At 52.8% G+C, this 135,777-nt stretch overlaps 6 protein-coding genes and 2 long non-coding RNA genes across 34 annotated transcripts; 3 read left to right on the top strand and 5 right to left on the bottom strand.

Moving 5' to 3' along the window:
* Positions 1 to 712: 712 nt before the first annotated feature.
* Positions 713 to 10,605, bottom strand: SPNS1 (SPNS lysolipid transporter 1, lysophospholipid). 4 transcript variants are annotated; one of them, XM_055298902.2, is made up of 13 exons: positions 10,408 to 10,605; positions 9,879 to 10,170; positions 9,711 to 9,776; positions 7,231 to 7,367; positions 5,973 to 6,124; positions 5,808 to 5,874; positions 3,664 to 3,809; positions 3,220 to 3,375; positions 2,733 to 2,922; positions 2,358 to 2,423; positions 1,990 to 2,088; positions 1,299 to 1,470; positions 713 to 1,051 (listed from the first exon to the last, which is right to left on the bottom strand). In XM_055298902.2, exons 1-13 carry the CDS (start codon positions 10,603 to 10,605, stop codon positions 957 to 959), a joined length of 1,836 nt encoding a protein of 611 aa, XP_055154877.1. In that variant the 3' UTR covers positions 713 to 956. The 4 variants fall into 4 exon arrangements, with proteins under 4 accessions (XP_055154877.1, XP_063468082.1, XP_063468084.1 ...); XM_063612012.1 differs by having other exon boundaries at positions 9,879 to 10,083; XM_063612014.1 differs by having other exon boundaries at positions 9,879 to 10,083; positions 10,175 to 10,477.
* Positions 10,606 to 10,654: 49 nt separating this feature from the next.
* LOC129493140 (uncharacterized) lies at positions 10,655 to 11,318 on the top strand. Its single transcript, XR_008661046.2, has 2 exons — positions 10,655 to 10,790; positions 10,870 to 11,318. It is a non-coding gene; the product is annotated as an uncharacterized lncRNA (long non-coding RNA).
* A 9,083-nt stretch (positions 11,319 to 20,401) lies between these two features.
* Positions 20,402 to 35,390, bottom strand: NFATC2IP (nuclear factor of activated T cells 2 interacting protein). Of its 4 annotated transcripts, XM_055298296.2 has the most exons (8): positions 34,835 to 35,296; positions 34,026 to 34,098; positions 31,516 to 31,633; positions 29,843 to 29,923; positions 29,564 to 29,750; positions 26,943 to 27,087; positions 26,704 to 26,813; positions 20,402 to 21,854 (listed from the first exon to the last, which is right to left on the bottom strand). In XM_055298296.2, the coding sequence occupies exons 1-8, from the start codon at positions 35,219 to 35,221 to the stop codon at positions 21,696 to 21,698; spliced, it is 1,260 nt and encodes a 419-aa protein (XP_055154271.1). In that variant the 5' UTR covers positions 35,222 to 35,296; the 3' UTR covers positions 20,402 to 21,695. The 4 variants fall into 4 exon arrangements, with proteins under 4 accessions (XP_055154271.1, XP_055154272.1, XP_055154273.2 ...); XM_055298297.2 differs by lacking the exon at positions 29,843 to 29,923; XM_055298298.2 differs by lacking the exons at positions 26,704 to 26,813; positions 26,943 to 27,087 and having other exon boundaries at positions 34,835 to 35,390.
* An 11,413-nt stretch (positions 35,391 to 46,803) lies between these two features.
* CD19 (CD19 molecule) lies at positions 46,804 to 54,991 on the bottom strand. 6 transcript variants are annotated; one of them, XM_055298280.2, is made up of 15 exons: positions 54,665 to 54,991; positions 54,138 to 54,404; positions 53,636 to 53,839; positions 53,238 to 53,516; positions 50,872 to 50,982; positions 49,910 to 49,958; positions 49,511 to 49,599; positions 48,975 to 49,088; positions 48,736 to 48,840; positions 48,587 to 48,655; positions 48,430 to 48,486; positions 48,285 to 48,341; positions 47,363 to 47,458; positions 47,162 to 47,259; positions 46,804 to 46,999 (listed from the first exon to the last, which is right to left on the bottom strand). In XM_055298280.2, exons 1-14 carry the CDS (start codon positions 54,750 to 54,752, stop codon positions 47,168 to 47,170), a joined length of 1,677 nt encoding a protein of 558 aa, XP_055154255.1. In that variant the 5' UTR covers positions 54,753 to 54,991; the 3' UTR covers positions 46,804 to 46,999; positions 47,162 to 47,167. The 6 variants fall into 6 exon arrangements, with proteins under 6 accessions (XP_055154255.1, XP_055154256.1, XP_063468087.1 ...); XM_055298281.2 differs by having other exon boundaries at positions 47,363 to 47,455; XM_063612017.1 differs by lacking the exon at positions 54,138 to 54,404 and having other exon boundaries at positions 54,665 to 54,909.
* Positions 54,992 to 60,073: 5,082 nt separating this feature from the next.
* Positions 60,074 to 82,499, top strand: RABEP2 (rabaptin, RAB GTPase binding effector protein 2). 3 transcript variants are annotated; one of them, XM_055298276.2, is made up of 13 exons: positions 60,074 to 60,738; positions 61,229 to 61,441; positions 66,194 to 66,351; positions 72,026 to 72,136; positions 72,222 to 72,572; positions 75,699 to 75,794; positions 75,892 to 75,990; positions 78,126 to 78,281; positions 80,696 to 80,873; positions 81,014 to 81,025; positions 81,131 to 81,186; positions 81,378 to 81,494; positions 81,851 to 82,499. In XM_055298276.2, the coding sequence occupies exons 1-13, from the start codon at positions 60,678 to 60,680 to the stop codon at positions 81,950 to 81,952; spliced, it is 1,710 nt and encodes a 569-aa protein (XP_055154251.1). In that variant the 5' UTR covers positions 60,074 to 60,677; the 3' UTR covers positions 81,953 to 82,499. The 3 variants fall into 3 exon arrangements, with proteins under 3 accessions (XP_055154251.1, XP_055154252.1, XP_063468085.1); XM_055298277.2 differs by lacking the exon at positions 81,014 to 81,025; XM_063612015.1 differs by lacking the exon at positions 61,229 to 61,441 and having other exon boundaries at positions 60,124 to 60,738.
* On the bottom strand, positions 82,456 to 108,122 carry ATP2A1 (ATPase sarcoplasmic/endoplasmic reticulum Ca2+ transporting 1). Of its 4 annotated transcripts, XM_063612004.1 has the most exons (23): positions 108,005 to 108,122; positions 107,673 to 107,690; positions 107,206 to 107,288; positions 105,779 to 105,883; positions 104,231 to 104,369; positions 102,166 to 102,246; positions 99,566 to 99,651; positions 99,118 to 99,415; positions 97,901 to 98,067; positions 92,637 to 92,725; positions 92,273 to 92,375; positions 91,927 to 92,058; positions 88,765 to 88,890; positions 88,439 to 88,657; positions 86,000 to 86,335; positions 84,835 to 85,055; positions 84,532 to 84,734; positions 84,253 to 84,338; positions 84,007 to 84,140; positions 83,773 to 83,890; positions 83,480 to 83,597; positions 83,176 to 83,219; positions 82,456 to 82,738 (listed from the first exon to the last, which is right to left on the bottom strand). In XM_063612004.1, the coding sequence occupies exons 1-22, from the start codon at positions 108,120 to 108,122 to the stop codon at positions 83,215 to 83,217; spliced, it is 2,985 nt and encodes a 994-aa protein (XP_063468074.1). In that variant the 3' UTR covers positions 82,456 to 82,738; positions 83,176 to 83,214. The 4 variants fall into 4 exon arrangements, with proteins under 4 accessions (XP_063468074.1, XP_055154238.1, XP_063468075.1 ...); XM_055298263.2 differs by lacking the exon at positions 83,176 to 83,219; XM_063612005.1 differs by lacking the exon at positions 83,176 to 83,219 and having other exon boundaries at positions 98,000 to 98,067.
* On the top strand, positions 106,859 to 112,620 carry LOC134731729 (uncharacterized). 2 transcript variants are annotated; one of them, XR_010114238.1, is made up of 2 exons: positions 106,859 to 107,247; positions 107,682 to 112,620. It is a non-coding gene; the product is annotated as an uncharacterized lncRNA (long non-coding RNA). The 2 variants fall into 2 exon arrangements; XR_010114239.1 differs by having other exon boundaries at positions 106,869 to 107,247; positions 107,685 to 112,620.
* Positions 112,594 to 123,500, bottom strand: SH2B1 (SH2B adaptor protein 1). 10 transcript variants are annotated; one of them, XM_063612010.1, is made up of 10 exons: positions 123,174 to 123,500; positions 119,913 to 120,934; positions 119,514 to 119,615; positions 117,836 to 117,927; positions 117,550 to 117,725; positions 114,811 to 115,014; positions 114,394 to 114,605; positions 114,090 to 114,261; positions 113,530 to 113,629; positions 112,594 to 113,352 (listed from the first exon to the last, which is right to left on the bottom strand). In XM_063612010.1, exons 2-10 carry the CDS (start codon positions 120,849 to 120,851, stop codon positions 113,334 to 113,336), a joined length of 2,016 nt encoding a protein of 671 aa, XP_063468080.1. In that variant the 5' UTR covers positions 120,852 to 120,934; positions 123,174 to 123,500; the 3' UTR covers positions 112,594 to 113,333. The 10 variants fall into 10 exon arrangements, with proteins under 10 accessions (XP_063468080.1, XP_063468079.1, XP_063468081.1 ...); XM_063612009.1 differs by having other exon boundaries at positions 114,037 to 114,261; positions 123,174 to 123,315; XM_063612011.1 differs by lacking the exon at positions 123,174 to 123,500 and adding an exon at positions 122,992 to 123,090 and having other exon boundaries at positions 119,913 to 121,213.
* Between the last annotated feature and the right edge of the window lie 12,277 nt (positions 123,501 to 135,777).

The following is a 135,777-nucleotide window of genomic DNA, read 5'->3' as shown; positions in this document are numbered from 1 at the left end:
CGGGATGGGTCCCCTCTTTTACTGGGCTGAGTGGGCGTCCAGCTGGCTGTGGAAAGTCCCTGCTCCCAGGGTGGTCAGACCAGGGCCTGGGCTGAAGTCGGGGGATCCAGTCACCCCTGCGTCCCAGCCCTACCTGCCCCTCCTCAGCGCCCGCCTCTCCCTGTGCCCGCCCTCCCGCCTGCCTGCGGCAGGAAGCTGTGGTGAGCACCAGGCGAGGGCAGGAAATCATCGAGCTCTCAGCCGGCTGCACCCGCCCCCTTCCCACCCCACCCCACCAGTGGGGAGGGGGCAGGAGGAGGCCCGGGAGCCACCCCAGGCACTCACCAAGGGTCTGCTGGCCCCCGCAGATGGGGACAGCCACCTGCCAGCTGGCAGCCGCGGCCTCCGTATCCAGGACCCGGGGAGGCAGCAAGCAGGGAGGCCCTGACAGTGAGAATTCTGGGGTACAAAGGGCAGTGCCCACTCCCACCTCAGCCAGGCCTGTGAGGCAAGGGACAGGCTCCAGGGAAGCAGGGGCATGACTCACAGTCATACTCAGCCAGCTCACTCGGAGGAGAGCAGTCCCCCATCTCAGTCACCTAGCCCAGAAGGGCAGAGACTCACCCAGAGCCCCAAGGAATGACCCACAGTCTTCAGGAGCCCTGGGGTGAAGACAGCCCTGGGGTGCAAGATCAGAGGCCACCCAGAGAAAGACAAGAGCAGGCACCTGGGGTCTGGCTACAAATTTTATTCCGTTACAAATAGCACCGAGCCCTTGGGGCTGCCCCTGCGGAGAGGGATCCCGCTCCTGGACCCCCACTTCCTCCCCTGAGCTACCCATGTAGTGTCTGGGAGCTGGGACACGGCCCAGGGTCCCTCTGGAAGCTGGGCCAGGCCAAGGGGTTAGGCCCAGGCCCTTCGTGGGGTGGGCCCAGGGCCAGCTGTAGCAGATGTGCAGGCAGGTGAGCAGTGGCCTCTCAGATGAGCACGCTGGCCACGGGCACGCGGGTGGAGCGGCCCCGCTGGGGCACCACAATCCGGTCGTCTGTGGACCCTGCTTCGTGCAGCAGGCCTGCAGGGGGAGGGTCAGAGCCAGTGTGAGCTGGATGGACAGATAGACAAAGCCAGAGAAGGGAAAACAGGCAGCAGGAAATGGATGGGGCAGCCACAGAGCCACCCGAGGGGTGGATGCAGACAGATTGGAGGCCAAACAAAGGGAGGGCTGTGGACTGAGCTGCCAGGTACACAGGAGTGGGCAGACAGATGGACAGACAGACAGGCAGATCAAGAAGCTGGGCCGGGCACAGCTCCTAACTGACCCTGCACGTGCAGCTGCGCCCGTCGGCGGTCGCCCTCAATGAAGATGGCGGTGCCCAGGAAGGCTGCGCCGCCCAGTGCCCCGACAAACGCGCAGAGCATGAGCGAGAACTGCAGAGCCCGGAACTCGGACAAGAAGGAGGGGGGCCAGTTCCGGCGCAGGCGGTCAGAGATCTGCAGGGAGAGGAGACAGGAAAGCCAGGGGAGTCAGCCTCACGGATGAGCCAGGGAGGGCACGCCCCTGAGCTCCAGGGAGAAAGACAAGTGGAGCCCAGGAAAGAGAAGGAGATTTGAGCTAGATGTGGTGGCTCATGCCTATCATCCCAGCTACTCAGGAGGCTGAGGTGGGAGGATCGCTTGAGCCCAGGAGGTTGAGGCTGCAGTGAGCCATGATCGTGCCACTACACTGCAACCTGGGCAACAGAGTGAGGTCTTGTTTCAGGAAGAAAAGAAAAAAGAAAAGAAAGGAGGAGTTTGGATCACCAGGGTGAGGTCCCTGGCCTTACTGGTAGAAATATTCAAAGACAAAATCTTTCTCCTCCAGTTGACAATGGAAGGTGAGAAGTGCCCAGCGCACAGGACACAGACACTTCACTAGGGCCAGGCCTTCTGATCCAGCCCAGGCTCAGGACACAAGCCAGGTCTGGAAATGTAAGTTCCCCCACCCCATGCCAGCCAGGAAATAATGCTCACCAGGCCAATGAGGTAGGGGCTCCCAGCGTCGCCCAGCAGGTGGGACAGCACGATCTGGAAGGCCTCGGCGGTGGAGCGTCGGGTAGGGATCACCACGTACTGTGGAGGAGTTGGTGGAGCTCAGTGGGTGCTCTGGGCTCCAGGGGGCAGGAGGCAGGGGGCCAGGAGACCACCAAGGGTCCGTCTAGGCCGGGGTCAGAGGTGTGCCTGGGGTTGAGGTCGCAGGGCAGGCCGGGGGTCTGCTACAGATGTTATTTATTGTAGAAGGTAGGTTGAGGCTGGGCTTTGAGGGGTAAAGGCAACACTCCTGACCCCAACTCTGCTCTCATCAGCCTCTGCGCTGACCCTGGAGCTGCCCAGCCACTCACCAGCAGAATGTCGGCCACAACAGCCCAGTTCATGGACAGGAGGGTCTCTCCAATGAAGATGAAAATCTGGGGGAAGAGAGGGTGGGGGGTTCATGACAGTAAGGGCAAACACATGGAAGGCTGACCATGTTCCCAGCTCATCTATTAACTAATTTAATCCTCACCACACACCGGTGAGACAGGTGCTACTAATATTCCCATTTTACACATGATGAAACTAAGCACAGAGGGGTTAAGTTACTTGTCCAATGTCACACAGCTGTAGAGCCAGACCTGTGATTCAAAACCAGGCATTCCATCTCGAGTGGCCATTACGCTGACTGCTCCTCCACCCTGGACCCACGCCATCCCCCTTGACACCTGCTGGCTACTCACATAAGTGGCCACGATGCTACCACGGGCGCAGGCAAGGGACAGGAAGAGGAAGGGTGCAGAGCCCAGGAGGCCAGCAGCACAGACCAGGGGATCGGCCCGGGGGTTGGAGTGGCGGAGCCGGCGGCTGATCTCCACGCCCAGGCCCACACCCAGGACTCCAGTCAGGCAGGTGATGAGTCCAAAGATGAGACTAGGGGTGAGGGAAGGGAATGGGGGTTTGTCCCTGTGCCTGCCAAGGCCCCTACGCTGTCCATCCTAGCCACCCTCACAACCAAGGTCCCTACAGACACAGCACCCCATGGTTCGCACAGCCCTGAATGGCAGACATCATCCCATCACTTATTTCCTAGACCAGGAAACGGAGATTCCAGGAGAGCAGGCAGCTTGTGAGGTCAGGAGTCAAACTCCTGCCTGGGTCTGAGCCACAGATGCTTTTCACTCCAGCCCTGCCACCCGCAGGCCCCCCGGCATAGCCCCATCTGGGCACCTGTCAGAGGAAGAGCAGGAGTCTCCGGGAAGGCAGGGTGGGGTCTCCCCGAGGACCACGCGGGAACGCAGCAGGAATGCCGGAGCCCACAGAGCCAGGGAGCCCGTGACAAAGGCCACAGCAGTGAAGCCCAGGGAAGACAGGACGAAACTAGGACTGCAGATAGTTGGGAGGGAGAGAGTAAGACCCCACAGAGGTGTCGAGGCAGGAGGGGACCTCTCTTCTCCCTTCCTGGCTTATTTTAGTAAGGTCACAACACCAGGTGCAGAGGTGGTTCTGGCTCCCAGGATCTGGGCCTGTAATTCAAGCAGCTGCCACAAGGGGGCAGTAGCGACCGAATTCCTGGCCTTGGGGTGTGGCCAGGAACAGGAACATCCCCATTTAAACCTCAAACCAGACGCCAGGGGGGCCTCAGATGGTGGTGTAGGGTGGGAATAAACTCACTTTCTTGCCAGAGCCCTCAGATCTGCCCACCATGAGGTGGGGTTCAGGGGTGGCAAATCTGAGTGGCGCTCCACGGCTCCCCTTGGCGGCTCCCGCACTACCAGGAACAGCAGCAGAACGGCCACCACTCCTAGACCTGGTGTCACCTGGGAGACAGAGGGCTTCAGGATAGGCACAGGCAGAAACACACTCAAGCCCTGGGCTGGAGGAGAGTGTGGGGTACAGATAACTCCAGCCTGAGACCTAAAATACCCAGTTAACTGCCTGCTCCAAGAAGCCGAACCTGCAATTTGGGGGAAGGGGGCTGCCATTAGGGTCCACCCTATTTTTGCAAGCCTAGCTTTGCTTCCTCTTTGGTACTTTTCTTTTGGGAAACCAGTACCCCTAGTTCTCTCAATCCACTTGGTTTAAATAGGATCCTGGGCTTGGCCAAAAAGAGAACTGTTAACCACCCCAGCCTCGGTGACGGGTTCCGCAGAGGGCACATGATGCACGTTCATCTAGTCAGACACTATCCTAGAAACATGGCCCCAGGGTCCAAGGTGCCAGTGTTGCTAAATGGAGAGATAATCATCTGGAGTTCTCACGTCCTTAAGAATGATGTTAACACAGAGGAAAGTAAAGCTCAGAAGAGAAGGGCAGTGTGGGAGCCCTGGATCCAGCTTTACCTGACTGAAGCTCACCTGGGACTTTCAGGAAGAAAGCCAAGACAGCCCCTTTAGGGGGCTTACGGTTTTGTTTTGTTTCTTTTTTTTCAAGACGGAGTCTCGCTCTGTCACCCAGTTTGGAGTGCAGTGGTGCGATCTCGGCTCACTGCAACCTCCACCTACCGGGTTCACGCCATTCTCCTGCCTCAGCCTCCCAAGTAGCTGGGCCTACAGGCGCCTGCCACCACGCCCGGCTAATTTTTTTTGTATTTTTAGTAGAGACGGGGTTTCACCGTGTTAGCCAGGATGGTCTCGATCTCCTGACCTTGTGATCCACCCGCCTTGGCCTCCCAAAGTGCTGGGATTACAGGCGTGAGCCACTGCGCCCGGCCTCTAGGGGGTTTACAGTTTTACAATGGGCTTCCGTCACCTGCGCGCAAGAATTCTGTCTAGCACATGGCTTCCAGGTGAGGGCAGCCAGCCTCCTGCAGGCTCCGCAGAATGAGTGCTGCCCCAAAAAAGGGGTATTTGGAGCCAGGCACATAGCTCACAACCGTAAGCCCAGCATTTTAGAAGGCCGAGGCAAGAGGATTGCTTGAGGCCAGGACATCAAGACCAACCTGGGCAACATACAAAGACCCTGTCTCTACAAAAAAAAAAAAAATTTTTTTTTTTTTTTGTGCAATGGCACAATCTCTGCTCACTGCAACCTCTGCCTCCCGGGTTCAAGCGATTCTCCTGCCTCAGCCTCCCGAGTAGCTGGGATTACAGGCATGCATCACCATGCCCGGCTAATTATGTATTTTTAGTAGAGACAGGGTTTCACCATGTTGGTCAAGCTGGCCTCGAACTCCTGACCTCAGGTGATCCGCCCACCTCAGCCTCCCAAAGTGCTGGGATTATAGGTGCGAGCCATCATGCCTGGCAAAATTTTTTTTTTTTTTTTGAGACAGAGTCTCGCACTGTCGCCCAGGCTAGAGTGCAGTGGCGCAATCTCAGCTTGCTGCAATCTCCACCTACTGGGTTCAAGTGATTCTCCCGCCTCAGCCCCCTGAGTAGCTGGGATTACAGGCATGCATCACCACACTCAGCTAATTTTTGTATTTTTAGTAGAGACGGGGTTTCACCATGTTGGCCAGGCTCGTCTTGAATTCCCGACCTCAAGTGATCCACCTGCCTCAGCCTCCCAAAATGCTGGGATACTGGTGTTAGCCACCACACCCAGCCTACAAAAAGAAAAAGTTTTTTTAATTAGCCAGGCATGCTGGCGGGCACCTATAATCCCAGCTACTTGGGAGGCTGAGGTGGGAGGATCACTTGAGCTCAGGAGTTCAAGGCTACAGTGAGCTATGATTGCGCCACTGCACTGCAGCCTGGGTGACACAACAATATCCTGTCTCTTGAAAGAAAAATGAGTGGTGGGAAGGGGTCCAGAGGTAGGAAATAGGGATCAGTGAGAATGTCGCTGACCTACCCCCAGGCCAAGACCAGACTCACCCTCAGAGCCCAGTGCCAGTCTCCAGCCATATCTTTCACTTTGGAGCCTGCAATGTAGCCCAGACCACTGTGGGAGGGAGAGAGGGGAAAAAGGGGGGACAGCCAGTCAGTCCAGTCCCCCACGCCAGGCCCTTCTGCCTTCCCCCAGGCCCCAGGCCCACTCACCTGCCCACTGGAATGGCAAAGTAGAAGATGCTGAGCATCCGGCTCCGCTGGTCGGCCACAAAGAGGTCGGCAATGAGAGTGGGCGCAATGGTGGAATAACTGGCCTCCCCGACCCCCACCAGGCCCCGGGTCAGGAGGAGCAGCCAGAAATGCTGGGGAGAGAGACCGGGGAGAGGTGGCACCCCAGCCTGCAGCCAGCCTCCGGGCTACCTCACCAGCCCGCTCCCAAGAGGCGGCAGGGATAGCGGGAGATGCCTGGGTTTTAGAATCACACAGACCCGAGCTTGCATCCTGGCTCCACCACTTACTAGCTGCGATTTGGGGAAAATAACTTAACCTCTCTGAGCCTCAGTTTCCTCATCTGCAAAAGGAGGATAACAACAACTTTTCACAGAGCTATTGCAAGGACTAGACAATAAAAGGTCTAAATAAGACAACTCTTGCTTGCCTGGTAGGGGAAAGTTTTTTAATTTTTTTTTTTTTAATGAATAATGACCTTAGATGGGAGTTTATGTGTCTATCAAAGACACCTGAAGCTAAGGACGGGTACAGTCACCCAAGGAAAGTACGTAGGTCCTGGGGCTGAGGACAGAGTTCTGGGGTGGAGTGAGAACAGACGGAGGAGGCTTCAAAGGAAGAAGGAAGCAACCAGGGAGGCAGGAGGAAAACCAGAAGAGTGTGGCATCGCAAAGGTAGGAGAGAGTTTCAGGAAGGAAGAGTGGGTCAACAGTGCCAGAGGCTCCTAGCATGAACAGGACCAGGAAGTTGGAGCTGTGTTTAGCAACCAGGAGGCCACTGTTGACTTTGGCAAGAGCAGGGTCCATGGAGTGGTGGGAGCAGAAGTCAGCGGCAGCGCTCGAGGGGTGAGCAGGCATGAGGAAGTGCAGGCAGAGTGACGGCATCTCCCTGGCTGCTCTTTTACCCCCACTGGCGCCACGCTCTTGGGGCCCCTCAGGAAGTCTGATCAGGAATGAGAGGAGGGAGAGAGGGCAGGCCAGGTAGGGTTTGGAGTGTTTAGGTATGGAGTAGGAGTCAGTGGTCAGGGGAAGAGGGAATGATGGACAGAGAATGCTCTGGAAGAAAAGGGGAGAGGATGGGGTGGGGCAGGTTAACGCAGGCAAGGAGGGGTATAAAATGGCATGGACCAGGGAAACTGCAGGAGTCCCTGAGGCGCAGTCTGCCATGGCTCCAAGGAGCAGCAGCAGAGACTGACAGGGAGGGGGTGTGGGCAGAAACGGGAGCCAGCCTGGGGCCTCACCTCTCCGGGGATGAAGGATGACCCCAGTGTCACCAGGGACCAGAAGGCAATGCCCCCGCACATGAGATACTTCCGATTGTACCTGTCACCCAGGTAGCCAAACACAGGTGCCAACACCATGTAACTGGAGATGAACACTAGGGGGAAGCAGAGAGTCACAGCTCAGCCCAGGTACCGTTACCTCCCACTCCCACCCCAGCTGGAACCACTAAAGCACAAGAGATGCCTGCCTTCTCCTCACAGAATTCACAACACCCCCACATCCCAGCCTGAAGCCCATCAGAGCTTCCTGCCAGGCGGATGGTCCATCTCCATCTTGAATACCTTTCCAGATTTCCCATTGTATAATGGATGGTCCCACTACTTGTCAATTCCTTCCACCTAGCCAAAACAAGCTCCAAACTCCATACATACCATGGCTCACAATGCCCCTGTCCGATCTAGCCCCTGCCTACCTCTCCACACTCATGGCCAGCCTTTTTCCCTTCCTCTATCTGCATCCCAATGGCCCAATTGTCAAGGCCAATACCACTAGGGGTTTAGGCACCTGCTGTCTCCTCTATCAAGGACATTCCCTCCTTTCCCCCCTGAAACTTCACAGAGCATAGTTCCTTCAGATACTTGCCCAGGGCCAAGGGTCAAGCATGCTGCCCAGGTGAGCACACATCCAGTCCCTGACTCTCACATTTACTATTTTCTCTTTTTTCTTTTTTTTTTTTTTTAGACGAAGTCTCACTCTGTTGCCAGGTTGGAGTGCTGTGGTGCGATCTCAGCTCACTGCAACCTCCGCCTCCCAGGTTCAAGCGATTCTCCTGCCTCAGCCTCCCAAGCATCTGGGACTACAGGGGCGTGCCACCATGCCCAGCTAATTTTTGTATTTTTAGTAGAGATGGGGTTTCACCATGTTAGCCAGGATGCTCTCAATCTCCTGATCTCGTGATCCACCCGCCTCGGCCTCCCAAAGTGCTGGGATTACAGGTGTGAGCCACAGTGCCTGGACTGTTTTCTGTTACATAACACTTATCCCTATGGGAAAACTGTCCCACTTTAGTTTAGGGTTTTACTGACTGTTGCTCCTTCATGCATAGCATACTATCAGCTCCCAAGGCAAGGTCCTTGCCTGTATTGGCCATGACTGTGTTTCTTTCACTCACTTAACACACAGCCTAGTGCAAAACAGGTGCTCAATAAGCATGTGAAGAGAGTGAATAAATGCGGCTGCCTAGAAAGAGCTGCTGCTCTAACTCAACAACTCTTCTGAGGTTTGAAGACCTTGCCCTACGATCCCATTCTCATTGCTCCAGACTTTGCCTCAAATACCTCCAGTTCCTCATTGGCCTGGAGTAGAGAAAAGAACACTGCAAGACCTGGTTTCAAATTCCCGTTCTGCCTCCAACTGGTGGTGTGACCCTGCGCAAGTCTTAACTCTTCTCCAAGCCTCAGTTTCTTTATAAGCTAAAGATATCACTACCTACTTCCTCTATAAAATAGGAACAATAACACCTATTTTTGGCTGATAGAAGGATTAGAAGACAAGGGGCATAAAAGTTCTTAGCAAAGTCCTACAGGTGTAATCATCACTTCCTCCAGGCCTGGCACACAATGAGTACTCAGAAATGGTTGAGAAATGAATGAAGGAGGGAAGGAAGAAAAAGGACTTCGCTCTAGCTTTGCCTCTCCCACAAGTCCCAAAGTTGTGAACAAGTAAAACACACCTCTCCCCATTCCAGACACCCTCTCCTGCCTTTATTTATTTATTTATTTATGAGACGGAGCCTCGCTCTGTCACCCAGTCTGGAGTGCAGTGGTGCGATCTTGGCTCACTGCAACCTCTGCCTCCCGGGTTCAAGTAATTCTCATGCCTCAGCCTCCCAAGTACCTGGGATTATAGGCGCCCGCCACCACGCCTGGCTAATTTTTGTATTTTTAGTACAGATGGGGTTTCGTCATGTTGACCAGGCTGGCCTTGAACTCCTAACTTCAAGTGATCCACTCATCTTGGCCTCCCAAAGTGCTGGGACTACAGGCGTGAGTCACCACACCCAACCCTCCTGCCATTATTTACTGGGTGTCTACCATGTGCCAAACACTGCACTAGGCCCTTCACAGGCAATCTTTTAGTTAATCTTCACATCAGTCCTAAGAGATGATTCGTGTTATTACTTATTCCATCTTATAGACAAGGAAAATGAGGCTTAGAGAGGTTGAGTGCCTTGCCTACCATCACACAATAAGTGGAAGAGCTGAGATTTAAACCCAGGTCTGTCTTCACCTGGATGAAGTTATACTTAGTTATACTAAACTGACTCCCTCCTTAAATGTTGTGTCCCGCTGACCCCCGAGCGACATCAGGGCCATCACCTCCCCCAACTGGCCACAAAACCTCCATTAATGAGCCCCCAGACAGGCCAGCGCGTGGCCCCAGTTGGGACAGAACAGAAAGAGGAGCGGCTGTGTGACCAGGAGGGGTCCCCACTCACCGGTCTGGATGAGCCCAGAGCTACTGTCCCCGATGTTGAAGAACTGCTCGATGTCGGGAAGGACGCCTGAGAAGGAGAAAATTCAGGATGGTCCGGCAAAGCAGCGCCACGCTCGGGACCCTGGCTCCCCTCTCCGAGACTATCTTCCTGCCAAAAGTGAATCCCTACCAGCCACGGTGAAGCGGTCCATGTAGTTCAGGAGATTGATGTAGCACAGCACCGCCACTATGAGAGCCGAACGGCCGGGAGACAAGCCGGTGATGCGCTGCAGCCCCTCCTGGTCCGGGACCTCAGGCTCCTCGGACTTCGGGTTCCCCGTGGACCCTGGCAACCCCGGGGTGCCAGGCACTGGCCCGTCGTCCGGGTCATCCGCCTGGCTGAGGAAGGGCGCGGTGTCGGACCCGGCCATGGTCCCGGGGGGCCGCGCCCGCCCGCGCTCCGGTCCCACCGACGATCCCACCTACGAGGGGAGGAGGCTGGAGAAAGGAGGATGGACCGAACCCAGGCGAGGGAAGTGCGCCCGGAGACGGGGAGCTTGCCCCGAAGCACAGAGCACGACTGAGAAGGGACCCGGGCCCTGTCACGCCTCCCCGTCTCAGTAGACACACAGCGCGGAGCGGACGTGCGGAATACACGTGATGTCGAGGACAGGAGCGGGCTGAAGAGGGCACGATCCCACGCGGAGGCCACCCCTCACCCGGGGTAGGAGCCCGCTGCACTTGCTGTCGCTCAGCCCGGGCGCTGCACCACGGCAGCCGCCATGTTGCTTAAAGCCGGTCATGTGACGCAGGAGCCAGGGTGGAGGGGGGGGTCCCCCGTGGGCAAGCCCTCGACACGTGACCTGCCACCTGACTACGGAAGCCTCTTGGGCGTTCCGCCCGGGCTCACACGTCATGTGATGGCCGTCCAGTCGCCGGAGTAACCAGGAACTTTCCCAGACCCTGCGGTCCCTGGAGCGTCAAAAAGGGCGTCCCGGTGACTAGGTGGAGTCGCCTGCCCTTCCGAATCTCAGCTGTCTTATCTGGAACCCCCACGTGGCAGACTCCAGCTTCATCAAACGGGATAATGGGGTCTCAAAAGGTTTTGGAAGTAGTAGATACCTCTAAAAGCCAAGGAGCAGCCCTAGTTCTCGGGAACCATCATCCTCTCTTCCTCCCAGGGTCTGGTTGGTGGCTTTTTACTCTCAGTAAAGGATGGTTGGATGGATGGATAGATGGATGGATGGAGCTTGAGCAGCGCGATGGATGGAGGGATGGAGGGACGGAGGGATGGACGGACCGACGGATGGAGCTTGAGCAACGCCCCGCCCTTTGTTGAGATTCCCCAACCCTGCTAGCCTTGTAAACTCCTGAGCCTTCACCGTGGACACTTAAATACCTATTAAAGGAAGCGTCTCCACCCGCCGCTCCTGGAGCACGTTTTTCCTCACTCCAATCGGGATTGGAGCCCTTGCGCCCTCCGGTGGGCTTTTGTAGGGCAGGCAGGGGCTCCTAGCCTAAGGAGACTCCCATCTGCCGGACTGGGGTCAAAGGGATAACTTGGAGTGGTTCTTAAGTGGCACCCTATAATCTCCAAGCTACATCTAATAAAGCACTCTAAGTAAAATTAGTACAGTTCTGTGCAAATACAGTTTCAAGACCCACCTTTCAACCAGCCCTTGAAGGCCCTCTACTGAAATTCTGGAATCTCGTGGGGAGAGCATCCCCCCACCCCAAAACGCCTTGTTAGAAACTATTTCGAGTCCGAATGCCCATAATTGGCTTTGACCCCCCAATATTAGGTGCCTCGTGTTTCAGAACCTTAAGCTTGGTTTCCCCTGGCGAACAGGAACTTCAGGTTGCAGCCATTTAATTCCCTCAACAAAATATTATTGAACATGTATGTGGCTGGCATTTTACCAGGTTTCAGGGAAAGGCAGAATTACTCCCTTCCCTCGTGGAGCTTATCTAGAGAATGATATGCATTGTAAATTGCACCTGTGAAGTGAAAAGGCAAGCCATAGGTTGAATGAAAATATTTACAAAGCATCTATCTGCCAAAGGACTTGTATCCATGTAAAGAACTCTTTTTTTTTCTTTTCTTTTCTTTTTTTTTGGAGACAGACGCTTGCTCTGTCACCCAGGCTGGAGCTGGAGTGTAGTGGCGGGATCTCGGCTCACTGCAACCTCCACCTCCGGGGTCCAAGCAATTCTTGTGCCTCAGCCTCCCAAGTAGCTGGGATAACAGGCATGTGCCACCACGCCCGGCTAATTTTTTGTATTTTTGGTAGAGATGGGGTTTCAGCAGGTTGGCCAGGCTGGTCTTAAACTCCTGACCTCAAGTGATCTGCCCGCCTCAGCCTCCCACTGTGCTGGGATTACAGGGGTGAGCCACCATGCCCAGTGTCATTTTAATTTTTATGTTTGTAGAGATGAGTTCTCGCTATGTTGTCCAGGCTAGTCTGGAACTCCTGAACTCAAGCAGTCCTCCCACCTCATCCTCCCAAAATGCTAGGACTACAGGTGTGAGTCACTGCACCCAGCTCTTTTGTCCATTTTAAAAATTGTGTTTTTGGCCAGGCACAGTGGCTCATGCCTGTAATCCTAGCACTTTGGGAAGCTGAGGTGGGAGGATCACTTCAACCCAGGAGTTCAAGATCAGCCTGGGCAACAAAGCAAGGCTCATCTCTACAAAAAAATTAAATAAATAAAAGTTAAATATACACTTCCCATATGACCCAGCAATTCCACTCCTAGGTAACCACCAATGAGAAATGAAAATGTGTCCAAACAAAAACCTGTATATGAATGTTCATAAACGCATTATTCATAATAGCCCAAAAATGAAAAGAATACACATGTCCATCAACAGGGGCATAATCTATTCATACAATGGGGAATAGCTTAACAATAAAAAGGAATGAACTGTCAGAGACATTCGGACCAGAGTGACTCCATCTTGAGTGAGGGCTAGGAAAATAAGGCTGGGACTTGCTGGACTGAATTACAGAAAGTAAGGCATTCCTAGACTCGACATGTTTATGGTTAAGGAAACAATAACGTTTACTTGGCTGGGCGCGGTGGCTCACGCCTGTAATCCCAACACTTTGGGAGGGCGAGGCGGGTGGATCACGAGGTCAAGAGTTCAAGACCAGCCTGGCCAAGATGGTGAAACCCCATCTCTACTAAAAACACACACAAAAAATTAGCCAGACGCGGTGGTGGGCGTCTGTAATCCCAGCTACTCGGGAGATTGAAGCAGAGAATTGTTTGAACCCAGGGGGCAGAGGCTGCAGTGAGCCGAGATCATGCCACTGCACTCCAGCCTGGGCAACCGTGTGAGACACTGTCTCAAAAAAAAAAAAAAAAAAAAAAATTAGCCGGGCATGGTAGCACACACCTCTAATCCCAACTACTCAGGAGGCTGAGGCAGAAGAATCACTTGAACCTGGGAGGCGGAGGTTGCAGTGAGCCGAGAGAGCACCACTGCACTCCAGCCCCGGCAACAAGAGCAAAACTCCATCTCAAATAATAATAATAATATAATAATGTTTACTAAACAGACCCAGACTTGGGAGTGTCCAGATATCCCAATATATGGAGAACAAAGCATTCCTAATTTTGCTTTAAAGATAACAATATTGATTCTTGCTAAATATAGTAATTAAGAAAATTAGCCAGGTGCGGTGGCTCATGCCTGTAATCCCAGCACTTTGGGAGGTCAAGGCAGGCGGATCATGAGGTCAGGAGTTCAAGGCCAGCCTGGCCAACATGGTGAAACCCCGTCTCTACTAAAAATACAAAAATTAGCTGGGCATGGTGGCGTGTTCCTATAATCCCAGCTACTCAGGAGGCTGAAGCAGAATTGCTTGAATCGGAACCCAGGAGGCGGAGGTTGCAGTGAGCCAAGATCGCGCCACAGCACTCCAGCCTGGGCGACAGAGCAAGACTCCCATCTCAAAAAAAAAAAAAAAAAAAAAAAAATCCTTTATCACAAACCCTTGTAGCAGAGCACATCTCCCCATATATATGAGTCTTGTACATAAGGTGGATGCCTTCCTCCTCTTACTTTCAGGAATGTCCTACTCTGTCTATGGAGTAGCTGTACTTTCACCAGTTTACTTTTTTTTTTTTTTTTGAGACGGAGTCTCACTCTGTAGCCCAGGCTGGAGTGCAATGGCATGATCTCAGCTCACTGTAACCTCTGCCTCCCAGTTCAAGTGAGTCTCCTCCCTCAGCCTCCCAAGTAGCTGACATTATAGTCCCCCACCATCTCACCCAGCTAATTTTTGTATTTTTAGTAAAGACAGGGTTTTGCCATGTTGGCCAGGCTGGTCTTGAACTCCTGACCTCAGGTGATCCGCCCACCTCGGCCTCCCAAAGTGCTAGGATTACAGGTGTGAGCCACTGCGCCCGGCCCGGTTTAGTTTCTTAATAAACTTGCTTTTACTTCACACTGCGGACTCGCCCTGAATTCTTTCTTGCGCGAGATCCAAGAACCTTCACTTGGGGTCTGGATCGGGACCCCTGTCCTGTAACAGAACTACTGATACAAACTCAGAAACATTGTGTTAAGTGAAAGAAGCCAGACACAAAACACTGCATACTGTGTTATTCCATTTATATGAACATCCAGAGAAGGCAAAAGTAAGGTGACTGAAAGCAGATTAGTGGTTGCCTGGAGTCATGGGCAAGAGAAGGAAACTTTTGCATCTACCAAAACTCACTGAAGGCCAGGCATGGTGGCTCACGCCTGTAATTCCAGTGCTTAGGGAGGCTGAAATGGGAAGATTGTTTGAGGCCAGGAGTTTGAGGCTGCAGTGAGCTATGATTGCGCCACTGCACTCCAGCCTGGGTGAGAGAGCAAGACCCTGTCTCTGCATAAATAATTTTTTGAAAAAATTCACTTAACTGTATGCTTAAAATGAGTCAATGTTTAGTCATATTAATTAAACTACAATAGGCCGGGAGTGGTGGTTCACGCCTGTAATCCCAGCACTTTGGCAGGAGGATCACTTGAGTTCAGGAGTTCGAGACCAGCCTGGCCAACATGGGGAAACCCTGTCTCTACTAAAAATACAAAGATTAGCCAGGCGTGGTGGTGAACACCTGTAATCCTAACTACTTGGGAGGCTGAGGCAGGAGAATCGCTTGAACCCCACTGCAGAGGTTGCAGTGAGCCAAGATCGCGCCACTGCACTCCAGCCTGGACAACAGACTGAGACCCTGTCTCAAAAAAAAAAAAAAGAAAGAAAGAAAATATCATTCTGGCTGCAGCATGGAAGATGGATTTGAGAGGCCAGAGGGGAAACAGCCACCTGTGAAGCGGCTGTGGCACTAGCCTAGGCTGCAGGCAGTGGTGGCTTGGCCTAGGACAGCATGGAGAGGGGCAGAGGGAGCTGATTTGGGAGGGAGCTGGGGATATTAAGTTGAATGGGTGATGCAGTGGGTGTGGGGGATGAAAAGGGATCAAGAGTGAAGCTTTTCTGGCTCATGCAGAGATGGATGGTGCTGGGATTCTTTGAGACAGGAGTTTAATCATTCAACAAACATTTGTTAGGATACTACTCTGTCAAGGTATCAGACACCAAGCAAGAGACTTTTTTGAGATGGGTTCTTGCTCTGCTGCCCAGGCTGGTGTGCAGTGGCACAATCACAGCTCACTGCAGCCTCGAACTCCTGGTCTCAAGCAATCCTCCCGCCTCAGCCTCCTGAGTAGCTGGGACTACAGGCATGCACCACACGCTTGGGTAATTTTTTTATGTTTGTAGAGATGGGGTCTCGCTAGATTGCCCAGGCTGGTCTGGAACTCCCAGCCTCAAGTGATCCTCCCACCTCAGCCCCCTGAAGTACTGGGATTACAGGCATGAGCCACTGTGTCCCAGCTAAGAGATTTTTAAGAAGAGTTTATTTTCGGCCGGGCGCAGTGGCTCACGCTTGTAATCCCAGCACTTTGGGAGGCCGGGGTGGGCGGATCACGAGGTCAGGAGATCGAGACCACGGTGAAACCCCGTCTCTACTAAAAGTACAAAAAAATTAGCCGGGCGTGGTGGCGGGCGCGTGTAGTCCCAGCTACTCGGAGAGGCTGAGGCAGGAAAATGGCGTGAACCCGGGAGGCGGAGCTTGCAGTGAGCCGAGATCGCGCCACTGCACTCCAGCCTGGGCGACAGAGCGAGACTCCGTCTCAAAAAAAAAAAAAAAAAAGAAGAGTGTATTTTCAAGGAGCTTAGTGTCCCATAGGGGAGTAAAACCTGGACGCATGGATGGATGTACCAAGCCAGACTCCAAGCAGAGGTGGGACACACAAAAGACGATGTGACCAGTCCTATGAGGAGCCTTATGGAGGAACTGACCCTGAGTTGGAGGGGGTGACAGGGGTAGGGAGGTGGGAGACAGTAAAGGCATAGAGAAAAAAGGCAAAATGGTATGTTGCTACTTCAAGTGTGATCAGCTGCATCGCATCACTTGGGACCTTGCTGGAAATGCAGCATCTCACACCCCACCCAAGCTGCTGATCCAGCATCTGCACACTAACAAGGTCCCCAGACAACCTGTGTGCACACTGACAAGAGAGTCTCTGGTCTCCTTGAGAATTTTGAGCCATACATCAGACCCACCTGCATCTACACCGGGCTGTGCAATGGGAGGCCTTGTGGTCTAGAGCAGGTTCATTCATCTTTCCAAGCTTCTGTTTTTCTTTTTTTTTTTTTTTTTTCCAGACAGCGTCTCACTCTCTCGCCCAGGCTGGAGTGCAGTGGCGCGATCTCAGCTCACTGCAACCTCTGCCTCCCGGGTTCAAGCGATTATCCTGCCTCAGCCTCCCAAGTAGCTGGGACTACAGGCATGCGTCACCATACCTGGTTATTTTTTTTTTCTTTTTGTAGATAGGGTCTCACCATTTTGGCCAGGGTGGTCTCAAACTTCTGACCTCAAATGATCCATCCGCTTAGGCCTCCCAAAGTGCTGGGATTTCAGGCGTGAGCCACTGTGCCCAGCCCTAAGTTTCTGTTTTTCTTCAGTAAAATGGGAATAAGAACACCTACCTCACAGGATTTCTCTGAGGATGAATGAGGTTATGAAAAGAGCCAAGGTTGGTATGTGGCACTGAGTAAAGGCGCATTAAAGTTTCAAGGGGTCTCTAATCAGTAGAGTTTGAGGAAGATTATCCAGAGCCAGCTGCAGTGGTTCACGCCTGTAATCCCAGCACTTTGGGAGGCCAAGGCAGGAAAATTGCTTGAGGCCAGGAGTTCCAGACCAGCTTGAGAAACCTAGGGAGATTCCATCTCTACACAAAAATTTAACAATTAGCAGGTGTGTTGTCATTCACCTGTAGTCCCAGCTACTCAGGAGACTGAGGGGAGGATTGCTTGAGTCCACAAGATCGAGGCTGCAGTGAGCTATGATAGCACCACTACACTCCAGCCTGGGTGACAGAGAAGACCCTATCTCAAGAAAACAAAACAAGGCTGGGAACGATGGCTCACACCTATAATCCTAGCACTTTGGGAGGCAGAGGCAGGCAGACTGCTTGAGCTCAGCAGTTCAAGATCAGCCTGGGCAACATAGTGAGATCCCACCTCTACAAAAGATACAAAAAAATTAGGTGGGCATGCTGGCATGCACTTGTGGTCCCAGCTAATCAGGAGGCTGAGGTGGGAGGATCACTTGAGCCCGGGCGGCAGAGGTTGCAGTGAGCCAAGATCACACCACTGCACTCCGGCCTGGGTGATAGAACAAGACCCTATAAAAAAAAAAAAAAAAAAAAAGAAAAGAGAAAGAAAAAAAAGATCCCCCTAGATATTCTTTTAGACATGTGAAAGGATGAACAATCTCATCATCTCATCATAAAAGATAAAGAAATGCAGTCTTTCCCATACCCTTCCCAGATTAAGTCAGGGGAAGGTATGAGGAAACTGGAATCTTCCAGCACTTGCTAGGGGACATGTAAAAAGGTACAGGCACTTTGGTTAGCAATCTGACAGTATTCAAGAATTAGTGACCAATGATTCCACTCTCAGATGGAAGCCCCCAAGAAAAATCCCACACAGGTACCCCAAAGGGAACACTACATTGCTTGCAATAGCAACATCCTGGAATTTGAACTGGGTTTGGTTATAAGTGATAGAAACCCTAAAATAAGTGATTTAAAGAGGGGCAGCAGTCCCTCTTTCATGTGAAAGCCGAGGTCAGCACTGCCAGGCCAATGAGGTGCTACATGGATGCTGTGATCCAGGCACCTTCTCTCACCATCCTGGCCCATGTGGCTTCTGTTCCAGAGGTCACCTCAAGTCAGTAGGGCTGCTCCACTTCCAGTAAGCAGGCAGGAGGCAAGCGAAAGAGGGGACAAGCTGCCCGCTATGCACACTTCTGGGAAGTGATACCCCATTCCACTTAAACGCCAGGAGCCTGTATTGGCACTTGGCTACATCTAGCTACAATGGAAGCCAGGAAGTACTGTCTTAATTTTTTTTTTTTTTTGAGACAGGGTCTTGATTGTTGCCCAGGCTGGAGTGGGTTGGCACAACCATAGCTCATTGCAACCTCAACCTCCTGGGTTCAAGCGATCCTCCCACGTCAGCCTCCCAGTGTGCTAGGTAAGATTCCAGGTGTGCGCCCCCACGCCTGGCCACTGTTTTTATTCTGAGTGTCTCTGTGCCTCGCTAAAAACCATGGGTTCTAGTACCACAGAAGGAGGAAGAATGGATGTGAAGGAATAACAGTCTCTGTCACAAGGATCTTAGTGGGAGTCACATGAGGGCCACAAAGGCAAAAATCCTCCAGTATACACAAGTTGAACATATTGCCATTTATTCTGTTGAGGTTAAACATATAATTTTAACACATTCAAACTTATTAATGGACATTTAAAAAGCTGAAAAAGTGAAGAGCTGTACCATATCGTGGATTATTTTGTCATAAAATTCAAAGGAATGCCACATTTCAATAAAACATTTTAAGAAGTTGACATACTTTTGTTAAAATCATGCAAATATCAGAGAAAGGTTAATGGCTTTTTTTTTTTAGTAGACATTACTGAGAAAACTGGCTTATTATATCACAAAAAGTGAAACTTGTATCTCATATACAAAGGTATATTTCACTGAATTTTTTTTTTTTGAGACAGAGTTTCACTCTTGTCACCCAGGCTGAAGTGCAATGGCGCGATCTTGGCTCACTGCAACCTCTGCCTCCTGGGTTCAAGTGATTCTCCTGCCTCAGCCTCCCGAAGTAACTGGGATTACAGGCGCCTGCCACCACACCTAGCTAATTTTTTTTTTTTTTTTTTTTTTTTGTATTTTCATTAGAGACAAGGTTTCAGTCTTGAATTCCTGACCTCTGGTGATCCACCTGCCTCAGCCTCCCAAAGTGCTGGGACTATAGACATGAGAAACCATGCCCGGCCAATTTCTCTCATTATTATTTTTTTTTTTTAAGAGACAAGGTCTCGCTGTGTTGCCCAGGCTGGTCTCAAACTCCTGGGCTCAAGCAATCCTCCTGCCTTGGCCTCCTGAGTACAAAAGTGCATCTCAAATAGTTTTAAAATGATGTGCAATATTTAGCAACCAGTACAGCCCAGCATCAACCAATCAGAGTGTCTGACTGTTGAGAACAGATGCAGCCAAGGTGCCACCCCTGTGTGTACCAGCTGGACTTCAGCACTGTGTAGTGTTCACAATATGAAAGGAAAAGCTGAACAGCTAACAGGAGATGTAAAATATCTTCACAACTCTATTAAATAAGCAATCAAAAAGCAACCAACTGCAGAACAAGATAATTCATACTGTCTACATTAAAATTAATTTTTTTTTTTTTTTTTTGAGACAGAGTCTGTCACTCAGGCTGAAGTACAGTGGTGCTGTCTCGGCTCACTGCAGCCTCCACCTCCCGGGTTCAAGTTATTCTCCTGCCTCTGCCTCCCGAATAACTGGGATTACAAGCATGCGCCACTGCACCCAGCTAATTTTTGTATTTTTAGTAGAGATGGGATTTCACCAAGTTGGTCAGGGTGGTCTTGAACACTTGGCCTCAAGTGATCCACCCACCTCAGCCACCAAAAGTGCTGGGATTACAGATGTGAGCTATCACGCCTAGCCAAAATTAAGAATTTCTGTTCAGTGAAGGATACCCCTAGATACAAAGAAAATTTCAATTTTTTCCCCTTTAAATTTTTTTTTTTTTTGAGACGGAGCCTTGCTCTGTCGCCAGGCTGGAGTGCAGCGGCGGAACCTTGGCTCACTGCAATCTCCACCTCCTGGGTTTAAGCGATTCCCCTGCCTCAGCCTCCAGAGTAGCTGGGACTACAGGTGTGAGCCACCATGCCCAGCTAATTTTTTGTATTTTAGTAGAGACGGGGTTTTACCATGTTGGCCAGGAGGGTCTCAATCTCCTGCCCTCGTGATCCGCCCGCCTTGGCCTCCCAAAGCCCCCTTTTTAATTTTTTTTGTAGAGACGAGGTCTCGCTATGTTGCCCAGGCTGGTCTCGAACTCCTGGGCTGAAGCGATCCTTCCACCTCAGCCTCCCAAAGTGCTGGGGTTACCAGTGAACCTCCATACCCAGCCCAAATATGCATTCTTGGAATTATTTGCAATTGCCCAGGAATGTACAAGCAACTCCTGAGAATAAACCAAAAAAGATAAGAAACTCCATAAGAAAATGGGCAATGCACAGGAAGGGAAACCAGAAAGGCTAAGTGAAAAAATTCCCCAAATTAATGCTGATCAGATGAATGTTTATTAAAGCACAGCACCACTATCTACCCATCAGACTGGCAAAATTTAGATAGTCTGGCAATACAAGTGCTGGCAAGGATAAGGAGAAAAGGGCGGCCTCAAGTAGGAGGGTCAGTCACCGTTCTGAAGAAAATCTGGAAAACCATAGAGAAACTGACCTCTATGACCTATAAGCCCATCTTGGGTACATATGCCACACAAGCACAGAAGGGAACACATGAAAGGATGTTTATCGTGGCCTGTATCCAGTGCCAAGGGGTCAGGGACACCCAGGTGTCCCCCACTTTAGGCAATGTGTGTAAACTGCAATTGACATTGCGAAGTGCCGCATAGCAGGTCAAAGCAATACTGCATTTCTAGAAGAGTCAACAGGGCTAGATCTTAGCACACATTGAGTGAAAACGGCATAAGACCTATTGCACAATAGCACTATGTACAGTAAAAGCACATATTCACACATGAAACGTGGTATTTTACAAATACATTCATATTCAAAGATGTGGGTGCTTATGGGAGAGGATGGTGTAAAGAAAAAGAAAAAAGCCATAAAACCAGAGAATCTTTGCATGGGACTGTATTCCTGAGATCCCAAACCAAAGGGATGAATGTGCTATTATGCCTTAAATGTGTGCACCAGGAAATGTAAACTAGAAAGGGTGGCTCTGAAGGGTCCTCGGGTGAGGAAGACCTCCAGGGCTGAGAATCCACCACCTTCATCCTTCAAAAGAGTACCCCAGTTGTCTGCTTATGCTTCAGCCAGCATGTGTGAGCTTGGTCATTTCCTGCAAGCCAGGCAACCACACCAGTGTATAAGCCTCAAGCAAATGTCACTCCCAAGCCCCAAATGGGACTAAGGCCTCTGCTGGGCTAGGCGTGGTGTAAATCCCAGGCCTGGAAGCTCCTACCCAACCCTCATTTGTTTCAACTCACTTTCAATATGTGCATAGTTTCATAGAGCAGACATTTCCATGAGGGAAAGAGGATGATGGTGAAACGGGAGGGGTGAGGGGACATCTCCATGTCACAGAGGCTGCAAAACTCAGCATGACTTGTGGACGGAGCCACAGGCCACCCAGGGCAACAACACCCACATAACTCACCAAGTGGTTAACGGCTCTAAACCAGGGTCAACAGGAGAAGGGACAAAAGTCACTCCTTGATTTTGCTGCAGCTTAAAGATAAGTTCTACCTCAGCTTATGCTAGCCCTTATGGGGCAAAAAAGGGAAAGTCATTCTCCCCAAGTCCAGGCTGGGCCATCAAACAGGGAGTGGGGTATCAGCCCCAGACCTCAATGAGGTCCCCAGATTCCATGCCCAGGTCAGCTGGCAGCTCCCTGCCTGAAAGCTTTGTCCCATCAAAGAAGAAGGAGAGCTTCCGTCCCGACAGTCCCATGGCCTCCTCATAGTGGGACATGAGGGTCTTTAGAGGGGAATCCTGGATGGAGAGAAATGAAAATGGACGTCAGAACATGAAAGGGGGCGGGGATCCTGTAGGGATAGACAGGGAACTTGGGACAGGGAGGATGGGGGCAGGGGCGGAAACAATAAAGTCAGGGCCCCATGTGGGGAAAGGAGAGAGGACAAAGAAGCCAGCCCAGCCAGGCTCCTCTCTGGGAGCTGGGACGAATCCTGTCATCCCTCTGGGCTCCAAGTTGCTCAGATAGAGGACGGGGTCCACGAGCCCAAGGCTTAGGGGTGTAGGCTCTGAGTCAGGCAAGTCCTCCTAGCCTCAGCCTCCTCCCCTATGAAACGGAAGTGTGTACCAATGACTAAGAGAGCCCAGATTCTAGAGTGAGGATGAGCCGAGCTAGAGGCCAGGCTCTCCCACCTATTAGATGTGTGACCTCAGAAAAATGTTACAGGTTATGTTCCCCGGAGAAGACACCTTGTGGTCTTAACCCCTGGTAAGTGTGAATGTGATGTGATTTGGAGACGGGGCCTTTGCAGATGCAATTAAGTTGAGGTTGTACTGGATTAGGACAAGTGCTAATGCTGTGGGACTGGTAGACAGCTCACTGCAACCTCTGCCTCCAAGGTTCAAGCAATTCTCCTGCCTCAGCCTCCTGAGTAGCTGCGACTACACGCACACGCCACCACACCCAGCTAAGTTTTTGTATTTTTGGTAGAGACAGAGTTTCTCTATGTTGCCCAAGCTGGTCTCAAATTTCCTGAGTTCAGATAATCCACCCACTTTGGCCTCCCAAAGTGCTGGGATGACAGGCGTGAGCCCCCGCACCCAGCCTGGGACTGGTTTGCTTATGAAACAGACACAGAAACAGACATGAGGGGAGAGCACGCGTGATGAGAGGGAGAATGGAGTGCACCTGCAAGCCAAGAATGCCAAGGACTGTGGGCAGCCAGCAGGAGCCAGGAGGAAATAGGGCAGGTTCCATGAAGAGACCCTGAGGGACTGCGTGATGTTGTCAAATATATATTTGGTCTTTGTTTCCTGGTATAAAATTCCTAAAATCCTTGGGAAAGAGTTAAGTATCTTTTTGCATGCTAATGAGTTGGCTGGTGGCTGGCAGCCCCTAGAGAGCTTCAGGAATGGTGCTGGTCACTAGAAAGACCAAGGTAGGATAAAAGGGTTGGGACTTTTTCCCCACCCCTCAACCTCCAAGAAGGAGGGAGAGAGTGAAGGTTGAGTTACCACCAATAGCCCATGGTTTAATCAGTCATGCCTATATAACAAAGCTTCCATAAAAATCCAGAGGACAGGGTTTAGAGAACTTCCCAATAGTTGAACATGTGGTGATTCCTGGAGAATGGTGCCCAGGGAAGGTATGGAAGCTCTGCGCCCTTTTCCCATGGCGTGCCCTACACATCTCTTCATCTGTATCCTTTGTAACATCCTTTATAATAAACCAGTAAATGCAAGTAAGTGTCTCCCTGAGTTCTGTAAGCTGCTTTAGCAAATTAAACCCAAGGAGGGGGCCAGGTGCAGTGGCTCATGCCTGTAATCCCAACACTCTGGGAGGCCAAGGTGGGAAGATCGGTTGAGCCCAGGAGTTTGAGTCCAGCCTGGGCAACATAGTGAGACCCCGTCTACACAAAAAAATTAAAAAATTAGCCAAGGGTAGTGGCACACACCTGTAGTCCCAGCTACTCAGGAGGCTGAGGTGGAAGGATCGCTTGAGCCCAGGAGTGAGGCTGTGGTAAGCCAAGATCGCACCAGTGCACCCCAGCCCAGGCAACAGAGCAAGACCCTGTCTCTTTTTTTTTTTTTTGAGACAAAGTCTAGCTCTGTTGCCCAGGCTGGAGTGCAGTGGCTCGATCTTGGCTCACTGCAACCTCCACCTCCCGGGTTCAAGTGATTCTTCTGCCTCAGCCTCCTGAGTAGTTGGGACTATAGGTGCACGCCACCATGCCCGGCTAACTTTTTGTATTTTTAGTAGAGACAGGGTTTCACCATGTTGACCAGACTGGTCTTGAACTCCTGACCTCGTGATCCGCCCACCTCAGCCCCCCAAAGTGCTGGGATTACAGGTGTGAGCCACCATGTCCGGCCCTGTCTCGTTTTTTTTCCAAAAAAAAAAAAAAAAAAGAAGAAAATCCTGAGTTTGTTTTTTCCCCCATATCTTCAGAGCCCCTGGCTCTGCTAACACCTTGATTTCAGACTTCTACCCTCCAGAACAATGAGAGAATAAATTTATGTTGTTTTAAGCCACCCAATTTGTGGTACTTTGTTACAACAGCCAAAATACAAAAGTGGGGTGCTGCCGGAATAAATGGTTAAATGTAACAGTGGCTTTGAAATTGGATCAGGGTTGCCGGGCACGGTGGCTCACGCTTGTAATTCCAGCACTTTGGGAGGCCGAGGCGGGCGGATCACAAGGTCAGGAGATTGAGACCACGGTGAAACCCCGTCTCTACTAAAAATACAAAAAATTAGCCGGGCGTGGTGGCGGGCGCCTGTAGTCCCAGCTACTCGGAGAGGCTGAGGCAGGAAAATGGCGTGAACCCGGGAGGCGGAGCTTGCAGTGAGCCGAGATAGCGCCACAGCACTCCAGCCTGGGCGACAGAGGAGACTCCGTCTCAAAAAAAAAAAAAAAAAAAAAAAAAAGAAATTGGATCAGGGCTAGAAGAATTTTTTTTTTTTTTTTTTTTTTAGATAGGGTCTTGCTGTCTCCCAGGCTGGAGTGCAGTAGCCCAATCTTGGCTCACTGCAGTCTCAATCTCCTAGGCACAAGCGATCCTCACACCTCACCCTCCTGGGTAGCTGGAACTATAGGCATGCACCAGCATGCTGGGCTAATTTTTGTATTTTTTTGTAGAGGCAGGGTTTCACTATGTTGCCCGGGCTGGTCTTGAACTCCTGAGCTCAAGCAATCTGTCCATGTTGGCCTCTCAAAGTGTTAGGATTACAGATGTGAGGCACTGCACCTGGCCAAAGCTGGAAGAATTTTGAGGTGTATGTTAGAAAAAACCTAGACTGCCTTCAAGAGACTGCTGGTAGAAATATGGACATTAAAGGGAATGTCCCTGCAGGCTCACAAAGAGGAAAGGTGCAGAGAAATCTCCTATCATCTTAAGAGGATGCATATATTGTTATGAACAGAAGGCTGCTAGAAATATGAATAATAAAGGTGTTTCTGGTGAGGTCTCTGGAGGAAATGAGGAATGTGTTATTGGTAACTGGAATAAAAGTTTCCAATAAAGGTGGTGCAATCATGGCTCACTACAACCTTGATCTCCCAGGCTCAAGCAATCCTCCTGCCTCAGCTGCCTGGGGAGCTAGGACTACAGGTGCTGGGGTTACAAGTGTGAGCCACTGCACCTGGCCCAATTTCTCCCTTTTGAAATGGGAATGTCTATCCTATGTCTGTCCCATCACTGTATTTTAGAAGCAAATAACTTATTTTCTAGATTTCATGGGTCCACAGAGAGAGAGAGGAATTTTGTCCCAGAATGGACCATACCAAGTCTCATCCAAAACTGATTTAATGATTTAGAAAATAAGATTGGGACTTCTTGAGTTGATTATATTTAAATGAGATTTTGGGCTTAAGAGTTGATGTTGGGATGGGTTAAGACTTGTAGGGATATTGGAATGGGATGTATATATTTTGCAGATGGCAAGGCCATGAATTTGGTGGGGGCTAGAGAACAGTGTGTTAAGGGTTGAACTGTATTCCCCTGAAAAGGTACTTTGTGGTCTTAACCCCTAGTAAATGTCAATGTAACCTTATTTGAAAGTAGGGACTTTGCAGATATAATCAAGTTGAGATGAGGTTGTGCTTGGTTAGGGTGGGGCTAGCCCAACATGACCTATGTCTTTCCAAGAAGAGAGACGAACACAGACAGAGACACATGGAGAACACCATGTGATCACAGAGGGAGAGACTGGAGTGACACAGCTGCAAGCAAAGGAACTCTGGCCACCAGCAGAAGCTAGAAAGAGGTAAGGAAGGTTTCCACTCAGATTCTCAGACAGAACCAGGCCCTGCCAACACCTTCAATTCAGACTTCTAGCCTCCAGAAGTGTAAGGGAATAGGTTTCTATTGTTCTAAGCCACCCAATTTGTGTATTTCGTTACAGTAGACTTAAGAAATGAATGCAGCAGGCCAGGCATGGTGGCTCACTTGAGGTCAGGAGTTCGAGACCAGCCTGGCCAGCATGGTGAGATCCTGTCTCTACTAAAAATACAAAAATTAGCCCAGCATGTGCACCTGTAATCCCAGCTACATGGGAGGCTGAGAAAGGAGCATCACTTGAAACTCGGAAGGCAGAGGCTGCAGTGAGCCAAGATCATGCCAGACTCCAGCCTGGGCGACAGGGCGAGACTCCATCTCAAAAAAAAAAAAAAAACAAATGACTGCACCAAGTTGCTTATTCCACCTCTCTAGAACTCAGTCTTCTTATTGCCAAATGAGGATAACAACAGTGCTTTGTGGCCCACATCAGATTGTTGTGAAATTAAATAAGATCCTGAATGAGAGGAAATTATCCTCGGCACGGGGACTGGCACTTAGCCGTGTGGCCTTCATTGTTATTTTGATGGGTTTTATTGATTACCATCTAAGGGTCCTTTCTGTTTTAATCAGAAGGAGTCAGGAGACCGAGGGGGCACCCAGACTAGGGCAGAGGGTACCAGTAGAAGCGGGGAGGGAAGTTGAACGATGGGTTTTCCCACTACCTAGGATGGCTGGGAACCCAAGAACATGGAGGGCAGTGTCTCCTGCAAGTCAAGATTAGGGGAATCCATCCTCCATTAACTGACAAGAGAGACAAGAGGCAGCAGAGGACAGGGTGAGGGGTGTGAAGAGCCATCTCTCCCACTCACTCGAGACAGTGAGACTTCCAGTGTCTGGTGTTTCTCCTTTCCCTGCACCCGGAGCTGGAGCTGTTGGGACGTCTCTGTGGCCTCTGGAGAACTTGCTAGTACCACACAGTCTGTGGGAGGCAGAATCAGGAAGCCAGAGCTAAGTAGGGGCTTGGAAGCAGGGCCTGTGCTGAACCTCTCCCCATATCCCCTTCCCCTGGCAAATGCCTCAAGGCCCCACCTCCCTGCCTTCCTCTCACCAATGATGTCAGCCACTCCGAGCTTTAGGGTCCTGGGAGTGGCAGTAGGTGATAGCTCTGTCTCTCCAAAAAGCAAAAGGATCCTGCTTGGGGACACCCCAAGGTGGGTGGCCATGTGGTCCACCACACTCTGCAGGGGCTCCGACTAGGGATGGGGACAACAAGCAAAAGAGGTCTTCCTGCCTTGAAATCCATGCCCTCGGCCACACCACCCAAACACAAGCTCTGGCCTTAGCTACTTGCTAAGCTCCTCAGCTGTGAGTTTCATCATATTTACCTGGTAAGGTATAGAATAAAATCGTGTCAGCAAGGGGTACAGGTGAGTAACACAAAGATATAGCAGCCATGGGTTAGAACAAAGAAAGGGGTGGTGGGGATTGCAGCAAACTGGAACTCACATGCCACCTAGACAGGCTAGCTGTTATGCAGCTCCAGTTGATTGGCACTGTGTGGGAACGTGGGCCAGTGTGACATCTTCCTATATTTTTCTTTTTTTTTTTTTTTTGAGACGGAGTTTTGCTCTTGTTAATCAGGCTGGAGTATAGTGGCGCAATCTCAGCTCATTGCAACCTCCACCTCCTGGGTTCAAGTGATTCTCCTGCCAGGCTGGTCTCAAACTCTTGAATTCAAGTGATCCACTTGCCTCGGCCTCCCAAAGTACAGGGATCACAGGTGTGAGCCACCGCACCTGGCCACATCTTCCTATTTTTTAAGAGAAGCCAGAAATCTGGACCTTTTTTTTTCTTTCTTTGTATTTTTAGTAGAGGCGGGCTTCACCATATTGGCCAGGCTGGTCTTGAACTCCTGATCTCAAGTGAGATCTGAGGCACAGTCTCGCTCTTTCACCCGGGCTGGAGGGCAGTGGCACGATCTTTGCTCACTGCAACCTCCGCCCCCTGGGTTCACGTGATTCTCCTGCCTCAGCCTCCGAGTTGCTGGAATTACAGGTGCCCACCACCGAGCCCAGCTAATTTTTTATATTTTTAGTAGAGATGAGGTTTCACCATGTTGGCCAGGCTGGTCTCGAACTCCTGACCTCAGGTGATCTGCCTGCCTTGGCCTCCCAAGTGCTGGGATTACAGGCGTGAGGCACTGCACCTGGCCAGTAATCTGGACCTTTGTATGAAATCACCCATCACAAAGGTGACAACAAACTCGTATATTTTTAAAGCATTTGGTCAGGCATGGCGGCTCACACCTATAATCCCAGCATTTTGAGAGGCCAAGGCGGGAGGCTTGCTTGAGGTCAGGAGTTCAAGATCAGCCTGAGCAACAAAGCAAGATCCCATCTCCATTTTTTTTTTTTTTTTTTAAGAGACAGGGTCTTGCTCTGTCACCCAGGCTGCAGTGCAGTGGCCCAATCACAGCTCACTGCAGCCCCCAACTCCTGGACTCAGAAGATCCTCCTGCATCAGCCTCCCAAGTCACTGGGACTACAAGTGTGCGCCACCATGCCTGGTTAATTTTTTTTATTTTTAGTAGAGACAAGGTCTCACTATTTTGCCCAGGCTGGTCTTGAACTCCTGGCCTCAAGTGATCCTCTCACCTTGGCCTCCCAAAGTGCTGGGATTACATGAGTGAGCCACTATGCCTGGCCCCCATCTCTATGTTTAAAAAATAAAATAGGCCAGGCACAGTGGCTCATGCCTGTAATCCCAACACTTTAGGAAGCGGAGACAGGGGATCACTTGAGATCAGGAGTTCAAGACCAGCCTGGCCAATATGGTGAAGCCCTGCCTCTACTAAAAATACAAAAATTAGTCGGGCATGGTGGCGGGCACCTGTAGTCCAAGCTACTCAGGAGGCTGAGGTGGGAGAATCGCTTGAACCTGGGAGGTGGAGGTTTCAGTGAGCAGAGATCGTGCCACTGCACTCCAGCCTAGGCGACAGAGTGAGACTCCGTCTCAAAAAACAAAAATAATAAAAAATAATAAAATAAAATAAAATAAGTCTACAGAGCAAAGAAAGCAGACACACTGCTGAAAAAGCCATGGGCTGCCAGTTTGCAGCCTCTGCCTTAGTTGCTTGACTGATGCACTGTGCGTCAGTAACGGTAATGTCTGTTATCATTCCTGGTGTTGAAACAGGGTCATCCCTACAAAAATATCAGGCTTCGCCCAGAAGCTGGCAGAGCTCAGGGTGACTGAGTGACATCTGCTGTGTCCAGGGCAGTGAGAGCAAGCCCAAGAGGGAAGCCCAGGTTCCTAGGAAGGTAAGAGAGACTACCAAAAAGCTTCTTAGAAGACAGGATGCTTCACACCTGGAATCCCAGCACTTTGGGAGGTCAATGAGGGACGATCACTTGAGCCCAGGAGTTTGGAACCAGCCTGGACACAGTGAGACCACTTTTTGAAGGGAAAAAAAAAAGACACAGGATGCTTATGAGGAGCCTTAAAGAATAGGTAGAAAGTTTTCCAGAAAGAGAGGGGAGTGTTGGGAAAATGCAGACAGAGGAAACAAAAAGTTTGGAGGCAGGACAGACTGAAAAGAATGATGGGCAGCTCCAGAGAGCACGATGGGAAAAGGATGACAGTCCCTTCTGCCAGGACACCCCTGCTGGACACCACCATCTCTTCAGAAGCAGCTCCTGGGTCCTTCTCCCATGGGCCTCAGGCACTCACCATTCTGAGGGGCAATCTGACCAGGTCAGCCCGGCAACGGATTTTGAGTGGGAAGAGTCGGGGGGTCTCTGGGAGGGTGGGCCCTTCCACCAAGACCACTTCATCCTCTTGGCCCTGTTGCTCTTGGCCCTGAGGTGGCTTGGGGCTCAGACAGGAACGGAGATCCTGGAGGCGCTTGTTCACCTCACTGCAGTGCAGACAGGACTCTGGGTCAACTGGAGTCAGCCACCCTCCCGGATTGCCCTCTTCCATCCCAGCCAGAGCCCCTGCGCTTGGCACCTTAACTTCTTGAGTGCCCGAGTATGCTTTCTGCTTTTGGTCCTTGGTGAAGGTGGGGGCAGAGGAGAGTTGTCCAGATCCCTGTAGAAGCAAGAGACGGCAGGATGGAGGCAATGGAGAGAGCCTGGCCCCACAAATCCTAGAAACCAGATCCTTGGACAATCAAGCATAGTCAGACGCAATGGCTCACACCTGTAATCCCAGCACTTTTGGAGGCTGAGCCAGGAGGATCACTTGAGCCCAGGAGTCCAAGACCAAGCTGGGCCAGATGGGGAGACCCTATTTCTTTTTTTTTTTTTTCTTTTTGAGACGGAGTCTTGCTCTGTCGCCCAGGCTGGAGTGCAGTGGCGCAATCTTGGCTCACTGCAAGCTTCGCCTCCCGGGTTCATGCCATTCTCCTGCCTCAGCCTCTCCGAGTAGCTGGGACTACAGACGCCCGCCACCACGCCCGGCTAATTTTTTGTATTTTTTTAGTAGAGACGGGGTTTCACCGTGGTCTCGATCTCCTGACCTCGTGATCCGCCCACCTCGGCCTCCCAAAGTGCTGGGATTACAAGCGTGAGCCACCGCGCCCGGCCGCCTATTTCTACATAATTAGCCAGGCATAGTGAAACACAGCTGTAGTCCCAGCTACTCAGGAGGCTGAGGTGGGAGGGTCGCTTGAACCCAGGAATTTGAGGCTGCAGTTAGCTATGATCATGCCACTGCACTCCAGCCTGGGCAACGGAGTGAGGCCCTATCTCCAAAAAATGTAAAAATACATTTAAAAAAAAAAAAGAGGAAGCAGCTTCCAATAACCCCCATTTCCACTGGAAGGCAGGGGTAGGGGAGAGGGAAAGCCTGAGGCATCATTTTTATATTTACATGACCTGAATATTAGGGAAGAAAATGCCTCATTTTTGAGATTGTCACTTCCCAGGAAAATGTCCAATAATATCCGACAGACGGCAAGCACTTATCATATGTCCCATGTTGCCCAGGCTGGTCTTGAACTCCTGGGCTCAAGGGATTCACTCCCCTTGGCCTCCCAAAGTGCTAGGATTACAGGCAAGAGCCATTGTGCCCAGCCAAGTGTTAACTCTTGATTGACTCAGCAATTCACTGACACAAGTGCCACTATTATCCCCAGGTTTGGGGGGATTTTTTTGTCTGTTTGCTCTTTAGAGACTGGGTCTCACTCTGTCACCCAGGCTGCAGTATAGTGGCACAATCATGGCTCACTGCAGCCTCTAACTCCTGGGATCAAGAGATTTTCCCACCTTAGCCTCCTGAGCAGCTGGGATTACAGGCGTGCGCCACCACGCCAGGCTAATTTTTTTTTATTTTTTGTAGAGACAGGGTCTCTCTACATTTCCCAGGCTATAAAACGGGGTTTTATAGATGAAGAAAGAGAAGCACAGAGAGGACAGGGAAGCTGGATTGGAGCCATACCTTAAGCTCACATTACTAGTGTCTCGGAATCCACTCCCAAGGGTGATCCTGAAGGGTTCACTGTCACCCCCCGGGGTAAGCCACCTCTTTTCCCAAGCGCTTCATTCCCCACATGAACCTCAACAGTCCTTCTATCCCTTCTTCTAACCCTTTCAGGAGCCACCCAAGAGTCCTGCTTGCCTCCGCTTACCCCTCCAACTCATTTCCTGCTCCCAGGGCCCAAGGACCCTGGCCTGACTCACAGAAACTCTGTCTTTTTCTTCTCTTCTTTATCCTTAGTCCTCAGCTTTGTCTTCCAGGGAGAGCCTGGTGATGGGGAGCCCTCATGGTAGAGACCACTCGAATCTGCCAGCTCCGCCTCTGGGGGCAGAGGAAGAGAAGGTAGAAGGGGGTTATCCAAGGGAGGCCAGCGAAGGCCAAGAAGAAACAAGTCAGAGGCTTCAAGAAGGTCCCAGGAAAGGAGACCACAGAGCCCCTGGCACACACAGGGCCACACGATAATATTGGGAAAGGGGGCAGGGGATGAGACTGCTATTTAGTACAAAGATAGCTCATATTAACTTAAAATTAACTTAAATTTCTCATGAAAGGAAACCAGGTATTATTTTCTATAATACAGAAATTTCTTTCTATTTGCCTGCTGTCAATAAAAGATCATCACAAACCACGAAAATAAATACTGTGAAAATTAAAAAACGATAAGAAACCCTAGATCAGTGGCTCTCAACCAGGGACAATTTTGCCTCCGAGGGGACATATAGCAACGTCTAGAGACAATATTGGTTATCAAAATGTGGAGGGCAAGGGGACTGAGGTATAATACTTCCCAGGGATGGAAGTCAGGATGCCGCTAAACTTTCTACAACGTACAGGGCAGTTTCCAACACCAAAGAATTTTCCAGTCCAAAGAATGCCAGTAACACTGAAGTCATGAAATCCTGTCCTGACTAACTATGGCAGCTGCAAGAGGCCTGTGATTCTGCATTTCTTTTTTCTTTTTTTTTCTTTTTTTTTTTGAGACCGGGTCCTGCTGTGTCACCCAGCTTGGAGTGCAGTGGCATGATCATGGCTCGCTGCAGCCTCGACCTCCTGGGCTCAGGTGTTTCTCCCACCTCAGCCTCCTAAGTAGCTAGGACTACAAGTACACATCACCATGCCTGGTTAATTTTTTATTTTTCTGTAGAAACAGGGTCTTATCATGTCGCGCAGGCTGGACTCAAACTCTTGGGCTCAAGCAGTCCTCCCATCTCAGCCTCCCAAAGTGCTGGGATTACAGCACTTTGAACCACTGTGCCCAGCTGATCCTGCATTTCTAGCAAGCTTCCAAGGGATGCTATATATGGCTGGGCCCACGTTTTGAGTATCAGGGACAGAGGTACCTTTTACATAGCACTTCTATGTCCTAGGTACTATCCTAAAGCATATACCTAGCCAAAAGGCAGCTCTCTCTATATTCCCTTTCGTTAATTCTCACCAAAATCTGCACCAAAATGGGATCTACTATTATCCCCACTTTGATAATGAGGAAATTGAAGCACTGAGAAATTAAGAAACTCGCCCAGGCCGGGCGTGGTGGCTCACTCCTGTAATCCCAGCACTTTGGGAGGCCAAGGCAGACAGATCACCTAAGTCCAGGAGTTCGAGATCAGCCTGGCCAACATGATGAAACCCCATCTCTACTAAAAATACAAAAAAGCCAGACATGGTGGTGGGCGCCTGTAATCCCTGCTACTCGGGAGGCTGAGGCAGGAGAATGGCTTGAAACTGGGAGATGGAGGTTGCAGTGAGCTAAGATTGCGCCACTACACTCCAGCCTGGGTGACAGAGTGAGACTCTGTCTCAAAAAAAAAAAAAAAAAAAAAAGAAAAGAAAAGAAAAAAGAAACTCGTCTAAGGTCACACAGCTATTAAGAGATAGAGCTGAGGCCAGGCACAGTGGCTCACGCCTATAATCCCAGCACTTTGGGAGGCCAAGATGGGCGGATCACCTGAGGTCAGGAGTTCAAGACCAGCCAGGCCAACATGGTGAAACCCCATTTCTATTAAAAATACAAAAAATTAGCCAGGCGTGGTGGGAATTAGTTAGCTACTGGGAAGGCTGAGGCAGGAGAATCGCTTGAACCCAGAAGGCGGAGGTTGCAGTGAGCCAAGATCGCGCCATTGCACTCCAGCTTGGGCAACAAGAGAGAAACTCTGTCTCAAAAAAAAAAAAAAAAAGAAAGAGAACTGAGATTCAAACCCAGGCCAGATGGCTCCTGTTTGCTTTTAATCACCCCACCATACTCCCTCATGATACAAGAGTCTCGGTCCAAGGTCTCCATTTGCCCACTGGATTATTTCCTTATTAGACTTGATTCCTATTCCCCGCCCTTGAGTTGTTTGCAAAAAATGCATCAATGGGAGAGGACAAAGACAGGGCATCCCTGATAAGATTCAGAGAACACCCTGCTGGCTCCAGTGTTCCCAAAGAACTTGCTGCAGATGTAACAAGATGTCAGATTCTCAACATCTCACCGCCTCCTGCCCCTCCCAGGACTACAGAATCAGCATCTCTTCAGGTGGCACCAGAAATGTATACATTAATACATTCTATGCTTGTTAACAATCCAGCTCCTGTGGCTGGGATGCAGGAGTCCCCTCTCCCACGCTCTTCCCTTGAGCCTCAGGAGACAACTGACTGCAGGAATATAACCCCAGGAAGTCTCCTAAGAGAAACCAGCGCTGCGTGCCTCTCCCTGGAGGCCCTCCCTTACCTTCCTCATCCCCTGGAGGGTAGAGTTTCAGGAGGGATAGGTCATCTGGGATAAGGCGAAGGCTGCTTTTAACCTGCAAAGACAAGAAGGGAGAGGGGTCAGGCCCAAGTCCTCCCCCTACCGAAAGAAAAAATTGGGGGTGATTCTTCCCTGACACCCAGCTCCCAAATCCTCCCTAAGATCGTGAACACCTTGGCCCTCTTCTGGCAACCTGGAAGTCCAGCTTCCCCAGGATTCAGAATGGAAGTACCCTTCACCCTTTCCTCCATCTGCCTAAGGCACTCTGAAGATGTATGTTTCCTTGTCCTTTTTAACTAGGTTACTAGCCGCCCCTCTACCCCTGACTCTTAGGGACTCTCAGTCCCCTAGCTCACACGACCATCGGGGGACTCCAGCCTCCTGGAGCCGCCCAGTCTTCTCTGAACCCGCATGGACCCCAACCCCCAATACCGCAGCTCCCTGGCTTCATTTGCCATGGGCCCCAACCTCAAAATCCAACGGCCCCAGGTCCTCCCAGTCCCTCTCCAAAACCTCAGGAACCCCAGCTCTTCAGCCTCCCTGTGCCCCCAAGACTCTAGCTCCTAGGAATCCTAAACTTCCAACGCATCCCACCCTTCTTCACCACCCAGGTCTGCAGAAAAGTCCCGGAGCCCTGCCTCTTCCTGCCTCCAACACCCTAGCGCCCCAGGACCAGCCCCAGAACCCCAGCCTCAACACCCCTATACCGCTACCCTCCCCGAACGCCGGCCCCTCCCTGGAGGCCAAGCCCTTGGCCCTTCCGCCCGTCCCCTCCCCGGGACCGGGCGCACCTTCCCCGAGTACACCGGAACCAGCGGCGCCTCCCCCGGATCCAGCACCAGCCGCCGCCGCCGCCTGACCGGCTCCCGCGGGGGTCCTGCGGGCCGCCCGTCCTCCCCTTCGCTGTCACTGTCGCTGTTATCCTGGGACGCGACCGGCCCCGGGGGCTCCGGGGGCACAACCTCAACCTCGTCCGCGGCATCGCGAGCGGTGGCGACCTCCAGAATTTCCTCATCGCTGTCGCTGACCAAGTCCACAGACACCACGTCCAGCGTGCCCCGGGATGGAGACCGCTGGGCCCGAGGACGCCGGCTCCGACCGCCCCAGCCGCCCCGACCCCCTCGGCCGGCACCGCTACCTCGGGACGAGCGGCCCCGCTTCCCCACAGGCTCCGCCATGGCACACGTTCCTCCACAACACACGCCCGCCTCCTCTCGCCTCGCCCCGCCCCCTTCAGCGACTTTCGCCTTGCATTGGACAAACAGCCTGCTCGTCATCACCTCTTCGCGCCCCACGAGCGGGATCCGCCTTCCCGCCTTTTCATTGGTCTCTGTAACCGCTCATCATGCACCCATCTCTGAAACCAAGGCGCCAAAGATTCCAATCACCTCGGCGCAATCACCCTAGCTTTCGATTCAGTCGGCCTCACCCATTGGCTGGGCCTCCTCTCCACAGACGAGCCTCTTCCGGACCCGCCCATCCAAGACAACCGTCTTCCGGCTTGGTTAGTGGCAGGGCATCCTGGGAAATGTAGTCCTCGAGCGGTAAAGTTTCCGGGAGAAGGAAGGCGGGCCTGGAATTCCTTGTAGAAACCGCGGATTTAACCAGGCGCGGTGCCTCACGCCTGTAATCCTGGCACTTTGAGAGGCTGAGGCGGGCAGATTGGTTGAGCTCAGGAGTTTGAGACCAGCCTGGCCAATGTGGCGAAACCGCGTCTCTACTAAGAATGCAAAAATTACCGGGGCGTGGTGGCACCCCTCTGTGGTCCCAACTACTCAGGAGGCTGAGGTGGGAGTTTCTCTGGAGCCGGGAGGCGGAGATCGCACCACTGCACCCCAGCCTGGGTGACAGGGCCAGACCCTGTCTCAAAAATGCTTTAAAGAAATAATAAGATTGGCCGGGCGCGGTGGCTCATGCCCGGCCGGTAATCTCAGCACTTTGGGAGGCCGAGGCGGCCGGATCACTGAGGTCAGGAGTTCAAGACCAGCCTGGCCAACATGGTGAAACCCCATCTCTACTAAAAATACAAAAATTAGGCGGGCGTGGTGGCGTGCACTTGTAATCCCAGCTACTCGGGAGGCTGAGGCAGGAGAATTGCATGAGCCCGGGAGGCAGAGGTTGCAGTGAGCCAGATCCTGCCGCTGCACTCCAGCCTGGCCGACAGACCGAGACTCTCTCTCAAAAAAAAAAAAGAAAGAAAGAAAGAGAAATAATAAGGCTGGGCGCGGTGGCTCACGCGTATAATCCAGCACTTTGGGAGGCCGAGGCGGGCGGATCACCTGAGGTCAGGAGTTAGAGACCAGCCTGACCAACATGATAAACCCCATCTCTACTAAAATACAAAAATTAGATGGGCGTGGTGGGGGGGCGCCTGTAATCTCAGCTACTCCAGAGGCTGAGGCAGGAGAATCGCTTGAACCCAGGAGGCAGAGGTTGCACTGAGCCAAGATTGTACCACTGCACTCCAGCCTGGGCAACAGAGTGAGACTCCATCTCAAAAACAAAACTTATGTATTTGTTTATTTTTAAATTTTATTTCATTCATTTATTTAATTTTATATATTTATTTATTTTGAGATGGAGTTTCACTCTTGTTGCCCAGGCTGGAGTGCAATGGCTCGATCTCGGTTCACTGCAACCTCTGCCTCCCAGATTCAAGCAATTCTCGTGCCTCGGTCTCCCAAGTGGCTGGGATTGATTACAGGCGTGCACCACCATGCCCAGCTAATTTTGTATTTTTAGTGGAGATGGGGTCTCACCATGTTGATCAGGCTGGTCTTGAACTCCTGACCTCAGGTGATCCACCCCCCACCTCCCTTGGCCTCCCAAAGTGCTGGGATTACAGGCGTGAGCCACTGCGCCTGACTATTTATTTTATTTTTTTCTTTTTCTTGAGACAGAGTTTCACTGTGTCGCCCAGGCTGGAGTGCAATGGTGCGATCTCAGCTCATTGCAACCTCCATCTTCAGGGTTCAAATGATTCTCTTGCCTCAGCTTCCCGAGTAGCTGCGATTACTGGTGCCTGCCACCTCGCCCAGCTAATTTTTGTATTTTTAGTAGAGACGGGGTTTCACCATGTTGCCCAGGCTGGTCTTGAACTCCTAACCTCAAGTGATCCACCTGCCTCGGCCTCCCAAAGTGCGGGGATTACAGGTGTAAGCCATAGCACCCAGCCTGGCATATGTAAATCTTCATGATGGCTACATAAGTCACTTGCTGGTCTCCGAATTCAGGAATTCAAGGACCTGGGAGCCCGGACGAAATGCCGTCATCAAGACAGTTAGCTCTCCTGTCTCCCATTTCCCCTAGGAGGGAAAAGCTTGGCTTTAGTCTTGCTCCAAGATGCAGGCTACCTCCTCTCCTAAAGATACGAAAAGTGTGTGTCTACCCACCCCTACCATACAAGCCAACTTGATAACACAGGTGGTCACCCCACTTACCATCATAAAGTTAGACTGGGGCCAGGCATGGTGGCTCACGCCTGTAATCCCAGCACTTTGGGAGGCCGAGGCGGGTGGATCACTTGAGGTCAAGAGTTCGAGACCAGCCTGGCCAACATGGTAAAACCCCATCTCTACTAAAATACAAAAAAAAAAAATTAACTGGGCATGGTGGTGCGCGCCTGTATTCCCAGCTACTTGGGAGGCTGAGGCAGGAGGATCACTTGAACCCAGGAGGCGGAGGTTGCAGTGACCCGAGATCGAGCCATTGCCCTCCAGCCTGGGCGACAGAGCCAGACTCTGTTGCAAAAGAAAAAAAAAAAAAAAAAGCCAGGCACACCTGTAATCCCAGCACTTTGGGAGGCCAAGGCGGGCAGATCACAAGGTCCAGAGATTGAGACCATCCTGGCTAACACAGTGAAACCCCGTCTCTACTAAAAAATACAAAAAAGTAGCCAGGCATGGTGGCGGGCGCCTGTAGTCCCAGCTACTCAGGAGGCTGAGGCAGGAGAATGGCGTGAACCCAGGAGGCAGAGGTTGCAGTGAGCCGAGATCGCGCCACTGCACTCCAGCCTGGGCAACAGAGCGAGACTCCATCTCAAAAAAAAAAGGCTGAACTACGTTTGACTAAAGGTGTTGTCAAGTCCTCTTACATGAGGACTAGTCATTGTTTATCTTGAAAACATGATATTGCAACCACCCCTATAAACTTGAGGAGAAGGGAGAGGGAGAAATGAAAAGAAACCAAGTTTGCGGTGCGCTCAGCATTGATCTCAGGGCAGCTGCTCCCTGACCTGCTTCCCCAAAGCCATCTGGTGCCTGTTGCCCCACAGTCACGTAGCCCCTGTCACAAGATTATAGTTCCCCCTAACTGCTCTTGAATCACAGCTTGGACATTACATTAGGCGTTCCCTTTGAGATATTCCTTCAGGTCTTGATGGAACTACTGACTCAGCTGACCTGAAGGACCTCACAAGGAGCTGACTGCCCCCAAAATGCAGCTTCTACACCCTGACGATTTCATCCCCCTTCCCAACCAATTAATGACCCCAATTTTCCAGCCCATTACCCTCCACAAACCCCTTAAAAGCCCCAGACTAGAACTCCTTGGAGAGAGATTTGAGGGTCTCCTCCCATCACCTCGCTCGGCACCCTGCGATCATTAAACTCTCTCTGCTGCGTCCCCACTGTCTCAGAGTCACAGACTTGTAACTGTACAGTGGGCATATGAACCAGCAGCTCCTGTAACAATATGGAATTTGAAATTTTATCTTGAAAACAGGATAATGGTTTATACCTGCTTGGCTGTAACGAAGGATGAGATATTTCTTTTTGCCTTTGAAATCTTTTAGCAGATTGCCAGTGATGTGCATCACATTCTAACTTAATGCTTATTCAAGCCGGGTGCAGTGGCTCACGCCTGTAATCCCAGTACTTTGGGAGGCTGAGGCGGTTGGATCGCCTGAGGTCAGGAGTTCGAGACCAGCCTGGCCAATAAGGTGGTGTATTTTTCTACTAAAAGTACAAAAAATTAGCCAGGCATTGTGGTGGGCACCTGTAATCCCAGCTACTCCGGAGCCTGAGGCAGTAGGATCACTTGAACCTGGGAGGCGGAGGTTCCAGTGAGCTGAGATCGTGCCATTGCACTCCAGCCTGGGCAACAAGAGTGAAACTCCATGTCAAAAAAGAAAGAAACATTATGCTTATTCAATAATAAAACTAGCCCAGGCACGGTGGCTTATGCCTGTAATCCCAGCACTGGGAGCCTGAGGTGGGAGGATCACTTGAGGTCTAGGGTTCAAGGCCAGCCTGGGCAATATAGCAAGACCCCATCCCTACAAAAAGTAATAATAATTAGTGGGTGTGGTGATGCACACCTGTAGTCCTAGCTACTTGGGAGGCTGATTGAGCCCAGGAGTTCAAGGCTGCAGTGAGCTATGATCTCACCACTGCACTCTAGCCTGGGCAACAGAGCAAGACCCTCTCTCTAAAAATAAATAAATACATACAATTTAAGGCCAGGCACAGTGGTTCACGTCTGTAATCCCAGCAATTTGGGAGGCCAAGGTGGGAGGATCACTTCAGGCTGAGCGTTAAGATCCGCCTGGGCAATATAGTAAAACCCCCAACTCTATGAAAAATAATAATACATTTTAAAACTTTTTTTTTTTTTTGAGTTGGAGTTTCACTCTTGTTGCCCAGGCTGGAGTGCAGTGGCGCAATCTTGGATCACTGCAACCTCCACCTCCTGGGTTCAAGCGATTCTCCTGCCTCAGCCTCCTGAGTAGCTGGGATTACAGACATGCAACAACCACGCCTGGCTAACTTTTTGTACTTTTAGTAGAGATTGGGTTTCTCCATGTTGGTCAGGCTGGTCTCGAACTCCCGACCTCAGGTGATCCGCCCGCCTCAGCCTCCCAAAGTGCTGGGATTACAGGCGTGAGCCATCGCGCCCAGCCCACTTTCCAACTTTTTAAACAAAAATAAGAATAAAACTGTTTTCTGTCTCTACTACCTTTGTGGAGAAGTTTGTTGGGTTGAGATATTTTGTTTCTTAATTATATTTCCCGAACACACTCGCCAACACCTCCTACCAACAATATTGTGCACCTCAGAGACTACACGCCCTCCACACATCCACAGCGTTGGCAACTCCTGCACAACATATATCCCAACACAACACAAACACGCCCCTTCAACACTTCACTCTTCCCACTTTGCCTCCAACCGTATAACCCCCTGCCGCCTCACACTTACGTCCTACGCCACATGTCGCGCAGGATACTCACACGGCACACACCCTAATATCACATGCTGCTCACACACCCACGGTGCTCACAAAACTCGCGCCTCATACATTCACGCAGAACGGCATGTCGACCTCTGCCCTAGTCCCATCCCATACGCCTCCATCCCAACCGCGGCACCCATGTCCCCTCCAGGCGCCCCCAGCTGGACCAGCATGCATTTCCCTTCCCCGTGCAGACTCGGCCAAGGTCAAGACTGCAGGCGCACAACAGCCAGCAGGTGGAGCTGTTTTCCAGGAAACGGAAGCTCCTTGGACTCCACCGACTTCCCAGCCCCAGGAGGCCTTCAGCCTCTCTCTGTAGCCAGGCTGCAGGCCAGCCTTGGGCGCTCCCGGGAAGCCACTGCAAACCACAAGCAGGAGGTGGCCCTGAGAATCTAAAATTTTCAAGTCTCCTTTCCCCAAACCTTGCTCAAGAGCTGAAAGTTCACCTGTAAGTCCCAGCTACTAGGAACGCTGAGATGGGAAGATTGCTTGAGTCCAGGAGCTCAAGGCTAGCCTGGGCAAACATAGCGAGACCTCATCTCTGTTTTTTGTTTTTGTTTTTGTTTGAGACGGAGTCTCGCTCTGTTGCCAGGCTGGAGTGCAGTGGCGCGATCTCGGCTCACTGCAACCTCCGCCTCCTGGGTTCAAGCGATTCTCCTGCCTCAGCCTCTCAAGTAGCTGGGACTACAGGCGTGTTTCACCAAGCCCAGCCGATTTTTGTATTTTTAGTAGAGGCGGGGTTTCACCATGTTGGCCAGGATGGTCTCGATCTCTTGACCTCGTGATCCACCCCCTTCAGCCTCCAAAAGTGCTGAGATTACAGGTGTGAGCCACCGTGCCCAGCCGAGACCTCATCTCTTAAAATATATAATATTTTGGCCAGGTGCAGTGGCTCACGACTGTAATCCTAGCCCTTTGGGAGGCCGAGGTGGGAGGATCACTTGAGGCCAGGAGCTCGAGACCAGCCTGGGCAACATGGCAAAACCCCTTCTCTACCAAAAAATACAGAAGTTAGCCAGCCGGGTGTGGTGGTGCATGCCTGTAGTCCCAGCTACTAGGGAGGCTGAGGAGGGAGAATTACTCGAATCCAGGAGTTCAAAGTTACGGTGGGCTATGATTGTGCCATTACCCTCTAACTTGGCCTAGCCTAGCCTAGTGAGACCCTGTCTCAAAAAAAAAAAAAAAAAAAGATGTCAAATAATAAGAGCTCATGTTTGAGTCCTTGCTAAGCCACTGTTGTATGTTTTACATGTCATTTAAGACTCATTGACAATGTCCTCATATTCTGAATTACTATTTCATGGTCTATTTTACACACCAGGAAACTACAGTTCAGAGAGCTTAAGTCATGTAGCTGGAAAGGGGTGGAGCCAGGATTCACATAAACCCAGCTAGTCTGGGCCAGGCACAGTGGCTCATGCCTGTAAACCCACCACTTTGGGAGGCTGAGGCACGCAAATCATCTGAGGTCAGGCATTCAAGACGAGCCTGGCCAACATGATGAAACCCCGTCTCTACTAAAAATACAAACAAACAAAAAAAATCTAGCTGGGCATGGTGGTGTGTGCCTGTAGTCCCAGCTACTCAGGAGGCTGAGGCAGGAGAATTGCTTGAACCTGGGAAGTGGAGGTTGCAGTGAGCCAAGATTGCACCACTGCACTCCAACCTGGGTGACAGAGCCAGACTCCATCAAAAAAAGAAAAACAGCTAGTCTGATTCCAGGGCACTTGGTGGGAGGCAGCACACCTCTGTTCCAACCTCAACTTCCTGGGAGACTCCCCAAAGTGGCAGAGCCCACAAGGGTGTCTCCTTCCTCTGCACCCCGAATGGATAAAGCACCCATCACAGCACTTCCCACAGCCCTTCATTCACTCCTCCTCCTCCTTCCCCACTCATTCCCTGACCCTTCTCATCCCCCAGCTGGGGAGCAGGGGCACAGAGATGACTTGGACATGGATCCGATCCCAGCAAGACAGTTCTTTTTGTTTTCTATTTTTTGAGACAGAGTCTTGTTCTGTCGCCCAAGCTAGAGTGCAATGGCGCGATCTCGGCTCACTGCAACCTCCGCCTCCTGGGTTCGAGCAATTCTCATGCCTCAGCCTCCCAAGTAGCTGGGACTACAGGCACAAGCCACCATGCCTGGCTAATTTTTGTATTTTTAGTAGAGACGGGGTTTCACCATGTTGGCCAGGCTGATCTCGAACTCCTGACCTCATGATCCACCCGCCTCAGCCTCCCAAAGGGCTGGAATCACAGGTGTGAGCTACCAAGCCTGGCCAGCAGGATATTTTCACCAGGAGTCACAGGCTCAGGTGCTTCAGACAGGCAGGACACCAAGATGAATGAAGCAGGCTGGGAGAAAGGTAATAGGGAACGGCAAAGATTACAGCCATGTGAGAGCTTATTTTAGCTGAAGCTTAAGGTAGGGGATTATAGCAATGCGAACAGCTGGTGGGGAGCAGATAAATGCTACACTAGATGATCTGGATTTTTTTTTGGAATCTCAGAGACTTGTGTTCAAGATGCAAGCATAAAGAAGTACTAGAGGTTTGTATTCCAAATGCATGCATACACTAAGCAAAATATAATTAGGAGTGCTGCTTTTTTCTTTTCTTTTTTTAATAGGTAGCTAAGCTCAAAAGGAAGACAGAATCTTCTTGGTTCCAGAATAAGGAGGAAAATCAAAGCCACAGTGGTGGGGGCAGTGGGGACGGTGAAGTCAAGCAGCCTATGGGAATGCAGGAATCTCCTACGATTGGCATTTTAACACCCACATGGGGGCTGGGCAAGGTGGCTCACGCCTGTCATCCCAGCACTTTGGGAGGCCAAGGCGGGTAGATCAGGAGGTCAGGAGTTCAAGACCAGCCTGGCCAACATAGTGAAACACTCCCCCCCCCAACCGTCTCTACTAAAAATATAAAAAATTAGCCGGGCATGGTGGCAGGCACCTGTAATCCAAGCTACTCGGGAGGCCGAGGCAGGAGAATCGCTTTAACCCAGGAGGCGGAAGTTGCAGTGAGCCAAGATCACACCATTACACTCCAGCCTGGGCTATAATCCCAGCACTTTGGGCTTTGGGAGGCTGAGGCGGGTGGATCACTTGAGGCCAAGAGTTCGAGACCAGCCTGACCAACATGTAGAAACCCCATCTCTACTAAAAATACAAAAATTAGCCGGTATAGTGGCACCTGCCTGTAATCCCAGCTACTCAGGAGGCTGAGGCAGGAGAATCGCTTGAACCCAGGAGGCGGAGATTGCAGTGAGCCGAGATCGCACCACTGCACTACAGCCTGGGCAACAGAGCAAGACTTCGCCTCAAAAAAAAAAAAAAAAAAAAAAAAAAATCCATCCCCAGGCCCTGGCACACAATATAGAAGCGAGCCACCTGAGAGTGGATAGAAAAAGCCATCCAGGCACTCAGAACCCCAAGGCTGACCAAAGTATAGGCTTGGAGTTAGCCCAAACCTCTGGTGCAGAAACCTGTTCTGAGGAACTCATAAATAAAATAGTCAGAATCTTGTGCAGCCTGTAAGACTGTGGCAGGAGCCAAAGCAAGCCGGCCCCAGGGGTTGTTAGTGGGGCCCCAGGAACCCATGAGGCTGTCACAGGCAGGAGAAACACAAAGAAGTCAAAGACACCTTCTGTGAAATCAAAGAAACCTTCCATGGGGACTTCCATTCTCATGGCTCATGGGGTCACCACGGAAGGTTTTTGCTGTTGTTTTTGTTTTGAGACGGAGTCTCGCTCTGCCCCCCAGGCTGGAGTGCAGTGGTGCCATCTCGGCTCACTGCAACCTCTGCCTCCCGGATTCAAGCAATTCTCCTGCCTCAGCCTTCCGAGGAGCTGTAATTACAGGCGCCCGCCACCACGCCCAGCTAATTTTTGTATTTTTAATAGAGAGGAGGTTTCACCATGTTGGCCAGGCTGGTCTCAAACTCCTGACCTCAGTTGATCCCACCCGCCTTGGCCTCCAAAACGGCTGGGATTACAGACATAAGCCACCGTGCCATGCCTCCATGGAAGGTTTCTTTGACTTCTTTTACATGCCATGTAAAGGTAATAGTAACTACAGCATGCCTCCACCTTAATGGGATTTTGTAGCTGAGGCAATGGAGGGTCAGGTTAAGTTGCCTAAAGTCAGTTAGCAATTGAAGTATTTAATTTATCTGTGCCCCAATCTCCTGAGCTGTAAAATAATAATAATTTTTAGTGTATTTTCCTCATAGGACAGTGGTAAAGATAAAATGAGTTGCCACCTGGAGAATGGTACAATGCCTGGCACATCGTAGTAATGTTAATACAGATGAAAGAAGTTTTAGGGGCTGGGTGCCTGTAATCCCAGCACCCTGGGAGGCCAAGGCAGGCAGATCACTTGAGACCAGGAGTTGCAGTGAGCTATGATCGAGCCACTGCACTCCAGTCTGGGTGACAGAACAAGACTCGATGTCAAAAAAAAAAAAAAAAAAAAAAAAAAAAAAAAGGCCAGGCGCAGTGGCTCACGCCTGTAATCCCAGTACTTTGGGAGGCTGAGGTGGGCGGATCACCTAAGGTCAGGAGTTCGACACCAGCCTGGCCAACATGGTGAAACCCCGTCTCTACTAAATATACAAAAATTAGCCGAGTGTGGTTGCACGTGCCTATAATCCCAGCTACTCAGGAGGCAGAGGCAGGAGAACTGCTTGAACAGGGAAGAGAGAGGTTGCAGTGAGCCGAGATGGTGCCACTCCACTCCAGCCTGGGTGACAGAGCGAGACTCCGTCTCAAAAAAAAAAACAACAAAAAAAAGATGAAGTAAGTTTTACATGCTCAGATATAAGGAAGAAATTTCTACAACAAAAACAGGGTGGGAGGCCGAGGCAGAAGGCTGTTAACTGGGGGCCAGGAGATAGAGACCAGCCTGGCCAACATGGAGAAACTCCATCTCTACTAAAAATACAAAAATCAGCCAGGTGTGGTGGCACAGGCCTGTAATCCCAGCTACTTGGGAGGCTGAGGCAGGAGAATCGCTTGAACCCAGGAGGCAGAGGTTGCAGTGAGCCAAGATGGCACCACCCACTCCAGCTTGGGTGACAGAGTGAGACCCTGTCTCAAAAAAAAAAAGAAAGAAAGAAAAGAAATAGTGAAAATAATATTAATAGTATACCTACCTCGTAGGGTCGTAACGATAAAATGAATGAATATACACAAACATACATAACATGTCCATAAAATATACATAAAATATTTGAATACAATCCTGGCACATAATAAGTATTTACTATCTTTGTGAAGTTATTGTAAGGATAAAATTTGCTCATTGATATTAGTGCTTAGAACATAGTAAGATCGGGCACTGTGGCTCATGCCTGTAATCCCAGAACTTTGGGAGGCTGAGGCAGGTGGATCACCTGAGGTCAGGAGTTTGAGACCAGCCTGGCCAGCACGGGGAAACCCCGTCTCTACTAAAAATACAAAATTAGCTGGGTGTGGTAGTGGGCATCTGTAATCTCAGCACTTTGGGAGGCCAAGGTTGGTAGGATCACTGGAGCCCAGGCATTCAAGACCAGCCTGGGCAGCATGGCAAGACCTCGTCTCTACAAAAAATAAAAAATGAGCTGTGGCCGGGTGCAGTGGCTCACGCCTGTAATCCCAGCACTTTGGGAGGCCGAGGCAGGTGGATCATGAGGTCAGGCGTTTGAGACCAGCCTGGCCAACATAGTGAAACCCCATCTCTACTAAAAATACAAAAAATTAGCTGGGCATGGTGGCAGGCACCTGTAATCCCAGCTACTCGGGAGGCTGAGGTGGGAGAAACTCTTGAGCCTGGGAGGTCGAGGCTGCAGTGAGCCATGATTGCACCACTGCACTCCAGCCTGTGCAACAAAGTGAGAGCCTGTCTCAAAAACAAAAAAAAAAAGAGTATAGTAGATGCTCAATAAATAAGTACTCAGTGACAATGAATAGCGTCTTCTAACTAGACGGCTAATTCCTGGGCTGTTTTTTCTCCACTGGCACCCAGCATGCAACTGCTGAATTAATGATAATTGGGTAGCTGGATGGTGGGAGGGGGCTGATAGTGAGGGATCCGTGGGTACTGGGCAAAAGAGGGCAGTAGGTGAAGGCTAGGCCATGGAAGGGGAAAGGCCCTTTGTTTTATTTTTATCTTTATTTTTTGTTGAGACGGAGTCTTGCTCTGTCGCCCAGGCTGAAGTGTAATGGCACCATCTCCGCTCACTGCAACCTCTGCCTCCCAGGTTCAAGTGATTCTCCAACCTCAGCCTCCCGAGTAGCTGGGACTACAGGCTCGCTACCACACCCGGCTAATTTTTGTATTTTTAGTAGAGATGGGGTTTCACCAGGTTGCCCAGGCTGGTCTCGAACTCCTGACCTCAAATGATCCACCTGCTTGGCCTCCTAAAGTGCTGGGATTACAAGTGTGGGCCACCGCATGGGGAAAAGGCCCTTCGTATGCAGAAGGCAGCCCTCCCTCTTCCATTGGATTCAAGACGCCTTTCTTTCCCTTCCCACACAATGGCACTACTTCATAGGATTGGAAGAGCTCATTGAGTTTATTTAAGGAATACAAAAGGGACTGGAAGTATCACTGGCATGTATACAAACACACACACACACGTACACACATGCACACATCCTAAGCAACATTGCTCCAGAGGTTGGCATCATATGCTCGAGGTCTTCAGATTTCAGAGTCAGGTGTGGATCTTGGGGACTTGAGGAGATCCAGGCTATGCAGAAGAAACGGTGATGGGGAGGGGTCCAGCAGCCCTCCCCCTGCCCACCAGGCCCTAGGAACCCTGTTCCCTCTCCCTCCCTGAGAGCCAGCAGCCACTGCCAACCGTGCCTATCTCCCTCCCTCCCCCCTTTCCCTAGGGGCAGTCCCAGCTCACCTGGGATCACCTGGTGCTCCAGGTGCCTACACAGCCCCCTCCTCCCCAGGCTGGGTCTGGCCCATCGGGATTATCCATGTTCTCATAAGAGTCTGCATCTGGATAGGACCAGGGAGGAGGAGAACACAGGTGGCACTGGAAGTAGGCTGGAAGGCAAAGTCAGCCCAGGGGAAAGCAGGGGACAGCGGCAGAAGCACCCACCTTCCTCATGATTGGGTCCAGGCTGGCCCCGAATGGAGCGGAGCTGGGGGGCTGCATACAGGATTCCTCTCATATCCTCATAGGACTGGGACCCTGCTTGGGCGGGGGATGGAGAATTGGAGGCTAGGGCACAGGAAGTACAGCCTACGGTAAGGAGGAAGACTGAGGGGCAGAGGAAGGTGAGGGGCATCACCCCTGCTGTGCTGGGAAGGGGTGATTCAGTCAGCATCGGGTTTGGGGCCCCAGTTAGCTGTAAGGTCAGGGTTAGATATGGGTTAGCTTATGGCTAGGGAAGAGGTCAAGAACAGAACTGGGCCGGGCGTGGTGGCTCATGCCTGTAATCCCAGCACTTTGGGAGGCCAAGGCGGGCAGATCACTACAGGCCAGGAGTTTGAGACAAGTCTGGCCAACATGGCGAATACCTGTCTCTACTAAAAATACAAAAATTAGCCAGGTGTGGTGGCAAACATCTATAATCCCAGCTACTCAGGAGGCTGAGGCATAAGAATCGCTTGAACCTAGGAGGCAGAGGCGGCAACTGCACTCCAGCCTGGGCGACAGAGCGAGACTCCGTCTCAAGAAAAAAAAAAAAAAAAAGAAAAAGAAAAAACTGGAGGGAGTCAGAGTCATGAAGAAGCTGCAGAGTAAGCTGGGGTCCAAGTTGAGGTCTCCACTGGGGCTGAGGTGAGGTGGAGGTCAAGTCCAGGCTGATACTGCATTGGGATCGGTGTTGATATTCAGTTAGGGAGGGGGTAAATATTGGGGGTCAGGATGGGGGATGGGGCTCAGTGTTGAGGTGAGAGGAGTCACAGGATTGGGTTCAGGTTTGCGGTCAGGGTCAGGTCAAAGTTGGATCTGGTGTCACAGCTGAGGCCAGGTCACCCAAGCTGGGCAAGGCAGTCTGATCTAAAGCATCTCTCACCCAGGGAGGTTGCTTCCCGGCTGGGGTCCCAGGCTGACCCATGAGGACTCAGGAAGTCTGGAAAGGGAAAAGGGAGGTTACCATTCCTCCTGGCCTCCAGGTGTCCTCCACCTCCCCCCTGGACTGTTGCCATCCTCACACACACCCATTGTCCTGGCAACCGGCTGGGTCAGCTCTTCATCCTCGTTCTCGTAAGACTCAGCTGTGGCAGAAGAGAGAGAACTCCAGGGACCCCTTCTAGGGGTGTCACAGTGCTGCAATTACACCTAAGTCTCTGAGGTCCCACAAAGGCCCCAAGTTACCGCTGGAGAAGGAGTCTTCGTCCTCAGGACCCAGGGGCTCGTCCTCAGGGTTCTCGTAGCCACTGCCATCTGGTGGAGAAGAAGGGGTGTCCATGGGAGTCCACAGGCCACCGCAGAGAGGTGGGGGGCCAGGGGGAGGGCAGCCTTACCCTGGGAGAGCTGTTCCTGCCCACGGTTGGAGTCGTTCTCATAGAACTCGGAGCCCTCCTCACTGTCAGGCTCCTCATAGCCCTCCCCTTCCTCTTCTTCTGGGCCTGGGGGTTTGGGGATGGGGATGGGGAACCGAGTCATGCCCCCTCTCCTCCAGGCCCCAGTCCACTATTCGGGCCACAGACCGCTGCAACCCCCTCCATGTGGGGAACGACCCTTCCCTCTCCCAGTCATTCACCCACTCCCGGCGGGCTCCGGGACCCCACGGCTCCATCCGCCTGGACGTCGCTGCTCGGGTTTCCATAAGACGCAGCGGTGCCCCCCAGGCCTGCGGCCCAACGCTGGGCGCGTCCTGGCGAGAGGGGCGTTGTAAGACGGGGTCAGAAGAGATTGGGGCGGTCAAGGCTAAGGGTCCGCGCGGCGGGGCACGAGAAGAGGATGTTTTGGGCTCTGCGAATGGACTCTGGGTCTAGGAACCCGGCCTTGAACCCTGGGGCGGGATCCAAATCTAGGGCCGAGGCCTTCAGTTCTGGGGCGAGGTTCTGCTCTTGATCACGACTTCAGGCTCTGGGTCCTGGGGGCGTGGCTCTGAGCCTTGGAGGCGGGGCCTGGCTCTAGAGGCGGGGCTCATAGCTGGGCGGGACTCCCCGCCCCGGGGGCGGAGTTCCGAGCTCCAGAAGGCTTGGCGCACAGCGGATTGGAGGGATGAGGACAGTGGGGGTGGAGCCCCGGTTCTGGGGCGGAGCTATAGGCTGGAGGGGCGGTGCCTCTTACCGAGGCCTGAGGTGGGTGTGGGGAGAGATAGCACGTTCCCGTACTGGTTCTGGGGCCCGCTTCCTGGGGGAGGCGTCACTTTGAAGAACCTGGCGGGAGAAGAGGAAGTGCACGGTGAGGGCCGACTTGGAAGGGAATGGCGGACCCACTCAAGATTCTGTCCAGGCCTTCACAGGTTAAACGTGATCACTTGTGCTGGGACAGCCAATAGAGGAGTCTGAGATGGTTATTTCCAAGGAGGTCTTCACAGAGGAGGTAGCTTTGGAGCTGGGCTTTGAGGTTGGGCAGTATTTGAAACAGTAGAGACGAAGCAAAGAACCCCTGGGCAGAGGCAACAGTAAGTGCAAGGCATAAAGTGAAGGTGGAGGGTGTTACCGCGGGGTGCACTGGTTGCATTACCTCCTGGTGGGGTCAGTCATTCGCTTTCTTTTCCTCCTCAGGACCAGGGCTGGTGGGAGTTAAAGGGAGTGATCAGAGGAGGGGCTGCTTGGCAGGGTGAGGATTTGTGGGGCGAGGTGCTGGGGAGGTCACTTGGTTCAACAGAGGAGACAGGAGTTCAAATTGCAAGGCGGACGGGCGCGGTGGCTCGTGCCTGTAATCCCAGCACTTTGGGAGGCTGAGGCGGGCGGATCATTTGAGGTCAAGAGTTCGAGGCCAGCCTGGCCAACATGGTGAAACCTCGTCTCCACTAAAAATATAAAAATTAGCCAGACGTGGTGGTGGGCGCCTGTAATCCTAGCTTATAGGGAGGCTGAGGCAGGAGAATCGCTTGAACCCCGGAGGCGGAGGTTGCAGTGAGCCGAGATCGTGCCATTGCACTCCAACATGGGCAAGAGAACAAAAACTCCATCTCAAAAAAAAAAAAATTTTTTTTTTGAGGGAGCCAGGCACGGTGGCTCACGCCTGTAATCCCAGTACTTTGGGAGGCCGAGGCTGGCAAATTGCCTGAGCTCAGGAGTTCGAGACCAGCGTGGGCAACATGCGAAACTCTGTCTGTACTAAAAATATAAAAAAATTGGCCGGGTGTGGTGGCACACACTTGTAGTCTCAGCTACTCGGGAGGCTGAGGCACAAGGATCACTTGAGCCTGGAAGGCAGAGGTTACAGTGAGCTCAGATTGTGCCACTGCACTCTAGGTGGGGTGACAGAATGAGACCCTGTCTCAAAAAAAAAAAAAAAAAAAATTGCAAGAGGCTTGGGAAGTTTGAGGGAGGCTAGAGGAAGACTGGGGAGAACAGGATTCTGGGGTCTTGAAGGGAGGGATGGGAGGAAAGAAAGATGGTTGTCAGACTGGCCAGAGCCAGCTTATCCTGGGGAAGAGGGAGTAGGGTTTGGACAGACCCACTGGGGACATGACTCACCTCTTTGAAGATGAAGAATGCCCACAAGGGAACACAAGCAGAAGATCAGATAAGCCAAAGTCACAGCTGAGACCTTCCAGCCACCAGTCCTCAGCAGCCAGTGCCATAGTACTAGGGGGAAGGGGCTATGAGATGAGGACCCCAGGCTGGCATCTTACATCCCAATCCTGAGATCTCAAGGAACCGCAAGTCTGGGGCACAGAGGCAAGACACAGACTCGGCCGGGCGTGGTGGTTCACGCCTGTAATCCCAGCACTTTGGGAAGCAAAGGCGGGTGGATCACCTGAGGTCAGGAGTTCGAGACCAGCCTGGCCAACATGGTGAAACCCCATCTCTACTAAAAATTCAAAAAAATTAGCTGGGCATGGTGGTGGGCGCCTGTAATCCCAGTTACTTGGGAGGCTGAGGCAGGAGAATCGCTTGAACCCGGAAGACGGAGGTTGCAGTGAGCCGAGATCACTGCACTCCAGCCTGGGCAACCACAGCAAAACTCTGTCTCAAGAAAAAAAAAAAAAGGCCAGGTGCGGTGGCTCACGCTTGTAATCCCAGCACTTTGGGAGGCTGAGGCGGGCGGATCACGAGGTCAGGAGATCGAGATCACGGTGAAACCCCGTCTCTACTAAAAATACAAAAAAATTAGCCGGGCGTGGTGGCGGGCGCCTGTAGTCCCAGCTACTCGGAGAGGCTGAGGCAGGAGAATGGCGTGAACCCGGGAGGTGGAGTTTGCAGTGAGCCGAGATTGCGCCACTGCACTCCAGCCTGGGTGACAGAGCGAGACTCCATCTCAAAAAAAAAGAAAAAAAAAAAAAAAAAAAGACACAGACTCAAAGTCCCAAGCTGTGAGAAAGGCTCTCCTCTCTCTAAGGAGCCATGTCCCAGGAGGTCAGGGATTGTCACAGAGCCTGGCACAGGACATGGGGCAGTGTCTTTTGAGCAAATCATGGACAAACCATGGCTGTACTCAGAGGCAATGTGTGGATTGAGGGGAGCATAATGATCAGTTTTCTGCTGCAATTAAGGATAGTCACGGTCAAAGTGAAGGGCAGAGTTGAGTTTGCAAGGTTACAGTTGGGATCCAGCACATTGCTTGGATCAAGTTTGGAGTGAAAGTTGGGGTTGGGTTTGTGAATTGCAGTTAGGATAGCATGATAGGATTGCATGAAGGAGAGAGAATTGGCAGAACACTGTGACCAGTTTGTTGGACGGGGTGAGGAAAAGGAAGGATGCCCAGGTTCTTAGCCTGGGCGAAGGAGCAGGTGGTGGTGCCCTCTGCTTACACTGGGCCACCCAGAAGACTATACTTGGGGAAGACATTGAGTTTGATTTTGTATCTGTTGAGCCTGAGGTGTCCATGGGATATCAAATGGCACAGGAGATGGCTGAGTATGGAGCATAGAATAGAGTCACCAAGGCATGGTGACCCAAGAAGCCACTGGGAGTCAAGGTCAAATGGGAAAGTGTGCAGACAGGGATGAGAAGAGGGCCCAGGGCTCCAAGAGTGAGGATTTGGGGAGGAAGGAAGACTCCACCCAAGCTGGTGGGCAGGCGCAAGCAATGGTAGGTGAAGACCCAGAAAAGTAGTGTCTTGGAAGCGAGGGAAGAAAGACTTGAAGTCTAGGCCAGGTGCGGTGGCTCACGCCTGTAATTCCAGTACTTTGGGAGGCCAAGGCAGGCAGATCACCCGAAGTCAGGAGTTCAAGACCAGCCTGGTCCAACATGGAGAAACCCCATCTCTACTAAAAATACAAAAATTAGGCCTGGCCTGGCCCTGTGGCTCATGCCTGTAATCCCAGCACTTTGGGAGGCCGAGGCGGGTGGATCACGAAGTCAGGAGTTTCAGACCAGCCTGGCCAACATAATGAAACCCCATCTCTACTAAAATTACAAAAAAATTAGCCAGGCGTGGTGGCGGGTGCCTGTAATCCCAGCTACTCGGGAGGCTGAGGCAGGAGAATCACTTGAACCTGGAAGACGGAGGTTGCAGTGAGCTGAGATCTCGCCACTGCACTCCAGCCCAGGTGACAGTGCAAGACTCCGTCTCAAAAAAAAAAAAAAAATTAGCCAGGTGTGGTGGTGGGCACCTGTAATCCCAGCTACTCAGGAGGCTGAGGCAGGAGAATCGCTTGAACCTAGGAGGCGGAGGTTGCAGTGAGCCAAGACGAGATGGCACTACTGCACTCCAGCCTAGGCGACAGAGCGAGACTCCGTCAAAAAAAAGGAAGACTTGGAGTCAATGTTTTGTGTGGAAGTTGGGGTTTGGGGTGAGGCTGGAAGTAGCCCTCAGGTTGGGGGAATCTAAGATTGACTGGCTTCCACTTCTTCCCAGTACCCCCACACAGATGCCTCCCAGTTGAGAGAAACTCTACCTGGCCGAGCAGTGATCTCCAGGTGGAATGACCTGGTCAGGTTGCCACGGTGACAATAATACTTTCCAGCGTCTTGAGCTGTGGCCCGGGGCAACAACAGATCCGTCTCCATTACCCACATATCTCTGGCAGGGTGATCATCCTTCAGCTCTAGGCTCAGCATTGAGGACTTAGGCCACTTGGGGTGCACATGGGTCCAAGAGAGGGGGCCCCTGGACACAGAGTCAGGGGGTACCCCACAGGACAGCCAGAGTGTGGAGCCAGGGGCCATGGTGAGGTCTGGGACAGGGAGAGATAAGACGAGGAAAGCCTGATCCTCAGGGTTTCACCTCTTCAGTTTCCCCTCCCCTCCGTCTCTGGACCCCCGCTTCCCGGGATCTCCCCAATCATCACCTTACCCTGGCTGAGGCTCTGGTTCAGGCTGTCCCTCGGTGGGCCACACGGAGGCTCTCCCTCCCAGACCTTAGGGCGGTCTTTGTCCCACACATACAGCTGGGGGTTCATGAGCTTCCCGGAAGGGGAGCTGGGGTCCTCTGAGGACCTGTTCTTCAGGCCACAGCCCAGGCCACCTAGGTCCGAAACATTCCAGCGGAACAGCTCCCCTGGGAAGAGACCCAGAACCAAATGCAGAGACACCCAGGAGAGGGAGAGAGATAGAGACTCAAAGACAGAGATAAATAGAGACAAAGACCCGCAGAGAGAGAGAAGACAGTGAGAGTTAGAGGGACAGGAAGCAGCTCATGCTGAAGCCACAAAGCCCCAGGAGTCTGCCCACCTAGCTCCGAGTTTTGCCCTCAATCCCTCCAGCCCCTCTCTCCAGCTCCATTGCGGCCGTGGACCTCTTCTGTCCATGGTGGCCTCCCTTCTCTCCTCCTGCCCCTGCCCCAGCCCGGCCCTCACCGCTGCCCTCCACATTGACTGTCCAGCCAGGCCGCCAGGCCTTCTCAGAGGGGGGCCCTGGCTGGCACAGGTAGAAGCCTCCCATCTGGTGAGAGACGTTGAAGATGAAAAGCCAGATGGCCAGGGGCCTCATGTGGATTCCCAGGCCTGGCAGCCCCAGGCTGAGATTTAAGAAGGGTTTAAGCGGGGACTCCCGACACCAGGTCAGCTGCTGAGTGGGACCATCTGAGGTCCCCTTGTGGCACTGCAGCACAGCATTATCTCCCTCTGTGGAGAGAGAGGGAGAGAGGTGTGGGCATGGGGGTGGGGGGCACCTCCAAGCCCCCCCCACTCTTCACACCGGGTTATAGAGCAGAGGACTCCAAAAGCTGGGAGTGGAGGAGCCGGCACAGTCCTTCCAACCCCTCCCTGAATTTTACAAATAAGAAAATGGAGGCTCAGAGAGGGTAAGTTACTCAGCCAAGGACACCCAGCCACAACTCAAGTTTCCAGCCTCAATCCCTTCCCTTTCTGCCCTTTGGACATACCTTCCACCTTCACCACTAGAGGTTCCTGGGGCCTGACTTCCATGGGGGTGAGGAAGAGGAGGAAGAAGAGGAGGCAAGGAGATGGCATGGTGGTCAGACTCTCCGGGGCACCCAGCTTCGCGCAGGGGATGCTGGGGCAGGCAGGGGCCTGGAGGGCACTCAACCATGGGTGTCTACGGGGGCGGCAGCCAGTCCCTCCAGAGAGGAAGGAGGTGGTCACGCCTCAGGCCCCATTCTCCAGGAACCCTCCAGACTCACAACACTTGCCTCCTCCCTGCCACGCTGTTTTATTTTCATCCCAGCTCTCACCACCATGGGAAATGATCTTGTGTGTTTATTTGTTCATTTCTGTTTTCTGCACAAGAATGTGAGCCCTTTGGAGTAGAGACCGTGTTGTTCACCACTAATTGCAAGTGCCCTAGAACAATGCTGAGCACACAGACTCCGTCTCAAAAAAAAAAAAAAAAAAATAGCCGGGCATGGTGGTGTGCACCTGTAATCCCAGCTACTTGGGAGGCTGAGGCAGGAGAATCACTTGAACCCAGGAGGCGGAGGTTGCAGTGAGCCGAGATCACACCACTGCACTCCAGCCTGGGCAGCAGAGTGAGACTGTTTCAAAAAAAAAAAAAAGAAAACAGTCCTATACAAATATTGTTTGTTTGTGAAGATTAAAAATGACAATATGTTCGGCACTATTAGCCCAGTGTCCAGCACATAGTAAGCCCTCAGTTAATGAGATACAGCATTAATTAATGGCTAAGAGCTCAAGTCATACTGCCTCAGTTCAAAACTAGGCAAAAACCAGGCACAGTGGTACACGCCTATGGTCCCAGGTCCTTGGGAGGCTGAGGTAGAAGGATCGCTTGAGCCCAGGAGTTCAAGGCTGCAGTGCACCATGATTATGCCTGGGAATAGCCACTGTGCTCCAGCCCGGGCAACACAACAAGACCCTGTCTCTAAAAGAAAAATTGTTTTAAAAGAACCCAGGAGTTCTAACTCCTAAATCTGTTCTTATTCTGCCCCGTGCCTCTCCTCTCTGTCTCTCTCTCTCTCTCTCTCTCTCACTCTCTATGTTCCTCTGTGTCTTTTTCACTGCTGCAGGGACTCAGAAAAAGAGTTCAGGGACCCAAGAGACCCACTTTCTCAGTGGCTGATTCCCAGGCCCATCTCACCAGGCTGTGACTTCCTGTTTGCTGTGGGCAAGCCCCAGGGGACCCTCCCTACAGGTGGCAGGGCCCCCACTTCCCTTTGGCCAGTTGAGGGGGCTGGGATGCGGAAGAGTGAGGCACTAGGGAATGAAGGGGGCGAGTAGCAGGACTCAATCTGCCTTTCATTCAACAAAATCTCTCTAATCCCCTCATTAGCTACCCAGCTGCCCAGACTAGCTTTCACTAGACCATGTCATTCCCCTGCTTAAAACATGTCAGTTACAGCCAGGCACAGAGGCTCACGCCTGTAATCCCAACACTTTAGGAGGCTGAGGCAAGAGGATCCTTTGAGGACAGGAATTTGAGACCAGCCTGTGCAACACAGCAAGACCCCATCTCTACAGAAATTTTTTAAAAAACAAAGTCAGTTGCTTTTTATCTACCTAAGATAAGAACTCCAACCCAAGGCCTAGTAGGCCGAGTGTTGCTGACCTACCTACATTTTCCACCTCGCGCCTCCACCACTCTCCTCCTTGCCAAGTGCTTCCCTGCCTCAGGGCCCTTGCACTTGCAGCCCTTTTTCCTGGATCTTTGCTGGGGGCTCTGGTTCTTTGCTGGATTGGTTCTTTTCATCACTCAGGTCTCAGTTCAAATGGTACTTCTTCAAAGAGGCCTTCCCTGTGCCCCCGGTGCTTCAAAAATCTATATATTATTATTTAAAAAATATATCTCAGGCCAGGCGAGGTGACTCTCACCTCCCAGCACTTTGTGGGGCCAAGGCAGGCAGATTGCTTGTGCTCAGGAGTTGGAGACCAGCCTGGGCAATATGGCAAAACCCATCTCTACCAAAAATACAAAAAATTAGCTGGGTGTGGTGGCACATGCCTGTGGTCCCAGCTACTTGGGAGGCTGAGGCAGGAGGATCAGGGGGATGGAGGTTGCAGTGAGCCGAGATGGCACCATTGCACTCCAGCCTGGGCAACAAGAGCCTGTCTCTCTTTATTTCTCTCTCTCTCTCTATATATATATATATATATGTATTGGCTGGGTGCGGTGGCTCACGCCTATAATCCTAGCACTTTGGGAGGCCCAGGTGGGCAGATCACTTAAGTCTAGGAGTTCAAGACTAGCCTGGGCAAAATGGAGAAATCCGTCTTTACTAAAAATACAAAAAAAATGTATCTGGGCATGATGGTGCATACCTGTAGTCTCAGCTACTCAGGAGCCTGAGGTGGGAGGATCACTTGAGCCCAGGAGTTCAGGTCTAGCCTGGGCAACATGGTGAAACCCCCTCTCTACGAAAAAATACAAAAAAAGACTGGGCACAGTGGTTCATGCCTGTAATCTCAGCACTTTGGGAGGCTGAGGTGGGTGGATTACTTGAGGTCAGGAGAATGAGACCAGCCTGGCCAACATGGTGAAACCCAGTATCTACTAAAAATACAAAAAAATTAACTCATGCCTATAATCCCAGCTACTCGGGAGGCTGAGGCAGAAGAATTGCTTGAACTCGGGAGGCGGAGGTTGCAGTGAGCCGAGATTGCACCATCGCACTCCAGCCTGTAAGATAGAGTGAGACTCTGTCTCAAAAAAAAATAAAAAAGGAGGAGAAAAGAAAAAAGAAAAAAAAAGAAAACCTCCTCAAATTCTCTTTACTCACATGCTTTTTTGATCGCGTGCCCCTATTTCATTCCCAGCACTTGCCCCAATCTCAAATTATGCACGTGTATTTGCTAGTCTTCTCATCTGCCTCCTGTACCAGAATGTTCTTTCTTTGAGAACAGAAATCTTTACCATCCCTAGATGTGCACAGGCATCTAGTAGACACTCAACAGGTATTTGCTGGATAAAGAAAAGAAAATAAGTTAGGGGCCAGGCAAGGTAGCTCATGTAATCCCAGCACTTTGAGAGGCTGAGGGGGGCGGATCATTTGAGGTCAGGAGTTCAAGGCCAGCCTGGCCAACATGGTGAAACCCCGTCTCTACTAAAAATACAAAAATTAGCTTGATGTGGTGGCGCGCGCTTGTAATTCCAGCTACTTGGGAGGCTGAAGCAGGAGAATCGCTTGAACTTGAAAGGCGGAGGTTGCAGTGAGCGAAGATCATGCCATTGCACTCCAGCCTGGGAGACAAGAGCAAAACTCCATTTCAAAAAAAAAAAAGGAAAAGAAGTTAGGAAAAAAACTCTCTCCCTTTTTTTGTAGAGGCGAGAAAACTCCTTTTATTCTCCTTTCTCACTATATTGCCCAGGCTAGTCTTGAACTCCTAGGCCCAGGCGATCCTCTTGCCTCAGCCTCCCAAAGTGCTGGGATTACAGGCGTGAGCCACCGCGCCCGGCCATGCCCAGCTAATTTTTCAATTTTTTGTAGAGATGAGGTCTCACTATGTTGTCCAGGCTGGTCTCGAACTCCTGGGCTCAAATGATCCTCCTGCCATCGGCCTCCTAAAGTGCTAGCATTACAGGTGTAAGCCACCACACTCAGCCAGAGGTGGTTATTTTAGTTAGGGTGATCAGGGAAGGCCTCACTGAGGAGGTAACATTTGAGCCGAGACCTCGGCTCCAAGCTTGGTGGAAAACACTTGGTTTTATACTTGGTGAAAAAGTAAGTGCATGTTTAGTTTTGTTCAAAACTGCCATACTCTTTTTGCAGAGTGGCTATACCATTTCACATTCCCATCAACAAAATATGAGAAACCTAGTTTCTCCACATACTCACCAGCATTTGGTGTTAGCATTCTTATTTTAGCCATTCCAAGAAGTGCGCAGTGATGAAAGCGATTGTGGTTTTAATTTGTATTTCCCGAATAAATAGCTAATGATGTTTAACATCTTTTTTTTTTTTTTTTTTTTTTGAGACGGAGTCTTGCTCTGTCCCCCAGGCTGGAGTGCAGCAGTGCGATCTCGGCTCACTGCAAGCTCCGCCTCCCGGGTTCACGCCATTCTCCTGCCTCAGCCTCCCGAGTAGCTGGGACTACAGGCGCCTGCCAACACGCCCAGCTAATTTTTTGTATTTTTAGTAGAGACGGGGTTTCACCGTGTTAGCCAGGATGGTCTCGATCTCCTGACCTCGTGATCCGCCCACCTCGGCCTCCCAAAGTGCTGGGATTACAGGCTTGAGCCACCGCGCCCGGCTGTTTAACATCTTTTCATGCACATATTGCCACCTGTGACAGCAGTGAAATGTCCGTTCATATCCTTTGTCCATTTTCTTTATTTCAAGTTCTGGGGTACATGTGCAGGATGTTGAGGTTTGTTACACAGGTAAACGTCTGCCGTGGTAGTTTGCCGCACCCATCAACCCATCACCTAGGTATCAAGCCCAGGATGCATTAGCTACTCTTGCTAATGCTCTCCCTCCCGCCTCCCAACCCCCACCCCACAGGCCCCCAAGTGTGTTGGTCCCCTCCCTGTGTCCATGTGTTCTCATTGTTCAGCTCCCACTTATAAGTGAGAACATGCATGTTTAACTTTCTGTTCCTGCATTAATTTGCTGAGGATAATAGCGTCTAGCTTCATCCATGTCCCTGCAAAGGACATGATCTCGTTCCTTTTTATGGCTGTATAGTATTCCATGGTGTATATGTACCACATTGTCTTTATCCAGTCTATCATTGATGGGCATTTGGGTTGAGTCCATGTCTTTGCTATTTTGAATAGTGCTTCGATGAACATACTCGTGCATGTATCTTTGTAATAGAATGATTTATATTCCTTTAGATATATACCCAGTAATAGGATTTCTGGGTCAAATGGTATTTCTGGTTCTAGGTCTTTGAGGAATCACCACACTGTCTACACAATGGTTGAACTAATTTACATTCCCACCAACAGTGTAAAAGCGTTCTACCTTTGGCCATTTTCAGACTGCATTATGTTTTACAAAAATCACTCCAGCTGCTTTACGGAGAATTAATTAAAGGGCCGAGTCGACACTGGAAGTTCAGGAGAGGTGATGGGAGCTGGGACGGAGAGTTAGCGCTAGAGATGGAGAAAAAGGGGCACATTCTGGAATAGTCAGCACATTGGAAGTAGAGTTTACCGGACTTGCAGGAGCAAACGTAGAATCAAGGACTTCCAGGTTCCTGGCATGTCCTTTACAGAGGGAAAAAAGGTTTGGGGGAAGGGGAACCAAGGCTCTGGACATAAATCTGAATTGCCTGTCACCGTCCGGGTGGAGGTCACAGATAAAGAGCCTGATCTAGACACAGGCGGAGAGGAGAGGAGGGATTTGAGGGCGCTGGGAGGGGGAAAGGGAACCAGCAGGAAGCGGTGACTGGCTGAGTAACAAAATGGGGGTGGGGACGTGCAAGTTTCAGACTCCGACTAACTACGCGGGGACTCTGAGGCGCTTCGAAAAATGAAGCCGACCCGGCCCTGCCCCGAGGGACGCTCCAAGAGGGCGGAGGTGTAGGGAGGGCGCCGCCACAATTCGCTGTAACGCAAGCCAGGCTCGGGCGGAAGGGCGGCCGGAGCCGATAAAAGGCTGGCTCCGGGCAGGGGCAGCGAGGGAGCGAGGGGGAGCGCTCCGCAGGCCGGTGTCCCGGAGGAGGCATAATTGGAGCAGGGCTTCCAAGATCACGGAGAGACGCTGAGCAAGACCTCTTAAGGATCCTCTTCGGGGCTTGAAAGGCAGGCGACCTCCCGAACCGCGCGACCCAGCCAAGAAGAGCCGGGGCGGGGCCGGTGCCGGGGGCCGACTCGGGAATCTTCGGCCGAGGCTCGGCAATCCCCCGTCCTCCGTCCGGGGCCTCCAGCCCGGGGCCGATCCGGAAACAGCCGAGCGGATCCGGAAACAGCCGAGAGGACCCGGAAGCGGTGAGCTCCGTCAGCAGGGAGTGCGGGAATCCGCCGTTTGCGCTGAGGCAATGGCAGCAGCTGCGCCGGTGGCCGCGGACGACGACGAGCGGCGGCGGCGGCCGGGGGCTGGTACGTGAGGGGGAGACCGTGCATGCGGGGGACGGTGAAGCTGGGGGCGGGGCCGAACCAGCCACCTGCGGATGGGGGGTGGAGAAGGGTGATGGAGGAAGGGGCGGGGCCAGGCCGGCGGGAAAGGGGGCGGGGCCTAGAGCCACCGGCAAAGGGGGGCGTGGCCCGGCCATTCAAGGGGTAGGGCCAGTGACAGGTGCGAGGTGGGACCCGGTGAGGAAGGGGCGCGGCCATTGGGAGGGCGGGGCCGGGTGGGACCGAAATGAGGATTGAGTGAAACTGGCCACCGGGAAGAGATGGAGTGTTGGCAGCACCCGGCAGAGCGAGTGGGAAGGGGGCGGGGCAGGGGCGGGGCCAGGTGAGCCGGGCGGGCCCAGGTGAAGGAGGCCCCAGGTGAAGGCAACAGTACTAGGTTGCAGGACTTGCTAAGCCGGTAGGTGGCCTGGGTTGTTAAGAGATGGGAAGAGAGGCTGATCCCTGTCCCCCACAGCACTGGAGGACCCCCGGCCCCAGGAAGGGGCAAATGGTGAGGCCGAGTCAGGTGAGCTCAGCCGGCTTCGGGCTGAGCTGGCAGGCGCCCTGGCAGAAATGGAAACCATGAAGGCTGTGGCAGAGGTGAGCGAGAGCACGAAGGCCGAGGCTGTGGCTGCGGTGCAGCGGCAGTGCCAAGAGGAGGTGGCCTCGCTGCAGGCCATCCTGAAAGGTGAGACGGGGGAACTCACCTAGACTCCCCATCAGCCCCATACTGGGGAGTGCATGACGAGAAAGGGATTGGGGGCACAGATAAGCTATGGGATAGGTTAGCAGGGCTGCCTAGCACAGGGCATTCCTATGGCCCAGAGGAAGGGCCGCCCTTTTAAAATTTGCATAGAGGCCCTCCATGTGATAGCAGCAGCTCTGTCAGTTACAGCTAAGTTTAGCTCCCAGCTTCTATCTGTTGCCTTGTCCCATGTCATTTCTTGTCCCTCACTGATGATTGATCAACCCTGAAGATGGGCGAGAAACTTCTCAGTTCCCCAAACCAACCTCATTTTAGTCTGGACTTCTGGGAAATAGAATCAGCCCTGGCCCAGTCTCTGTGAGTCTAATGATCTGTTTTCTAGCCTTCCCCAGACACTCCCCCCCTCAACCCCACGCCATGCACCAGCTTCCCCACCTCCGCCCCACGTTCTCTGTACTTGCTCCTCTGGCCCCAGACGCCCCAGCTGTTCGTCCTGTTTTCTACTCTCCTTCCTCTAGCAGAAGCCAGAGACTCTGAAACAGATGTCAGAGCTGCCCCCGCTGCTCTGCCCCTGCTGCGGTGGGGCTCTCGTCAACTCTCTCCTGGACTTTCGTCCCACCCTTCTCACAGATCTCCCTCTATAGTCTGGCCTTGACATTGGCTTCCAGAGTAAACTTCCTAAAATTCCCTTCCCACCATGCGATTTCCCTTTCTAACAGCCACTGCTGGCTGGAGACTTCTCCGGGGCTGTATTTCCCACATTTCAGGATCCACATGCCTGTGCAATGTAGACACATCCTTGTACAACTTATTCTGCTGTTTACTTAATATTTGTTCTTTAAATAGATCCACATTTTAAAAGTTTACATACATTTATTAAGGGAAACTTGTTATCTCTACTATATAAGAAAAGTCAGGTGTGTCCTAAATAATAATAGCTAGCTTTTTTTTTTTCTTGAGTCAATAAGAGTTTCACTCTGTAGCCCAAGCTGGAGTGTGTCACACCACGCTGGTGTGATCTCAGCTCACTGCAACCTCCACCTCCTGGGCTCAAGCAGATCCTCCTACCTCAGCCTCCCAAGTAGCCAGGACTACTGGTGCATGCCACCATGCCTGGCCAATTTTTTGTATTTTTTTGTAGAAACGGGGTCTCACTATGTTACCCAGACAGGTCTTGAACTCCTGAGTTCAAATGATCTGCCTGCCTTGGCCTCCCAAAGTGCTGGGATTACAGGTGTGAGCCACTGCGCCTGGCCAGGTAGCATGTTTTGAGCACTCACTATGTGCCAGGCACTGAGCTAAATGCTTTGTGAGTAACTAATCTTCATAACAAACTCTGTGAGGCAGGAACTATTATCCGTCTCCATTTTACAGAGGAAGCTCTGAGGCCCGGAGAGGTTAAATAACTTGCCCAAGGTCATATAGCTGGAAAACAGCCAAAGATTTTTTTTTTTTTTTTTTTTTTTTTGAGACGGAGTCTCGCTCTGTCACCCAGGCTGGAGTGCAGTGGCGCGATCTCGGCTCACTGCAAGCTCCGCCTCCTGGGTTCACGCCATTCTCCTGCCTCAGCCTCTCCAAGTAGCTGGGACTACAGGCGCCCGCCACCACGCCCGGCTAATTTTTTGTATTTTTAGTAGAGACGGGGTTTCACCGTGGTCTCGATCTCCTGACCTCGTGATCCGCCCGCCTCGGCCTCCCAAAGTGCTGGGATTACAAGCGTGAGCCACCGCGCCCGGCCTAACAGCCAAAGATTTGAAACCTAGCAGCCTAACAGCTGAACCTTCTTTTTTTTTTTTTTTTGAGATAGAGTCTTGCTCTGTTACCCAGACTGGAGCGCAGTGGCGCAGTCTCAGCTCACTGCAACCTCCACCTCCCGGGTTTAAGCGATTCTCCTTCCTCAGCCTCCCAAGTAGCTGGGACTACAGGTGTGTGCCACCACACCTGGCTAATTTTTTGTATTTTTTTTTTTTTTTTGAGACAGAGTCTCTCTCTGTCGCCCAGGCTGGAGTGCAGTGGTGTGATCTTGGCTTACTGCAAGCTCCGCCTCCCAGGTTCACGCCATTCTCCTGCCTCAGCCTCCCAACCAGCTGGGACTACAGGCGCTCGCCACCATGCCTGGCTAATTTTTTTTTTTTTTTTTTTTTTTTTTTTGGTAAAGACGGGGTTTCACCGGGTTAGCCACGATGGTCTCAATCTCCTGATCTCGTGATCTGCCTGCCTCGGCCTCCCAGAGTGCTGGGATTACAGGCGTGAGCCACCACGCCTGGCCTCATTTTTTGTATTTTTAGTAGAGATGGGATTTCACCATGTTAGCCAGGATGGTCTTATCTCCTGACCTTGTGATCCACCCTCCTCGGCTTCCCAAAGTGCTGGAATTACAGGCTTGAGCCACCACACCCGGCCCAGCTGAACCTTTACTTCTACTGTTAGTGCACAATAATAGGTCAATATCTATACAAACAAAAAATGACCACATTCTACCAAAAATCAAACAAGTCCATGTTACTTAGGTGAGAGGATCAGTTGAGGTCAGGAGTTTGAGACCAGCCTGGGTACCAAAATGAGACCCTTAGCTGGGTATGGTGGCAAGTGCCTGTAGTCCCTGCTACTTGGGAGAGTGAGGTGGGAGGTTCACTTGAGCCCAAGAGTTTAAGGCTGCAGTGAACTATGATTGCACCACTGCACTCCAGCCTGGGTGACAGAGGGAGACCCTGACTCTCTCTTTTTTTTTTTTTTTTTTGAGACAGAGTCCCGCTTAGTCACCCAGGCTGAAGTGCAGTGGCACAATCTCCGTTCACTGCAACCTCCGCCTCCTGGGTTCAAACAATTCTCCTGCCTCAGCCTCCCAAGTAGCTGGGATTACAAGTGCCCACCACCACGCCTGGTTAAATTTTGTGTTTTTAGTAGAGATGGGGTTTCACCATGTTGGCCAGGCTAGTGTCAAACTCCTGACCGCAGGTGATCTGCCCACCTCGGCCTCCCAAAGTGCTGGGATTACAGGTATGAGCCATGGCGCCCGGCCCTGACTCCCTAAAAAAAAAAAAAAAAAAAAAAAAAGTCTATGTTCTATCCATCATCACCTCCATCTCCTGCTGACCTGTAGGATAAGTTCCAAACCTCTTGGCATCACATTCAAGGCCCTGGGAGCCACCCACTGCCTCCTTTCCAGTGTCTCTCCTTGGGCTCCTTTGCTGTTCCAATCCCTCCAACACGTCACACCATGCCACAGCCACGCCAGCTGCTCTTCCGCTGCTCACACTGGTCCTGTTAACTCATGCATCTTTCCCTCCTTCACCGTCTACCACTGTCCTCTCCTGCCTGGCCAGGCAGGCAGAGTGAGGGCTCCTTCCTCTGGGATCTCCAAGCCCAGGAAGGGTCCTCTCCTATACCTTTTCCCATACTGCATCCTAACTATTGCCACAGCCGCCCTCTTCATTGGACTGTGAGCTCCTGGTGGCAGGCTTTGTGTTTGATTAATTTCTGTATTTCCAGAGCCCAGCTCAGAGTCTGATCCAGCATAAATATTTATTACTATGATTAAGGGCCGGGTGTGGTGGCTCATGCCTGTAATCCGAGCACTTTGGGAGGCTGAGATGGGAGGATTGCTTGAGCTCAGGAGTTCAAGACCAGCCTGGGCAACATGGTGAGACCCCGTCTCTACAAAAAATACAAAAATTAGCCAGGCATGCTAGTGTGTGCCTGTAGTCCCAACTACCCAGGACACTGAGGTGGGAGGATTGCTTGAGCCCAAGAGGCTTAGGTTGCAGTGAGTCATGATTGCGACACTACACTTCAGCCTGGGCAACAGAGTGAGACCCTTTCTCAAAAATTAAAAAAACAGGGGCCTGTGGTGGGGTGGCGGGAGGGGGGAGGGATAGCATTAGGAGATATACCTAATGTAAATGACGAGTTAATGGGTGCAGCACACCAACATGGCACATGTATGCATATGTAACAAACCTGCACGTTGTGCACATGTACCCTAGAACTTAAAGTATTAAAAAAAAAAAAAAAAGGGCTGGGAGCAGTGGCTCACGCCTATAATCCCAGCACTTTGGGAGGCCAAGGCGGGCGGATCACTTGAGGTCAGGAGTTCAAGACCTGCCTGGCCAACATGGCAAAACCCCGCCTCTACTAAAAATAGAAAAATTAGCCAGGCGTGGTGGTGGGTGCCTGTAATCCCAGCTACACAGGAGGCTGAGGCACGAGAATCACTTGAACCCAGGAGGCAGAGGTTGCAGTGAGCCAAGATTGCGCCACTGCACTCCAGCCTGGGTGACAGAGTGAGACTCTGTCTCAAAATAATAATAATAACAATAATAACCAAAAGAACCTCTTACTGTTCTTAAATATTGACTGTTCCTGGTATAAATAGGAACAGTGTCACATCTTCTGTGTGCCTGAGAAAGGGCTGGACACCTTGCCTGTGTCATCTCATCTATTTTTATTTTTTATTTTATTTTATTTTTTTGTACACTATTTATCTTAGATATGTCATCTCATTTAATCTGTGGCCACCAGAAAGATGATCAGTAGTTCCCCCATTTTGCACCTAAGGACACTGATGCACAGAGAGGCTGAGTGATTGCCCAGGTTAATTTCTGCAAAGCCTGCCGTGGTAACTGCTATGGTAGATTGTCTCACAGAAAGAGTCATCAAGAGTCCCCTGCTCGCCCACAGACAGGGCCGGCTCATTGACTCTCCCTCTCTCCCACCCTCCCTCTCCCCCACCAGACTCCATCGGCAGCTATGAAGCCCAGATCGCTGCCCTGAAGCAGGAGCGACAGCAGCAGCAGCAGGACTGTGAGGAGAAGGAGCGGGAACTGGGCCGCCTGAAGCAGCTGCTGTCCCGGGCCCACCCCCTGGACTCCCTGGAGAAGCAGATGGAAAAGGTTGGGGTTGGGTTGTTTTCCCCGCTGCCCTGGGATTTGGAAGGATGTTGAGGATTGTGGATGTCCCATTCCCCAGTCATGGGGTGCGGGACACCCAGCAGTGATTCTAGGAATAGCACAGAGTTACCCGGTGTTGTTGAGAGCTTGGCTCTGTGCTCCATAGGATCCTGGCTTGCCCCTTATTAGTGGGTGACCAAGTTCGCTTAGCTCCAAAATTAAGTTATGTAGAGGAAGGGAACTTACACTTAAGGGTAACAAAAAAATTCTTACTGCTATTAAATATTGACTGTTCCTGGTATACATTACCTCTTGGTAATATATTGTTACCTCTTGGCTTGGTGCAGTGGCTCACGCCTGTAATCCCAACACTTTGGGAGGCCAAGGCAGGTGGAGTACTTGAGGTCAGGAGTTCAAGACCAGCCTGGCCAACATGGTGAAACCGTGTCTCTACTCAAAACACAAAAATTAGCCTGCGGCGCACACCTGTAATCCCAGCTACTCAGGAGGTTGAGGCAGGAGGATCACTTGAACCCAGGAGGCAGAGGCTGCTGTGAGCTAAGATCGTGCCACTGCACTCCAACCTGGGCAACAGAGCGAGGCTTTGTCTTAAAAAAAGGATGCCTCTGATGCTTTGGGCACTGTGCTTAGTGCTTGACAGAGTCAGCCTCCCCAGTCCATTCCCTATAAGGGAGATCTATTAGATCCATTTATCGGATGAGTACGATAAGGCTCAGGGAAATTCAGTACTTCCCCTGTTTACACACATAAAAGGGAGTGGAGTTGAGATTTTAAAATCTAAGCAGAGGCCTGACTCATGCTTATAATCCCAGCACTTTGGGAAGCCAAGGCAGGAGGATCGCTTGAGGCCAGGAGCTTGAAGCTGCAGTGATCTCACTACTGCATTCTAGCCTGGGCACCATAGCAAGATCCCATCTCTAAAAAAATTTTTTGTTAAATTAGCTGAGCATGGTGGTGCACACCTGTAGTCCCAGCTACTCAAGAGGCTGACATGGGAGGATCACTTGAGCCAGAAGTCAAGCCTGCAGCGAGCTATGATCGCATCACTGCACTCCAGCTTGGGTGACAGAGTAAGACCCTGTCTCTTAAAAAAAAAGGTCTAGGCAGGCTGGTTTTATTTATTTATTTATTTATTTATTTATTTATTTATTTATTTATTATTGAGACAGAGTCTTGCTCTGTCACCCAGGCTGGAGTACAGTGGCACAATCTCAACTCACTGCTACCTCTGCCTCCTGGGTTCAAGTGATTCTCCTGCCTCAGCCTCCCGAGTAGCTGGAATTACAGGCACATGCCACCATGCCCAGCTAATTTTTTTGTATTTTTAGTAGCGACGGGGTTTCGCCGTGTTGGCCAGGCTGTCTTGAACTCCTGACCTCCAGTGATTGGCCCGCCTCCACCTCCCAAAATGCTGGGATTGTAGGCGTGAACCACCGCGCCTGGCCCAGGCTGGTTCGAAAGTGTTCTTAATCTCTATGATATGTCACCTCCTTTATTATTGCTGTTATTAACAATTATAGGGGCCTGGCACGGTGGCTCATGCTTATGAGCACTTTGGGAGGCCGAGGCTGGCAGATCACGAGGTCAGGAGATCGAGACCACGGTGAAACCCCGTCTCTACTAAAAATACAAAAAATTAGCCGGGCGTGGTGGCGGGCGCCTGTAGTCCCAGCTACTCGGAGAGGCTGAGGCAGGAGAATGGCGTGAACCTGGGAGGTGGAACTTGCAGTGAGCCGAGATTGCGCCACTGCACTCCAGCCTGGGCGACAGAGCAAGACTCCGTCTCAAAAAAATAAAAAATAAAAAACAATTATAGGAAGCATATATTTATTATCAAACGCTTCATCTTTCAAAGCAAATTTGCATTGTTACTTCATTTGATCCTACAGCAGACCTGTGAGATAGATACTTCAATTAATATTCTTATTTCATGCATAAGGAAACTGAGGCTTAGGGATGGTGTCAATTACCTAGTTAGAAAGACACAGATGAAGACAGGAGCCCATGAAACAAAGACCTTCAAGCCACATCTTCCCAGCATCCGGGCTGCCCCGTGCATCCAGAGTGTTCCCCAGGGAGCACCTCCGCAGGTTGGTAAAGGAGAGGGCCCCGTTCAATGAAAGCTGCCCAACACAGTGAAGGGAGCATCGGGGCTGGGCGTGGTGGCCCACGCCTGTAATCCTAGCCCCTTGGGAGGTTGAGGTGGGCAGATCACTTGAGGTCAGGAGTTTCAGACCAGCCTGGCCAACATGGGGAAACCCCGTCTCTACTAAAAAAGTACAGAAATTAGCCAGGCATGGTGGTGGGCACCTGTAGTCCCAGCTACTCGGGAGACTGAGGCAGGAAAATCTCTTGAACCCGGGAGGCGGAGGTTGCAGTGAGCCGAGATCATACCACTGCACTCCAGCCTGGGCAACAGAGCAAGATTCTGTCTCAAAAAAGAAAAAGATTTGGAGGATTAAACAGCTTCCTTGAGAAGATTGCAAGTGATTCAAGAAGTGGAAAGGGCATAAACTAGAATTAGGGAGTGATGTGGACAGGGATGACTGGCAGATTTCTGCCTTGAACAACTTGTGGCCAGCAGGGACGTTTTCACTGACCGAGTGCTTGTGGCAGGAAGAACAGCGTCCCTGAGTGGTTTGTTTTTAGGTCTACGGTTAGCCTGTGGGACATACAAGTGAAGATATGTAGAGGCTGTTGGCTGCTCAACATCAGCAGGATCATAAGCTTGAAAAGAGGTCGGAAAATATGGTCAGCTCTGGTGGTGATGGGAGTGTGGGAGAACAAATCGATTAGGATGAGATTTAGCTGCATGTGATTGAAAACCCAAATTAACAGTGGCTTAAATGCGACATAATTTTTTTTTTTTTTTTTTTTTTGAGACAGAGTCTTGCTCTGTCCCCAGGCTGGAATGCAGTGGCACCATCTGGGCTCATTGCAACCTCTGCACTCGGGTCCTGGTTCAAGCAATTCTCCTGCCTCGGCCTCCCACGTAGCTGGGATTACAGGCGTGCACCACCACATCCAGCTAATTTTTGTATTTTTAGTAGAGACGGAGTTTCACCATGTTGGCCAGGCTGGTCTTGAACTCCTGACCTTGTGATTGGCCGGCCTTGGCCTCCCAAAGTGCTGAGATTACAGGTGTGAGCTACCGCACTTGGCCAGAAATTTTTTTTTTTTTGGAGACAGAGTCTCACTCTCGCCCAGGCTGGAGTGCAGTGATGCGATCTTGGCTCACTGCAACCTCCACCTCCCGGGTTCAAGTGATTCTCGTGCCTCAGCCTCCCTGAGTAGCTGGGATTACAGGTGCCCACTGCCGCGTCTGGCTAATTTTGTATTTTTAGTACACACAGGGTTTTGCTGTGTTGGCCAGGCTGATTTCGAACTCCTGACCTCAGGTGATCTGCCCGCCTTGGCCTCCCAAAGTGCTGGGATTACAGGCGTGAGCCACTGCACCCGGCCCAGAAATTTGTTTTTTTCAAGTCCAGAGGTAGACATTTCAGGACTGGTATAGCAGCTCGACAAGTTGTCAAGCAGGCTCCTCCTATATTGCTGTTTTGCCATAGGTAGCACATTGCCTCATGGTCCAAGATGACTGCTTGAGTGCCAGCTATCATGTCCACATTCCAGCCAGCAAAAAGGAGGAGAAGGAGGAATAAAGAAAGGCACACCTTCTTCCTTTGAAGAGTTGTCCTAGGCCAGGCATGGTGGCTCACACCTGTAATCCTAGCACTTTGGGAGGCCGAGGCGAGCAGATCATTTGAGGCCAAGGTGGGTGGTCTCAGGAGTTCGAGACCAGCCTGGCCAACATGGTTAAACCCTCTTCTACTAAAAATACAAAAAAATTAGCTGGGCATGGTGGCGCGCATCTGTAATTCTAGCTACTTGGGAGGCTGAGGCAGGAGAATCGCTTGAACCTGGGAGGAGGAGGTAGCAGTGAGCAGAGATAGTGCCATTGCACTCCAGCTTGGGCAACAAGAATGAAACTTCTTATTAAAAGAAAAAAAAGTTGTCCTGGGCCAGGCATGGTGGCTCACACCTGTAATCCCAGCACTTTGGGAGGCCGAGGTGGGTGGTCTCAGGAGTTCGAGACCAGCCGGGCCAAAATGGTGAAACCCTGTCTCTACTAAAAATACAAAAATTAGCCAGGTGTGGTGGCGACTGCCTGTAATCCCAGCTACTCATGAGGCTGAGGCAGGAGAATCGCTTGAACCCGGGAGGCGGAGGTTGCAGTGAGCCGAGATCATGCCACTGCACTCTAGTCTGGGCAACAGAGTGAGACTCCATCTCAAAAAAATGTAATAATAATACAAATAAAATAAAGAGTTGTCCTGGAAGGTCCCCTTGGCTTATCTGTTTCCATCTCAGTAGCTGGAACTTAGCCAGATGATCTGTTTAGTTGCAAGGAAGCTGAGAAATGTGGATGGTATTTTAGGATTTAGGCCACATGCCCATCTAACAATGTGAAGTGCACTGGGCATTGGTGTAATCCCAACCCAGATGCTGGGAATTACACTTGTAATGCCAGCACCTTGGGAGGATGAGGTGGGAGGATCACTTGAGGCCAGGAGTTCAAAACCAGTCTGAGCAACATAGCAAGATCCTGTCTCCACAAAAAATACAAAAATTAGCTCATTGGTGCACATGCCTGTAGTTCCAGCTAATCAGGAGGCTGAGGCAGGAGGGTGGCTCGCGTCCTGGAGATGAAGGCTACGGTGAGACGAAATTGCACCACTGCACTCCAGCCTGGGCAACGGAACGAGACCTCATCTCTTAGAAAAAAAAAAAAAAAGCCGGGCACGGTGGCTCAAGCCTGTAATCCCAGCACTTTGGGAGGCCGAGGCAGGCAGATCACAAGGTCAGGAGTTCGAGACCAGCCTGGGCAACATGGTGAAACCCCATCTCTACTAAAAATACAAAAATTAGCTGGGCATGGTGCTGCGTGCCTGTAATCCCAGCGACTGGGGAGGCTGAGGCAGGAGAATGGCTTGAACCCAGGAGGCGGAGGTAGCAGTGAGCCGAGATCATGCCACTGCACTCCAGCCTGGGTGATAGAGCAAGACTCCATCTCAAAAAAAAAAAAAAGGTGGCCGGGCACGGTGGCTCACGCTTGTAATCCCAGCACTTTGGGAGGCCGAGGCGGGCGGATCACAAGGTCAGCAGATCGAGACCACGGTGAAACCCCGTCTCTACTAAAAATACAAAAAATTAGCCGGGCGTGGTGGCGGGCGCCTGTAGTCCCAGCTACTCGGAGAGGCTGAGGCAGGAGAATGGCGTGAACCCGGGAGGCGGAGCTTGCAGTGAGCCGAGATAGCGCCACTGCACTCCAGCCTGGGCGACAGAGCGAGACTCTATCTCAAAAAAAAAAAAAAAAAAGTACTATGATGAAAGAAAAAAATGGATGTTGGAGAAGGAAGATACGGTGAGTGACGGGGCCACAGGATGAAGTCATGACCTTCGTCCTTGCCCTTATGTCCTGGGGAAAGTCGTGGAAGCTTCTAGAGCCTCTGTGTTCTTATCTCTGGAATGAGGGTGGACAGCACCTTCTTGGGAGGATTAGGAGAGCTGATGTGCTTGGAGAGGAAGCTCTGAACAGACCCAGGGCTTCAGCACTCGGGAGGGGGGAACTATTGCTGCCAAACCCCGCTCCCTCCAGGCCCACGAGGACTCGGAGAAGTTGCGGGAGATCGTATTGCCCATGGAGAAGGAGATCGAGGAGCTGAAGGCGAAGCTGCTGAGGGCCGAGGAGCTGATTCAGGAGATCCAGGTGAGGGCGCGGCCGGGGGACGCTGGGGAAGGAGGGGTGCCAGAGGACCCTGGCCCCCCAGCCTCTTCCCTGCCCCCTTCCCTAGAGACGTCCCCGGCATGCCCCTTCCCTGCACGGCTCCACGGAGTTGCTGCCCCTGTCCCGGGACCCATCGCCCCCGCTGGAGCCTCTGGAGGAGCTGAGCGGAGATGGGGGTCCAGCAGCTGAGGCCTTCGCTCACAACTGCGATGACAGCGCCTCCATCTCCTCCTTCTCCCTTGGCGGTGGGGTCGGCAGCAGCTCCTCCCTGCCCCGAAGCCGCCAGGGCCTGAGCCCTGAACAGGAAGAGACGGCCTCGCTGGTGTCTACGGGCACCCTGGTTCCCGAGGGCATCTACCTGCCCCCTCCTGGCTACCAGCTCGTCCCAGACACTCAGTGGGAGCAGCTGCAGACGGAGGTGAGTGTTGTGGGCAGGGTGGCAGGGTGTACCATCCCCCTCTCCGCTGGATGCTTCCCCCGCACCACCTGTGTTCAGACCCAGAGCTAGAGCCGGAGCTTCCACAGGGAGAAGAGAGGCCCCCCTCCTAGTGAAGGCAGGCAGATGTAAACATGCATAGGGGCCAGGTGCAGTGGCTCACACCTGCCATCCCAGCGATTCGGAAGCTGGGTGGGAAGATTGTTTGTGGCTAGGAGTTCAAGGCCAGTCTGGGCAACATAGTGAGACCCTGTCTCTTTACAAAAGTTAAAAAAAAAAAAAAAAAAAAGCCAAGTATACACCTGTAGTCCCAGCTACTCGGGAGGCTGAGGCAGGAGGATCTCTTGAGCCCGGGAGATCGAGGCTGCAGTGAACCGAGATCTGAGATCGTGCCACCCACTCCAGCCTGGGTCACAGAGTGAGAACCTGTCAAACAAACAAACAACAAAAAAAGACCGGGTGCGGTGGCTCATGCGTGTAATCCCAGCACTTTGGGAGGCCGAGGCGGGTGGATCACGTGAGGTCAGGAGTTTGAGACCAGCCTGGACAACATGGTAAAACCCCATCTGTACTAAAAATACAAAAATTAGCTGGGCGTGGTGGCGCATGCCCGTAATCCCAGCTACTTGGGAGGCTGAGGCAGAAGAATCGCTTGAACCGGGGAGGCGGAGGTTGCAGTGAGCCTAGATCGCACCACTGCACTCCATCCTGGGCAACAAGAGTGAAACTCTGTCTTAATAATAATAATAATAATAATGTGATACAAAAAATGAATTGTACATTTCACATGGGTAAATTATATGGTAAAAAAATTATAACTCAATAAAGATGCTTTAAAAAAAATGCACGTGGATGCATGGGGAAGACATTGTCACCAGGGAGATGCCCAGAGAAAAAAAAAAAACTGAACGGGGTTATGGGATAGAGACTGGCAGTGGGGAAGACTGACCCGGGTTCAGGCTGGAACTGAGACCCAGATGGTGGGAGGAGGTGCTCTTAAAGACCGGGGCAGGCCGGGTGCAGTGGCTCACTCCTGTAATCCCAGCACTTTGGGAGGCCGAGGCAGGCAGATCACCTGAGGTTGAGAGTTCAAGACCAGCCTGACCAACATGGAGACAAGCGTGGTGGCGCATGCCTGTAATCCCAGCTACTTGGGAGGCTGAGGCAGGAGAATCGCTTGAACCCAGGAGGCAGAAGTTGTGGTAAGCTGAGATCGCGCCATTGCACTCCAGCCTGGGTAACAAGAGAAGCAGAGAGAAACTCTGTCTCAAAAAAAAAGAAAAAGAAAAAAAGACTGGGGCACAAGGAACTGTGAGTTCAAAGGCCCTGAGGATGGAGAGACCACAGTGTGACTGAGGAACAGGAAGGCCACCGGGGAGGAGAGAAGAGGAGACCAGAAAGAAAGGCAGGGCCACATGAGTCCGGCCTGGGGGGCCTGTTGTACACTGTGCATCTTAGGAGAAGTGGGAAGCACCTGCAGGGTTAAGCAAAGGAGAAGCCTCCTGGCTCCAGGCTTTCAAAAGCTCACTTGGGGCCAGGTGCAGTGACTCACGCGTGTAATCTCAGCACTTTGGGACACTGAGGCGGGCAGAATGCTGGAGCCCAGGAGTTTGAGACCAGCCTGGGCAACATGATGAAACCCTGTCCTACAAAAAAATACAAAAAAGTAGCTGGGCACAGTGGCACATGCCTATGATCCAGGCTACTTCAGGAGGCTGAGATGAGAGGATTGCTTGAGTCCAGGAGGTCGAGGCTGCTGTGAGCCGAGATCGTGCGCCACTGCACTCCAGCCTGGGTCACAGAGTAAGACCCCATCTCAAAAAAAAAAAAAAAAACGAAAGAAAGAAAGCTTACTTGGGCCTGTGTTGGGGTAGGGGCCACAGGAGAAGCTGAGAGGCTGGGACTGTGGTGTACAGGAAGGTGGTACCTTGGACCAGGGGATGGCCGCAGAGACAGGAAGAAATGGGTGGATGTGGAATCCACTTTTTTTTTTGAGATGGAGTCTTGCCCTGTCATCCAGGCTGGAGTGCAGTGGTGTGATCTCGGCTCACTGCTAGCTCTGCCTCCCGGGTTCACGCCATACTCCTGCCTCAGCCTCCTGAGTAGCTGGGACTACAGGTGCCCACCACTACGCCTGGCTAATTTTTTGTGTTTATAGTAGAGACAGCGTTTCACCGTGTTAGCCAGGATGGTCTCCATCTCCTGACCTCGTGATCCGCCTGCCTCGGCCTCCCAAAGTGCTGGGATTACAGGCGCAAGCCACCATGCCCGGCCCGAATCCACTTTTTTTAAGATGGAGTCCTGTCCTGTCACCCAGGCTGGAGTGCAGTGGCCTGATATTGGCTCACTGCAACCTCTGTCTTTCAGGTTCAAGCGATTCTCCTGCCTCAGCCTCCCCAGTAGCTGGGATTACAGGGGCCCGCCACCACGCCCAACTACTTTTTTTGTATTTTTAGTAGAGACAAGGTTTCACCATATTGGTCAGGCTGGTCTTGAACTCCTGACCTCAGGTGATCTGCCCACCTCAGCCTCCCAAAGTGGTGGGATTATAGGCATGAACCACCATGCCCAGCCCTGTTTGTTTTTTGTTGTTTTTTTTTGTTTTTGTTTTTGTTTTTGTTTTTGAGACGAAGTCTCACTCTGTCACCTAGGCAGGAGTGCAGTGGCACGACCTCGGCTCACTGCAACCTCTGCTTCCTGGGTTTAAGTGATTCTCCTGCCTCAGTTTCCCCAGTAGCTGAGATTACAGGTGTCCCGCCACCACGCCTGGCTAATTTTTTGTATTTTTAGTAGAGATGGGGTTTCACCATGTTGGCCAGGCTGGTTTTGAACTCCTGACCTCAAATGATCCACCCGCCTCGGCCTCCCAAAGTGCTGGGATTACAGGTGTGAGCCACTGCACCCGGTCCTGTGGAATCCACTTTGGAGGTGGACCTGGCAGGGCCTGCTGATGGGTGGGGAGTGAAGGGAAGAGAATGGATGTCTGGGCCTGTAACTCGGCGGACTGTGTGGATGAGGGCACCTCCCTGCACAGGTGGGCCACGAGAAGTGTGGTGAGGAGGGCCCAAGTTCCCGGGAGATGCAGGCTGAAGGCAGGGTCTGTGGCAGGGCCAACAGCTGCAGAAGGACCTGGAGAGCATCAGTCGTGAGCGGGACGAGCTCCAAGAGGGCCTGAGACGGAGCAATGAGGACTGTGCCAAGCAGGTGGGTCCCTGCCGCCACTGCAGCCCCAGCCGGCCTCTGGCTACCTCCCACCCCCTGACATGCCCTTGCCCTCACTTTCGCTCTCCCTCCAATCCAGATGCAGGTGCTTCTGGCCCAGGTCCAGAACTCAGAGCAGCTGCTGCGGACCCTGCAGGGGACTGTGAGCCAGGCCCAGGAGCGGGTGCAGCTGCAGATGGTGAGTACCTGGGGGCCCCGGGGCAGGAGGGCGAGGAGTCCAGCAGGAATCAGTTGCATGTGGTGGAAGGGGGCACGTGGGAAGTCGAGGAACATGTCCTGTCCCCAGCTGCTCAGGCCGCACCCTGGAACTGGTGCCAGGCAGGTAAGAGGGTTTAGGGCAGCTGGTGCCGTGGCCAGAACAGGGCCCCCGCAGCCACACACAGCTGTTTGATCTTGAGCTAATCCCAGACTCCCAGCCTCTGCCTCACCATCTATAAAACTGACATAATGGGGCCTAGTTTGCAGAGTCATGAGGATTAAAATCAAATCTGACTGGGCGAGGTGACTCATACCTGTAATCCTAGCACTTTGGGAGGCCTAGGCGGTTGGATCACCTGAGGTCAGGAGTTCGATCCTGGCCAACACAGGGAAACCCCATCTCTACTAAGAATACAAAAATTAGCCGGACATGGTGGTGGGCGCCTATAATCCCAGCTACTTGGCTGGGCAGGATAATTGCTTGAACCTGGGGGACAGAGGTTGTAGTGAGCCGAGATCACGCCATTGCACTTCAGCCTGGGTGAAAGAGCAAAACTCTGTCTCAAAGAAAAAAAAAAAAAAACAAATCAGATACTGACCAAGACTGGGGAGGAGACATACATGACTGAACAGGGCTAGGTGTAGGGCAGGAGGGTAGGAGGGCAGTAGGCGGCCTGGAACCAGAGGCCCCTGCAAGGGGCTCCTGCCTCTGGGCTCTGCTGACCATAGCCACCTAGGAACACAGGTTCCCTACTGCCAGATTTTCTGATTTTTCAAGAGAAACCAAAAATATGAATATTTGTGTATTATCTCCTTTTTTTTTTTTTTTTTTTGAGACGGAGTCTCGCTCTTTCACCCAGGGTGGAGTGCAGTGGTGCAATCTTGGCTCACTGCAATCTCCACCTCCCACATTCACGCCATTCTCCTGCCTCAGCCTCCCGAGTAGCTGAGACTACAGGCACCTGCCACCATGCCCGGCTAATTTTTTTTTTTTTTTTTTTTTTTAGTAGAGACGGGGTTTCACCGTGTTAGCCAGGATGGTCTTGATCTCCTGACCTCGTGATCTACCCGTCTCAGCCTCCCAAAGTGCTGGGATTGCAGGCGTGAGCTACTACACCCGGCCTCCTGTTTTTTTTTTTTTAAGAAATGGTGTGTTGCTCTGTTGCCCAGGCTGGCCAGGCTGGAGTGCAGTGGTGCAATCATAGCTCACTGAAGCCTCAACTTTCTGGACTCAAGCAATCCTGCAGCCTCAGCCTCCTGAGTAGCTGGGACTACAGGCTCACACCACCATGCCCAGCTAATTTGTAAATTTGTTTGTAGAGTCGGGGTCTCACTATGTTGCCCAGGCTGGTCTCAAACTCCTGGCCTCAAGTGACCCTCCCACCTTGGCCTCCCCCGTAGCCAGGATTATAGGTGTGTGGCACCATGCCTGGCTTGTCTCTTAATTTTTAGAGTTGGCAACTACTTTAAGATTTTAAAAATATATATGGGCCGGGCACGGTGGCTCACACCTGTAATCCCAGCACTTTGGGAGGCCAAGGCAGGTGGATCATCTGAGGTCAAGAGTTTGAGACCAGCCTGACCAACATGGTGAAACCCCGTCTCTACTAAAAGTACAAATATTAGTCAGGCATGATGGTGGGCGCCTGTAATTCCAGCTACTTGGGAGGCTGAGGCAGGAGAATCGCTGGAACCCGGGAGGCGGAGGTTGCAGTGAGCCGAGATCACGCCATTGCACTCCAGCCTGGGTGACAGAGGGAGACTCTGTCTCAAAAAAATACATATTTTTTAAAATTTAAATTTATATATATTTAAATAAATTTATATATATATATATTTAAATATTTGTGTGTGTATGTGTGTGTATATGTCTATATATAGACCAAATAAAATACCTGGCTTGGGCCCTGGCAGCAGCCTGTAACCTGCATGTTAGCAGGGACAGGGGTGTCTGAAGAGCTTGGTGGCAAAAAGTGCTCCTTCCTTGCTTAGGAGCAGAGAAGGCATGGGCTCTCTTGCTGTCAGTCTGGGAGGAGGGTTCAAGGAGGTTTGGCCTCCTAGGGACTGGAGACGCCCTGTCCTCTTCATTGCCTTGTACTAACTGTCTGTCCACAGGCGGAGCTGGTCACCACCCACAAGTGCCTGCACCACGAGGTAAAGCGGTTGAATGAGGAAAACCAAGGGCTCCGGGCCGAGCAGCTGCCATCCTCAGCCCCCCAGGGCCCGCAGCAGGAGCAGGGCGAGGAGGAATCACTGCCCAGCTCTGTGCCAGTAAGCCGAGTGTGGGCACTGAGAGCCTGGAGCCACCGTGAGGGCCCCTCCTCCCCAGGCAGGGCAGAGCATTGGTCAGGACCAGCCAGGGTGCTGTGTATTTGCTTGGCCAACTCATTTGCCTTCTCTAAGGCTCAGTTTCCTCATCTGAGAAATGGAACCATACATGCTTTCCAGCATTGGCATCAAAAGAAAATGAGTTAACAGAATGCTTGGCAGGAAGGAAGCAGTCATTTGGTTGGTTTGCTATTTTTAAGTGACACGCGAGCCACAAGATTGAATTTATCATAATCTTTGGTTTGTAGCAACCTGCCATCATGGATCTATGCCTGGCCTTTGTCAACTTAATTTCTTAATAATATGGCTTATTAGCCAGGCATGATGGCTCACACCTGTAATCCTAGCACTTTGAGAAGCTGAGGCAGGCAGATCACTTGAGGTCAGGAATTTGAGACCAGCCTGGCCAACATGATAAAACCCCGTCTCTACTAAAAATACAAAAAAATTAGTCGGGGCCGGGCACGGTGGCTCACGCCTGTAATCCCAGCACTTTGGGAGGCCAAGGTCAGTGGGTCACCTGAGGTCAGGAGTTCGAGACCAGCCTGCCCAACATGGCAAAACCCCATCTCTACTAAAAATACAAAAATTAGCCTCGTTTGGTGGCAGGCACCTGTAATCCCAGCTACTTGGGAGGCTGAGGCTGGAGAATCGATTGAACCCAGGAGTCGGAGGTTGCAGTGAGCCGAGATCACGCCATTGCACTCCAGACTGGGCAACAAGAGCGAAACTCTGTCTCAAAAAAAAAAAAAAAAACATTAGTTGGGCATGATGGCTCGTGCCTGTAATCCCAGCTACTTGGGAGGCTAAGGCAGAAGAATCACTTGGCCTGGGAGCCGGAAGTTGCAGTGAGCCAAGATCGCGCCACTGCACTCTAGCCTGGGCGAGAGAGCAAGGCTCCATCTCAAAATAATAATAATAATATGGCTTATTAATAAATTGATTAGAAATAGATCACTTGGTGGCTGGGCACAGTGACTCACGCCTGTAATCACAGCAGTTTGGGAGGCTGAGGCAGGAGGATCATTTGAGCCCAGGAGTTCAAGACCAGCCTGGACAACAAAGCAAGACCCTGTCTCTACAAAAAATAAAATTAAAAATATTAGCTGGGCTTGGTGGCTTGCGCCTATAGTCCCAGCTACTTAGGAGCCTGAGGCAGGAGGATCACTGAAGTCTAGGAGTTCAAGATCAGCCTGGGCAACATGGTTGAGACCCTGTCTCTACAAAAAATACAAAAATTAACTGGGTGTGGTGGCCTCCACCTGCAGTCCCAGCAACTCAAGTGTCTGAGGCGGGATGCTTGAACCTGGGAGGTTGAGGCTACAGTGAGCTGTGATTGTGCCACTACACTCCATCCTGGGCCACAGAGTGAGACCCTGTCTCAAAAAAACCCAAAAGACAAAAAACAAAAAAGAACCGTGGGGCACCTCCTTCCCCACCCTGAGATCCGTCCACTTCCGGGCACCTCCTCCCCATTCCTTGGCTCTGCTTTGCCCTTGCAGTCTTTGTTGTTGTTTTCATTACATGTACAGTGCGGTGCTTAACTTTCATTGTTCTTGAGCTTTACAAAAGGGTTTATTTTATTTTATTTTTATTTTTTGAGACAGAGTTTTGCTCTGTCGCCCCAGCTGGAGTGCAGTGGCACCATCTCGACTCACCGTAACCTCCACCTCCTTGGTTCAAGCAATTCTCCTGCCTCAGCCTCCTGAGTAGCTGGGATTACAGGCGCGGGCCGCCAGCTGGCTAATTTGTTGTTGTTGTTGTTGTTTGTTTTTGTTTTTGTTTCTGTTCGAGACGGAGTCTTGTTCTGTTGCCCAGGCTGGAGTGCAGTGGCGCAATCTCAGCCCACTGCAATCTCCGCCCCCTGGGTTCAAGCGATTCTTCTGCCTCAGCCTCCGGAATAGCTGGGACTACAGGCGCCCACCACCACGCCCGGCTATTTTCTGTATTTTTAGTAGAAACGGAGTTTCACCATATTGGCCAGGCTGGTCTCTAACTCCTGACCTCAGGTGATCCGCCCACCTCAGCCTCCCAAAGTACTGAGATTACAGGCGTGAGCCACCGCGCCTGGCAAGGGTCTCTTGCTGTAGGTAATCTGCTGAACTTTATGGTTGGGACTCTTCCTGAGCGCCCTCCACGGTGTGGGGCGTGGTCGTGTGTCCTGAGCTTCCTCCGCTGGGCCAGAGCGCGCCTATCCTCCCAGACGATGGGCATTTTGGGCTCTTCCCCGCTTTAGCCGTTTGCTTCCATCCTCCCTTCCTTCCCCGTTCCTCCCCACAATCCCCGTCTGGCTGGTGGCCCCTGCCCTCCTGCCCTCCTGCCCCGGCCCAGCAGGTGACTCCTCGTGTCCCTTCTAGGAGCTGCAGCAGCTGCTGCACCGCACGCGGCAGGAGGCGAGGGCCCGGCTGCAGGCCCAGGAGCATGGGGCCGAGCGCCTGCGGATCGAGATCGTGACGCTGCGGGAGGCTCTGGAGGAGGAGACAGCGGCTAGGGCCAGCCTGGAGGGGCAGCTGAGGGTGCAGCGAGAGGAGACAGGTGAGGGGAGGGGAACGAGCTCCCAGCCCCGGGCCCAGGGCCCCTGTCGGCCCTGCAGGGAGCCACTGGGGCCCAGGCGTGAGCAGCAGCGGGGAGGGGAGAGAGGCTGGCCTTGACCTCTCTCTCTTACCTTCCCACAGAGGTGCTGGAGGGTGAGTGTGTGCTGGAGGTGATCTTGGGGATCGCCCACCCTGGCTGGGCTAGGTGGGGAAAGGGAGAGGGCGTGGCCCTGACCTCGCCCTGCCCTGACTTCCCAGCCTCCCTGTGCAGCCTGAGGACGGAGATGGAGCGGTTGCAGCAGGAACAGAGGAAGGTGAGGGGGAGGGCAGGGGGACTGGGAGGAGAGGGACCCAGCTGCGGAAAAGACCCTCCCCCACCCCTCCTGCCCTCTGTGTCTCCCTCAGGCCAGGTGGGAGGAAGCCCTGGGGCAACGGCTGGCCATGCACCCTCCCATCTGGCCCAGGCCTAGCCAGGCCCAGCTCAGTGTGGTGTCTGTCCCCGCAGGCCCAGCTCCCAGACCTCCTCTCAGAACAGAGGGCCAAGGTGCTGCGGCTGCAGGCAGAGCTGGAGACCAGTGAGCAGGTGCAGAGGGATTTCGTGCGACTGTCCCAGGCCCTGCAGGTACAGCCTGTCCCAGCCCGCCAGGCTGGCTGGCTCGCTCCACTCTGGGTGACCTTTCCTGGGTCTTGCAAGGACAGTTCCCTGGTTAGGGGAGTCCTTTCTTCCTCCTGGGGCTGGCATGGTCCTGTCCTGAGCTATTACTCAAAAAACCCTGAAACTCTTGTGTGAGCCTTGGTCAGTCACCTGAAGCCCTCAGTACAGGGCATGGTGGACGCTCAGGGCATTTGTGGCGTCAGCCCCACAAAGGTGGCCCCTGGCTCCACTGGTCCCAGGCCCTGCCCTTGGGGGCTGGCAGGTGGGGTAGGGGCTGCGTTTCCCCACCAAGTGCACTCTGTTCCCCTCGTCCGACCCGGCAGGTGCGCCTGGAGCAGATCCGCCAGGCTGAGACCCTGGAGCAAGTGCGCAGCATCATGGATGAGGCACCACTCACAGACGTCAGGGACATCAAGGACACCTGAGGGGTCAGGATGTCCCCACCCCCACCCTGGGAAAGACGCCTTTCCCCACTCCAGAACCATGAAGCCTGGCTCTGGGGTCTTGGATGGCTTCTCCACCGTCCCTGAGCCTGGGGTTGAGGGGACTGACAGGGGCCACCACTGCCCCGCCCTCCAGCGCCTCCTCCCAGGGTGGCTGGCCCTCCTGTTCTCAGGGATCACACCTGGGTGAGGGGCCCAAGCCCCTCCCGGAACCAAAGGTGCAGGCTCAGGCCTGCGGCTTTCTGGCTGCTGTGCTGCCTCCTGGGTTCCAGCCCTCCCCTGCCCCCTGGGCTCCAGCCCTCCCCTGCCCCCAGCCCGTCCCCTGCCCAGGGCACAGCCGAGCCATGGGGGCTGGGAGTCCCCATCAGAGGCAGTGAGGTGGGCCCCGGCCCTGGGACAGGCAGCTGCCTTCTGGTCTGCATGACACTAAGACGCTTGTCCACAGTGGCGACCCAGGCCTCCAAGCTTGCACAGAGGCAAGGCCAGACTTTTCCGTCATTTATTTTCAATAAATAAGCAGCTCAGCGCAGTCGGTCGCCTTGTCCCTGCAAGCCCCTCGGGGTTGGGAAGGGGAATTTACAAGGTTGAGAGGGAGGCGGGTGGCCGAGGGGGAAGGAAAGGGAAGCGGACGTGTTTATAAACAGACACATGATGGGTGTGGGGGACGGGACGGGGGTCTGTGCCACAGCTCTGCCTGAAGATGCGTCACTATTGGGGTGGGGAGGACAGAGCAAAAGGACGTTCACTTCCTTCTTTCATCTTCTGGATCTGGAAAGGGAAAGAGAAGGGATGAGGCAGGCGGCGGGAGGGCAGCGAGGTCCCTCCCAGGTGCGTCTCCCAGGCACACACTTACCTGGAGGCTCAGAAGCTTACCACCCTGCCAGTTCCTCCCTTACTCACCTGTGTCCCCAGACACCCCGCCCCCACCACTGCAGCCCCACAGCAAAGACAGCCCAGCACACAGCCAGCGCAACGCAGCGCAGCAGACGGGCCCAGAGGCTGGCACTGCCCAGGGCCTGGGAGCCGAACTGACGCCCAGTGGGAGGCCAGCGGCCCACCCTGACTGGAAGCGCAGCAGCAGCAGTGGCAATGGCTCCAGGTGGAGCTGCGAGCGCAAGTGACCTTGGATGCGATGCGCAAGGGGCTGAGGGGGCGTGGGTGGCAGAGGCACAGCAGCTGGGCTGAGGGCAAGAAGGGGGTGATACCTGTGACACGGGCTCAAAGAGATGGAGGAGGGGGAACAGTTATCCTATGGCCAGAGAGGACAAGAGGCACCGTTATCAAGGCGGGGAGGTGACATGGGGGCTGTAGGGGCTGTGGGGGCTGAGGAGGCAGTGGGGCTGCCCTGGAGATGTGGCCCCTGCAGGCGCGGGGGGAACGGGGCGGACAGGGGTCCTGCCAGGGCTGAGAAACTTACCACCTGCAAAGTAGGGGGCGGAGCGGGGGCGTCGTCATGGGGAAGGGGCTGTGGTGGGGCCAGGGCTTGGGGACAGAGAGGGCACTCCTTACCCTCTAGGTAGTTCCGAGCAATGAACTTGAGGATTTCGTCGAGCCCAATGACTGGCAGTGAGATCTTGAGGACCATGAGCCACTGGGTGAGGTCCAGGGCCCGGAGCTTGAAGATCATCTGGGGCAGGGGACAAGCACCCTCTCAGGAGGGGGTGGGGAGGGAGCCAGAGACCAGCACTGCCCAGCCCACTCCCATCAGTCTCCCGCATCAGCGCCCCTGGTGGGAGTGGTCATGGGCCCGCCGTGGGCTCCCCAGTGCTGGGGTGGGTGGCCCTGGGCGGAAGAAACCTCACCGGCAGGGGGTCAACATAGAGGATGAGGAAGTGCAGGGACATGGAGAGGCAGATGGAGCCCAGCAGCCAGATGTTCACCCAGGGTGGCATCCGCAGCAGGGACTGGTTCTCAGACAGGCTGCAGAGGGGAAGGGGAGGGAGAAGGCACAGTGAGGAGGGAGGAGGCGGGCGGCGCAGTGGAGGACATGGGCAGTGGCCTCGGGAGGGTGGTGGGTGTAGCTGGGGAGCCCCTACCTGTTGAGTGCATTGCACATCTCGATGGTCACCAGCACGGACAGGGCCATGGTCATGGGCTCGGGGGCCTCGAAGACCTCACAGTCTATGCCCTCGAAGTGGGTGTTGTCCTCGGTGCACTGCATGAAGTGAGTCTGCAGGGAAGGTAAAGGAGACTGCGGTCCAGGGCCACCTCCATGCCACCCTCCTGGTCCCCTCCTGCATCCCTGCACCCTCCTGGTCCCCTCCTCTGTGGCCTCCCCCTACCAGCTGGCTGTAGTTGACATGAGGCCCGTCCTCAGCGTACAGGAACCACCAGGCAGCCGCTCCCACAGTGGCTGCACCCACATAGCCTGTGGTGGAGAGAGGGGAGTCGGGGGTCAGGGCTGGGGAGATAGGGCGCATCGAGGGTTGGGGGCCTCAAGTGGCCATGGACAGGCTAGCCAAGGAAGAAGACCCTCTCAGCACCTGTGTGGGGGAGCTGGTGTCCCAGAGAGGGGGTTAGTCCCAAGGGCTGGGGAGGATCGAGGAACCCCTCCAGCTCACCCCCAATTGCCATGTAGCGGAAGAAGAGCCAGCCACTGATGAGGGGCTCCTTGGGGCTCCGGGGGGGGCGGTCCATGATGTCCAGGTCTGGTGGGTTGAAGCCCAGGGCTGTGGCTGGGAGCCCGTCAGTCACCAAGTTCACCCACAGCAGCTGCACCGGGATCAGGGCCTCGGGCAGCCCCAGGGCAGCGGTCAGGAAGATGCTGCAGGAAGGAGGGGGTCACATCTCTGTCCTGCCTCCCAGACCTGCAGCCACCCCACCGGGACCCCGGCTTCCTCCTGGACGCCCACCCAGCTGCTCACCAGACCACCTCGCCCACGTTGGAGGAAATGAGGTAGCGGATGAACTGCTTCATGTTGTTGTAGATGGCGCGGCCCTCCTCCACAGCAGCTACGATGGTGGAGAAGTTGTCGTCGGCCAGCACCATCTCGGAGGCAGTCTTGGCCACGGCGGTGCCAGATCCCATGGCAATGCCAATCTCAGCCTTCTTCAGGGCAGGGGCATCATTGACGCCATCACCTGTCTGAGGGAGGAGGAGGAGGTGGGCTTAGGGCACCTTCACACATCCCTCCTTTTTTAAAAAGTTTTTATTTTAGGGATGAGGTCTCACTGTGTTGCCCAGTCTGGTCTTAAACTCCTGGGCTCAAGCAATCCTCCTGCCTCGACCTCCCAAAGTGTTGGGATTACAGGCGTGAGCCACCACACTTGGCCAAAAGCTCAGTTTAGAACAAAGATCGGCACACTTTTTTTTTTGAGACGGAGTCTCACTCTGTCGCCCAGGCTGGAATGCAGTGGCGCAATCTCGGCTCACTGCAACCTCCGCCTCCCAGGTTCAAGCATTTATTTTGTCTCAGCCTCCTGAGTAACTGGGACTACAGGCATGTGCCACCACACACGGCCAATTTTTGTATTTTTTAGTAGAGATGGGGTCTTGCCATGTTGTCCAGGCTGGTCTCAAACTCTTGACCTCAGGTGATCTGCCTGCCTCAGTCTCCTTAAGTTCTGGGATTATAGGCGTGAGCCACTGCACCCAGCTTTTTTTTTTTTTTTGAGACAGGGTTTCACTCTGTTGCCCAGGCTGAAGTGCAGTGGTGCAGTCATAACTCACTGCACCCTCAAACTGTGCTCAAGTGATCCTCCCACCTCAGGCTCCCAAGTAGCTAGGACCACAAACATGTGCCACTGTGAGGCTAAATTTATTTTTAAAGTTTTGTTTTAGTAGAGATGAGGTCTTGCTATGTTGCCCAGGCTGGTCTCGAACTCCTGCTCAAGTGATTCGCCCACCTCAGCCTCCTGAAGTGCTAGGCCCAGCCCACATATCCTCCTTTAGACTCTTCCTTCGGGGTCTGAATCCCCACCCTTCTTGCATCTTACCAGGGCCCTCCTGCCCTGGGCCCCACTCTCCCCAGCACAGTCATCTGGTCATCTCCGTGGGCACTAAGGCTGCGGCCGCCTGGGGCCTCTCACCATGGCTGTGATCTCATCGTAGGACTGCAGGTACTCCACAATCTTGGACTTGTGCGAGGGCTCCACGCGGGCGAAGCAGCAGGCACGTCTGCAGGCTTCCCGCTGTTCAGCCAGGGGCAGGTCGTCAAACTCTCGGCCCGTGTAGGCGCGATCGGCCACCTCCTCATTCTCCCCAAAGATGCCAATTCGCCGGCAGATGGCAATGGCTGTGCCCTTGTTGTCCCCAGTGATCATGATCACCCGGATCCCGGCGTCACGGCACAGCTGGATGGAGCCCGTGACCTCCTTGCGTGGAGGGTCCAGCATGCCCACTACACCCACGAATGTCAGGTCCGTCTGGGGAGATACAGCACAGAGCCATAGGTCAGGTGGGGATCTGGAAAACTCCCCTGGAGGAAGCTGGTGGGGGGTAGGGATGGGGTGAAAGGTCAGGAAGTGGTGGAGGGTGGCGGGAAGCCTGAACCCTGGGCTTGCAGCCTCAGGGCCTGGTGTCAGACCTCAGTGCGGCCTTGGAAGCTCAGAGGCAGGAAACGTCTCATTCATCTAAGCACCTGCAGGTGCTGATGGTGCCAGGCCCATCGTGGGTTCAGATCGTATCTTTTTTTTTTGAGACAGGGTATTGCTGTGTCACCCAGGCTGGAGTGCAGTGGTGCAACGGTGTGATCATAGCTCACTGCAGCCTCAATCTACCAGGCTCAAGCGATCCTCCTACCTCACCCTCCCAAGTAGCTGGGACTACAGGCATGCACCAATATGTCCAGCTAATTTTTTTTTTTTAATTTTTAGTAGAGAAAGGATCTCGCTATGTTGCCCAGGCTGGTCTCAAACTCCTGGGCTCAATAGATCCTCCGGCCTCGGCCTCCCAATGTGCTGGGATTACAGGCGTAAGCTACCACACCCAGCCCAAATCGTGTCTTTCCTTTTTTTTTTTTTTTTTTGTTTTTTGAGATAGACTCTTGCTCTGTCACCTATGCTGGAGTGCAGTGGCAATGGCATGATCTCAGCTCACTGCAACCTCCGCCTCCCGAGTTGAAGCGATTCTCTGCCTCAGCCTCTCGAGCAGCTGGGATTACAAGGGCGCACGACCACGCCTAGCTAATTTTTTTATTTTAGTAGAGACTTGGTTTTACCATGTTGGCCAGGTTGGTCTCAAACTCCTGACCTCAAGTGATCTGCCAGCCTTGGCCTCCCAAAGCGCTGGCATTATAGGTGTGAGCCCTGACACGTGGCCCCAAATTGTGTCTTTTTTTGGGGGGGGCGGGGGGATGGAGTCTCGCTCTGTTGCCCAGGCTGGAGTGCAGTGGTGCGATCTCTGCTCACTGCAACCTCCATCTCCCAGGTTCAAGTGATTCTCCTGCCTCAGCCTCCAGACTAGCTGGGGTTACAGGTGCCCACCACCACGCCCGGCTAATTTTTGTATTTTTAGTAGAGATGGAGTTTCACCATATTGGCCAGGCTGGTCTCAAACTCCTGATCTTGTGATCTGCCTGCCTTGGCCTCCCAAAATGCTGGGATTACAGATGGGAGCCACCATGCCCAGCCAAAATGTCTTTCATAGAAAGAACGTGAACTGGAAGTGAGGTACTGCTTTCTGCTTTTGGCAGTGCCACTACGTGACCCACAACTTAGAAGAAATCCCCTGTATAAAATGAAAGGAGGGACTGTGGTGCCGTTCCGGTGCTGGTCCAGTACAAGTAAGGAGTCTTTGCCAGAACACAGATCAACTGTCTCGAGACAGTCTCGCTACAGAAAACACAACAGCTGAACCCCCCATGTGCTAAGTGGCATTGGCTCCTGTTCTGGTTCAAGTGGCTCACCTTGTCACCGACCACAGACCACATTTGCTAGATGATTTCCAAGGTTTATTCTTTCTCTCTTTTTTTTGTGTGTGTTTTTTTGTTTTTTTGTTTTTAGAGACACGGCCTTGCTTGTCATGCAGGCTGGAGTACAGTGGTGTGATCATGGCTCACTGCAGCCTCCAACTCCTGGGCTCGAGTGATCCTCCCACCTCAGGCTCCCCAGTCGCTGGGACTACAGGTGTGTGTCACCATGTCCAGTTCATCTCTTTTCTTTTAACATTTTTAAAAATGTATTTTACTTTTTACCCAGACCCACATGAATTTAACAAGCTAATTAAAAAAAAATTTTTTTTATAGAGATGGGGTCTCACTTCATTGCCCAGGCTGGTCTTGAACTCCTGGGCTCAAGCACTCTTCCCACCTCAGCTTCCCAAAGTGCTGAGATTACAGGCGTGAGTCATTGCACCCAGCCTCCCAAGGTTCTTTGAAACTAGTGTCCTATGATTCCATGGCCTGTACTAAGGAGCCATCGACTTGACTGACGAGGTAGGAAATGATCCGGGTGGTGGAGCTGTGAGTGGATGGCTGGGACCCGGCCCTTCACCAGCTCCACGACAGTGGGAGGCTCCCAACTGCTTACCTCATACTCCAGGAACCTGGCAGAGTCATCCAGGACCATTTCCTCTCGCTTCGGGGGGGTGTCCCGGGTGGCCAGGGCCAAGCAGCGCAGGGTGTCCCGGCCAGTGCCCCACTCCTTGATCACCGCCATGATCTTCTCCTTCACCGGCCCCGTCAGTGGCACCCGGGTGGTGCCAACTCGCACATAGTTACAGCGGTCGATGACGCCCTCGGGGGCACCCTAGGAGACCAGAACAGCATTCAGAGACCACCACTTTCCTTCCAGGGCACAGTGATGGGGCCAGGAGTAGGAAGAAGAGGGGGCTGAGGCACATTCCAATTTCTGACCTTGACAAACATCTTGTTCCCCACAGCAGCCCGGGAAGATTTGGCTGGGGAGCAATAGACAGACATGGACTTTCTGTCTCGGGAGAACTCCAGGGTGAACTCCTTCTTCATTAGCTGGCGGATCACCTGGAGAGGAGACAGGGAGGGGAGACCAGTCCTCTTAAAATGGTCAAAAAGAATCTGGAGGTCAGAGCAGACCCCAAGTTAAGGCTGAGACGAACGCTAAGTCTGGTCCCTACAGCACAAAAGAAGAAAATCCCAAGGCTAGTGTTGCCATGGTGCTTCAGGGTCCTAGGTTAAAGCACAGAAGAAACAGGATGGCCTATTGTGGCACTGTCCCATAGAACTTTCTTTATTGGTCAGGCGCGGTGGCTCATGCCTGTAATCCCAGCACGTTGGGAGGCTGAGGCGGGTGAATCACTTGAGGTCAGGAGTTTGAGACCAGCCTGGCCAACGTGGTGAAACCCTGTCTCTACTAAAAATACAAAAATTAGCTGGGCAGAGATTGCAGTGAGCCAAGATCGTGCCATTGCACTCCAGCCTAGGCGACAAAGCGAGACTCTGTCTCAGAAAAAAGAAAAAAAAAACTTTCATTGTTTGTTTGTTTATTTTTATTTACTTATTTTTTTCTTTAGAGACAGAGTCTTGTGCTGTCTCCTAGGCTGAAGTACAGTGACGTGATCATAGCCCACTGTAGCCTTGGCTCTGGCAATCCTCCTGCCTCAGCCTCCCAGCCAGCTGAGTAGCTGGGACCACAGATGTATGCCACCACTCCAGGCTAATATTAAAAAAATGTTTTAGAGATAGAGTCTCCCTATGTTGTCCAGCCTGGTCTCACTCGTGGCCTCAAGCAATCCTCTTGCCTTGGCCTCCTAAAGCATTGGGATTACAGGCATGAACCACCACACCTGGCCCTATAACTTTTAGTAATGATAGAAATGTTATGTGATCTGCACTGTACAATTGGTGTAACTGAGCAATTGCTGTGGAGCATTGGAGGTACTCTGTATATTATTTAATTTGAATTAATTTTTATTTATTTATATTGAGATGGAGTCTTGCTCTGTTGCTCAGGCTGGAGTGCAGTGGCGCAATCTTGGCTCACTACAACCTCTGCCTCCCAGGTTCAAGCCATTCTCCTGCCTCAGCCCCCCGAGTAGCTGGAATTACAGGCACATGCCACCATGTCCAGCTAATTTTTGTATTTTTTAGTAGTAGACCAGCCTGACTAACATGGAGAAACTCTGTCTCTACTAAAAATACAAAATTAGCCGGGCATGGTGGTGCATGCCTGTAATTCCAGCTACTCGGAAGGCTGAAGCAGGAGAATCACTTGAACCCGGGATTACACCATTGCACTCCAGCCTGTCTCAAAAAAAAAAAAAAAAAAAAAAAAAAGAAGGCTAGGCGCAGTGGCTCACGCCTGTAATCCCAGCACTTTGGAGGCCGAGGCAGGCGGATCACCTGAGGTTAAGAGTTCAAGACCAGCCTGACCAACATGGGGAAACCCCGTCTCTACTAAAAATACAAAAATTAGTTGGGCGTTGTGGCACATGCCTGTAATCCCAGCTATTCAGGAGGCTGAGGCAAGAGAATTGCTTGAGCCCAGGAGGCCGAGGTTGCAGTGAGCCGAGATGGCCCTATTGCACTTCAGCCTGGGCAAAGGAGAGAGACTCCATCTCAAAAAAAAAAAAAAAAAACTCGTCTCTACTAAAAATACAAAAAGTTAGCTGGGCGTTGTGGCTTGCATCTGTAATCCCAGCTACTAGGGAGGCTGAGGCAGGAGAATTGCTTGAACCTGGGAGGCAGAGGTTGTGGTGAACTGAGATAGTGCCACTGTACTCCAGAATGGGTGACAGAGCAAGACTCTCAAAACAGACAAACAAACAAACAAAAAGAATGAAAGCCTTTTTCAACAAATGTATCATGGATACTTCTCCAAAAAAAAATTAAAAAATGAAAAAATAAAAAGAACAAAAAATCAATAGCCAGGAAAAGTGGTGCATGCCTGTAGCTTCATCTACTTGAAAGGCTGAGGCAAGAGGATCGCTTGAGCCCAGGAGTTCAAGGCTGCAGTGCACTGTGATCACACCTATGAATAACCATTGCACTCCAGCCTGGGTGACAGGCCAAGACCCCATCTCAAAAATAAATAAAAATTTATGTTTGCATTATTATTTATAAATTTTAAAAATTAATCCTCTATTGACAGGTATTTAAGTTGCTTTCAGTTTGTTTGTTTATTTTGGAGACAGGGTCTCCCTCTGTTGCTCAGGCTGGAGTGCAGTGGTGCAATCACTGCTCACTGCAGCCTTGACCTCCTGGGCTCAAGCAGTCCTCACACCTTAGCCTTCCTAGTAGCTAGAGTACAGTTTTGCGCCACCACACCCAACTAATTTTTTTCTTTCTTTTTTTTCTTTCTTTGTTTTTTTGTTTTTGTTTTTGTTTTTGTTGTAGAGATGGGGGTCTCACTATGTTGCCCAGGCTGGTCTTAAACTCCTGGGCTCAAGCGATCCTCCCACGTCAGCCTCCCAGAATGCTGGGACTACAGGCATGAGTCTCTGTGTCTGGCCCGCTTTTTTTGTTATATTAAATAAAGTAGCAATGAGCATTTTGCATATACAAAACAAGAGAGAAAGAGAGAAATGTGGGGAATATAATTCCCCAGAGAGAGGTGCTTAATGGAGACATTCAGCAAGTATCAATAGCAGTAACTGAGAGTGACAGCCCTAGAAGTGGCCGGGTTCATCTGGGCAAGGAAAGGCTTTCCCTATAGGTGCAGTAGCCACATTTCCCAAATCCTAAGTCAGGACTTATGATCTGCTGAAAATAAGTGCTTCTAGAAACAAAGGAATAACAGATGAAGTTGGGACTGCTCCTGGCTGGGTCCCTTGTGGTTTCCGTGTCCAGCTTTGTCCACTTCAACTCAGGACACAGCAGGCAAAAGTGATCATAGATCCATCAAGGGCATAGCCGCCAGGCAGCCCCAGGGACAATGGGTCCCACCCACATCAGCCTGTGGAGAAGCTGCGGGGGCTGTCTGCTGCCTGGGTGAGGTCCCAGCACAGGCACTGGGCTCTGCCCAACTGGGGCTTCTGCCTTCCTCTAGTCTATGCAGCATAGAGTGGAGACAGCCCTGTGGCAGGGGCTCCGCAGGCTCACCGAGTTGCAGGCGTTGGCTCTCTCCACCTTCGAGAGGCTTCTCACATCCGTGTTGAACACATTCATCTTCTCCACCAGGGTGGTGAGTGCTGTCTCAGTGGCCTCGCCCACCTTCTCATAGACACCTTTGGCCTGAGATGGGCAGAGGAGGAAGAGGAAGTCGGTGCCCCAGGCTCCTACCTGTCACACCCTCCTTCCACCTAGCGTAAGAAGGAAGCAAACCACTGCCTCCCTTGCACCCTGGCAGAGGGCTGGGTGTACTGGGTCCCCTTCCTCCAACCCTTTCCTCTTGGCCTTCGGAGGAGGCCCAGACTCTGAGCCAACTGGAAGGGGAAGGAGAGGTTACCTCATTGAAGTCCAAGGAGGAGTCATTGCAGAGGGCACAGATGGTGGCCAGCTCCACCAGCCCGTCATACTGCCCTGGCCGGACTGGCTTATCATTCTTCAAGCTGGCAGCAGGGTCAGGGGAGGAAGGGACAGAGACAGTGGAGAAGAACAGGGAATGAGATGCAGAGAGGGCACAGGAAGAGCAGGCAGCAGAGGGTCAGGAAGGACAGTGGGGAGAGCCAACTTGGATATCAGGAGAGAGAACAAGGTCGAGGAGGAAGAGGGGAGTGAAAGGAAAGCAAAACCACATGGAGGGCCCCAGGGAGAAAGGGAGTGTGGGAAGGGGCGTGAGGAGCTGGGGAGAAGATGCCTGGGTGACTTACACCTCTCCCTCTGGAGCGTAAGTGGAGCCAGTGATGGAGAACTCATTCAGGAGGCAGATGTCCCCATCCACCTTGTCAATGATAAACATCTGCAGGGGAGAAGGGCAGGCACACAGATGTCCACCTCTCCCCATCCCAAGGCGGGCACCTGCATCAAGGGAGGCCCGCACTGCCAACACCTACCCTCCCACCATTTCCCTCCTACTCACCCCTCCTTGTCCCCCCCGTATACCCTACCCACTTCCCACCAAGCTGTTGCAATCATTCTCTATCAACAGCCTTAAAACAATAGTTACTGAGGCTGGGCGAGGTGGCTCACACCTGTAATCCCAGCACTTTAGGAGGCTGAGGTGGGTGGATCACCTGTCAGGAGTTCAAGACTATCCTGGCCAACATGGTGAAACACTGTCTCTACTAAAAATACAAAAATTAGCCAGGTGTGGTGGTGCGCGCCTGTAATCCCAGCTACTCCAGAGGCTGAGGCAGGAGAATCACTTGAACCTGGGAGGCAGAGGTTGCAGTGAGCCGGGATCGTGCCATTACACTCCAGCCTGGGCGACAAGAGCCAAACTCTCAAAAAAAAAAAACACACACACACACAAACAAGAGTGACTGCAGGCTGTGCTGGAGCTTCTGTAGACCAGTTAATAAAATAAGATGGAACACAGTAAGGTATAGTGGGGACTGTGGCAAACAGCCCACCTATTGGCACCTGGACCATCTATAGCTCCAGCTGCATGTAGCCAGATCTTCCAGTTTTGCAGGAAAAGCTAGAAATTCAGGTTATCTTCCTATGAAATCTCTTGACTTTTTCTTTTTCTTTTTGTTTTTTAAGATAGGTTCTTGCTCTGTTGCCCAGGCTGGAGTACAGTGGTGTGATCATAGCTCATTGCAGCCTCGACCTCCCGGGCTCAAGTGATCCTCCCACCTCAGCCTACCCAAGTATTTGGGGCCACAGGCACATGCCACCATGCCTGTCTCTCTCGCTCGCTCTCTTTTTTTTTTTTTTGGTAGAAATTGGGTCTCACTATGTTGCCCAGGCTGGTTTTGAACTCCTGGGCTCAAGTGATCTTCCTGCCTTGGCCTCCCAAAGCGCTGGGAGTACAGGCACCCACCATGATGCTGGGAGTACAGGCAACTACCATGCCCAGCCTCTTGACTTTCAAATATATGGGCAATTCTTTTTTTTTTTTTGAAGATGTAGTTTCACTCTTGTTGCCCAGGCTGGTGCAATCTCGGCTAACTGCAACCTCCGCCTCCCGGGTTCAAGTGATTCTCCTGCCTCAGCCTCCAGAGTAGCTGGGAGTACAGGCATGCACCACCACACCCAGCTAATTTTATATTTTTAGTAGAGACGGAATTTCGCCGTGTTGGCCAGGCTGGTCCCGAACTCCTGACCTCAGGTGATCCAGTCACCTTGGCCTCCCAAAGTGCTGGGATTACAGGCATGAGAATTAATTAATTTTTATGAAACACGACAGGAGCCAAGTCACACGAGCCTGTGGTCTGGCTCTGTGGCCTGTGCGTTAGAGGGATGTGGAGAATGCAGTGCCCAGGAGGAGTGGCCTACTCTGAACCCTAGGCAAATGCAACAGAGACTGGGCTTTTCATTCCCGAGGAGAGATGGTTAAGATGAGTTCCAAGACAAAAAAGTTCTGTGGTCAGAAAAAAAACTTGGGAACCTCTGGGTTAAAGCAGAATCCGTCTTCTTTACACAGTCAGCCTCCTCTAAGGCTTTCAAATACCAGCAGGCATTGTGGGTCTCGCCCAGGAGCCAAGGTTACAGCCTTTCTCGCCCTGATCTGACCACACAGCCCTCGCTTCTCAGAACAGCAATTTCTAGTTCATGGGTGTAGTCTTCCACAAAACTCTGTGAAGGGCAGGGGTTCTTGGCCTGAGGTCAGTGGAAGACTCCGCAAGGAGCCCAAAAACTGAGACAGCCAAGAAAAAAACGACAGCTTTTCTTGTTCTCAAGCTGACATCTGACATTTCCTTCCAGTTATGCATGTTGTCAACAGACCACATTAGTATTAGCAAAACCTGTGACTGTCACCAATTTAATCACAGATACTTTCCTCCTATCACATTACCACTGTTGCACATCTCAAAATAGCATAATTTATGCTCACCACTGCTTCAATATTATGATAGTGCTTAGACCCACTTCGAGAACTCGCTAATTAATGCCTTAATAAAGAAGCATGTATGTTGCCAAATTGCAAAGTTGTTTTTAAAATATTTTGATAGAACTGTATTTCACAATCATTAGTTTCCTCTGTAACCCTATGTATCTTTCCTATGTATTTTTTTTTTACTTTTTTTATTTTATTTTATTATTATTATTTTTTGAGACAAAGTCTCACTCTGTTGCCCAGGCTGGAGTGCAGTGGTGCAATCTTGGCTCACCGCAACCTCTGCCTCCTGGGTTCAAGCAATTCTCCTGCCTCAGCCTCCCAAGTAGCTGGGATTACAGGTGCCCACCACCACGCCTGGCTAATGTTTTGTATTTTTAGTAGAGACTGGTTTTCACCATGTTGGCCAAGCTGACCTCAGGTAATCCGTCAGCCTTGGCCTCCCAAAGTGCTAGGATTGCAGGTGTGAGCCACCACATCTGGCTACCTTTTTTTTGTTTTTTGAGACAGAGTTTCGCTCTTGTTGCCCAGGCTGGAGTGCAATGGCACGATCTCGGCTCACCGCCTCCACCTTCCAGGTTCAAGTGATTCTCCTGCCTCAGCCTCCCAAGTAGCTAGGACTATAGGCATGTGCCACCATGCCCAGCTAATTTTGTATTTTAGTAGATACAGGGTTTCTCCATGTTGGTCAGGCTGGTCTTGAACTCCTGACCTCAGGTGATCCACCCGCCTCGGCCTCCCAAAGTGCTGGGATTACAGTCGTGAGCCACTGCACCGGGTCTTTTATATTTTTTTCGAGATGGAGTTTTGCTTTTGTCGCCCAGGCTGGGGTGCAATGGTGTGATCTCGGCTCACTGCAACCTCCACCTCCTGGGTTCAAGTGATTCTCCTGCCTCAGCCTCCTTAGTAGCTAGGACTACAGGCATCTGCCAACATGCGCAGCTAATTTTTGCATTTTTAATAGAGACAGGGTTTCTCCATGTTGGACACGCTATTCTTGAAATCCTGACCTCAGGTGATCCACCCACCTTGGTCTCCCAAAGTGCTGGGATTACAGGTGTGAGCCACCGTGCCCAGCTTCCTATGTATTTTTAAAACAGAATCCTGGCCGGTCGCAGTGGCTCACTCCTGTAATCTCAGCACTTTGGGAGGCCGAGGCGGGCAGATCACTTGAGGTCAGGAGTTAAGAGACCAGCCTGGTCAACATGGCGAAACCCCATCTGTACTAAAAATACAAAAATTAGCTGGGCGTGATGGTGCATGCCTGTAGTCCCAGCTACTCGGGAGGCTGAGGAAGGAGAATCACTTGAACCTGGGAGGTGGAGGTTGTAGTGAGCCGAGATTGGGCCACTGCACTCCAGCCTGGGTAACAGAGTGAGACTCCATCTTAAAAAATAAAAATAAAAAATAAAAATAAAAAACAGAATCCTGTTTTGTTTATTTATTTTTTAACTTTCTATTTTATCTTTTAAAAGATGGGGTCTCACTGTGTTGCCCAGGCTAGTCTAAACTCCTGGGCTCAAGTGATCCTTCCGCCTCAGCCTCCCAAAGTGCTAGGATTACAGGCGTGAGCTACCATACCTGGCCCTATTTTATTTTATTTTTGTGTGTGTGAGACAGGGTCTTGCTGTGTCATGCAGGCTGGAGTGCAGTGGTGTGATCACAGCTCACTGTAGCTTTGACTTCCTGGCTCAAGCAATCCTCTGGGTTCAAGTGATTCTCCTGCCTCAGCCACCTGAGTAGCTGGGACTACAAGTTGTGCACCACCACATCAGGCTAATTTTTTTTTTTTGGTAGAGATGGACTCTCACTATGTTGCTTAGGCTGGTCTCAAACTCCTGGGCTCAACTGATCCTCCCACCTTGGCCTCCCGAAGAGATTACAGACGTGAGCCACCACCCCTGGCTTATTTTATTTTATTTCATTTCATTTCATTTTAAGACAGAGTCTTACTCCGTTGCCCAGGCTAGAGTGCAATGGCGCAATCTCAGCTCACTGCAACTTCTGCCTCCAAGGTTGAAGCGATTTTCCTGCCTCAGCCTCCCCAGTAGCTGGGATTACCGGCACGCACCACCATGCCCGGCTAATTTTTGTATTTTTAGTAGAGATGGGGTTTCACCATGTTGGCCAGGCTCATCTTGAACTCCTGACCTCGTGATCTGCCTACCTTGGCCTCCCAAAGTGTTGGGATTACAGGCGTGAGCCATTGCACCTGGCCTGTTTTATTTTATTAATATACATTTGAAATATTATCCTGAGAAGAGCTCAACTGCAAAGGGGTGTGAGGCACAGAAAAGATTAAGAGCCCTGCTTCAGGAAATGCTGTTCACGGTCGGTGTTGGCAGTCTGGCTGGGCCCTGTCATGAGTGACCATTCTGGAGAGCCATCTACTTCACAGGCAGAAGCTCTGGGGCCACACAGACTTGGGTTTGAAGCTCAACTCTGTTATTTATTAACTGTGCATCTTGGGGGAAGTCATTTGATCTCTCAGAGCCTTTTTCCTCCTCTAAAAAAGGAAGTTAGGCTGGATGCTGTGGCTCACACCTATAATCCTAGCACTTTGGGAAGCGAACAGGGGCACATCCCTTGAGGCCAGGAGTTCAAGACCAGCCTGGCCAACATGGCGAACCCTGTCTGTATTAAAAATGCAAAAAAATTAGCCAGGCGTGGTGGCAGGCACCTGTAGTCCCAGCTACTAGGGAGGCTGAGGCAGATGAATCCCTTGAACCCGGGAGGCAGAGGTTGCAGTGAGCCAAGATCACACCACTGCACTCCAGCCTGGGTGACAGAGTGAGACTCTGTCTCAAAATAATAATAATAATAATTTTTTTAATTTAAAAAAATGAAGATAATGAGACCATCCTCTGAATGGGCTATTGTGAGGGATGAGAGACGATGTGTGGCAGTGCCTGGTGCATGGATGGTGGTCAGAGTGAGCTGTCTGGCTGGGGCACAAGGGTCTTCTCTGATCCCGTTCATGGCAGACGGGATGGCGTTCTACTGCCCTTTGAGCATTTTGCAGGCCCAGATGAGAAGCCAGCAGTGATGACGGGAGACCTCTATCTTTGGAGGGCCCATTTAACCCCCACAGGCAGCCTTCTGACTGAGCGCGCTGCCCACACTGCTCCTAACCTTGCAGACAGACATCTGGTTGGTGGTGAGGGTGCCTGTCTTGTCGGAACAGATGACAGAGGTGCAGCCCAGGGTCTCTACAGAGGGCAAGCTCCTTACAATGGCGTTCTTCTTTGCCATCCGACGGGTACCCAGGGCCAGGCAGGTGGTGATGACTGCAGGAAGACCTGTGGGGAGGGACGGAGGGCGTGAGGGAACCTGCAAGGGGATGGAGGGTGTGGTCTGTAGTCTGCTAAATAGTAACCCCCAGCTGGGCACATTGGTGCACACCTGTAATCCTAGCACTTTGGGAGGCTGAGGTAGGAGGATCACTTGAGGCCAGGAGTTTGAGACCAGCCTGGGCAACACAGTGAGACTCCTCTGAAAATATTTAAAAATTAGCTGGGCATGGTGGTGACTGCCTGTGGTACCAGTTACCCGGAAGGCTGGGACAAGAGGATTGTTTGAATCCAGGAGTTCGAGATTACAGTGAGTTATGATTGTGCTACCATACTCCAGCCTAGGCAACAAGAGTGAGACCTTGTCTCTATTAAACAAACAAACAAACAATGATGGTCCCTAAACATACCAGATCCTAATCCCTGGAGCCTGTAAATGTTACCTTACTTGGAAAAGGGGTCTTTGGGCCAGGCGTGCTGGCTCATGCCTGTAACCCCAGCACTTTGGGAAGCTGAGGCGGGTGGATTGCTTGAGCTCAGGAGTTCGAGACCAGCCTGGCCAACATGGTGAAACCCCGTCTCTACTGAAAACACAAAAATTAGCCAGGCATGGTGGCGTGCACCTGTAATCTCAGCTACTTGGGAGGCAGAGGCAGGAGAATCACTTGAACCCAGGAGGCAGAGGTTGCACTGAGCAAGGCCGGGTGCAGTGGCTCACACCTGTAATCCCAGCACTTTGGGAGGCCGAGGCAGGCAGATCACGAGGTCAGGAGATTGAGACCATCCTGGCTAACACGGCGAAACCCCATATCACTAAAAATACAAAAAAATTAGCCAGGTGTGGCGGCATGCGCCTGTAGTCCCAGCTGCTAGGGAGGCTGAGGCAGGAGAATGGCGTGAACCCGGGAGGCAGACTTTGCAGTGAGCCAAGATCACGCCACTGCACTCCAGCCTGGGTGACAGAGCAAGACTCCATCTCAAAAAAAAAAAAAAAGAAAAGAAAAGGGGTCTTTGCAGATGGGATTAGCAAATGGGAGGAGAAAAGAAAGGCTTTCGTACCTTCGGGGATGGCAGCCACAGCCAAGGCCACGGCAATCTTAAAGTAGTAGATGGCCCCGCGGAACCAGGAGCCCCCATGGACAGGGTCGTTGAAGTGGCCAATGTTGATAAGCCAGACAGCCACACAGATGAGGGAGATGACCTTGGAGAGCTGCTCCCCAAACTCATCCAGCTTCTGCTGCAAGGGGGTCTTGTCCTGTTCTGTGGCAGCCATTTGGTCTCGGATCTTCCCAATCTCGGTGCTCACGCCGGTGGTGGCCACGATGCCCAAGGCCTTGCCAGCTGCAATGTTGGTGCCCTGGGAAGGGAAAGAGAAGGCAGGGAATCAGGCAAGAGGTGACCCTCATGCCGCATCTCCCCACACCATCTCTTCTCACACGCCATGTTTCTCTCCAACCCGGGCACCTGGCTTGACTGAGTGTGTGACAGCTGGTCCCGGATTGCTCACCGAGAAAAGCATGTTCTTCTTGTCCTGGTTGACAGCTCGGGGGTCAGGAACGGGCTCTGTGTGCTTGATGACAGATACAGACTCGCCTGTGGAGAAGGGGCCAAGGGGTTTTCGGATGATATCATGTCCTTCTCCCAGGCTTCCCGCGCCTCTCTCCCTGCTCAGCAGGACAGCTCCTGGTAAGGACCAAGTAGCCATCCTGGGGGATGTCTGGACTCTGGAAGAAGCCACTGAAGGCAGCTAGGAAGTCCATTGCTCCTTTTTTTTTTTTTGAGACAGAGTTGCGGTCTTGTCACCCAGGCTAGAGTACAGTGTCAAGATCTCAGCTTGCTGCAACCTCCCGGGTTCAGGCAATACTCCTGCCTCAGCCTCCCAAGTAGCTGGGATTACAGGTACATGCTGTCACACCTGGCTAATTTTTTTTTTTTTTTTTTTTTTTTTGTATTTTTAGTAGAGACGGGGTCTCACCACATTGGCCAGGCTGGTCTTGAACTCCTGACCTCAAGTGATCCGCCCACAGCCTCCCAAAGTGCTGGGATTATAGGCCACTGTGCCCGGCCAGAAGTCCACTGCTCTTAAAAAGACCTTGACCCAAGCCCCAGCTTGACCACTAACAAGCTGTGTTTGATCACCTAACTTCCATGTGCTCGCTCCTCTGTAAAATGGGGACAAGGACATGCACACTGCAAAACAATGTCTTGGGTGAAAATCAAATAAGTGGACATATTTGGAGCCACACTTTTAACTGTCAAGCATGTTTCTGGGAGGAAGGGGGACCTACCCTTACGACCATGCCTCCCTCACCCTAAGAGCAGGGGCTCAGGAGCAAGCCTGGGCCAGCCTAGCCCTTGCCCCCTGGGACCATGGGGAATGTTTTCTGCCTCTTCTTCACTTCTCCCTGCCAGTGCAGAAACAGAAGCAGCTATGGTGGATTTATAGAGACAGGGTCTTGCTCTGTTGCCCAGGCTGGAATGCAGTGGTGTGATCATAGCTCACTGCAGCCTCAAACTCTTGGGTTCAAGTGATCCTCCCACCTCAGCCTCCCAAACAACTGGGACTACAGGTGTGCAGTACAATGCCCAGCTAATTTTTAAAAAAATTTTATAGAGATGGGGTCTTGCTCTGTTGTCCATGCTGGACTGCCATGGTAATCATAGCTCACTGTGGCCTCAAGCTTCTGGGCTTTGGCAATCCTCCCACCTCAGCCTCCCAAGTAGCTGGGACTACAGGTGCACACCACCACACCCAGCTAATTAAAAAAAAAATTTTTTTATAGAGATGGGGTCTCGCTGTGTTGCCGAGGCTGGTCTGAAACTCCTGACCTCAAGTAATTCTCCTGCCTCAGCCTCCCAAAGCACTGGGATTACAGGTATAAGCCACCACGCCTAGCCTAGCAGCCATGGTTTTCAGTGTATCTGAACCCCCTATCTTGTCCTAGAATCTCATGGCTCCTCCCTGGAGGATTTTTGAGGAGGCTGAAGGAGACAGGACAGTTCTTGAGGTGTGTGTGGCCCTATGTCCATGTGGAAGGGGTGGGCTGGCGGCTATCTAGCGAGTGGGCAACAGCATCCAGCCTTCTCCCACTACCTGGCCCGTTTCAGGCTTGGGACAGAATGGAAACGTCAAGCAGGTTGGGTGCAATGGGTGGCTCACACCTGTAATCCCAGCACTTTGGGAGGCTGAGGCGGGTGGATCATGAGGTCAGGAGTTCAAGACCAGCCTGGCCAAGATGGTAAAACCCTGTCTCTACTAAAAATACAAAAATTAGCCGGGTGTGATGGCGGACGCCTGTAATTTCAGCTACTCTGGAGGCTGAGACAGGGAATTGCTTGAAGCTGGGAGGCAGAGGTTGCAGTGAGCCGAAATCGTGCCACTGCATTCCAGCCTGGGTGACAGAGCAAGACTCCATCTCAAAAAAAAAAAGAAAACGTCAAGCAGTGCTGCCACTGCCACAGCCACTACTAGCAAGCTAGGGGGAGGCCCCAGTGCTGGGTTTTGTTTTGTCTTTTTTTTTGACATGGGGTCTTGCTCTTGTTGCCCATGCTGGAGTGCAATGACATGATCTTGGCTCACTGCAGCCTCAGCCTCCTGGGTTCATGCAATTCTACTGCATCAGCCTCCTGAGTAGCTGGGACTACAGATGCCTGCCACCACGCCTGGCTAATTTTTGTATTTTTTGGTAGAGACAGGGTTTCACCATGTTGGCCAGGCTGGTCTCTAACTCCTGACCTCAGGTGATCCACCCACCTCGGCCTCCCAAAGTGCTGGGATTACAGGCATGAGCCACCTCGCACAGCCTTTTGTTTTTTATTTTGATAGAGACAGGGTGGCCCAGGATGGAGTGCAGTGGTGTGATCACAGCTCACTGCAGCCTTGACCTCCTGTACCCAGGTGATCCTCCTGCCTCAGCATCCTGAGTAGTCAGGACTACAGGCACTCAACAACATGCTCACCTAGTTTTTAAAATTTTTTTGTAGAGACAGGGTCTCTCTATGTTGCTCAGACAGTGAGGGTTCTCTGTCTTTCCACTCACCTCCCCCTTGTTGCCTCTTCCTCCCCACATCCCATCCCCATGCATCTTCCCACCCAGGCCAGCAGACCTGTCAGGATGGACTGGTCAACCCGCAGCGTGGTGGATTTGATGGCGAGGATTCGGATATCTGCAGGGACTTTGTCCCCCACTGTGGAGAGAGTAGGGAAGAGGGAGGTCACTTGGGAATAAAATTTTCTTCCTTCCTAAGAAAAACCCAATCTGTGTCTGACTCGTTCTCCTCATCCATCCTTCAGGTCTCAGGGAGGCTCCCAGGGCTTGCATCAGGCCCTCGGGATGAGCTCCTGAAGCTGGCAACCCCTCATCGTGACACCCATCCCTTCTGTCCCTGTGTCCATGACAAGATGGAGTCTCGCTCTGTTGCTCAGGCTGGTCTTGAACTCTCACATCTCTTCCCACTGGCTGTGAGCCCTGAGAAGGGATGGGCAGGTGTACTGCTCAGCACATAGTACGTGCTCAATAAATGCCCACTGAATGACTGGAGGGGAAATTAGGGACAGTCCAGCTGTAGGACAAGAAGCTATAATTGAGATTGGGAGACAGGAGTGAGAAAGGCAAGGAGGAAAGGCAAGGAAAGAACTCAGGGAAAACGGTGCGTTAGAGAGAAGGGGTGTCGGGGTGAGAGAATGAAGTGGACAGCCAGGGAAGGCAGGGAGAAATGGGAAAATATGGAAATGGAGAAAATCGAGGGCAACCAAGAGGAACAGTGGAGGGCAAGGCAGGAGAGGAGTGAGTGGAAGGTATGAGTGGGCAGGACTCAGGGCAGCAGGGGGCGCAGGGTGGTCATGGAGAGGACCACGTATCAGGAACCTGACAGCCCAGTCTGAGCATTTCAGGGAGGCAGGGAGGCGGGGAGCCAGGGAGAGTGAGCTGGGGACATGGACAAGACAGGACGGGATGGGACTGGAGAGAAGCGGGGGGTGGGCAGGAAACAGGTGTGGAAGAGTGGGGCGGGCAGCACAGGCTGGAGAGTGAATGGGTGGAGGTGAGGCCAGGGAGATGCACAGGTGGGCTGGCAGGCCATGGAAACCACCTTGTGGGGCGGCTGGAGAGGTGGATGCCTAGCCAGACTCAGAGACCTTAGGAGGAGGCTAAGAACCTCCCAGGGCCACTGCCTAATTCCACACTGGTCCCACGGATGGTACTGGGGACAGGGTCCAATCACTTTCCTTTCCCTCTGTTTCTAAGGCCCCCTCCTGTGCCAGAGGAAATGGACCGAGGAGGGAGGAGGGAGGTCGGGATAGAGTAGGGCGGGACACCCTGTCACCCAAGCCCGCGTGATATTTATAGACATTCATGGAGCTGACTTCATGCTGTCACGGTGGCAAGGCTGCCCTGTGATGGGGCGCCGGGGTCTTCAGCCTGCCCTCACTCCCTCTCCCCAGGCTCCCTGGGGTGGTGACTCGGGTGTCTGCTACAGGGAAGGAGGCCTCAGAAGAGCCATTCCCCCTGGCAGGGGCCTGGAGCTTCGGGAAGGCCTGCTCAGGGCAAATATAAAAACCGCTGAAGGGGGCAGAATCCCAGTAATCTTAGCCACCCGGCCCCCACCCCTCCCTGGCCAGGCATTAAGTGTCCCTTGCCGCGGGCGGGGCCCTCCTTGAGCTCCCTCCTCCCCGGTCCCGTGCTCCGTGCCGGGCCTGAGTTTCCCTTACATGGTCGGGGGCTGGAGCCTTCGGCCTCCCTCCTCCCTTCTGCCGTCGCTCCTTCCCCTTTGAGAGGCCTCAAGGGCACAGAGAGGTCAAGACTGAAAGCTGACCAAGCTTGGGGTGGGTGGAAGGAGTGGGAAGCCAGGCCCCGGGAGGGGGTGGAGAGGGGGCCATTGGCAGGGACTGGGTTCCACCTGTTGCCTGCGAGTGCGAGTGCAGGGTGAGAGGATGGAGAGCAGGGGGTCTGCCTGCAGCCTCAGGGACAGGACTGGCTGTTCCTGCTGAGACTCCACTGGGGAGGGGGGGCTGTGGCCAGAGTGGCCTGAGATGACCTTCTGAGGAGTCGGAAGGAGAAGCAGACTCCGCCATCCTCCTGGACACCCGGATCTGAGCCTGACCAGCCCCCGGCGTCTCCTAGTCCTCGGCCCCAAGGCCTCCCATCCTGGACCAGCCGTCCCTGTCACTCACCAGCCACCTCCACAATGTCCCCGGGGACGATGTCCCGAGCCTTGATCCTTTGCACTGACTTGCGGTCAGCCCGGTAGACCTTCCCCATCTCTGGCTCATACTCCTTCAGGGCCTCGATGGCATTCTCTGCGTTCCGCTCCTGAGGAGACGGTGGAGGAGGCAGGGTTATACACAGGAGGCAGAGTTATGGAGTTGCGGCTCCTGGCACAGGGGAGGCAACAAAACCCCACACGGGCAGGGGTGTGTGTATGTTGAGGAAACTGTCACCTACAGCTGAAAACAGGTGAGAGGGTTTTGGGGAGAGAATAAAAAAGAATCAAAGAAAATTAGGCCGGGCATGGTGACTCACGCCTGTAATCCCAGCACTCTGGGAGGCTGAGGCAGGCCTCAGGTCAGGAGTTCGAGATCAGCTTGGACAACATGGTGAAACCCCGTCTCTATGAAAAGTACAAAAAAAAAAAAAAAAAAAAAAGCCAGGCGTAGTGGCACGCACCTGTAATCCCAGCTACTTGGGAGGCTGAGGCACGAGAATCACCAGAACCTGGGAGGCAGAGATTGCAGTGAGATGAGATTACGCCACTGCACTCCAGCCTGGGCAACAGAACGAGACCCTGTCTCAAAAAGAAAAATCTAAATAAAAAATCAAAGAAAATCAGAGGCTGCCCTGCAGATGCTGTCCTGGACCTGCGAGCACCACAGACACAGTGGCTCTGCTGTGCCTGTAACATTGGGGCAAAGAGAAAGTGCTATTTCTCTTTTTTTTTTTGAGACCAGGTCTCACTCTGTTGCCCATGCTGGAGTGCAATGGCGCAATCTTGGCTCACTGCACCCTCCGCCTCCCCGTTCAAGTGATTCTCCTGCCTCAGCCTCCTGAGTAGCTGGGATTACAGGCACCCGCCACCATGCCCAGCTAATTTTTTTGTATTTTTAGTAGAGATGGGGTTTTACCATGTTGGCCAGGCTACTCTTGAACTCCTGACCTCAACTGATCTGCCCGCCTCGGCCTCCCAAAGTACGAAAGTGGCTATTTCTATCCTCAGTGTTCAAAAACCAGTGAGCACCAATAAATGGCTTATAGCCTGACATTTCTTAAAACCAAAGCAAGGTAGCATTTGGGTTTTCACTTTGGAAACGACCTAAAAAACAAATCAAAACAAAAAAACCAGGAAGCAGAGGACAGGACATGTAGGGGGTGGTCAGGTCAGAGGAAGAAGGAAATCAAGCTAGCGTCTATTGAATTCCTACCGTGTGCCAGGCACATGCATCATCTTAGCCAATTTCACACTGGATTGCTAGCCCCATTTTATGGATGAAGAAACTGAGGCTCAGAGGGATAAAGGAAGTTGCTCAGGGTCACATAGCCAGGAAGTGACAGTGGGTCACAGTCTCCCACCTCTTCCCCACACTCCATCCCATTCCAGACCAGGGGATAGGACAAGAGGAAGAGGCAAGTATGGGGGAGGTGATGGAGGAGGAGGAGACTGGAGGGAGGGTTGACCTCTCCTTCAGTGTTGGGACATGAAGGGGTAAGGAAGGGTCAAAGCTAACCTGCCAAACCCCCACGATGGCATTGGCAATGAGGATCAAGAGGATGACAAAAGGTTCAACAAAGGCCGTGATGGTCTCTTCACCTTCCTCAAACCAGGCCAGCACCTGGGGAGCAGGGGAAAGGAGAATGACAGGTAATGAGGCCCCAAAAGGGATGGAGAAAGGAAGTGGACCACTGCAGAGGGGAGAACTGTGCAGGAGCCAACAGGAGGGCCGGGCACCGTGGGGGCGCTGTGGCCCCACATCCGTCTAAGGGTCGGTCCACCCACTGCAGGCCCTGCCACCGCCTTACTCAGCGGGATGGGCGCGCACAGACTTGCACCACTTGGGGGATTAGCTGGGAATGCTTTCAGGTTTCCCTGACCAAGCTGCTGGCTTAGAAGCGAAGCTCAGGCCAACTCCCCGCATAGCCACATCCATCCCACGGGAGCCAAAACCCGAGAGGAAAAACCCTGTGGTCTTCGCAGGCGGTCTGGCGCCCGCAGCCCTCCCCCTCGCCCAAGGCAGGGAAGCTCCGGTTTCACAAGGGAGCCGGAGCGGGGATAGGGTTACGGGGCCTCCTGCGCGCGCCCCGCCCCAGCTGTTGCCACCGCCAGGCAGCAGGCAAATGTCAAGGAGCAAATCTGAGAAGGGAGAGGAGAGGCCCTGCCAGCTTGTGCTTAACGCGACGGGGCCTGCGTTCGGAGACCAAGGCACAGGGAGGCTTTCGTTGCCTCCAGAGTCCCCAGCAAAACTCACATGCTGCGGAAGAACCTGCGACACGCAGATGGACTGCGGAATGGGAGGTAGCCCCCAGGGCGGGAGAGGAGGCAGAGCCCTGGAGATGCCCTGCGGCGGTGGGGGTGCCTAGGGAGCGCGGGGAAGGGCTAAGGCCAGGCTGGGCGGGTGAGGCGAGGGATGCCAGTGACCTCCCTGACCGGGCGCGGGGCTCCTTTGAGTCATCCTCACACCGCCGCGCTTTCCCGCCACTAGGAGCGAGTCCTCCCCTCGACCAATCAGCGTCAGGCGGCCGGGGAGGGCGGGGCAGGGGCGCCGACGGGCGTGGGGATTGGTGGGGCGGCCGCCCGCCCGGGGCATGCCGGGAGTGGCAGTGGCCCCCGAGCTGCAGCCTGCATCGCGGCGGGACCCGCAGCCCGGAGTTCGAGGGGGTAACCCGAGCCCTCCAAGCTCTTGAAGCCGCGAGGGTGGCTTAGCTTCGGTGTTTTGGCTGAGAACACCCTTAAAGCTTAAAATAAAACCTGCCTGTGGGGTGCGGGGGAGTAGAGAGGAGGACGCGAATCACACCCGTTGCTGCCCCCCAGCCCTCCCCGTCTGTACAATGGGATGCTCGGGACTCGGACGGGAGGATCCAGTGACTGCGAGCCCTGGATTCGCCTGATCCCAGCCTCACACCCCCAGCCAGCCCCCAGAGACCCTCCCACACTTACGAAGGAAATGCATGCGGCCAGGAGGAGGATCCGCACCAGGAGGTCTTCAAACTGCTCTATCACCAGCTCCCACAGGGTCTTCCCTGGGGGAGGAGGCAAGGGGAGGGCCCCAGGTTAAGGTCTAGGGGGTGAAGGTCTGGGATGGAGCGCCCTGGACTCCGGCCTGCAGTGGGGAGGCTCTAGGGTGGTAGGCAGACAGCTTGGTGCCCAGAGAAGGGCTAAGAAGCTCGCCTGGAGTCCAGAAACAGACTCGGCAAAGTTGGGGGCAGTTCAAGGGTTGGATGCTTCAAGGAGAAAGTGCCTGGGAGACTTCTGTCCCGGACAGGACTCTAACCTTTAGGGAGGGAGATTTGCCTTTTGGGAAGGGGTATTTGCTCAAGGAATCTAAAGAGGCAGGGAGGAGGGAGTGGGACAGGGCGGGGTGGGGGGTGGTCATTTATGAGAGTTCAGGGATTTCAGTAACTTACCTTCCTCAGCAGGGAGCTCTACCCAGGAAAAAGAAGAAAAGGACAGATTCATTTGGGGTTCAGCCTCATGCCCCCTACACCCCAGACTTTGTGGCTAAGGTAAGAGAATCAGGCCACCTTGAGGTTCATCAAGGTCATCCCATTAAAACCTCCCAAATCTCTGGATCTCAGGACTCTGTTTTCTCAGTATCCTCTTCCCCCTGCGAGCATTGGACAACGGCCCAGCTCTTCCTTAAGAAACCCTGAAGGGAGAAACGCGTGCATGCGTGTGCGTGTGTTTTGGGGGTGCAGGAGGGCATTAATTACCAGCCTTTCTTCCAAGGGACACTTACCATTGGGGCCGTATTTCTCTAGATTCCGCTTAACTTGGTCCGGGGTGAGGCCCGTGGTCTCACTCACCCCAAAATAGGCCAAACATTCCTCCGTGGTTTTAGCATGAGCGGCCTCCATTGCGCTCCCTTCCTGGGGGCCGGGGCCGGTGTGTTCCTTCTGGGGGTTTCCCACTCGTGGGGGGTCTTCCTCAGTGTGTCCAACTGCCTGTCTGCCTGGGTTTCTTCTTCTCACTCTCCTGCCCCCTCCAGGTTTTTCTTCCCTCCACAAAGCTCTGACCCCCGTCCCACTTGAGCAGCCGGCCACCCCCCGGTCCCCAGCTGGTCCTTATGAGGGAGCAGGGGGAGGCCGGGCTCCCCCCTCCTCCAGATCAGGGATTGGCTGGCTGAGACTCCAGCAGGAGGGGTCAGAAAAGAGAGATATTTCTGCTGACAGAGGGGGAACAGTGGGGCTGCAGCCTGAGATGTCACTCATGAGGGACGCAAAGGTAGCCCCAGCCCCAGGGAAGTGGGGTAGGGAGAGACTTCACTTTCTGTCATCTGCTACTGACCCCACCCCCCCATTGCCTCGACTTCCCCAGTTGCATTGAATTTCCCATTCCAAACTCATCCCCCCAGTTCTTCCCTGAGCCCTCTTCCATCCCCGGCCTCACCTGTCCCTTTCCTCACACCCTCCTTCCTGCCTCATCTGCCTGGAGCCTCTTTCCATTGCCGCAGTCTCCTTCCTCCTCACCCAGTTTGCTGAAGCAGTGGCAGAGATACCCCAAGCCTTTGGGGGACTGATGAAGGGAGAACACCTTTTGGGGGCTAGAGGAAGTGGCTCCTAGAGGGACAAGGGGAAGTGAGGAGGGGAGAGAGTCAAGGGGACAGGGCCGAAGATGGTAACCTTACCCTAGGGAGGGGTTGCCACAGCCATCAACAAGGGATTTAGTGTCCAGGCCCTGGTGAGCAAAGCCAGCACTGCCTGTCTGTCCCCAAAACTGCCCCCCCTTCCTCATCGCTCTAACTCAGCCTCTGGGAACAGAACCCTCAGGGCCCCCCCATCCTGGATAGGGAATCCCCACCCCCCCCAAGAAAATGGGACACCAAGGCAGCCAAGTAACCCAAGAGGCTGCAGAATGTGCTGATGGCAGAGGGGGAGGGGTAACTGTCTCAGGATGGGGGCAGGGGTCACCCCAAGTCGTGCACTGAGGGCCACCTCATCCCACACTGTGCTCTAACCAACGGGGTTTCCGTGGCCAGCCCCAGAGGCCTGTGGTCTGCACTGTACTCTGCCCTGCTGCATCTGTGCACGAGGGGAACAGGATCAGGCCCATGCTGTGTGTGCCCAGGAGCTGGGCAGGCCCCACAGAAAGGTGTCAGGGCCTGGGGAAGCTGGACCAAGCAGGGGCTCCCGACCAAAGGAATGGGGAAGGGTAGACTTCTGGGGACAGGTCTGGGGGAAATGAGGACAGATGTCTAGACCTAGGGGGAAACGGAGCAGAGACACAGAGCCACCAGGGTCAGAGGGAAGTCCGAGAGGAGCAGTGGGGAAGAGGGACAGCAGGGAGCCAGGTGGGCGGCGACCCCGGCGCTGGGTGCAAAGCCACAAGTTGTTGCTGAACGCTGGCCTTGGTGTCAGCTTCCTCAGAGAAGCAGCTGCTCTGAGCTGCCCCTCCCCACCCCTGCTCCAGGATGGGGGCGTCTCTTGGTTACCACCAGGGCAGCTGCTGGAGGAGCCGAGGGAGGGTACCAGGGGTGCAGGAGGGGGAGGACAGGCAGGCAGAGAGGCTGGATGACAGTCAGGGTGAAAGGTCAGTGAGGGGAAGGGGCCTGGTGCCCTGGGCTCAAGTCTGTCCTCCGTCTAGGCCTGTTTCCTGAAATGAGCAGAGGCGTGTGGACTTCCTAAGTGTGGCTTCTTAAGGCTGCTTTCCATTCTGGGGCTCAAACTCCGAAGCAGAGGACAGAATAGGAAACAGCAGAGCAAAGAAAACGGAGGCCCCCACTTTTGGGGAGGGGGATGGCAGCAGGAGTGGATGGAACTTGAGAGTTCAGCCTCCCAGATGCATCCCTTCTGCCTGGACTTGGGTGAAGCGAAACCTCCTGGGTGAGTTGAGGACAAGGTGCTCTTTCCCGCCTCCTTTTCACAGTTCCAACAAACCCATCCCCTGAAGCAGAGTCCTGCTGTGACCTGAGGGGAGTGGGGGACAGTGGGCTGAATGGGGGGTGCAGGAGAGCATTAATTAGCAGCCTCTCTTCCAAGAGACACAGCCCCCGGCACCTCCACCTAGCCCAGCACCCACCGTCTCCGCTGGACTCAGGCTCACACCCGCCAAGGCTTTTGGCGCTGGCCGGTGTCTCCCCACTGGCACCTGGAGGAGTGACAGGGGCTACTGTCTTACAGCAGTGGGAATGCCCAAACATGGAGAGGGGCAGACGGAGAGATGGGCAGCTTTGAGGGAGTCGAGAGCCTGAGACAGAGGGCAGGGGGCAGGCTTGGCAACACATTCCTGAGAACAGGCCTTTAAAGTTATGCATTTCTACCTCCCCCGGCTTCCCAGAGGGGGAAACAAGCCAGGGAGGGAAAGCCACCGGCCAGGGCCAGGAGCTGCGGAAGCGCCGCTCTTGGGGAGGCTGTGGGTGTGAACTGCCACGGAGGGAGGCTGAGCCAGAGGCGCCCTCGGGGATCCCTTCCCACAGGGGTCTCCATGCCCAGGGATGGAAAGTGATCCTCCTGTCACACCTGAGGGCTGGAGCTACAAGCATGGGACACGAAGACAGCCTGGCCAGTCCCTGATGAGTGCAGAACTTCGGTTTAACCATCTGTAAAGAAAGGCTTAGAGGGAAAGTCTCTCAGGCCCCAACAGCCAAGACTTGCCGGTCTGAGGAGTGGGTGGGTGTCCTGGTCCCCCTCCCTTGCCCATCTTTGGAAGGCAGGTCTCTGAAGGCTGGCAGTGCTGGGGGGAGGGGGAGCCTCAGAGCACCAGTTGCTGCTGGAAGATTAGGAGGGGATCAGGCCCTGCTTACCCCGGGGCGCCACAGCCTTCACTGGCCATCTCACTAAGAACACAGCACCCGGCTCTCCAAAGCTTCCCCCCCCTTTCAAGGCCGGTCCTATCCCCAGTCTCCTGAGGCCAAGGTTTGGGGAGCCCCAGGAATTAGAGCAAGCAGGAGAGCCAGCAGGCTTCCCTCGGCTAGCCCCCCGCCTGGGTGGCCTGGAAGCCCAGCTGTCTCCTGTCCATCTCCCAACAGGACACAAGGCCCAGAATAGCAAGGTCATGAGCGTGGGTAGGGCCTCCTGGAGGTGGGGGCTGAGGCTGAGGAGCATGAGGGTGTGGGCTCCTTGCTGCCTGGGCAGGGAGTGAGGCAGGATGCTGAAAGGCAGAGCTGGACAGCGGGGAAGGGAGAGGGCCGAGCTCAGCAGGTGGGATTCTTCAGCCCCAGGCCCCTCCTTGTTGGCACCCACTGCCCCCAGAGCTAGGAAGCCCAGGGGTGCCCTCTGTTGGAGGGCACAGCCGCGGATCAGGAAGACTAATTCCAAGAGCAGAGCCTGTGTTTAACGGGGTGGAGGGGTGTGCCACAATGGGGGTGGTGTTATAAACTCAAATGCCCACAGGGCCAGGCCCTCCCAGGGAGCAAAGTGAGCTGGTGGGGATGGGGCAGATGTGGAAATGGACCCACAGCTGGATCTTCTGATTTTTAAGAGAAGCCAGTGATTTTTTTTTTTTTTTTTTTAGACAGAGTCTTGCTCTGTTGCCCAGGTTGGAGTGCAATGGTGCAATCTCGGCTCACAGCAACCTCTGCCTCCTGGGCTCAAGCAATTCTCCTACCTCAGCCTCCTGAGTAGCTGGTATTATAGGTGCGCACCAACACGCCCAGCTAATTTTTTGTATTTTTAGTAGAGACGGGGTTTCTCCACGTTGGTCAGGCTGGTCTCGAACTCCTGACCTCAGGTGATCCACCCACGTCGGCCTCCCAAAGTGCTGGGATTACAGGTGTGAGCCACCGCACCCAGCCTGCGATCTGAATTTTTAATGTGAAACTCAAATGGACACCATGTCCAGGCCAAGCAAACCATGTCAGCAGCTCTGACTCAAGATGAAACTTCACATGTCACAGATGAGGATGCTCAGGCCCGGTGTGGCTACACCTTGCCCAGGCCAGTGAGTGGCAAGGCCAGGACAGAAGCTAGCGCTCTCTGCCGTCCACCCTCCAGCCTGGCTCTGAGAAGGGGGGGCATTGGGCCCCTCTGTGGCTACTCTGTGACTGCCACATTCAATCTCTTCCAGCACAGCCACCATGCCCCCCATCTCTTGCTGCCAGCTCTCTCTAGGGTAGGAAGCCATAACTCAGGAAGGGCCGCTGGAGATCACCATGCCTGCCATTCACAGCACCGTCCCATGACAAAAACTTGCAGGAGACCCCAAGAGCATCATTTAGTGCTCCACAAACAAGGCTGTCAGAGACAGGGATGGCCCCGAAAGCACAGCACTGCAGAGCGATGGGGACTCAGCCTGGGCCAGCCCTCTGGCCTGTGGGCACTGAGTGGGCTGCCTTCCCAACCCAACTGTCCCCAGTCCCTACAGCAAACACTGGCCATAGCCATCACGATAGAACCGAGATAAACCTTTTTATTTATTTATGCTTCTCCATTTTGTTTAAAACAACAACAACAACCACCTTAATGTAACTGACAGCCCTTCCCCCTCGCCCTGCCTCGGGCTGGGGGTAGTTAATGGGGAAATGGCCCCCAGGGTGGGGCTGACCAGAAGAGCCCCTCAAGGAGCTCACGGAGCCCAAATCCCCTGCCCTGGGGAAGGGACCTGTAGTGTGTGACGGGAGCCTCTCCCGAGCCTCTGCTTGTACCATCGAAGATGCCCTTGGCTGACAAGGGTCAGGAAGCATGGGGGAGGGATTTTGGCCTCCTCTGTCCCTACCCAGCCCAATCTAACAAGCAGGGCTGGGGGGCTTAAAAAGGGTGGAGCGGGTGGGGTCGGCTCACACAAAGGAGTACTGGTTGTTAATGGCCCTGGGGTGGCCCCCTTCCTCTCCATCACCCCCTAGTGGTGACTGCTGCAGCTGCACCATTGGGGGCACCCCCACATCCCCACCAGACCCAGCGCCCTGGGCCTCTGAGCCTGGGGCTATGGCCTCTTCCAATTCAACCACGGGGACCAGCTCAACCACGGGGACCAGCTCTTCCGGGACCCCTCCACCGCCCGCTTTCTCTTTCTCTTGCCTCTCTTTGGCTGCTGCGGCTGCTGCTGCCGCCACTTCTGGCGCCCTCGACGCCTCTTCTGCCCCAGGCTGTGGGGGATCTGTCCATGAAGGGGGTTCAGGGGGCTGGGGTGGGTCATGGGAGGTGTTCGGTTCTGGATAGGAATGGTAAGAAAACAGACTGATTGTGGAGGCAGGTGAGCTCCTGCCATGGCCTCCCCTTCACTCAGCCCCCCAGGAGCATGGCTGTCTCCCCACATCCCATCTCCTGAGCAACCCCCCATCCATGGAAGATGGATCATGGGCGGTGGTGAGAGGAGGACCACACTTACACACAGTCACTCGCTCCGAAGGGCATGAGGGTGCAGGAGGCATCGGGGTGGCATCCATCTCCCTCGCACACCCCCGCATGGCTCCCAGCCTGCTCCCGGCCTGGGGGGAGGGGCAACGTGGGGACAGATGGGACGGTGGGGCAGGGGAAAGGGAGAGATCAGACAGGGACATGAGACATTGAGGGAGGAGGGAGGGGGATCAGACCGAGCGTCTCCGGGAAGGGCAGGCCCAAGGCCAGGCTGCGACGGAGGGCAAAGACAAGGCCAGGATGGGTCCAGGAGACAGACAGACAATGGAACAGAGGATCCGATGGAATGGGGATGCGCCCGCCCACCTCTCAGCTGCCGCCCCGGCTCAGGCCAGGAGCCTTCTGCCTTCCTGTGTCCTATCAACGCGTTTCTTTCCCTTCCAAACCCCGAGGCACAGCAGCCTCCTCTACCCTGCTCTCCCAAGCAAAGCTTCTCCTTGTCATAGCCCCCCCCGCCCCATCTTTCTGGCACACACACCTCACTTCTTGGGTGCACGGGCACCTCCTCCCCTGCAGACCTGCTCTGCTCACCCTGCTGTCGCTGGGAGGATGGGACATAGCTGACAAGGACAACATCACTGGAGCCTCCCGACTCCAGAGGGATGGGGTGCACCCGGAAGTGCTCGAGCATATCGAAAATGGACTGGAACCACAGGTGCTGGACCCGGCACTGACCCTCCTCGTTCAGCGACAAACGCAGGTGCTGAGGGAAGGATGGGGGAGGTGAGGTAGGAGCCAAAGGCCCTGCCAGGTACAAACCACCTCCCCTGGCAGCGCTCTCCCACCCCACTGCCAACTATGCACAGAACAGAGCCTTTCCCACAGGGTGGCTCACCTTGGCCTTGCCCTGGAAGTTGAAGGTGAGGACATATTCACCCCGCCTTGTCTCACTCTGGCGCACCAGGAAGACACCATGGGAGCCAGTGCCGCCAGTCAGCACCAACTGTGCAGCCTTGAGCCGAGAGAGCATCCCGTGGAACCAAGGATACCCTGAGAGGGGCTGGTCCCCCTCACCGCTCTCTGGCTCCCCCTGGAACAGGAAGGACCCTTCAGGAAGGAGAGAGGGAGGGAAACCGGGGTGTCAGGGCAGCCTCCCCATCCTGGGAGAAAAAAGCCTTGCCTTCCCCTCAAGGCGCCTGCTCCCCGCATGCATCCCCAACTCCCCTAAGCCAGCTCCCTTGGGATCCCAGGAGAGGTGGTCAGGAAGGTAGGCACCCAGGCCTGGAGACGTGCACACTCACACCTCCGGTACCTGTGGCTGTTTCTGGAGTGTCCAAGGGAGGGTAGGGGACTGAGAGGGGATGAACTGTCCCTGCTGGGGGTCCCTCTTCAATGGGGATGCGGGGGGGCAACTCTGGGGGAAGCAGTTCCATCGAGTCAAAATGGGAGGCAGCAATGGAGGCAGAGCTGGGGGAGATGGATGCCGAGGGGCGGTCTGAGAGGCCCCCATATGCCCCTGGAAAAAAAAAAGGGCAAAGCTGAGAACCCAAGAAATTCCTCTTCTAAAGGACTGTCCTGGGCCCATTTCCTCACCAGTAGTCTACCCCGTGTGCAGTCACTAGCCAAGATGCCAAACAGCTCTGTGGGTAGTGACCCCTGATGCTTTTACCAATGGCTCCTAACTGATGCTTCCTGCGCTGCTGAGGGACTGCAGAATTACTGCAAGGAGGTCCTAAAGTCCCAATATGTCTCCATCTTTTTCTGAATCAACAGCTAAAAGACTATTGCAGAAACGGAGGGTAGAATGCCTTAAATATATATATGCATGTTTTTGTAGAGAAGGAGTCTCGCTATGTAATAGCCCAGGTTGGCCCTGAGTTCCTGGACTCAAGTGATCTGCCCACCTCAGCTCTGGGATTACAGGCGTGAGCCACCGTGCCCAGCTGCCTCAAATATTTTGACATTCAAAAGGAGTCCTGGGCCGGGCGTGGTGGTTCACACCTGTAATCCCAGCACTTCGGGAGGTTGAGGCAGGAGGATCACTTAAGGTTAGGAGTTCAAGAGCAGCTTGGGCAACATGGTGAAACACCATCTCTACTAAGAATACAAAAATTAGCTGGACCTAGTGGTGCACACCTGTAATCCCAGCTACCTGGGAGGCTGAGGCAGAAGAATTGCTTGAACCCGGGAGGCGGAGGTTGCAGTGAGCTGAGATTGTTTCGCCGCACTGCAGCCTGGGCGACAGAGCAAGCCTCTGTCTCAAAACAGACACACACACACACACACACACACACAAACACACACACAGAATTCTGGGCGACAGAGCAAGCCTCTGTCTCAAAACAGACACACACACACACACACACACACACACACACACACACAGAATTCTGGGCGACAGAGCAAGCCTCTGTCTCAAAACAGACACACAAACACACACAATTCTAGCTGGACACAGTGGCTCACGCCTGTAATCCCAGCCCTTTGGGAGGCCGAGATGTGAGAATGACTTGAGCCCAGGAGTTCAAGACCAGCTTGGGCAACATTGTGAGACCTCATCTCTTACAAAAAAATAAAAAATTAGCTAAGTGTGGTGGTGGCACACGCCTGTGGTCCCAGCAACTTGAGCAGCTGAGGCAGGAAGATGGCTTGAGCCAGGGAGGTCAAGGCTGCAGGAAGCTGTGATTGCACCTCTGCACTCCAGCCTGGGAGACATTGCGAGACCCTATCTCAAAAACAAACAAACACAAACAATAATTTTTTAAAAATAAAAAAATTTAAAACACACACACACAAAAAAGGTGTCCTTTGTTGAACTATAGGACAAAGCCCCTAACTCTAAGAGGCATCAAAGATGCTCCTTCTATTACTCCCCCAACCCACACCAACTTGAGCTTTACCTTACCTTGTATTCATGTCTCTTCCACTTTAACCCAATTATCCCATCTAATTTGTCCCCATATCCTGGGCCCTCCCCACAGGTCTCTGCTCTTGCCCTTCGTGTCCCCAGGCGTGTCCTCTCCTCTCCTCAGGGTCGCAGTCCCTGTCTCTCCCACCTTCCCCTGCTCTCTTCCTCCCGAGCTCCCAACGCGCTTCCTGCTTGTGCTGCTCAGGGGACACTAAGCTTTCTACGGGGAGTGATGTCAACCCAGCTGAAAGCCTCTAGAGGACAAGGAGCTCATCTCAGGCAGCCTAGCTACCCCATCCTGGCCCAGGACACACAGCAGGGCCAGGTATGCACTAGGGCCATCCTCCAAGTCTGTCCAACAGCAGGCCACTGCCTACACAAATGTCATAGGCAGGCAGTGCTCAGAAGACAGGCGTGTGGTGCACAGACAGCATGGCTTGGGAAATAGGGTGGCACAGCCCCTGTCTTCCTCAGTGACCCTCAGATGTCCTCTCCCTGGTCTTAGCTACTGAGATCTGATGAGATGTAAGGTCCACTCTAGATCTAAGATTCCATGATTCACGTGTTCATTCACTGAATACAGCCTGTGTGCTAGGCACTGTGCAGCTGGAACTCAGAACGGAGGGTCAGGAGAAAAGGCTATAGTGGAGGCCGAACCTGGAAATACGAGTTGGGACCGGGTGACACATCTTTGCGTGTTTATGTGTGTGGGTTGGGTATGTGTGTTTGGTCAGAACAAAAAGTACGGAGGCAAGAGAAAATGTGATTGCCCCTGACAGACACAGAGATGCAGAGTAAGAGCAAAATAAAGATTTCTACAAAGTGTTCCAGAAGCTTGGAGAAAACAACCATTATTTCCAGCCAGAGTGGTGGCTGGCAGGACACTGACTGAAAAAGTGACAAGGCTGGGCGCAGAAGGCTGGCTAAGGTTTGCTTGGGGACTGCGTGGGGTCACGATTATTCTAAACAGCAAACTGTGGCTGTGTTCAGGGACAAAAGACCAACATTTGGTGGGGTTGGGGTGGGGCATCTGGAAAACAGGGATGGGGGCACAGTGGAGTCTGGAGAGGGCATGGTGCCTGACAGCAGGGGCCCCGCATGGCAGATTCCGAGGCTCCGAGCTCTCTAAGGCTCCACCCTTACCCTGCGACAGGCGGTCATTGCTCTCGCTGGGTCCAAGCAGCAGGTCCTGGCTGGGTAGACTCTCCGAGTGATTCAGGCAGGACAGCTCCAGGCTGTCTGTGTTCTCTCTTGTAAGGAATGAGGTCCCAGGGGCCAGAGGGAGGGTCATGGGGCGGGGACTGGTAGCAGGGCAGGGTCTGCAGAGACAGGGAAGATGGTGCTGGGAGGAAAGCCACCAGGTGAGAGGCGCAAGGCTGTTCCCCAACCCCAGGCTATGTCCGTTAGCGACAGAAGTCAGGCTCCTCACCCTGGGCTCAGGCATTCTTGGATGTCAGACACCCAGGCCTTCACATGCTGGGCATCCACTGTCTCCAGGATATACTCGGAGGGACCTTCCACCTACAGAGATGAGACGACGCCTCAGCTGGGGCAGGGGCAGGGAGGAGGCTTAATCGACGCCTAATGAGAACAATGTATGTAGGCTGTCTAAAAACAAGATGCATTCGAATTTTCTCTGGAGGCCGGGTACAGCGGCTCACACCTGTAATCCCAGCACCTCTGGAGGATCACTTGAGCCCAGGAGTTCGACCAGTCTGGGCAACATAGTGAGAACCTGTCGCCAAAAAAAATTGAAAAATAAAATTAGGCGGGGCCGGGTACAGTGGCTCACACCTGTAATCCCAGCACTTTGTGAGGCCAAGGAGGTTGGATCACAAGGTCAAGAGTTCAAGACCAGCCTGACCAATGTGGTGAAACCGTCTCTACTAAAAATACAAAAATTAGCCAGGCGTGGTGGCAGGCGCCTGTAGTCCCAGCTATTCGGGAGGCTGAGACAGGAGAATCACTTGAACTCGGGAGGTGGAGGTTGCAGTGAGCCGAGATCATGCCACTTCAACTCCAGCCTGGGAGACAGAGTGAAACGCCGTCTCAAAAAAATACAAAATAAAAATAAAATAAAATAAAATAGGCCGGGCGCAGTAGCTCACGCCTATAATCCCAGCACTTTGGGAGGCTGAGGTGGGCGAATCACAAGGTCAGGAGATCGAGACCATCCTGGCTAACTTGGTGAAACCCCGTCTCTACTAAAAATACAAAAAAATTATCCAGGCATGGTAGCGGGCGCCAGTAGTCCTAGCTACTTGGGAGGCTGAGGCAGGAAAATGGCATGAACACGGGAGGCGGAGCTTGCAGTGAGTCGAGATTGTGCCACTGCACTCCAGCCTAGGCGACAGAGCGAGACTGTCTGAAAAAAATAAATAAATAATAAAATAAAATAAAATAAGGCCAGGCACAGTGGCTCACGCCTGTGATCCCAACACTTTGGGAGGCCAAGGGGCGTGGATCACTTGAGGCCAGTTTGAGACCAGCCTGCCGAACATGGCAAAACCCATCTCTGCTAAACATACAAAAAAATTAGCTGGGCATAGTGGTGCACGCCACCAGTAATCTCAGCTACTCAGGAGGCTGAGGCACGAGAATCGCTTGAACCCGGGAGGCAGAGGTTGCAGTGAGCCAAGATCGCGCCGCTGCACTCCAGCCTGGGCGGCAGGGCGAGGCTCTATCTCAAACGTAAATAAATAACAAAATTAGCTAGGCATGGTGTCACATGCCTGTAGTCCCAGCTCCTTAGGGGGCTGAGGCAGGAACATCACTTGAGCCCAGGAGTTCGAGGCTACACGAGGCTACAGTGAGCTATGATCAGGTTGCTGCACTCCAGCCTAGGCGAAAGAGGGAGACCCTGTCTCTCTAAAACAACCACAACAACAAAAACCCCACAGTTCTCTTTGAAGTGGAGGCATTGTTTTTGAGAGTAAGAACATTTCCCTGTCTTCCCCTATCCCAGAAAAGCTGCAGCCCCAGGGACACACTCTCAAGGCACTGGACACATATATATACCTCCTTTTGGCGACGACACTTACTTAAACGCGCTGAGGGCTTTCTCCTTAACACAAGCACTGCAGGCAGGTGGGAAGCTGAATTCCTACCTTAACCACAAACGTGTTCTCCCGGTCAGGCATCTCCAGGGCTGTGGTTGTCCGGACGTCTGTGATAGAAGAGCAGGGGATGCTGAGTCGGGGCCGAGAGGCCTAGGTCAGGAGAAAGAAACAGATCCGGGTGTTTGGTTTGCAAAGACCACTCTTCCCTTCCCTCCAGACATTCATCTTTCCTTCTACATCCTCAGGAAGTTAGACAAAAGGCAGTCACACTGCTTTCTCAGTCCTGCCCGCAGCTGCTAACACAGAGCCAGGAGCCAGCTTTACCAACAAAAAGTGAGCGACACCAAGGCCATGGGCTGGTAAACCCCAGAGCTTATCTGCAGGACTGTGACCACTCTGAGCACTCTCTCACTTGCTCTCAGTCACCTACCCTCCAAGGGGCCTCACCTTGGGTGGTACAAAGAACTCCAGGCGACTTCCTCCTCCTCCTTCTCCTTCACTTCGAAGCAGCAGGCGACACTTCTGCCACTGAGGCTGCCCTCCTCCCCCTGAAGGAGGCCCAGCCACCCCTCCTCCCCGGCCCACTCCGGCTGGGTCAGGGGCTGCCTCCTCAGCTCCCATGAAACTCAGCAGCTCTTCCCTCTGCACCATCCCTGCTCCATCCTTCAAGGTGCCCCCTCCCCGACTGAGTCTCAGCCTCTCAAAACGGTGAGTCCATCTTTCCCCAGGGGACGTTCCATCACTGACCAGTCCCCTACCAACGGTCCCAGCCCCACCAGAGGAGTTGGAGTTGCTGTTTCCACCTAAGACTGGGGGGCCTGATGAGGTCTCCAGGGGCCCAGCCGAGGAGGCAGGGTCAACGGTTCCCCGCCACTGCAGGATGCCACGGACTGAGCCTCGGACGGAGCGACCCACTGAGCGCAGGGAGAAGCGCTTCTTGAGCTTCGGCTTGGAGGAGGTTGTAGAGGAGGAAGAGACTGAGGAAGGGAGGGGGCCGGCCAGGTCCTCAGATGATCGAGAAGGGCCCAGCACAGCCAGGGGCCCACCCACCCTGCAGCTCTCAAGGGACAGGTCATGTGGCAAAATCTCCGCACCAGGGCTCAGGGGAGCCAGGATGGGTGGCGACAGGGAGCCAGAGGCCCGGGCCACCTCGGCCTCAAAGTGCTGCAGGAAGAGCTCGGCAAAACGGCGGGAGAAGGCAGCCTCGGCCCCGGGCCCCGCATATTGGGGGTGGGAGGCCAGGTAGAGGCGAAAACGGCGGGCAAAGTCCAGAGCTGCAGCCCGGGCGTGGGACTCACAGAACTCCCGCCAACTAGGGGGCGGGGGTGGGGGCAGCGGGGGAGACGAGGGGGTGGCCCCGTCCTCTGGGGAAGGGGCACCATTCATGATGGGCCCCAGGAGGTGGAGAGGGGGAGCCTGCGGGGCACAAAAAGGGAGGTGGCCAGAAGACGAGGGGTGGGCGGCAGCAGCTGCGGAAGGAAGAGAGAGGCACACACGAGGGTCACTGCTGAGGGTGCACTGGAGGCTGCATCCCACCCCCAGCCAGAGACATCTGACCCTACTTCAGACTCCGCAGAGAGCAATGGGAAAGGGAGCCCAACACCTCCCTTCCCTCTCCCAGATCCTGGCACCCTGCAGGCCCCAGCCAACTGGCTACCCAGCGTCTAACCTGCCCCGAGCCTGCCACATTTGCCCCCACTTTCCTTAGCTTTGGATCCAGCGGTAGAGGGCTTTGGAGCACCTTCCCCCTAAAAAAGAGAACTTTTCCAGATCACCCCCCCTTCTCTATGTCGGATCCTCCAATATTCATGTCACACTTCCCATGACCATTCTAGAGGCTCCCACTTGGTTATCTTACCTTTCCCTGAGAGGTTTCAAAGACCTCTCGAACAGATGAGGAAACCGAAGCTCAGAAAAGTTTCAGAACTCCAAGTCTACTATTTTCCCCACTTCATAGTCCCTGTCCCCAGGGACCGGCTGGGCCAGCCTCAGCCATAGCACCTCACCGCCCCAGCTCACAGGCAGCTAGAGGGGAGCTGGGACACTAGACCTTAGAGAGCCTGCCTCACACATCTTAGGGTCCAGCTCTTCGGAGGGGGCCGATTCATTAATGAGGATGGATGCATGACGGACCAAAACAGTAATTGTCTTGAAAGCTGACCCCAGAGTCCAGCACCCACGCACTGCGTGAAGGAGATTTGAAATAGCTGCAGCCCACTTCTTTGGTATCCCTTCAGTCTGGGGCCAGAGGCCGCAGGGGCCCCAGAGGAGAAACTGGGTTGGGTCAGGTCAAGTCTTTGCTGGCCTCACGTGAACAAAACATCACATGGAGAGCTGGGGCCCTATGAGTTTTCACCTTCCTCTTCTCCCACTGGGGAGTATGCCCTAAAGGCAGGTTAGCCTTCTGGTTAAGGCCATGGACTTGAGTCAGACCAGGGCTCAAACCACCTTATGAGCACCCAGTCCAGCCACCTTATGAGCGATGTTATCTTGAACAAATTCCACGTCCTCTCTGGGCCTCCGTGAGCTAATGATCCCTCCACCCTCGAAATGTTGAGAGAATTACATGGAATGGGATATGTCAGCGCTGAACGCAAAGTAAGCATCCGCTAAACGACTACCATTGTTACTATCTTCATGTGGGAGAAGAATATTATAGTTCCAATTTTCTAAAAGAGAAATTAAGAGAAAGGAGCCCTCTCAAGGTCTTACAACTAGAAAGTGGCAGAGCTGGGTGTGGAATTTACAACCCTTGGCTCTTTTGTTAGCGCTCCTCCCCCTACGCAATACTGGAAGGTGACAGCCCCAAGACTGGGGCCAGGGCAGCTCAGGAAAGTCTCCCAAACCCTCAGCGACCTCAGACTCCTGTTCAAACCTACAGCCAGGCTGTAAGTCGGCGAACCCTCCCTTTTCTCCTGGGCCTCGACCCTACAAGCTCAGATGGCACCAACCGCAGGGACAACTCCAAACCAACGAGAAACAGTCAGGAGATGCAGGAGTCATGGAGCACGGGGGAACCCAGCCAAGAAATGCAGACCAATCTCCAGCCAGCGGCCACCTCGGCTCACACAGGCCCACCCAACCCTCTGCACCGCAGACAGACCCAGCCCCCTTCAGGCCCGCTGACCCTGCAACTCCTAAGCTGGTGACTCAGTTTCTCTTCTGCCAAGCAGGACTCAGACACATTTTCCCGGTGCACCTGCCTCCTGGCTCAGTTCTGATATTTCCCGAAGGGCGAGTGGTGGAGGGTGCAGGCTCTGCTCTCGGCTCGGACCCTCCGGGCCCGGTGGTCCATACACTCCGACCCGACCCTACTCCCTGGACATCCCCCAGCCGCCCATTCTCCGGGGCCGCATCCGCCTCGGGGCCAGCCCTGTCTGCTGCACTCTCCGGGGCCGAGTGCCCCTCCAGCCCCCGGCCCTCCACGCCCACCCCCACCCCCACCCAGGGATCCTCTCGGGCGCCAGGGCCGGGTCGCGGAGAGGGAAGAGGCACTTGAAGAGGGGGGTTCCGGTTCCGGTCCCACCTGCATCTCGGTCCCCGCGGTTAGCTCCGGCGGCGGCGGCGGCTCCCGCTCCCTTCGCCCCCACCCACTACGCGACAAGCGCCCAGCCCGGTTCCGCGCAAGCGCCAGGACCCCCTTTCCCGTCGCTGAAGGAAGCGACCATAGAGAACAGCGGCGGGAGGGAAGGGCACCTTCATACTTACTTCCGCCATCCTCCCACTCGGCGCCGACCCCGGGAGACCGAAGACGGTGTGAATCTCGTAGGGCTTCAGTGCCTTCTCCAGTTGCACCTAAAAGCGACCACAGACGCAGCGGGGGAAGGGCTTGGATCCCACCAGAGCGTCCTCCCGGAAGAAATTCGGGACAAAGGGGCGATGTCGACCATAGAGAAGCTGCCTTAGGGGATAGAGTCCCAGGGCCCGGCTGAGGGCTAGAGTAGCCGCCGAGCACCGGAAACCAGCGAGATGATGAGGCTGTGTGAACGGCCCGCTGCAGCCTAGAGCGCCGGCCCCGCTGCGGAGGGGCACGCGGACAACGCCCCCAAGGAGGTGAGCGAGGAAAGAAGTGGGTGACCTTGGGGAGGCCCTGCGGGGAGGCGGAGCCTGAACTTACGACCTTGGTTTATCTGAGGAAAGGGGCAGGCGGTCCAGGAGTTTGCATCTCTGAGACTGGAGATGAAGATGGGGGGGTAGAAATAATGAGGTCAGGGCCTGGCGCAGTGGCTCACGCTTATAATCCCAGCACTTCGGAAGGCCGAGGCAGGTGGATCACCTGAGGTCAGGAGTTCGAGACCAGCCTGGCCAACATAGTGTAACCCCGTCTCTACTAAAAATACAAAAATTAGTCGGGTATGGTGGCGCGCGCCTGTAGTCCTAGTCCCTCGGGAGGCAGAGGCAGGAGAATAGCTTGAATCTGGGAGGCAGATTGCGGTGAGCCGAGATGGCGCCACGCACTCCAGCCCGGGCAACAGAACTAGAATCCCTATTTAAAAAAAAAAAAAAAAAAAAATGGGGTCAGGGCCGGGCGCGCTGGCTCACGCCTGTAATCCCAGCACTTTGGGAGGCCGAGGCGGGCGGATGACTTGAGGTCAGGAGTTTGAGACCAGCCTCACCAACATGGTGAAACCCTGTCTGTACTAAAAATACAAAAAATTTAGCCGGGCGTGGTGGCAGGCGCCTGTAATCCCAGCCCCTTGGGAGACCGAGGCAGGAGAATAGCATGAACCCGAGAGGCAGAGGTTGCAGTGAGCCGAGATGGCGCCACGACACTCCAGCGCGGGCAACAGAGCTAGACTCCCTATCAAAAAAAAAAAAGAATGAGGTCAAGGCCGGACGCAGTGGCTTACGCCTGTAATCCCAGCACTTCGGGAGGCCGAGGGGGGCGGATCACTTAAGGTCAGGAGTTTGAGACCAGCCTGACCAACATGGTGAAACACCATCTGCACTAAAAATACAAAAAATTTAGCCGGGCGTGGTGGCAGGCACCTGTAATCCCAGCTACTTGGGAGGAGGCTGAAGCAGAAGAATCACTTGAACCCAGGAGGCGGAAGTTGCAGTGAGCCAAGACTGCGTCACTGCAATCCAGCCTGGGCAAAAGAGCCAGACTCCATCTCAAAAATAATAACAATAATAATAATGAGGTCAGTTTCAGACGTGCTTTTGGGACATCTGTGGGCATATAGTCTGGAGCTCAGAAGAGACATCAAGGCCAGTTAGAGAAATCGAGAACAATTAAAGTACGGAGGGTAGTCGAAAGCATGAGCACAGTGAGATCCTCCACCCATCCAGTCTCTGACCCGGCTCCAGCTGGCCTAAACAGTAAAGGAAGCTATGGCCCAAGTAATCGAAAAGTCCAGAGCGGACAGATTCGGACAGGTGAACACAGGGGCCAGAAGATATCAGGAACCTGTGGCTCACCATCTCTGGTTCTGCCTTCCCCATGCATTTGGCTTCACCCTCAGGCAGACTCTCCTCTCTTGGTGGCAAAATGGCTTTTTGTAGCTCCAAGCTTAAACCCTAATAGCTTAGCAACTCTCCTAGAAGGAACATGCCTCTTTTCCAAGATTCCCAATGAAATTTCCAGAACTGAGCAGCTGATTGGATCAAGTGCCCATCCTGGAACGCGAAGACAAATAACCCAAGAGGGGAAGATGGATAAATATCCTGACTCACCTAAGAACGTTCAAGGCCGGGCGCAGTGGCTCACGCCTATAATCCCAGCACTTTGGGAGGCCGAGATAGGCGGATCACGAGGTCAGGAGATCAAGACCATCCTGGCTAACATGGTGAAACTCCATCTCTACTAAAAATACAAAAAAATTAGCCAGGCGTGGTGGCGGGCGCCTATAGTCCCAGCTACTCAGGAGGCCGAGGCAGGAGAATGGCATGAACCCAGGAGGCAGAGCTTGCAGTGAGCCAAGATCACACCACTGCACTCCAGCCTGGGCAACAGAGCAAGACTCTGTCCCCCCCCCCCCCCCAAAAAAAAAGAATGTTCTAAGATGGCTGGGTGCGGTGGCTCATGCCTGTAATCCCAACACTGGGAGGCCGAGGCGGGCGCATCATGAGTTCAGGAGTTCAAGACCATCCTGGCCAACATAGTGAAACCCCACCTCTACTAAAAATACAAAAATTAGCTGGGCATGGTGGCACATGCCTGTAATCTCAGCTACTTGGGAGGCTGAGGCAGGAGAATCACTTGAACCTGGGAGGCGGAGGCTGTGGTGAGCCAAAATCGTCCCACTGCACTCCAGCCTGGGCAACAGAGTGAGACTCCATCTCAAAAAAAAAAAAAAAAAGTGCTGGGCATGGTGGCTCAGTCCTGTAATCAATTCTACTGTAATCAATCCCAGCACTTTGGGAGGCTATGGTGGGCAGATCACTTGAGGTCAGTAGTTTGAGAGCAGCCTAGCCAACATGGCGAAACCTCATCTCTACCAAAAATATAAAAAATTAGCCGGGTGTGGTGGTGCGTGCCTGTAATCCCAGCTGCTTGGGAGGCTGAGGCACGAGAATCGCTTGAACCTGGGAGGTGGAGGTTGCAGTGGGCCGAGATTGTGCCACTGCACTCCAGACTGGGCAACAGAGCGAGACTCCATCTCAAGAAATTTAAAAAAATAAATCTGGAGTCCTAACTGTTGGAACAGAAATCACACACCGGAGACCAGGGAGTGTGGGAGTGAGTATAGGATGTGTGTATGTCAGGGGAAATGGACAAACACAAATGATATAAAGGGATCCGTGGGGGATCACAGGGTGAGCTGCCATCGTCTCCTCTAGAAGGCATTGATAACTAAGAGACTGCTGCGTGACTTGGTGAGAGTAGTTTCAGCAGAAGCCAAATCGTAGTGGTTTAAGGAATGAGTGGAAGGTAAAGAATTGGGAGGAGGCCGGGCGCGGTGGCTCACGCCTGTAATTCCAGCACTTTGGGAGGCCAAGGCAGGTGGATCACCTGAGGTCAGGAGTTTGAGACCTGCCTGGCCAACATGGCAAAACCCTGTCTCTACTAAAATTAGCCAGGCGTGGTGGCACGCACCTGTAATCCTAGCTACTTGGGAGGCTGAGGCAGGAGAATCACTTGAACTTGTGAGGTGGAGGTCACAGTGAGCCAAGATCGTGCCACTGCACTCCAGCCTGGGTGACAGAGCAAGACTCCATCTTAAAAAAAAAAAAAAAAATTCAAGAAGTGGGAGGAAAAATGTGGAGAGATGTTCTACACAGTTTGGCTAAAAAGGGGAGGACAGAGATAAGGCAGGTTGTAAGTGTGATAAGGCAGAAAGGTTTGCTTGTTTGTTTCTATCTTGAGGAAGATCTGATTTTGTTAGAAACATTAAGGGGAAAGGAATCAGTAGAGAGGATGGTTGCTGAAGGAGCAAGGTTGCGGGGAAGGTTGGTAGGGATGTTATCCAGGGCCCAGGTTAAGCCAAGGCATTAATATGAAGGGGAGAAACCCTTCTTCCTCAGAAGCAGGGATGTAAAACTCGGGATGCTTTCCCCTATAACTACTATAAACCCTAATTCCAGCTAACTTAAACATGAAAAGAGTGGGGGGTCTATTGGTTTAAATAATTGAAAAATCAGAGATAGAATGACTTCAGGCATGGCTGGAGCCAGAGGCTCAGACGATGTTGATTTGAACTTGGTCTCAGTCTCTTTTAGTTCTGCTTTTCCCTGGACTTACTTTCTTTCTCTCTCTCTTTTTTTTTTTTTTTCCCCTGATACAGGGTCTTGCCCTGTCACCCAGGCTGGAGTGCAGTGGTACAATCATAGCTTACTGCAGCTTCGAACTCCTGGGCTGAGGCGATCCTCTCACCTCAGCCTCCCCAGTAGCTGGGACCACAGGCATGACCCACGCCTGGCTCCCTGGACTGTCTTCATTCTCAGGGAGGTTGTCTTCTCATAAGTAGCAAAATAGCCAAGCCTCATTCTACCAGCTTAAACAACCCTGGCAGAAAAAGAGTATAGCTTTCCCAATAGCTCCAGCAAATAAAACAAGGCTGCCTCATCAGCTCAGTTTCATCGCCCAGTGATCTTCTGTCATTTAATAAGGAATTTATCTGTTGGGTACTGGGCTTAATACCTGAGTGATGATATGTACAACAAACCCCCATGATAGGTGTCGATCTATGTGATAAACCTTCACATGTACCCCCAAACCTAAGAAAAATAAATAGGCTGGGCGTGGTGGCTCACGCCGGTAATCCCAGCACTTTAGGAGGCTGAGGCAGGCGAATCACCCGAAGCTGGGAGTTCAAGACCAGCCTGGGCAACATGGTGAAATCCCATCTCTACAACAAATACAAAAAAAATTAGCCACGTGTGGTGGTCCATTCCGGTAATCCCAGCTACTCGGGAGGCTGAGGCATGAGAATGGCTTGAACCAGGGAGGCAGAGGTTGCAGTGAGCCAAGATCATGCACAGCAAGATCCTGTCTCTAAAAAAAAAACCAAATAAATGATTTTTTTTTTTTTTTGAGAAACAGTCTCGCTGTGTCACCCAGGCTGGAGTGCAGTGGTATGATCTCAGCTCACTGCAAACTCTGCCTCCCGGGTTCAAGTGATTCTCATGCCTCAGCCTCTCGAATAGCTGAGATTACAGACGTGCACCACCAGGCCTGGCTAATTTTTGTATTTTTAGCAGAGATGGGGATTCACCACGTTAGCGAAGCTGGTCCCGAACTCCCAGCCCCAAGTGATCTGCCCGACTTGGCCTCCCAGAGTGCTGGGATTACAAGTGTGAGCCACTATGCCCAGCCAAATAAATAAAATTTTAAAAAGAATTTGGCTGGTCTTTGTCCCAGGTTCCTGGCATAGAGCTTCCAAAACACTTGGAATTTCCTGAGTCATAGAAATGTCTGTTACTCAGAAGTTCCTTATGTAACACCTGAGTTTTTTTGTTTGTTTGAGACAGAGTCTCACTGTCTCCCAGGCTGGAGTGCAGTGGCGCGATCTTGGCTTACTGCAACCTCCACCTCCCGGGTTCAAGCCATTCTCCCACCTCAACTTCCCAAGTAGCTGGGATTGCAGGCATGGGCCACCACACCCAGCTAATCTTCGTATTTTTAGTAGAGACAGGGTTTCACCACGTTGGCCAGGCTGCTCTCGAACTCCTGACCTCAGGTGAGCCACCCACCCCTGCCTCCCAAAATGCTGGGATTACAGGCGTGAGCCACTGTGCCCAGCCAACACCTGAGTTTTTGCTAATGAGGTGACTCATGGCAGGCCCTCAGTAGCTTCAGGATAGGACCTGGTCACCAGAAAGACCAACCTTGTGATTAGAGGGTTGGGATTTTGAGCCAGCCCAACCCCCAGGGAGGGGAGGGGGCCTGGAGGGTAAGACCAATCACATGGCCAGTGATTTACTAATAAGAACTCAGGCCTGCGCGGTGGTGGCTCACACCTGTAATCCCAGCACTTTGGGTGGCAGAAGCGGGCGGATCACAAGGTCAGGAGATCGAGACCATCCTGGCTAACAGTGAAACCCCGTCTCTACTAAAAATACCAAAAATTAGCCGGGCGTGGTGGCGGGCGCCTGTAGTACCAGCTACTCAGGAGGCTGAGGCAGGAGAATGGCGTGAACCCGGGAGGCGGAGCTTGCAGTGAGCCGAGATTGCGTCACTGCACTCCAGCCTGGGCAACGTAGCGAGACTCCGTCTCAAAAAAAAAGGAACTCCAGACACTGAAACTCAGTGGGTGTTCTGGTCAGCAAATGCATTGATGTGCTGGGAGGTGATGTGCCCCGCTTCCACAGGGGAGAGGGCACAGGATCTTGGTGGCCTGCTCTCCCGGCTCTCCCTGTGTGTCTCTTCATTGGCTGGCCCTGCTTTGTATTCTTTGTAAAGCTGTAATCCCAAGTGTAGTGCCTTCCTGCGTTCTATGAGTCATTGTTTTTATTTAAGTAAAATATACATGTATAATTTACATCTTTACCATTTTTAAGTGTACAGTTCAGTGGTAATAAATACATTTATATTATTTTTTGCCCCTTCACCCCCCCCCTCCCCATTATGAGCCATTCTTGTGAACTGTTGAACCTGATGGGTGACAGTGTAGCCTCCTCTGGGAAGCCATGCATGGCTGGTCCACCTAGGCCACCTCTCAACTACCTTTTTTTTTTTTTTTTTTGGAGATGGAGTCTCACTCTGTTGCCCAGGCTGGAGTGCAGTGATGCAATCTCGGCTCACTGCAACCGCCACCTCCCGGGTTCAAGCAATTCTCCTGCCTTAGCCTCCCAAGTAGCTGGGATTACGGGTGTGCATCACCGCGTCCAGCTAATTTTTGTATTTTTAGTACAGATGAGGTTTCACCACGTTGGCCAGGCTGGTCTTGAACTCCTGACCTCAAGTGATCTGCCCACCTCGGCCTCCCAAAGTGATGGGATTATAGGTGTGAGCCACTGGGCCTGGCCTCAAGTACCTTTTACTTAGTAGCTTTTGTGTGACATTCACCAAGTGCTTCCAGTTGTGATGTCTCCCATCGCATCAGAGTGACATGGGTGTGATGGGAGCCCTGGGTTTGAAAGCACACTCTGGGTTGGCATGCAGGGACTTGGGGAGGCAGGAGGCAGAGCAGAAGTTGGTGCAGTGGTCCACAAGAGGGCTGATGCTGGCCTGGCTATGGCAATGTAATGGGGTTGGTGCCAAGGGGTTTAACCAGAGAGACTTCCCAGGAGGTGCTGCCAGGTTGGCTGGTGGGAAGAGTGAAGAGTGAAGGATGCCCTTGAGCTTACACTGAGGAAGGATTTATTGAGTGGCACCAAGGACAGTGTGCTGGGACCTAGTCCTTAATGTGCCACTAAGTTCCTGGCTTGCCCAGTAGTCATTTCCATTGCACCAGACCCCATCCTCCTCTTAGAAGTTTTAGAGCTACAAGAAATCTTAGAGATCATCATATGATTTAACCTCCACCCCCAACTTGTAGATAATAAAGCTGAGGGCCAAGAAGGTACAGTGACCCATCTTTATTTATAAAAATGAATGTGAATACAAAATTTGCTTTCCTTTGAAAACCTCGGGCCGGGCGCGGTGGCTCACGCCTGTAATCCCAGCACTTTGGGAGGCAGAGGCGGGCGGATCACGAGGTCAGGAGATCGAGACCATCCTGGCTAACACAGTGAAACTCCATCTCTACTAAAAATACAAAAAATTAGCCGAGCGAGGTGGCGGGCGCCTGCAGTCCCAGCTACTCGGGAGGCTGAGGCAGGAGAATGGCGTGAACCCCGGGGGACGGAGCCTGCAGTGAGCCGAGATCGTGCCACTGCACTCCAGCCTGGGCGACAGCGAGACTCTGTCTCAAAAAAAAAAAAAAAAAAAAGAAAACCTCAGGAAACTTACTAAGCCCAGTGCAAATGCTCAATTGAAATGATTCAATAAATAATTCCTCCAGCAAATACTGATTCACTTAAGTATTAGGCACTTTTTTTTGTTTGTTTTTTGTGGGTTTTTTTTTTTTTTTTTTGGATGGAGTCTTGCACTGTTGCCTGGGCTGGAGTGCAGTGGTGTGATCTGGGCTCATTGCAGTCTCCGCCTCCGGGTTCAAGTGATTCTCCTGCCTTAGCCTCCCTAGTAGCTGGGATTACAGGCACCCACCACCACCCCCAGCTATTTTGTGTGTGTGTGTGTGTGTGTTTTTAGTACAGATGGGGTTAGCCAGGCTAGTCTTTAACTCCTGACCTCGTGATTCACCCACCTTGGTCTCCCCAAGTGCTGGGATTACAAGCGTGAGCCACCGCGCCTGGCCGGCATTGTTCTTAAGAGTGAAAAAGGCCAGGTGCGGTGGCTCACACCTGTAATCCCAGCACTTTGGGAGGCCGAGGCAGGCGGCTCACGAGGTCAGGAGATCGAGACCATCCTGGCTAACACAGTGAAACCCCATCTCTACTAAAAATACAAAAAAAAAAAAAACGCCGGGCACGGTGGCTCATGCCTGTAATCCTAGCACTTTGGGAGGCCGAGGTGGGTGGATCATGAGGTCAGGAGTTCAAGACCAGCTTGGCAAAGATGGTGAAACCCCGTCCCTACTAAAAAATACAAAAATTAGCTGGGTGCAGTGGTGGGCGCCTGTAATCCCAGCTACTTGGGAGGCTGAGGCAGGAGAATTGCTTGAACCCAGGAGGCGGAGTTTGCAGTGAGCTGAGATCGCACCACTGCACTCTAGCCTGGGTGACAGAGCAAGACTCTGCCTCAAAAAAAAAAAAAAAAAAAATTAGCCAGGCGTGCTGGCAGGCGCCTGTAGTCCCAGCTACTCCGGAGGCGGAGGCAGGAGAATGGCGTGAACCCAGGAGGCGGAGGTTGCGGTGAGCCAAGATCGTTCCACTGCACTCCAGCGTGGGCGACAGAACAAGACTCTGTCTCAAAAATAAAAATAAAAAAATAAGTTCTTAGTGCCACCAGCTGGTGAGATGGGAAGAAAACAAGCAAACTAGTAAGATAATTTTGGGCAATTAGATGCTACGAAGAAAATCAAGGTAGAAACAATCATGGGGGCCGAGCGCGGTGGCTCATGCCTGTACTCCCAGCAATTTGGGAGGCAGAGACGGGCAGATCACTTGAGGCCAGGAGTTCGAGGCCAGCCTGGCCAACATGGTGAAACCCCCCCATCTTTACTAAAAATAAAAAATTAGTCGGATGTGGTGGCACTTGCCTGTAATCCCAGCTACTTGGGAAGCTGAGGCATGAGTACTGCTTGAACCCAGGAGGTGGAGGTTGCAATGAGCCGAGATCACACCATTGCACTTCAGCCTGTGTGACAGAGTGAGACTGTCTCAACAATAAAAAAAAGAAACAATCATGGAATGATTGCAAAACGAAAGGGAGAACCAGTGTGGGCCAGGCATGGTGTCTAACACCTCTAAGGCACCCAGCACCTTCAGAGGCCAAGGTGGGCAGATCACCTGAAGTCAGGAGTTCGAGACCAGCCTGGCCAACGTGGTGATACCCCGTCTACTAAAAATACAAAAATTAGCAGGGTGTGGTAGTGGTCATCTGTAATCCCAGCTACTCGGGAGGCTGAGGCAGGAGAATCGCTTGAACCCAGGAGGTGGAGGTTGCAGTGAGCCGAGATTGTGCCACTGCACTCCAGCCTGGGCGACAGAGCGAGACTGTCTCAAAACAAAAACAAAAATGAAGGGCTAGTGCGGCCAGGGGAGTGAGGAAATTGAAAGTCGTACTACATGGGTTCAAAGAGCTGGACAGGGGCCAGATTATGCAGGCCTTGTGGGACACACGGAGAATTTTATTATTGTCATTATTTTGAGATAGGGTCTCGTTCTGTTACCCAGGCAAAAGTGCAGTGGCTTGAGCACAGCTCAGTGCAACCTTGAGCTCCCAGGCTGAATTGATCCTCCTGCCTCAGCCTTCCAAGCAGTTGGGACTCCAGGGTGCACTACCATGCCCAGCTAATTTTTCTATTGTAGAGACGGGGTCTTGCCATGTTGCCCAGGCTGGTCAAGCAATCCACCCTCCTCGGCCTCCTAAAGTGCTGGGATTACATACAGGCATGAGCCACCATACTTGGCCTTATTTTTTTAATAACAGCTGTATTGAGATATAATTCACCTACCATGGTTGAGATACACATCGCCCATCTAAAGTAGGAATTTGGATTTTATTCCAAGTGCAGTGAGGAGTCATTTAGGGAGGATTCATTTATGGTCAATATTTTATTTATATTACTATTTTTGTTAAGACAGGGTCTTGCTCTGTCACCCATGCTGAAATGTAGCGGTGTGATCACGGCTTATTGCAGCCTCGACCTCCTGGGCTCAAGTGATCAAGTGATCCTCCTGCCCCAGCCTCCCACAGAGCTGGAACTACAGGTGCTTGCCACCATGCCGTGCTAATTTTTCAAAGTTTTTGTAGAGATGGAGTCTTACTACGTTGACCAGGCTAGTCTTGAAACTCCTGGGCTCAAGCTATCTTCCCACCTTGGCCTCACAAAGTTCTGGGACGATGCACATTTTTTTTTTTTTTTGAGACGGAGTCTCGCTCTGTCTCCCAGTCTGGAGTGCAGTGGCGCAATCTCGGCTCACTGCAAGCTCCACCTCCCAGGTTTTACGTCATTCTCCTGCCTCAGCCTCCCGAGTAGCTGGGACTACAGGCATGCACCACCTACGCCCGGCTAATTTTTTTTGTATTTTAGTAGAGACGAGGTTTCACCGTGTTAGCCAGGATGGTCTCAAACTCCTGACCTTGTGATCTGCCCCCCTTGGCCTCCCAAAGTGCTGGGATTACAGGCGTGAGCCACCGCGCCCGGCTTCCATGCACATTTTATAAGACTGATCTGGTTGCTGCATGGAGAATGGATGTGAAAGGTATTGGGGGCTGGGCGTGATGGTTCACACCTGAAATCCCAGCATTTTAGGAAGCTAAAGTGGGAGGATTGCTTGAGCCAGAAATTTGAGACTAGCCTGGGCAATATAGGGAGACCCCGACTCTACAAAAAAAAAAAGGCGGGGGGGTGGGTTGGGCGCCGGGTGTAGTGGCTCATGCCTGTAATCTCAGCACTTTGGGACTTTGGGAGGCTGAAGTGGGCAGATCATGAGGTCAGGAGTTCGAGACCAGCCTGGCCAGCATGGTGAAACCTCGTCTCCACTAAAACTACAAAAAATTAGCTGGGCACGGTGGCACACACCTGTAATCCCAGCTACTTGGAAGGCTGAGGAAGAATTGCTTCAACCCGGCAGGCAGAGGTTGTAGGTTGCAGTGCCCAGCCAATATATATATGTGTGTGTCTGTGTGTGTGTGTGTGTGTGTGTGTGTGTGTGTGTGTATGTACTTTTTTTTTTTAAAAAAAGAAGAAGGCCAGGCGCAGTGGCTCATGCCTGTAATCCCAGCATTTTGGGAGGCTGAGGCACGTGGATCACAAGGTCAGGAGTTTGAGACCAGCCTGGCCAATATGGTGAACCTCCATCTCTACTAAAAACATGAAAAAATTACCTGGGCGTGGTGGCAGGCACCTACAATCCCAGCTACTTGGGAGGCTGAGGCAGGAGAATCGCTTTAACCCAGGAGGTGGAGGTTACAGTAGGCCAAGATCGTGCCATTGCACTCCAGCCTGGGTGACAGAGCAAGACTCCATCTTGGGAAAAAAAAAAAGGAAGAAGAAAGGCGTTAGGAATAAGAACAGAAGCCAGGAGACCCACTGGAGAGCTCCTGAGGTAACCTGGATGAGAGATGATCCCAACTGAACCACAGTGTTGACAGAGGAGATAGTGAGACATGGTCACACTGGGGATTCTGTTTGGAGAATCAGAACTGGGGAGGAGCATAGGTGTGGGGAGAGGGGAGGGGAGAACAGTGGTGCCCCACATACAGATGTATAAGGAGAGTAGGAGGAAGTGGAGAGTCCTGTTTTGGATAGGTTGGTTTGTTTTGTTTTGTTTAAGACGGAGTCTTGCTCTGTCGGCAGGCTGGAGTGCAGTGGCGCGATCTCGGCACACTGCAACCTCCACCTCCCAGGTTCGAGCGAGTCTCCTGCCTCAGCCTCCCAAGTAGCTGGGACTACAGGCAAGTGCCACCATGCCCAGCTAATTTTTGTATTTTTTTAGTAGAGACGGGTTTCACCATATTGGCCAGGATGGTCTCAATCTCTTAACCTCGTGATCCACCTGCCTTGGCCTCTCAAAGTGTTGGGATTACAGGCATGAGCCACCACATCCGGCCCTTTTTTATTTCTTTTTTTTCAGATGGAGTCTCGCTCACTCTGTCGCCCAGGCTGGAGTGCAGTGGCGCACTCTCAGCTCACTGCAACCTCTGCCTCCTGGGTTCAAGCGATTCTCCTGTTTCAGCCTCCCAAGTAGCTGGGACTACAGGTGCGTGCCACCACTCCCGGCTAATTTTTTGTATTTTTAGTAGAGACAGGGTTTCACCATATTAGCCATGATGGTCTCGATCTCCTGACCTCATGATCCGCCCACCTCAGCCTCCCAAAGTTCTGGGATTACAGGCGTGAGCCACCACACCTGGCCCTTTTTGTTTTAGAGACATGGTCTGGCACTGTCACACAGGCTGGAGTGCAGTGGGGCTATCATTGCTCACTGCAGCCTCAAACTCCTGGGTTCAAGTGATCTTCCTCTCTCAGCCTCCCCAGTAACTGGATTATACAAGCATGTGCTGCCATATCTGGCAAATTTTTTTATTTTTATGTTTGTAGAGACAAGGTCTCACTATTTTGCCCAGACTGGTCTCGAACTCCTGGTCTCAAGCAATAGCAGAAGTGGTTTCAGTGCCCCCAGCAGTAGCTATAACAGAGGAGTTGAAATCCTGGCATGTAGCGTTTGATGGTAGTGACAGTAACAGCAGTTTTCTTAT

The sequence above is a fragment of the Symphalangus syndactylus genome, chromosome 11, assembly GCF_028878055.3.
Source record: "Symphalangus syndactylus isolate Jambi chromosome 11, NHGRI_mSymSyn1-v2.1_pri, whole genome shotgun sequence".
NCBI lineage: Eukaryota > Metazoa > Chordata > Mammalia > Primates > Hylobatidae > Symphalangus > Symphalangus syndactylus.
This window is presented reverse-complemented; position numbering and strand designations above follow the sequence as displayed.

Bases quoted from the DNA above. Each gene is read 5' to 3' on its own strand.
- SPNS1 (XM_055298902.2), bottom strand. From the start codon at position 10,605: ATGACGTGTGAGCCCGGGCGGAACGCCCAAGAGGCTTCCGTAGTCAGG. The intron at 1,471-1,989 runs GTGAGCATTATT...CTCTCCCTGCAG, and splicing joins GCCCCTACCTCATTGGCCTG to ATCTCTGACCGCCTGCGCCG. The intron at 1,052-1,298 runs GTCAGTTAGGAG...CTCCCCCTGCAG, and splicing joins GGCGCAGCTGCACGTGCAGG to GCCTGCTGCACGAAGCAGGG.
- NFATC2IP (XM_055298296.2), bottom strand. From the start codon at position 35,221: ATGGCGGAGCCTGTGGGGAAGCGGGGCCGCTCGTCCCGAGGTAGCGGT. The intron at 31,634-34,025 runs GTAAGGGAGGGC...CTCTGCCCCCAG, and splicing joins CCCTCCAGGGGATGAGGAAG to AGGCGGAGCTGGCAGATTCG. The intron at 27,088-29,563 runs GTGAGTGCCTGA...CCCCATCCCTAG, and splicing joins TCAGATTGCCCCTCAGAATG to TCGGAGCCCCTGCAGAGTGT.
- CD19 (XM_055298280.2), bottom strand. From the start codon at position 54,752: ATGCCATCTCCTTGCCTCCTCTTCTTCCTCCTCTTCCTCACCCCCATG. The intron at 49,089-49,510 runs GTAAGAGGCACC...CCCTCTCGCCAG, and splicing joins CACACCCACCTCAGGCCTCG to GACGCGCCCAGCGTTGGGCC. The intron at 48,841-48,974 runs GTGAATGACTGG...CCAAACCCCCAG, and splicing joins CCGGAGCCCGCCGGGAGTGG to GCCCAGAAGAAGAGGAAGGG.
- RABEP2 (XM_055298276.2), top strand. From the start codon at position 60,678: ATGGCAGCAGCTGCGCCGGTGGCCGCGGACGACGACGAGCGGCGGCGG. The intron at 72,137-72,221 runs GTGAGGGCGCGG...CCCCTTCCCTAG, and splicing joins AGCTGATTCAGGAGATCCAG to AGACGTCCCCGGCATGCCCC. The intron at 78,282-80,695 runs GTAAGCCGAGTG...TGTCCCTTCTAG, and splicing joins CACTGCCCAGCTCTGTGCCA to GAGCTGCAGCAGCTGCTGCA.
- ATP2A1 (XM_055298263.2), bottom strand. From the start codon at position 108,122: ATGGAGGCCGCTCATGCTAAAACCACGGAGGAATGTTTGGCCTATTTT. The intron at 104,370-105,778 runs GTTAGCTTTGAC...CCGTCTCCTCAG, and splicing joins CCATCGTGGGGGTTTGGCAG to GAGCGGAACGCAGAGAATGC. The intron at 84,141-84,252 runs GTAGGGGGAGGC...CCTTCCCTGCAG, and splicing joins ATGTCAACTACAGCCAGCTG to ACTCACTTCATGCAGTGCAC.
- SH2B1 (XM_055298271.2), bottom strand. From the start codon at position 120,851: ATGAATGGTGCCCCTTCCCCAGAGGACGGGGCCACCCCCTCGTCTCCC. The intron at 119,616-119,912 runs GTGAGGCCCCTT...CTCCTGACCTAG, and splicing joins AGTTCTTTGTACCACCCAAG to GCCTCTCGGCCCCGACTCAG. The intron at 117,726-117,835 runs GTGAGGAGCCTG...CTGTCTCTGCAG, and splicing joins CAAGAATGCCTGAGCCCAGG to ACCCTGCCCTGCTACCAGTC.